Source organism: Anomaloglossus baeobatrachus, chromosome 3 (genome assembly GCF_048569485.1).
Source record: "Anomaloglossus baeobatrachus isolate aAnoBae1 chromosome 3, aAnoBae1.hap1, whole genome shotgun sequence".
NCBI lineage: Eukaryota > Metazoa > Chordata > Amphibia > Anura > Aromobatidae > Anomaloglossus > Anomaloglossus baeobatrachus.
The window spans coordinates 295,901,511-296,043,082 of record NC_134355.1 but is presented as its reverse complement, the minus strand read 5'-3'; the positions used below and the strand labels follow the sequence as shown (position 1 = coordinate 296,043,082).

Below are 141,572 nucleotides of genomic sequence, written 5' to 3'. Positions count from 1 at the left end.
TTTGGTGCAGTTTTGTTGCCAGAAAGTTCTGACTTGACTTCCCAGCGGTTTATGAGAATTCAGATTGGCTGTGTGCACATTGCAGTTTTTTGTCTGCAGTTTGTCACAAACGTCTGTCAAAAAAAAATGAAGCAAGTTCTTTCTTTTTGCCAACTCGAGGTCGACGGGGGATTGATCCCCGGTATCTAGCCGGATGTCGGTCCCCATATAATCTATGGGGACCAGATTCCGGCGCAAAGGGGGTAGGCGCAAGCTCTTCATACTCAGCGATCACCGGCGCGGCGGTCACACTGCTCCCGCGGCCTCTCATTCTTCTTTCGAGGCTGCTCATTAGGCTCATCCATATTCACTGCTTCCCCCCCCCACCAGCATCTGTGAGTGATTGCAGTCAGACAGCGCCCCCAGCATGTGTGACAGTCTGTCTGACGCTTCCAATCTGCGGGTCTATAGCATACAGTAAGAATAACTAAAAAAGAAAAAAATGGTTATGATCCCCCAATTTTGATAACAAGCCAAACTAAAGCCAGATAGCTGGGGGCTGGTATTCTCAGGCTGGGGAGACCCACATTATTAGGAACCCCCCTGCCTAAAAATATCAGCCTGCAGCTGCCCAGAATTGTCACATCCATTAGATGCGACAACCCCAGCACTTTACCCAGCTCTTCCTGATTGCCCTGAAGTGGTGGCAATTGGGGTGATTAATTTCAGCTCAGAGCTGACAATAAGCCCTAGATTGGTAATAGCAGGCACCTACATTAGACATCCACATAACTAATCTGTAAGTGAAAATAAACAACCACCACAAAAATCCTTTATTTGAAATAAAATACAAAGAAATAGCCTCTTCACCCCTATATAAACCCCAAAAATGTCCCTGCAAGTCTAATTTAATCCACACGAGGTCCCACGACGATTCAGCTCTGCTACATCCGAATACTTAGTTCTTCAGAGGTCATACTTGGACTCTTACTGACAGTGCCGCTGAGGTGTTTGTGTTTATTTTTTCTTCCACTTACAAATTACAGATAGGGGTGTTTTATAGACACCTGTCATTACCAATCTAGGGCTTAGTGTGAGCTGAGATTAACCTCTTATTACCCAGATTGCCACCGTACCAGGGCAATCGGGAAGAGCTGGGTAAAGTGCTGGGGTTGTCGCATCTAATGGATACGACAATCTTGGATGGCTGCAGGCTGATATTTTTAGGCTGCGGGCTCCCAATAAAGTGGGTCTCCCCAGCCTGAGAATACCAGCCCGGAGGGGTCTGGCTTGGCTGCTTATCAAAATTGGGGGGAGGCCACACACCTTTTTTTTATATTTATTTTTACTGTACGCTATAGACCAGCAGGCGTAAGTGTAAGACAGGCTGTCACACAGGCTGGGGGTGCTCTCTGACTGCAACCAGTCACAGATGCTGGTGGGCGGGGGAAGCAGTGAATGTGTATGAGTAATGAGCGGCCCTGGAAGAAGAATGAGCGCTGCTGGAGCAGTGTACAGCCCCGCAGGTGACTCAGTAAGTAAATCACGCTAGCTTTATTATTTTTTTCTTTAGTTTTACTTTTTTTTTATTTTTATTTTCCAAGTGTCTGGTCAACCCATCACTATTTCTTCCCAAAAAAGGCATGAAATTCAGAATTAACAAACACGCAAAAAATGCACGAAAAACACACCAAAAACGCAGAATCATTAACACTAGAACTACTGAGGTAGTCATTTTGACTACTTTGCACCATGTATTTCTATATAGGTGTCACGAGTCCAGTAGTTCTAGTGTTAAAAGCGTTTTTTTTTTTTTTTTTTACATTTCCAGGCTCTCTGGGACAAGTTATAATAAATATTTAACAATTATAGACAAAATAGAAAATTATAGACAACAATACAACTAGGATAGGACAGAGAATGGACATTGATTTTCATCAAGGTGTTTTGTGTATGATCCTGATCATCTTCCAGTATTATGAATGCAGTGCCTGTGACTTGTTTACGCACATGTATTTTAAACTGCCATCATGATGAGATATATACACACAGTATATATATATATATATATATATATATATTATATACACACATACACTATATATATATATATATATATATATATATATATATATATATATATATATACACACACAGTATATATACAGTATTCTAATAAAGTGTCAGAGCATTGAAAAGAGCAGCAATTACCCATGTAATTACATCAATTCCCATCTACTTATATACAGAGGGACACTACTGGTATACAGATTCACAATGTAAACATGCACTCACTATTATAAAGTGTCAAAGTGAAAAAGTAACCTTACAAAGTGTTATTGAAGGTTCAGTATGGCAGAGAGAAGGGCATATGGACCAATACAAGGAGCCTGACAGCCGTTTTGCAGGCGGGCTGCCCGCTTCACCCCAGAGGCGTGTAATACCCTCACTGGCATTACAGGACCTTATAAAAGGACCTGCGAGTGATCTTATGATCGGTCACATGTTACCATGCATGCGCATACCGATCTGATAAGACCAGAGGCTGTTCACATCACTGAGGCTGTTCCTGAGAAGGGCAGACGGACGCGTTACCTCCACACACAGGGACAACCTCAAGGAGGAAAGTAATCAAAGGTGTAACATGGTGATTATAAGTAGTATGGTATAAAGTCATGATCCAGTCAGCATAAACAGCTGATGGTATATTGTTCAATCACATTAGAAGTACACGTACCATATGCCATGTAATAATCAAAATATAAATATATACAGTACCGACCAAAAGTTTGGACACACCTCATTCAAAGAGTTTTCTTTATTTCATGACTCTGAAAATTGTAGATTCACATTGAAGGCATCAAAACTATGAATTGACACATGTGGAATGAAATAGTTAACAAAAAACAGTGTGAAACAACTGAAAATATGTCTTATATTCTAGGTTCTTCAAAGTAGCCACCTTTTGCTTTGATTACTGCTTTGCACACTCTTGGCATTCTCTTGATGAGCTTCAAGAGGTAGTCACCGGAAATGGTCTTCCAACAGTTTTGAAGGAGTTCCCAGAAATGCTTAGCACTTGTTGGCCCTTTTGCCTTCACTCTGGGGTCCAGCTCACCCCAAACCATCTCGATTGGGTTCATGTCTGGTGACTATGGAGGCCATGTCATCTGGCGTAGCACCCCATCACTCTCCTTCTTAGTCAAATAGCCCTAACACAGCCTGGAGGTGTGTTTGGGGTCATTGTCCTGTTCAAAAATAAATGATGGTCCAACTAAACGCAAACGGATGGAATAGCATGCCGCTGCAAGATGCTGTGGTAGCCATGCTGGTTCAGTATGTCTTCAATTTTGAATAAATCCCCAACAGTGTCACCAGCAAAGAATCTCCAAACCATCACACCTCCTCCTCCATGCTTCACGGTGGGAACCAGACATGTAGAGTCCATCCGCTCACCTTTTCTGTGTTGCACAAAGACATGGTGGTTGGATCCAAAAATCTCAAATATGGACTTATCAGACCAAAGCACAGATTTCCACTGGTCTAATGTCCATCCTTGTATTCTTTAGCCCAAACAAGTCTCTTGTGCTTGTTGCCTGTCCTTAGCAGTGGTTTCCTAGCAGCTATTTTACCATGAAGGCCTGTTGCACAAAGTCTCCGTTTAACAGTTGTTCTAGACATGGGTCTGCTGCTAGAACTCTCTGTGGCATTGACCTGGTCTCTAATCTGAGCTGCTGTTAACCTGCGATTTCTGATGCTGGTGACTGGAATAAACTTATCCTCTGCAGCAGAGGTGACTCTTGATCTTCCTTTCCTGGGGCGGTGCTCATGTGAGCCAGTTTCTTTGTAGCGTTTGATGGTTTTTGCCACTGTATTTGGGGACACTTTCAAAATGTTCCCAATTTTTCGGACTGACTGACCTTCATTTCTTATAGCAATGATGGCCACTTGTTTTTCTTTACTTAGAATTTGTATTATGGCAAGAAAAAAAGCAGCTAACAGTCTATTCAGTAGGACTATCAGCTGTGTATCCACCAGACTTCAGCACAACACAACTGATGGTCCCAACCCCATTGATAAGGCAAGAAATCACACTTATTAAACCTGACAGGGCACACCTGTGAAGTGAAAACCATTTCTGGTGACTACCTCTTGAAGCTCATCAAGAGAATGCCAAGAGTATGCAAAGCAAAAGGTGTCCACTTTGAAGAAACTAGAATATAAGACATACTTTCAGTTCTTTCATACTTTTTTGTTAAGTATTTCATTCCACATGTGTTAATTCATAATTTTGATGTCTTTAATGTGAATGTACAATTTTCAGAGTCATGAAAATAAAGAAAACTCTTTGAATGAGGTGTGTCCAAACTTTTGGTTTACTGTATATACGGTATTTATATTTTGATTATTACATGGAATATGTACTTCTAATGTGATTGAACAATATACCATCAGCAGTTTATGCTGACTGGATCATGACTGTATACCATACTACATATAATCTCCATGTTACACTTTTGATTAATTTCCTCCTTGACGTTGTCCCTGTGTGTGGAGGTAACGCGTCCATCTGCCCTTCTCAGGAACAGCCTCGGTGATGTATAATCATTGCTTTAATAATTGGACTTCCTTATTCTTCCCTCTATGACAAACATGTGACTTCTGTTATGTTCACGCCCACACTGTAAAGCCGCGCCTCCGCAATAGTACCCTCTGGTCTTGTTATCAGATCGGTATGCGCATGCATGGTGACACGTGACCGATCATGAGATCACTCGCAGGTCCTTTTATAAGGTCCTGGAATGCCAGTGAGGGTATTACACGCCTCTTGGATGAAGCGGGCAGCCTGCCCGCAAAACGTCTGTCAGGCTCCTTATACTGGTTCATATGCCCTTCTTTCTGCTATACTAAACCTTCAATTACACTTGGTAAGGTTACTTTTTCACTTTGACACTTTATTATAGTGAGTGCATGTTTACATTGTGTATCTCTATACCGGTAGTGACCCTCTGTATAAAGTAGATATGAATTGATGTAGTTACATTGGTAATTGCCGCTCTTTTCAATGTACTAACACTTTATTAGAATATTGCACTTTGTCTGTTTATTTTGTACAGAGACCTATTACAATTATGAGTGCTTGTTTACACTATTATATAGCAGTGTATCATCCTGTATATTAATAACTAATTGATTTTTGGGGGGTGATCTCTAGTTTGAGACCAATGAACTGACACTTTATCATCACATTGCACTTTAAGTCCTTACTCTACTGTATAATTGATTATATCTTTATAAGCTTAGCAAGGGCATGGTGTCCATTCTCTGTCCTCTCCTTGTTGTATTGTTGTCTATAAATTTTCTATTTTGTCTATAATTGTTAAAAAAAGATATCTACACAAACATTCTCCATTTTTTTCAATTGGTTGGTATTCTACTTAGGAGAGTGTATTCTCCCAGGGTATTTAAAATGTAATGGCGAATTGTAGCATGGTTACCCAAGGGATGTTTAACTAATTACCGTGGCTTTTCTTAAACATATTCTCTGGGACAAGTTGCAGTTTTGGTTGCAGTTTGGGTACAGTTAAAACTGCAGTGTTTGCATATAGCCTTACATAAACATATCTACATTTCCTGTTCTGATTTGAGGGTCAAGTCTTTTTTGTATATCATTATGATCACACTGCTGTTTCTACATGTTCATTACTCTTGTTTGTTCGGAGTAACTGCATAAAACGCTAATATATTTGTAGCCGTAATTCAAATATTCTACCTCCGGGGGCTCTTAAATAAAATAGGATTTGAAAGGTTCTGTACAAAGAGGATTACTGTAATTACTCCATGATTCTTGAGTACTATCTGCAAGCGATGCTTTGTTTGCAGCATACGCGCCTGAAGACATTCATTACTCAATTTCTCTTTTAATGCATGAGAGCAACTTCCTTGTCTAACTTTAAAACCATGGCTTCAGACAAGATCAAGTGAGATCTAGAGACATAATGGCTTGTGCACAGATAAGCCAATGTGCCAAATTTCATATTGCCTGTATGAAAATATGAATACGAGTCTTAACTAGTTCAAAAACATTTTTCACCTTTCATAATTAAAGAGGTACTTTGGGGAAATAAAAAAAAACGTCCCTGCACTCATACACTATTAAGTAATGTGCCTAGTAGACTTCTATTATCTTTAAAACACTTGTAATTGAGTTATACTGTAGCTACTCCTGTCTCAGTCGTTACATCACACATCATTGTGTGATATATAATAGCTAGGGGGCGTGACGTCCCAGAAGCTCCCTGCTGTACCAGTCTCCTGATGCTTCCGCAGTCTGAGAAGAGGGGGTGCACCCACGACTCCTGGTCTCTGCCTAGAAGCAGATATCAGGAGACAGATACTTACAGCGCGGAGTTTCTGGGACATCACACCCCCTGCTCTCAATCAGAGAGCAGCTATTATAGAAGACTGGCTGATACAGCATGGAGCTGCACAATGATGTGTGAAGTAATGTCCCATACGGGAGGGGTGAGGAGTAGCTAGCGTATAACTAAATCACAACTGTTTTAAAGATAAAGATTTTTATCCCCACAGAGTACTCCTTTAAGTACATCTATTTGGACGGGGGGTGTACAAAAACGTTTTCTTGTTCAGATATTCAATATAATATAATAAATAAATATATATATACAGTTAGGTCCAGAAATATTTGGACAGTGACACAATTTTCGCGAGTTGGGCTCTGCATGCCACCACATTGGATTTGAAATGAAATCTCTACAACAGAATTCAAGTGCAGATTGTAACGTTTAATTTGAAGGTTTGAACAAAAATATTTGATAGAAATTGTAGAAATTGTACACATTTCTTTACAAACACTCCACATTTTAGGAAGTCAAAAGTAATTGGACAAATAAACCAAACCCAAACAAAATATTTTTATTTTCAATATTTTGTTGCGAATCCTTTGGAGGCAATCACTGCCTTAAGTCTAGAACCCATGGACATCACCAAACGCTGGGTTTCCTCCTTCTTAATGCTTTGCCAGGCCTTTACAGCCACAGCCTTCAGGTCTTGCTTGTTTGTGGGTCTTTCCGTCTTAAGTCTGGATTTGAGCAAGTGAAATGCATGCTCAATTGGGTTAAGATCTGGTGATTGACTTGGCCATTGCAGAATGTTCCACTTTTTTGCACTCATGAACTCCTGGGTAGCTTTGGCTGTATGCTTGGGGTCATTGTCCATCTGTACTATGAAGTGCCGTCCGATCAACTTTGCGGCATTTGGCTGAATCTGGGCTGAAAGTATATCCCTGTACACTTCAGAATTCATCTGGCTACTCTTGTCTGCTGTTATGTCATCAATAAACACAAGTGACCCAGTGCCATTGAAAGCCATGCATGCCCATGCCATCACGTTGCCTCCACCATGTTTTACAGAGGATGTGGTGTGCCTTGGATCATGTGCCGTTCCCTTTCTTCTCCAAACTTTTTTCTTCCCATCATTCTGGTACAGGTTGATCTTTGTCTCATCTGTCCATAGAATACTTTTCCAGAACTGAGCTGGCTTCATGAGGTGTTTTTCAGCAAATTTAACTCTGGCCTGTCTATTTTTGGAATTGATGAATGGTTTGCATCTAGATGTGAACCCTTTGTATTTACTTTCATGGAGTCTTCTCTTTACTGTTGACTTAGAGACAGATACACCTACTTCACTGAGAGTGTTCTGGACTTCAGTTGATGTTGTGAACGGGTTCTTTTTCACCAAAGAAAGTATGCGGCGATCATCCACCACTGTTGTCATCCGTGGATGCCCAGGCCTTTTTGAGTTCCCAAGCTCACCAGTCAATTCCTTTTTTCTCAGAATGTACCAGACTGTTGATTTTGCTACTCCAAGCATGTCTGCTATCTCTCTGGTGGATTTTTTCTTTTTTTTCAGCCTCAGGATGTTCTGCTTCACCTCAATTGAGAGTTCCTTAGAACGCATGTTGTCTGGTCACAGCAACAGCTTCCAAATGCAAAACCACACACCTGTAATCAACCCCAGACCTTTTAACTACTTCATTGATTACAGGTTAACAAGGGAGACACCTTCAGAGTTAATTGCAGCCCTTAAGAGTCCCTTGTCCAATTACTTTTGGTCCCTTGAAAAAGAGGAGGCTATGCATTACAGAGCTATGATTCCTAAACCCTTTCTTCGATTTGGATGTGAAAACTCTCATATTGCAGCTAGGAGTGTGCACTTTCAGCCCATATTATATATATAATTGTATTTCTGAACATGTTTTTGTAAACAGCTAAAATAACAAAACTTGTGTCACTGTCCAAATATTTCTGGCCCTGACCGTGTGTATATATATATATCTGTGCAAGGTTCCCCACCTACAAAGAATTGAGAGGTCTATAATGTGCACTTCAACTGTGACAGACGGAATAATAAAAATCCAGAAAATCCACATATGATTTTTAAATAATTAATTTGCATTTTATGACATGAAATAAGCATTTGGTCACCTACCAACCAGCAAGATTTTTGGCTCTCACAGACCTGTTATTTTTTCTTTAAGAATCCCTCCTACTCTGCACTCATTACTTGTATTAACTGCAGCTGTTTGAACTTGTTACCAGTATAAAAAGACCATAGTCCACAGACACAACCTCTCCACCATGACCAAGACCAAAGAGATATCTAAAGACACCAGGGACAAAATTGTAGACATGCAGAAGATTGGGATGGGCTACAGGACAATAGGCAAAAAAGAGGACAAAAGGAGTTTTTTAGGCTTAAAACATATCCAATTTTTATTTATAACAAAGATTCAATAAAACCATATAATTCAAGTATCTATAAAAAAAAAAAAAATACAGTAAGACAACGGGCACATGGATGGTACACTAAAACAGGGAGAATCAAGTCCTCCAGTGTGCAAACAACTGAATGTTTTATGAAAAAGGGACCCTACACATAATCCTCTGCATAAGTGCACATATATAATGCATGCACAATGTCCATAAAATATGGCATGAGTACCTTATGGGTAGAGTTGAGCGCGGTTCGCGGTTCTCCAGTTCGCGGCTCGAGTAATTTTGGGGGCTGTTCTAGATCGAACTAGAACTCGAGCTTTTTGCTAAAGCTCGATAGTTCTAGATACGTTCGAGAACGGTTCTAGCAACAAAAACACAAGCTAATTCCTAGCTGGCTTTCCGCTGTAATAGTGTAAGTCACTCTGTGACTAACACTATTATGAAATTTCAGTGTATAGTGTGCGGGAACAGCGCATTCAGATCACTGCTGTATGGATAATTGCGATCGCCATTTTTTTTTCCCTTGTCTTCCTTCCCTAAGCACACGCGTGTAGTGGGGCGGGCCAGCATGTCAGCCAATTCCAGACACACACACAGCTAAGTGGACTTTTAGCCAGAGAAGCAACGGCATGTGTGATAAAATGTCCATGTCACATGTCCCTGCATTATAAAAACGAGTATCTGCCCGTCCGGACGCCATTATCTCTTCTGCGTCTTGGTGTCAGTCACCGCTGGCGTAGCTCCTGTCTCCGATACTGCTGTGTACGCTCTATACACAGCGCTGCACAGAATAGGGATAGAAGTTTCTATTAGTCCTTTTAAGGGCTAATACCGGCAGGGTCACAGCCATAGGTGACAGTCAGGGCCGTGAAAACAGATTTTAACAGCTACACAAGATGACAGCGTCTGTTTAGCTAAGGTCAGGGATTTCCTCGCTGCATTTCCCCATTAGGAGGGATAGAAAGGCAGGCTTCCTTTCCTCTACCCAGACCCACAACCCTGCCACTGTACCCTCCTGCCCTTTGCACACTCAAGCTCATTGTTACTAAGCCATTATACTAGCAAACACTGAGTGAACTTAGTGGGATCCTAAACGTGGCTGTTGGACTTCTGTATTGTCCCACTAGTGCAAAGATATTTGCAGCACGTCTGCCTGCATTGCACACAAACTCATTGTTACTAAGCCATTATACTAGCAAACACTGAGTGAACTTAGTGGCATCCTAAACGTGGCTGTTGGACTTCTGTATTGTCCCACTAGTGCAAAGATATTTGCAGCACGTCTGCATTGAACATCCAAGCTCATTGTTACAAAGCTATTATACTAGCAATTTATGCTGCCAGTTTAAGGGCCGTAGTTGCATTGTCAGGGATAATTATTGTTGTTTATTCTGCTGTTAATAAAGCTAGTCCACCGCTGCAATCTAGACTACCTCTCAATTTTTACTACCACATTTTAAGTGCACAATCTTGTCGCAATCAACATGAGTGGCAAAATGACAGATGCTGGTGGAAAGGGGAAGAAGCGTGTTGGAAAAGGAAAAAAAGGGTTTGTCCGTGGGGAAGGTGGCAAAGCTCCATTAACATCTGCTGAAGATAGACCATCTTCCAGCAAAAGTAAGATGTCCACTACTTACCGTGGACAATCCGATGTGCTCCCTTTTTTATGGACACGAACAACTGGAACAAAGGTAGATGATGGCCAAAAAAGGAAAATGCTTGAATGGATCTCAAGTAGTCCAACAAGTGCCCTCTCCGCCACCTCAACTACCGCATCCAAAAAACACCAGTCCTCTGAGTTGTCATCCTAATCAAACTTGCTTTCTCCCAGCTCTGAAGTCTCCATCCGCCCTGCACAGTATGGTGGAACTGAGATGGGTGAGTCTGCAGAGCTGTTCAGTCACACTATAGCCTGGGAATCAGAGGTCTGCTCCCAAGCTACAGTGAGTACAGACCAGGAAATGGTCTGCAGTGATGCCCAGAACCTTTGTGACTCTGATTCAGGCCGTGAGGACCAAGTTTCTGAGCATAATGTTGACCCTTTTTCACAAACTGTAACACCTGTTGTTATAGACAATGAGGAACATACTGATGACGATGAGACGCAGATACCAGATTAGGATGACAACTTAAATATTCGGTCAGGGCAAGAAGAGGCTCGGTCTGAGGGTGAGGGGAGTGCAAACACAACAATTGATGAGGAAGTTCTAGATCCCACCTGCTGTCAACCCATAGTCAGGCACTCGAGGAGGTCAACAGAGGCGATGGAGGAGGATGCAACCGACGACGAAGTTACCTTGCGCCTTCCTGGACAAAGTCGGAGCACTGGAAGCACGTCTACAACTGCATCCTCAGCCACGACTCTGCCTCTAAGCACTAGTCGGGGGGGCTCAGCAGGTCGCATACCCTCTAAGCCTTGCCTAGCCTGGTCCTTTTTTGACATAGCAAAAGATCGCCCAAATTATGTGATCTGTAAAATTTGTCGTGATTCTGTTCGTAGAGGGCAAAACCTCAGCAGTTTGACAACTTCTTCCATGAATCGTCACATGAATAAATATCATATGTCCCAGTGGGAAGCTCACCGTGCTGCAATGCGGCCTAGCGGAGCGAACCATCCACCGCCTGCCCCTTCCAGTGCATCCGCGCGCTCTTCATCTTCTAGGACTGTGGGGACAGCTGTCACACCTGGTTTTCCACGCACAACTTCCACCACTGTAACCGCAACAGGCAGTTTTCTTGGTAGGTCGTCAGTTGGTTTGGAAGGGGAAACAAGTGCGTGTGTACAGCTCTCTCAGACATCGATAGCACCAACGTTGGATGAAGGCAACATCATGTCTCCGCCTGCACTTTCCTCACAAACCTGCATTTTTCCAGGGACACCCTACTCAACACAGTCTACATACAGCAGCCAGATCTCTGTCCCTCAGATGTGGACAAATAAAAGGCCATTTCCTGCGACCCATGACAAAGCTAAGAGGTTGACTCTATCCCTCTGTAAGCTCTTGGCTACCGAAAAGCTGCCTTTTCCGCCTGGTGGACACACAGGATTTTAGAGACCTTATGTCTGTCGCTGTGCCCCAGTACCAGATCCCAGTCGCCACTACTTCTCTAAGAAAGGTGTGCCCGCACTACACCAGCATGTCGCACACAACATCACCGCTTCCTTGAGAAACTCTGTGTGTGAACGGGTGCATTTCACCACCGATACTTGGACCAGTAAGCATAGACAGGGACGTTACATGTCGCTGACTGGGCACTATGTAGGAACTATGGTGATAGAAGTGAAGGGTCTTGCTGCACAAGTCTTGCCGTCCCCACGACTTGTGTGTCAATCCTCTGTCTGTCCAAGTTCCGCCACTGCGTCTGCCTCCTCCACCTCATCTGTGTCCTCCACCTCCGCCCCAAGCCTGCCTGGTCAGGCCACCAGCGTTCTCACTGCGCAGAAGGAAGCACGCACCCCTCATTACTATGCTGGCAGCAGAGCGCAACGGCATCAGGCGGTCTTTAGCTTGACATGTCTTGGAAATAGGAGTCACACAGCGACTGAGTTGTGAGCAGCTCTGGAGACTGAGTTTAATAAATGGTTGTCTCCACTCAACCTGCAGCCTGGTAAGGCCGTGTGCGACAATGCTGCAAACCTGGGTGCGGCCCTTCGCCTGGGCAAGGTGACACATGTGCCTTGTATGGCTCACGTGTTGAACCTTGTTGTCCAGCAATTTTTAACACACTATCCCGGCCTAGATTTCCTTCTGACCAGGGCACGAAAACTGGCTGCTCACTTCCGCCGTTCAATCGCCGCAGCTGAGCGACTTGCATCGCTCCAGAAGTCTTTCGGCCTGCCGGTTCATCGCCTGAAAAGCGATGTGGCGACACGCTGGAATTAGACTCTCCACATGTTACAGCGACTGTGGCAGCACCGCCGAGCCCTGGTGCAATACGTCATGACGTATAGCCTGGGCCAACGAGATGCAGAGGTGGGGCAGATCACCCTGATGGAGTGGTCTCAGATCAAGGACCTATGCACCCTTCTGCACAGTTTCGACATGGCGACGAATATGTTTAGCGCTGACAATGCCATTATCAGCATGACAATTCCAGTCATTTACATGCTGGAGCACACGCTAAACACTGTTCGGAGTCAGGGGGTGGGACAACAGGAAGGGGAGGAATTACAGGAGGATTCATATGCGCAAGAGACAACAACATCACCAAGGTCCAGACGTTCATCCTCACCAAGGCGGCAGGCATTGGACCATGGGGGACAGGGATCAACAAGGGCGCATGGTAGCAGGCGAAATGTTGAGGAAGGTGCAGGAGAACATGAAGAAATGGAGGACGAACTGTCCATGGACATGGAAGACTCAGCGGATGAGGGAGACCTTGGTCAAATTTCAGTTGAAAGAGGTTGGGGGGAGATGTCAGAGGAAGAAAGAACGGTTAGCACCTCTATGCCACAAACACAGCGTGGACTTGGTCCGCACGGCTGCGCAAGACACATGAGTGCCTTCTTGCTGCACTACCTCCAACATGACCCTCGTATTGTCAAAATAAGAAGTGATGATGACTACTGGCTTGCCACACTATTAGATCCCCAGTACAAGTCCAAATTTTGTGACATAATTCCACCCATAGAAAGGGACGCACGTATGCAGGAGTATCAGCAGAAGCTGTTACTCGATCTTAGCTCGGCTTTTCTACCAAACAACCGTGCAGGTGCAGGGAGTGAATCTCCCAGGAGTATCTCCAAATGAACATCGATGCCATTACTTTGCAAATGGAGCCTTGCTCATTTTGGGCTTCAAATCTTGAAAAATGTCCAGAGCTCTCCTGTTACGCCTTGGAGATTGTCGTGTCCAGCTGCCAGCGTTGTCTCTGAACGTGTCTTCAGTGCTGCTGGGTGTGTGCTGACAGAAAAGCGCACGCGTCTGTCCAGTGACAATGTGGACAGACTAACGTTCATCAAAATGAACAAGTCATGGATCCACAAGGAATTTACTACCCCTGTGTCATCCTGGGGAGAGTAAATGCTTGTGGTTTGGAATGTGCTTGATGCAAATCAAAACATCCTGTTTGCAACTAGGGCACAAGTGCTGCCACTGAAGCGGTTAGTGTCTGTGTGGCCCAATTTTTGGAAAAAAAGGGAGACTCCGCTTGGAGTAACCCTTGCTTGCTGTGTTTTTTAAAAGGAGCCAAGATGAACAAGTCATGGTTCAGCAAAGACTTTGCTACCTAACCCGGTGTCACCCTGGGGACGGTTAATTATGGCGTATTTTTGAATGTGCTTGATGCAAATCTAGCTGTGAAGTGTACAACTAGGGCACACGTGCTGCCACTGAATGGGTGGGGGTGTGTGGGGCCCAATTTTGGAAAAAAGGGAGACTCCGCTTGGAGTAACCCTTGCTTACATTGTTTTTAAAAATGATCCAAGATGAACAGAGCTGGGATCAGGAAAGACTTTGCTACCTACTCCGGGGTCATCCTGGGGACGGTTAAGCATGGCGTATTTTTGAATGTGCTTGATGCAAATCTAGCTGTGAAGTGTACAACTGGGGTACAAGTGCTGCCACTGAAAGGGTGGGTGTGTGTGTGGCCCAATTTTTGGAAAAAAGGGAGACTCCGCTTGGAGTCACCTTGCGGTGTTTTACATGATTTTAGAAGGGCGTGCCATGCCTATATCTGTGTCTCCTCCTCTTTTTCCTTGTCCAGCTCTTTTGTTTTCGCATGAGTATATGTCCTTGTCACTTTCCCATGTGTTTGTGTTGTGTTGTGAGTTGTTTGTCACCTTTTGGACACCTTTGTTTTCTAGGTGTTTTTCTGTGTTTGTGATTGCCTGCCATTGTTTTCTATGCGGTTCGAGTTCGGTTCGTCGAACGTTCGACGAACCGAACGAGACCTCCGTCGGCGAACCGAACTCGAGCCGAACCGGGACCGGTTCGCTCATCTCTACTTATGGGTAAGCTCCACATCCATATCACTTAAATCCACAGTGTGGGGGACAAAAAGATGAGCCCATAAACTTACCCATAGGAAAAGTGTCTACACTCAGAAGTAGCATGCTGGAATCACTCTGATGCAGGTTTCGCGTTGATATTAATCGTTTCTTCAGAGAGAGGTGTTTAATCATATCAGAGATGGGACCTTAAATACTATGCCAAGTGAACGCGATGTTTATGCGGTGTAGGACCTGCCAGGTGTGTACAGCTAATCCTGCAGCCGCAATCCAGCAGATGCGCGTTGCGTGGCGTGTGTCCAAGTGGCCAGACAGAGCGCAAGCGCGCCTCAGGTCAGGGGAGACTAGTAAAAAATCCTGACCTGCGGTGTGCTCGCGCTCTGTCTGGTCTGCGTTTTCTGCTTCTGCTCCAGCATCTCTATGGAGATGGGCAGGCACTCAGCATTCCTGGTTACCATGGACGTGGCGCACTCCTCCTCTGTTGCGGCATGAGGATTTGCCGAACACACCCGGCAGACACATGGCACAGTATTTAAGGTCCTATCTCTGATATGATTAAACACCTCTCCCTGAAGAAGCGGTTAATATCAAGGCGAAACGTGCGTCAGAGTGAGTGATTCTAGCGTGCTACTTCCGAGTGTGGACACGTTTTCTATGGGTAAGCTTATGGGCTTTTCTTTTTGTCCCCCACACTATGTGGATTTAAATGATATGGGTATACATTAGGTACACATGCCATACTTTATGGACATTGTGCAGGGACTATATATGTGCACGTACGTAAAGGATTGTGTGTAGGGTTCCATTTTCATAAAATACTCAGTTGTATATACACTGGCGTCTTGATTCCACCTATTCCTTTTGTACCATCTATGGGCACGTTGTCTAACTGTATTGATATAGATACTTGAATTATTTGGTTTTATTGAACCTTTGTTATAAATAAAAATTAGAGATTTTGTAAGCCAAAAAAACTCCTTTTGTCCTCTTTCTTCCAATTCGATCGTGGAGAGGCGGTGTGTAAATTACCAATGACATGTATATTACCAATCCTGAGAATATGCGCCTGAACAAAACACTATATATCTTTTTTTTATTTGGGGGGAAAGTTTACGGTAAAAAAAAAAAAAAAAAAAGTGTCTTTTTTTTAAAATTCTCTGAGAACACCGAGGACCACCTAAAATACATTACACAATTTTTTATAATTTGGGCAGGTTTTTTTTTTTTATGAGTGCAGGGCTAGAAATACTTTACTAGAAAAACTAGCTATGGCTTTTTCAACATTTTTTTACTTCACAAATTGTGCCCCCACATAAGGTCAAAAGTCTTTGGTGGCCATTTCAACATTTTATTATGAACGATTTACCCTGTAACTAAGTCTGGCATAATCGCCTTAGTTGCAGGGCAAATTCAGCCTCCTAACTATAATTTAAGGCGGATCTTGATCTGCTTGGACACCTCAGCACTTGCTACTTTGCGGAGATAAACGATTTACTAGGTCAAGAGGAGAAAGCACCGTTATTGTTTTCTATCCAGTACACATAGCGCTTATTCAGTATTGTGTGCCTGCATTTTCTATGGGGAGTATGGCTGTGACAGTCAACTTTTTGCTCCTGCAACTGTACCAGTTCTAAAATGTCATTGCAGAGTTAGCTACAGTTGTGCTTAAAAGTTTACATACCCTGGCAGATTTTTTGCTTTCTTGGCCTTTTTCCAGAGAATATGAATGATAAGAGAAAATCTTTTTTTCCACTCATGGTTAGTGGTTAGGTATTAAATCATAATGACAACCAAAAACATCCAAATGACCCTGATCAAAAGTTCATATACCCCAGTTGCTGACGATTTTTCTTGGCAAAAAGCCTCCAGTTCCTGTAAAACACTGGGCTTTCTTTCATGAACTGCGTGCTTGAGATCTCCCCAGAGTGGCTCAATAATATTGAGGTCAGGAGACGGAGATGGCCACTCCAGAACCTTAAACTTTGTTCTGCTGTAGCCAATGACAGGTCGACTTGGCCTTGTGTTTTGGATCATTGTCATGTTGGAATGTCCAAGTACGTCCCATGAGCAGCTTCCGGACTGATGAGTGCAAATTTGCCTCCAGTATTTGCTGATAACGTGCTGCATTCATCTTTCCTTCAAGTTTCCTTTGCCTTTGTAGCTCACACATCCACAAATCATCAGCGATCCACCTCAATGCTTTACAATAGGAATGGTATTTGTTTCATTATAGGCCTTGTTCATAAATATAACGATTATGGTTGTGGCCAAAAAGTTCAATTTTGGTTTCCTCACTCCAAATTATCTTGTTCCAGAAGTTTGGAGGCTTGTCTCTGTGCTGTTTGGCGTATTGTAGGCGAGATACTTTGTGGCATTTGCGTAGTAATGGCTTTGTTCTGGTGACTTGACCATGCAGTCCATTTTTCTTTAAGTACTTCCTTATTGTGCATCTTGAAACAGCCCCACCGCTAATTTTCAGTGAGTCCTGCATTTCAGCTGATGTTATTTGTGGGTTTTTCTTGCATCCCGAACTATTTTCCTGGAAGTTGTGGCCGAAAGTTTTGTTGGTCTACCTGATTGTGGTTTGGGTTTTACAGAGTTCCTGAATTTCCATTTGTTAATCACAGTTTGAACACTGCTGACTGTCATTATCAAGTCATTAGATATCTTTTGGTATCCATTTCCTGTTTTATACAGTTCAACTACCTTTTCCCGTAGATCTGTTGACAATTCTTTTGTTTTACCCATGACTCACAATCCAGAAACGTCAGTGGCTGGATGAACGATGCAAGAGTCTGTCCTGGATCCCAGAAACTCACTCAGCTTTTATGCACACACACTGATTACAAGAAAATAGGTCACAGGTGAGGATGTTACTTTATTAGCCATTCAAACCCATTTGTGTCAACTTCTGTGCATGCTATCAGGCCAAAATAACCAGGGTATGTGAACTTTTGATCAGCGTTGTTTGGATGTTTTTGGTTGTCATTATGATTTAAAAAGAGAAAACACAGTAGTTTGATAATAAATGACTTCACCCGACCACTGATCATGAGTGGAAAGAAAGATTTTGGGTTATCAATCATTCTCTGAAAAAAGGCCAAGACAGCAAAAAAACTGTCGGGGCATGTACATTTTTTAGCACAACTGTATATGCAAATTTAAGGTCTATGGGTAGTCTGGAACCAGTTAATTTAAATCACAGAAATTATAATTATATGAACAGAGATGCAATGCTTCCCAATTTGAAGTGTCTTTCTCTAGCAAACTTTGTTACATTTGCCAAAATATGAATGCCGTATGTGAATAGTACTATTTGTATTTCGAATTCAAAGATAGCCCATTCATAGCAAACACAGGTGACACGGCTGATGCAATGACTTTCTTGTCTAAGCTACAGATCAGCAGAACAGCGCTTTCTGTTTCCATGAACGATCAGCTGATTGTTATTGGTACAATATAACAAGTGGAACAAACCTTTGCAAGCAAGACATGAACTTAGGCTGCTTTCACACATCAGTTTTTTCCAACCAGGCACAATCCGGTTTGTGCCTGATGCAACGGATCCGTGTCCGATAGAGATAGAGATGATAGAGATAGAGAGAGAGATCCCCCATCATCCTCGCACAAACACCGGCACTATCGCCCCCATCATCCCCGCACAAACACCGTCACTATCGCCCCCATCATCCCCACACAAACACCGGCACTATCGCCCCCATCATCACCGCACACGCAGGCACTACCGTACGCATCATCACCGCACACGCAGGCACTACCGCACACATCATCACTGCACACGCAGGCACTACCGAACGCATCATCACCGAACAACCCTGCACTACCGCACGCATCATCACCGCACACACCCCGGCACTACCTCAGTGACGTCCCCGCTGACAGCGCGATTCACTTCAGTTGCTGCATGGAGCTGATAGTGAGCGGCGGTGTTCTACTGCCGCTCCTGTCAGCTTCATGTAGCAGAGCTGATAGCGTCGTGGGACCTCTGTGGATTACGTCGAACCTGGAGGGGTATTTGGGGATTTTAATAAAATGGTGAAAGAAGGTGTTTTTTTGTCTTTTATTCCAAATAAAGTATTTTTTTTGGGTGTATGTGTATTTACTTTCACTTACAGGTTAATCATTGGGGGTGTCTCAGACGCCTGCCATGATTAACCCCTTATTACCCCAATTGCCACCACACCAGGGCAATTCGGGATGAGCCGGGTAGAGTCCTGGGACTGTCGCATCTAATGGATGCGGCAATTCCAGGCGGCTGCTGGCTGATATTTTTAGGCTGGGGGGCTCCCCATAACGTGGAGCTCCCCATCCTGAGAATAACAGCCTTCAGCCGTGTGGCTTTATATTGGCTGGTATCAAAATTGGGGGGGGACAGCACGCCGTGTTTTTTTTTTTAATTATTTATTTTTTTTACTGCAAGAAATAGACCCGCCCGCCGGCGGCTGTGATTGGTTGCAGTGAGACAGCTGTCACTCAGCATGGGGGAGTGTCTGCCTGCAACCAATCATAGGCGCCGGTGGGCGGGGAAAGCAGTGAATAAGAGATTGAATAATGGGCGGTCAGCATTTTCAAATCAAGAGAATCCGCCAGCAGTGTGACAGCCGTGCAGCGCCGTGCCCATGATGAGAGAGAGAGAGATTTTCTGACAAGCAATGAATTTATATCACTTCTGGGCATGCTCAGAAGTAAAAACCGAATCCGGTACATGCTTCCGACGTTTGATGCATGCCACCGGATTCCGCGCGCATAGACTTTCATTATGCACCATGCCGCACAGCGCTATGCAGTTTTTTGCCGCTAGCAAAAAAACGTTCCTCTCTGCGTCCTGTGCGGCCGCCGGAGTGACGATTTTTGCCGCAACTGACAAAAACCAAATCAAACGTGAGTACATGAGGCACAATCCAGCGCTAATAAAAGTCTATGAGGAAAAACCGCACCCGGTGGCAAAAAAAACAAAAACGGATGCGTTTTTCTGCAAAGCGCCGGATTGTGCCGCACAGCAAAAACCTGATGTGTGAAAGCAGCCTAAAGTGGTAAATGAGAACAGTTCACAAGGCTTCAGTGAAATGGTTACAAACTATAGGATACTAAAGATGGCAAAATTGAATTTGTAATATTTCTCTATTGCAATGAAATCATATACAACACCAGTTCTTCACACTCCAAATTGAAACTTTTCCAAAACAAAATACAGACGCATATATATATATATATATAAAACAATGATAAATAATTTTATTTTTGGACAAAATAAACTTTTACAGTTGAGAGTTACTGCCCTGTGAAGCTATTTTAGATTCTCTTTCTTCATAAATTGCAGAAACCAGCTGAACAATTTCTGGATGTTTAAATTTTCCTAGAACATAAAAGAAAACACTTGATTTAGTGTACCTTAGGATAAAATGAAATATATTGTGAACAAAGATGATTGCAGAGTTGGATGAAATATGAGAGTGCCTTTATATGGGTGGAAAGGTGGCATTTAATCAGAATACTTAAAGGGAATCTGTCAGCAGAAGTTTGTTATTGGTCATTCCATGTCAAGTGATCCAAATATCAATTTTTTTTACCTGACGTCTTTAGAATTTTTTTTATTTATTTTTTTATGAACTAAAACTTTAGTTAATTACAAATTAAAAGTTTTGAATTTTTTTCTTTATCAGTTAATTTTTTACAGGCTTTTAAAGTTTTAAAAAAGTGCGAATTTTGGCCTGGTATGGCTTTACATTTTTTATCATATCTCGGGCTAGAAGTAAGGTAAAGAGGTGGGAGAGGCATCATTTTTCTCAGAACGGTACCGGCTTTCACTTGATATGTCACAAGACTGTTTCTTTATATTTTGTTTTGGAGAAATTAAATTCAAAATTTTGATGAGCAATTGTGAAAAAAGTATGTTTTAAAATTGTGAAAAATTGCATGTGTGTTACTTTGTTCTTGCTTATATTTGTGCAGGGATCCAACTCTTCGGTAGTGTATCCAGTACCATGAACTGTTCACTTCTGCTATGGGTGGATTTAAAATTTAGATTTAAGCTGCAGAATGATCTCTGAATCAGTGTCATTTTTTCCTTCACCTACTGTTTCACCTGCCAGATTAAGGATCTTTGTTTTTTGTAACTTTTTCTAATTTTTGTTGGCAATATCCTGGGTAATGTTTGTTTTTTTTGCAATGGGCGATTCTTCGATGTTAGATAGAGATTTATTCAAATACTCTATTGTTAAATCAGGATTTATAAAGTCCTGTGTTGGAAGTAACAGGTTCTTCGTAATTTTCTGCCTGCAGAGTATTTTTCTCTTTTGCAAGTTGGTTTCTACAAGTCTCACAAATTTTCATGCCTGCATTGCTTGATGGAAAAACATGAAAAACATCCAATCTTGTACAGGCCTAAGATTTTTTTTCTTGTGGTGTCCAGTTTTTTCAAAAGGATTACAACAGCATATATTATAAAATGTTGTTCCTTGAGAAGTAGCAGCCATTGCGGTGTGAGAAAAATACAGATAATATTAAGGAAGATGGTAATAAAAATAAAGATTTACAGTACAATTGAGGTATAACTGTTACTATAAAGTGAGTATTAGAGCTAGCGCGCACACAGGTTTTCTGTCTGCCGATAAACGCTGCGGTTTTGGCAGCATTTTTCTACCCAATTTTCACTATATCTGCATTAGTTTTTTTAATCATAGTGAAAACAATGGCAGCTTTTTTTTCATATAAATAGTGATAGATCACTGCAAAAAATGCAGCATTTAACAGTTGTGCAAGCAGTGATTTACTCACTCTGTGAGGGTTTCAAAAAACACTGCATGTGTTTACCCCATTGAAATAAATGGGGGGTGTTTTTCTGAGCAGTGATCATTCAGAATAGTGCTGTGTGTGCATTAGCTCTTAATAAGAAAAGAATTTAAGGGAATTAATCATCAGGATTTTTGTATATAAGCTAAAGCCAGTGCTATATTGGCACGATCATGCTGATTATCTACATACCATTAGTGGTCAGCTTAGATGTATGGGTTTTCAAATCCATAAGAGTGAAGTTTACAAAACCATCAGCTACTTGATTGGCATTTGCAACTGAGCAGATAATCTCTGGGTGCGTATTCATATGGATTCCCGCCCCCCCTGCCTGTTGTTCCTCCCTCTCTCTGTTCTCTATGGTAAGTATTATACAAACTATTCACTGTGCTCAAGGACCTGTATGAGATCATACCCATGTGACCTGGTGTCCAACTTTATTGGCTGAGGCCTCGCCCCTTCTGTTCACATGTGTATGACCTCACCACAGGTCCTTGAGCACAGTGAATAGTTTGTAGAATACTTACCATAGAGAACAGAGAGAGGGAGGAACAACAGGCAGGGGGGCGGGAATCCATATGAATACCCACCCAGAGATTATCTGCTCAGTTGCAAATGCCAAGCAAGAGGCTGCTGATTTTATAAACTTCACTTTCATGGATTTGAAAACCCACACAACTAAGTTGACCAGTAATGGTATGTAAATAATCAGCATGATAGTGCCAGTATAGCACTGGCTTTAGCTTGTATATGAAAATCCTGATGTTTGGTTCCCTTTAAACTATTAATATAAATTTACTCAAACTTTAAACACACCAATATTGTAGCACACCAACTCCCTTGATGCCTGTGTAGAGAATGGTTTGTTCAAAAGTGACAATGTCCAGGCATGGCGTCCACATGAAAGCTCTGAACCTCTAGTCTTACTTCCATATTTTTAAATATGATCCCATTGCGATCCCAACTTGAATTTTGGTACAGATGTGGCCAGGAACATAGCAAGCACATGTGCATTTTTTGACATTTTTAAATTAAACATTTTTTTTTTTGGAAATTTGTTTTAAAATTTTGCGTTTTCACGGGTAAAATATTAACAAAGATACTCTTGTGACATATCTGGTGAAAGCCTGTACAGTTCTGAGTAGAATGGTGTTTATTTGGCTTCTCTATCTTTTTTGTAGCGTGAGTTATAAGGAGAAATGTAAAAGGCAGGCAATACCGAAATTCGCACTTTTTCCAAACTTTGAAAATCATTAAAAAAAATCTAGAATTTTTTTTCTTCACATTTTGCATTCACTGACACACTATTACCAAATAACAAAATCTCAATAGAATTAAAATATAGGGGTAAAAATCATTGGTTCACTTGACATGGAATGACCCTTATGCAATCTGAAGACAGCATTAGTATGGGCTGAGAAACTGATTTCAGGGATGTGTCACTTATTAGGATGTGTGCTGTTTGCTTACAATAAGTATTTTCTTAGGAGGAAATTATCACTGCTCAAAGAAAAGCTCCTGTGAGACTTGGTCCGACCATGCCCTCAAAACTGATAAGCAGGAGACTGTCAACATATAATGTACACATAAAGCTGTGGTGTGGGTGGGGTTGGCTTTCTGAGCACTGCTACACCTAAAAACTCTGTCACAAGTGCTGGATTCAGTAAACCAAGTAATACATTGTTGGAATCAGGATCTCTTTTCCAACATTATGTTACTCTCTCAGATGAGGTAGCTAGTGAGCATGACCATGCTCGGGTGCTCGGTACTCGTAACGAGCAGTTGGATGCTTGGGTGGATGCGGCTCAAATACTGAATATAATGGAAGTCAATAGTGTACTTGAGCATTTTTCAGGAAATCTTCTGGAAATATTCTCGAGTCCTTCAATATACTCTGGTGCTTGAGTTGCACCCATCCGAGCATACAATTGCTCTTAATGAGTACCGACCATGGTAATGCTCGCTCATCATTAGAGGTAGCTAAAATCTGGTGACAGATTTCCTTTAAAGATGTTGGCCCATCATAACATCTTTTCTAATTACAGAGTGCATTGATTGCAGGGGGTCTGTCTAAAACAGTGAGTAAATATCACCATCGAAAAAAGCAGGTGCAACAACTCCACGCCATTTTATTTTAAGCATTTCTTTGCACATCATTCCATATGGTATAAATAAGGTATAGCAAGAAGCTAGCATTTCCTTCAAACAGTGACTTGATAAATAACTATTAGGTTCACAGAGTGTCTTTTAGATGCAAACACTGCCTGCAAGTTTTCACAGGTGAAAACACTCCATCAAAACGTTTTTACTGAAGTGGTTTCACTATTACAGGGTTTCCAAACCTGAAGCCATTAACAGAAGTGTAATAAATAGGAACATCTGGGCAGTAATATTCCTTTGAAATTTCTGTGCACCATGTTCATTATATGTGACACTTTTTTAGGTGCATTCCAGGTACAAATGCCCTTAGACCCCAAGAAGAATGATTGTTGTGTGAGGGTATGTGCCCATGATCAGGACTCACTGTGTCCTGAACGCAAAGAGTCCTGACCTGCGGGGCCGAGCGTCTACTCCACAGGAGAATGCAGGAGACCGCAGCTACCCATGATCAGGGTTCAGTGCGCTGCAATCTCTCGCCTGTGTTCTCCCTACGGAGGATGCATGTGATTTTGCAGCAAACGATTGACATGCTGTGGTCTGGAAACACGCACCGCAGGTTAGTTTTTGCTGGGGAAAAACAAGCACAGTGGGCACAGGATTTCTAGAAATAACACCCACTATGTTTGTACTGTACAACGCTGCGTTTTGGACGCAGCTGAAGCTTGCTGTGTCCAAATGCACCAAACACTGATCGTGGGCACACACCCTTACACCATGTTCCAAATTATTATGCAAATTGGATTTAAGTGTTATAGCGATTAATTTTTTTTTTCCAATGAAACTCATTGATGTGTATCGGGGTTCTTTGGTTTACTGATATCAACCTCAGATACCTGTGATAATTAGTTTGCCAGGTGAGCCCAATAAATGGAAAACTGGATCTTCTACAATATTAAGCAGGTCACAGTTTTCAAGTAACATGGAAAGGAAAAAGGATCTCTCTGCTGCCAAAAAGCATCAAATAGTGCAATGCCTTGGACAAGGGATGAAAACATTAGATATTTCACGAAAACTTAAGCGTGATCATCGTACTGTGAAGAGATTTGTGACCGATTCGGAGCACATACGTGTTCGTGCTGATAAAGGCAGAATGAGGAAGGTTTCTGTCAGGCAAGTTCATCGGATTAAGAGAGCAGCTGCTAAAAAGCCATTACAAACCAGCAAACAGATATTTGAAGTTGCTGGTGCCTCAGGAGTCCCTCGAACCTCACGGTGTAGGATCCCTTCAAAGGCTTGCTGTGGTGCATAAACCTGCTATTCGGCCACCCCTAACCAGTGCTCTCAAGCAGAAATGGTTGCAGTGGGCCCAGACATACATGAAGACTAATTTTCAAACAGTCTTGTTTACTGATGAGCGTCGAGCAAAGCTGGATGGTCCAGATGGATGGAGTAGTGGATGGCTGGTGGATGGCCACCGTGTCCCAACAAGGCTGTGATGTCAGAAGGAGGTGGAGGAGTCATGTTTTGGGCCGGAATCATGGGGAGACATCTGGTAGGCCCCTTTAGGGTTCCTGAAGGTGTGAAAATGACCTCTGCTAAGTATATAGAGTTTCTGACTGACAACTTTCTTCCATGGTACAAAAAGCAGAAACGTGCCTTCAGAAGCAAAATCATCTTCATGCATGACAATGCACCATCTCATGCTGCAAAGAATACCTGTATGTCATTGGCTGCTATGGGCATAAAAGGAGATAAACTCATGGTGTGGCCACCATCTTCCCCTGACCTCAACCCTACAGAGAACCTCTGGAATATCATCAAGCAAGAGATCTATGAGGGTGGGAGGCAGTTCACATCATAACAGCAGCTCTGGGAGGCTATTCTGACATCATGCAAAGAAATTCAAGCAGAAACTCTCCAAAAACTCACAAGTTCAATGGATGCAAGAATTGTGAAAGTGATATCAAAGAAGGTATGTTATCATGTAACTTGGCCTCTTAGGATGTTTTGGATTTAAATCGCTTTTTATTTCAGTAAATATGACCTCCTAATGCTGAAATTGTCTCTCCAGTAAAGGAGACAAACTCTAGCACAGCGCCACCTATTGGAAGTAGCGATCCTAAAAGTCACAAGTGGATTTTCAACAATCCTTTGCAATATGACTCAGGATATATAAGCCAGATCAGAATCCCAATTTGCAGACACGGTGTTTCGGGGTGCTTGCCCCTCGTCAGTGCAAAGTATGGGGGTGTCTGATCTGGCTCATGAGAAAGCTATGTGGGGACCACGGGGGAACACTATTCTCCTTAAGGAGACTTTGCAAGCCAGTCTGGCTGCCAGGTAAGGGGACTTATAGCTGCAATGCCCCTCTGGGAAATATTCAAATTGTCTCTCCAGTAAAGGAGACAAACTCTAGCACAGCGCCACCTATTGGAAGTAGCGATCCTAAAAGTCACAAGTGGATTTTCAACAATCCTTTGCAATATGACTCAGGATATATAAGCCAGATCAGAATCCCAATTTGCAGACACGGTGTTTCGGGGTGCTTGCCCCTCGTCAGTGCAAAGTATGGGGGTGTCTGATCTGGCTCATGAGAAAGCTATGTGGGGACCACGGGGGAACACTATTCTCCTTAAGGAGACTTTGCAAGCCAGTCTGGCTGCCAGGTAAGGGGACTTATAGCTGCAATGTCCCTCTGGGAAATATTCAAATTGTCTCTCCAGTAAAGGAGACAAACTCTAGCACAGCGCCACCTATTGGAAGTAGCGATCCTAAAAGTCACAAGTGGATTTTCAACAATCCTTTGCAATATGACTCAGGATATATAAGCAAGATCAGAATCCCAATTTGCAGACACGGTGTTTCGGGGTGCTTGCCCCTCGTCAGTGCAAAGTATGGGGGTGTCTGATCTGGCTCATGAGAAAGTCTCCTTAAGGAGAATAGTGTTCCCCCGTGGTCCCCACATAGCTTTCTCATGAGCCAGATCAGACACCCCCATACTTTGCACTGACGAGGGGCAAGCACCCCGAAACACCGTGTCTGCAAATTGGGATTCTGATCTGGCTTATATATCCTGAGTCATATTGCAAAGGATTGTTGAAAATCCACTTGTGACTTTTAGGATCGCTACTTCCAATAGGTGGCGCTGTGCTAGAGTTTGTCTCCTTTACTGGAGAGACAATTTGAATATTTCCCAGAGGGGCATTGCAGCTATAAGTCCCCTTACCTGGCAGCCAGACTGGCTTGCAAAGTCTCCTTAAGGAGAATAGTGTTCCCCCGTGGTCCCCACATAGCTTTCTCATGAGCCAGATCAGACACCCCCATACTTTGCACTGACGAGGGGCAAGCACCCCGAAACACCGTGTCTGCAAATTGGGATTCTGATCTGGCTTATATATCCTGAGTCATATTGCAAAGGATTGTTGAAAATCCACTTGTGACTTTTAGGATCGCTACTTCCAATAGGTGGCGCTGTGCTAGAGTTTGTCTCCTTTACTGGAGAGACAATTTGAATATTTCCCAGAGGGGCATTGCAGCTATAAGTCCCCTTACCTGGCAGCCAGACTGGCTTGCAAAGTCTCCTTAAGGAGAATAGTGTTCCCCCGTGGTCCCCACATAGCTTTCTCATGAGCCAGATCAGACACCCCCATACTTTGCACTGACGAGGGGCAAGCACCCCGAAACACCGTGTCTGCAAATTGGGATTCTGATCTGGCTTATATATCCTGAGTCATATTGCAAAGGATTGTTGAAAATCCACTTGTGACTTTTAGGATCGCTACTTCCAATAGGTGGCGCTGTGCTAGAGTTTGTCTCCTTTACTGGAGAGACAATTTGAATATTTCCCAGAGGGGCATTGCAGCTATAAGTCCCCTTACCTGGCAGCCAGACTGGCTTGCAAAGTCTCCTTAAGGAGAATAGTGTTCCCCCGTGGTCCCCACATAGCTTTCTCATGAGCCAGATCAGACACCCCCATACTTTGCACTGACGAGGGGCAAGCACCCCGAAACACCGTGTCTGCAAATTGGGATTCTGATCTGGCTTATATATCCTGAGTCATATTGCAAAGGATTGTTGAAAATCCACTTGTGACTTTTAGGATCGCTACTTCCAATAGGTGGCGCTGTGCTAGAGTTTGTCTCCTTTACTGGAGAGACAATTTGAATATTTCCCAGAGGGGCATTGCAGCTATAAGTCCCCTTACCTGGCAGCCAGACTGGCTTGCAAAGTCTCCTTAAGGAGAATAGTGTTCCCCCGTGGTCCCCACATAGCTTTCTCATGAGCCAGATCAGACACCCCCATACTTTGCACTGACGAGGGGCAAGCACCCCGAAACACCGTGTCTGCAAATTGGGATTCTGATCTGGCTTATATATCCTGAGTCATATTGCAAAGGATTGTTGAAAATCCACTTGTGACTTTTAGGATCGCTACTTCCAATAGGTGGCGCTGTGCTAGAGTTTGTCTCCTTTACTGGAGAGACAATTTGAATATTTCCCAGAGGGGCATTGCAGCTATAAGTCCCCTTACCTGGCAGCCAGACTGGCTTGCAAAGTCTCCTTAAGGAGAATAGTGTTCCCCCGTGGTCCCCACATAGCTTTCTCATGAGCCAGATCAGACACCCCCATACTTTGCACTGACGAGGGGCAAGCACCCCGAAACACCGTGTCTGCAAATTGGGATTCTGATCTGGCTTATATATCCTGAGTCATATTGCAAAGGATTGTTGAAAATCCACTTGTGACTTTTAGGATCGCTACTTCCAATAGGTGGCGCTGTGCTAGAGTTTGTCTCCTTTACTGGAGAGACAATTTGAATATTTCCCAGAGGGGCATTGCAGCTATAAGTCCCCTTACCTGGCAGCCAGACTGGCTTGCAAAGTCTCCTTAAGGAGAATAGTGTTCCCCCGTGGTCCCCACATAGCTTTCTCATGAGCCAGATCAGACACCCCCATACTTTGCACTGACGAGGGGCAAGCACCCCGAAACACCGTGTCTGCAAATTGGGATTCTGATCTGGCTTATATATCCTGAGTCATATTGCAAAGGATTGTTGAAAATCCACTTGTGACTTTTAGGATCGCTACTTCCAATAGGTGGCGCTGTGCTAGAGTTTGTCTCCTTTACTGGAGAGACAATTTGAATATTTCCCAGAGGGGCATTGCAGCTATAAGTCCCCTTACCTGGCAGCCAGACTGGCTTGCAAAGTCTCCTTAAGGAGAATAGTGTTCCTCCTAATGCTGCAAATTCCATAAATGAGCATTTTCAGTTCTTTAAAAAATATAAAATGTTTAGAAACTCTACTATGCCTAATAATTTGGAAGAGTGCATTTTGAGGTTTGAAGATTATACTGTTATCATTGGGAGGTTTCTTCAATAAAATTCAATGTATACTCTAACGGGTGATGACTTTTATTACACTGACTGTTATTTGCACCGACCATTTAGGAAAATCAGAGAAAAATATCATTTGCATAATAATTTGGAACATGGTGTACAGTGCCTTGCGAAAGTATTCAACCTCCTTGGCTTTTTACTTATTTTGTTACTAACAACCTGTGTTTCCATATTTCTTTAGATGTGGGAGCTGGAAAGATAAAAAGGACCAGATAGGGTCTTACCTAGGTGGCGGTCGGGTAGCAATTTAGCAAGAGTTGCTCACCTGGAGTAGTTGTGACAGTCACAACTACTATTAGTGAATGTAAAGAATGGTTTTATACTGCTACTGCTACAGTCCCCGTGGAAGATGATTAGGAAAGATTGTAAGAAAAAAAGGGGTTAAACACTGTGTTGCCATCCAAGACTTCAAAATATGATAAAATATGAAGTGACAAGTGAAAATTCAAAAAATAAAAAAAGTGTGCAGGTAATGTGCTTCTTATTTGAATTTTCTTCTGATTGTGAGTCCTATATCTATATCCCTCCTGTGTGCCACCCCTGATGGACTGATGTAATCTGGGATTTTAATCCTGAAAGAGCTTGAGCTCCAAAATACGCAGAAATAAATAATTTCATGTTTTATTGAACTTTGAAGTCTTCTTGTACGGCAATCCTTTTCCTCACAATCCTTTCTGATACATTTTTTTTATCTGATTTGTGTGTGATGCATCAGAACTTAAATCTAAGTTGGAGAAGTGAAGTGAGAAAATATAGTTAATTAAATTTATGGGATAAAGTAAATAAAAAATATCATGTGCATATGTACTCACCCTTTTGCTATGATGCCCCTAAAAATTTCTTGAGCAAGCAATTACCTTCATGAAAGGCCATAGAGCATGGGTCCCCAATTCCAGTCCTCAAGGGCCGCCAACAGTGCATGTTTTCAGGATTTCCTTAGTATTGCACATGTGATAATTTAATCACCTGCACAGTTGATGATTCCAACACCCATAAGGAAATCCTGAAAACATGCACTGTTGGCGGCCCTCGAGGACTGGAGTTGGGGAACCCTGCCATAGAGGCTGCAACAGCATTGAGCAAAAGGCATCATTGATGAAACACCATGAAGACCAAGGAGATCTCAAAACAAGTCAGAGACAAAGTTATTGAGAAGTTCAAGTCAGAGTTGGGTTCTAAAAAAATATCCCAATCTCTGATTATACCGCAGAGCACCATCAAATCCATGACCAAATGGGAAGAACATGATACCACAACAAACCTGCCAGCCCACCAAAACTCTCAGCCAGGGCAAGGAGGGCATTAATCAGAAAGGTACCACAGAGACCAAAAGGAAACTCTGAAGAAGCTGCTGAAGATTTCCCAAGCAGAGACTGGAGGATCTGTCCATATGACCACAATAAGCCGTACACTCCATAGAGCTGGTCTTTATGAAAGAGTGGTCAGAAAAACCTCTAGTTACAGCCAAAAATTGGAATGCTTATTTTGATTTTTGCCAAAAGACACTTGGAAGGCTCCCCAAATGTATGGAGAAAGGTGGTGTGGTCAGATGAGACCAAAATTTTACTTTTAGACTACCAAGGTAAATGTTATGTCCAGCACCAAACCAACAAAGCTCTTCACCCAAAGAACACCATCCTTACAATGAAATGATGTGGTGGCGACATCATGCTGTGGGGATGTTTTTCGGCAGCAGGGACAGTAAAAATGGTCTGAATCAAGGGAAAGATGGATGGAGCAAAATACAGGGTTTTCTTGAGCAAAACCTGTTTCAGTCTGTCAGTAATTTGAGAGAGACTGGGACAGAGGTTCACCTTCCAACAAGACAATGACACAAAGCATACTGCTAAAAGCAACACTCGATTGGTTTAGTGAGTAAATGTATTGGAGTGGCCTAGTCAATGCCCAGACTTTAATATAATTGAGAATTTGTGGTCAGACTTGAAGATTGCTGTTCAGCAGAGGAAACCATCTAACCTGAAGGAGCTGGAGCAGTTTTGCATTGAGGAATGGGCATAAAGTCCCAGTAGCAAGATGTGGAAAGCTTATGGAGACTACTCCAAAGTGAATTGCAGCTGTAATTGCTGTAAAAAGAAGCTCTACAAAGTACTAACTTTAGGGTGGTGAATAGTTATGCACACAGAAAATTTCAGTTATTTTGTCCTATTTGTTGTTTGCTTCACAATAAAATGAAAACCAAATAGTCACAATTATAGGCATGTTCTTTACATGAACTGATGCAGATGCTCAAAAAATGTGTGGCAACAAAACAAAAAAATGCCAAGGGGAGTGAATATTTTTACAAGGCACAGTATGTAATTCAATTAAAGTTTTTTAGTCTGTTGCTGTTTCACCCCTTCATGCCCCTTTGAGGAATTTGCTGCGATTTTTTCGTGGAAATTCCGCGGATTTTTCAAAAATCCCCAGTACAGCGAGTCCCCAGCCATTTTTATGGCATTTTGGGAGTGCTGTGCCCATGCTGTGTTTTTTTGCACAGCGGAAATAATGTGGATTTCCCTGCAAAAAAATCTGCAGCATGTGAATTATTCCTGCGCATTTCTCCGCAGGATCCCATACTTACCTGCCTTGATTGAAGATACTGAAGTCACTTCCTCCGGTGCAGAGGAGCGCAGTGGAGCCACGAGCGAACAGCAGGAAAGGGCGTGGCCTGCACGAGCTGCAGTCATGTGACAGCCAGAGCTAGTTCAGGCCCGCCCACCTTCTCCTGCAAAGTGCCGACAGACACGGACAGAAAGTGAAGTGCTGCGTGACGGAGGTAAGTATGAACGCCCCGATCACTTCAGCACTTGTTCTGCATTAAGGATGCAGTGCCGAAGCCATGGTACTGTATCCTCAATGCAGAATGCCCTCAGCATATCCGCAGGACATTCCGCAATACATCCACATCATATCCGCAGCATATCCGCAGTACATTCTGCAATAAAACTGCAGCATGTAAACAGAAAAAGTTGTGCTACGATGTTCTGGGAGCTCCTGCGGATATATCCGCAGGACACTTTCCCAGTGGGCACATAACCTTATTCTTTTCATCCCCTTCTTCCAAGAGCCATAACTTTTTTTATGTTTCTGTCAATATAGCTGTATTAGGGCTTGTTTCTTGTGGGACAAGTTATAAAGTTATACATTTGAATAACACCATTCATTTGAACATATAGTGTATGGGAAAACAATTTCAAGTGCGGTGAAATGGCAAAAACAAAGCTGCAATTTCACAACTGTTTTTTTTTTAGGGTTTTTACTTACAATGTTTACTGTATGGTAAAACTGACAAGAGAATATAACTCTCCAGAGGAATATGAGCTCTTAGACACCAAACATTTAGTTTTTTTGTTTTTTAAATTGGTGAAACAAATTCAAACGTTTGTATAATAAAAAAAAAAATAAAAAAAAACAAAAACAAAAAATTTTGCTTCTGGCGCCATTTTCCAAGAATAGTAACGTTTTTATTTTTTCAGGATATAGGGCTTATCTTTTGCCATTTTTGGGCAGATACAATGTTTAGATCACCTCCTAATGTATTTTATTGCAAAGTTGCGGTGGCCAAAAGTCCATAATTTTGGCACTTTTAATTTTCTTTTGATTGCAGTTTTACCAGTAGTATTAATTTATTTTAGATTTTGATAGATCAGACATTTCTGAACACCAAATATGTCTATTTGTTTTGATTTATATTCAATGGAGGAAAAGAGGGGTGAGATGAACTTGTAGTTTTTTTTTGGTAGTTTTTTTTTTGCCCATATTTTTAAAAACTTTTTTTTATTTTTTTACCCTTTTTAATGTTTTTACTAGACCCATTAGGGGACTTGAAGTTGTGATCATCTGATCGCTTATGCTGTACAGAGCACAAATCACGATGTATGAAAATCCGCTTGCAGTCAACGTTTTCAAGAGGATCGTAATGACAGAAAGGGATCATCAGCTGACACCTGGCTGTCATGACAACACATCGACACCTAACGATCACGTCAAGGGTGCGCCAATGGAAGCGGGGAATGGCGCTCTCCCCGCCGTTAAATCCTGTTAGCAGAAATTGACAGTGGGATTTAACTTGTGAACAGCTGACTTCCAATTCACCCGCGATTGTTAGAGGCACATGACAGCTGATTAAATCACGTGCAGGGAAAGATTTGCACTCGACACATGACATAAATATACCTCATATGTTGTGAAAGGGTTAAGTGAACTAACAGTAAAAACAAAAACTGCTCAATAGAAACCTTAATTTTACAGAACTGTCAAAACTTTACACCATTGGCTATCAGTACCTGCAGTGGAATCATAGAAATCTTGAAGTCTTCCTGGTCTCTTTTCTAGCTCTTCATACTCAAGAGCCTGGAGGATCATTTCACACTGGTCCAGTTCTTTCACAAACTTCGCTTCAGCGCTGGATTGATGCTCATACTCCTGTGCAAAGTACAAATGGTGTTAATTTATGTATACAGTGAATATGGCGCCCATTGTGAATTCATACTCTGAGAAAGGAAAGCATAAAATTAAAGCGTTAGATCGCCTGTTTCACCAAGCAGTTTTGTGAAGTAAAACTGCTTCAAATGACACAAAACGTTAGTTGTGCAAAAATGTTGTAAATTGTTGAGATTTTACGTGAGCTTTGCCTACTTTTCGAAAAGTGATAAGGACTTTTAGCTTGTGCGGCCAGTTCAAATGACCAAAACGTACGGCACAGAAGTGCCATGCATTGGAAAAGAAATTTATGCCTCCTTAACTGAACGAATTCCGCATATCTTACTTCAGCCAACTGTTTATGAACCCTGGCACAGTTTTTATTTTTAAATGACAGGAAAGCAAGTTTCTAATTAACCTCTTTGTCCTCTATGATGGATATATTCTGCTACTAAGGAGATAACCCGTCTCCACCACAGACAGGGCAATGACAAAGTGGTATTTAACCCCTTAAGGATGAAGCCAGTTTTGTACTTAATGCCCAGGCCATTTTTTGCAATTTTGACCAGTGTCACTTTATAAGGTTATAACTCTGGAACGCTTCAATGGATCCCGGTGATTCTGAGATTGTTTTTTCGTGACATATTGGGCTTCATGTTAGAGGTAAATTTAGGATGATATTTTTTTATTTTATTTGTGAAAAAATCTGAAATTTGACAAAAAAATTAAAACTTTTGCAAGTTTCAAACTTTTAATTTTTATGCCCATAAACCGGAGAGTTATGTCATACAAAATAGTTAATAAATAACATTTCCCACTTGTCTACTTTAGATCAGTGCAATTTTTGAAACAAAATTTTTTGGGGTTAGGAAGTTAGAAGGGTTCAAAGTTCATCAGCAATTTCCCATTTTTTCAACAAAATTTACAAAACCATTTTTTTAGGGACCACATCCCATTTGATGTGACTTTGAGAGGCCTGGGTGACAGAAAATACCCAAAAGTGACACCATTCTAAAACCTGCACCCCTCAAGGTACTCAAAACCACATTCAAGAAGTTTATTAACCCTTCAGGTGCTTCACAGGAACTAAAGTAATGTGGAATGAAAAAAAATAAAAATTAACATTTTACCTAAAAATGTTACTTTAGCACTAATTTTCTTACTTTTTCAAGAGGTAACACCAAAAATTGGACCTCACACTTTGTTACCCACTTTCTTATGAGCGCGCCGATACCCCACATGTGGTCAGAAACCTTTGTTTGGGTAAATGGGAGAGCTCGGAATGAAAGGAGCAATATTTGAATTTTGGAAAGCAAAGTTGGCTGAAACAGATTGCGGGCACCATGTTGCTTTTACAGATCCCCTAAGGTACCTAAACAGCAGGAACCCCCCTCAAGTGACCCCATTTTGGAAACTAGACCCCTTAAGGCTTCTATCGAGGGGTATACTGAGCATTTTGGACCCACAGGTACTTCACAGATTTTGATAACGTTACTTTGTCATATTGAAAATTGTAATTTTTTTCTCAAAAATGTTGCTTTAGCATCAATTCTCTCACTTTTTCAAGAGGTAATTCCAAAAATTTGACCCAAATGTTTGTTACTCACTTTTTTATGAGCGCGGTGATACCTCACATGTGGTCTGAAACCTTTGTTTGGACAAATGGGAGGGCTTGGAACGAAAGGAGCAATATTTGAATTTTGGAAAGGAAATTTGGCTGAAAAAGATTGCGGGCACCATGTTGCATTTGGAGGACCCCTAAGGTACGTAAACAGCAAAAAACCACCACAAGTGACCCCATATTGGAAACTAGGCCTCTCAAGGAATTTATCTAGATGTTTGGTGAGTACCCTGAACCCCCAGGTGCTTCACAGAAGTTTATAACGTTGAGCCATGAAAATAAATAAATAAAATTTTACCACAAAATTGTTACTTCAACCAGGTAGCTTTTTTTTCACAAGGGCAACAGGAAAAAAAATCACCATGAAATGTATTCTGCAATTTCTCCTGAGTTTGGTGATATCTTATATGTGGTGGAAATCAACTGTTTGGGCACACGGCAGGTCTTGGAAGGGAAGGAGTGCAATTTGACTGAACATTTGGCTGGAATAATTAGTGGACGCTATGTCGCATTTGGAAAGCCCCTAAAGTGCCTAAACAGTGGAGGCTCCCCACAAGTGACCCCATTCTGGAATCAAGACACCTCAAGGCTTTTATCTAGGTGTATATTGAGCATTTTGAATCCACGAATACTTCACAGAATTTGATAAGCTTAGGTTGCCATATTGATAATTTTCATTTTTTTCACAAAAATGTTTCTTTAGCATCACATTTCTCACTTTTTCAAGAGGCAACAACAAAACGTGGACCCCACAGGTTGTTATCCAATTTCTTGTGAGCGCAGGGATACCCCATATGTGGCCAAAAACCTCTGTTTAGATAAATGGGAGGGCTTGGAATGGAAGGAGCACCATTTGAATTTTGGAAAAGTTGAAATAAATTGCGCGCACCATGTCACATTAGCAGGGCCTCTTGGGTACCTATACATTAGAAACCCCCCACAAGTGACTCCATTTTGGAAACTGGACCCCTCAATGATTTTATTCAGGAGTATACTAAGCATTTTGAATCCACAGGTACTTCACAAAAATGTTGCTGTAGCAACAAATTTCTCACTTTTAGGCTATGTGGCCATGATCCAGCGACACGGCGTCCAGTACACAGTGTCAGCCTCCTGCAGAGATGTGAGTTTTGTCCACGGGAGAACGCAGCTGCCCATGCCCACGATTTGGGTTCAGGCTGCTGTGGACTTTAGTTCTATGCTACCTGCAGAGCACACTCATCTCCGCAGCATAAATTGACATGCTGAGGCTCGGGAAGCTGCACCACAGGTCGGTTTATGCTGCGGAGAAAAGAAGCACAGTGGGCACGGGATTTCTAAAAATCCTTCCACTGCGCTTCTACTGCACAACGCATTGTTATGGATGCAGGGAAAACACTCTGCGCTCAAAATGCTGCAAACCCTGATTGTGGGCACATAGCCTAAAATGCTACAATGGATGAATGGATAGATGTCAAACATATATAACGTCCCACCCCCCTGCATATTCTAAGCTGGCGCCCTTTAGTGCCTTTCATGTGGCACTAAAGGGTGCCTAGCCTTGTATTTAGCCCAAAAAGAAAAAAAAATAATTAAAATAAATGACGTGGGGTCCCCCCTATTTTTGATAGCCAGCTAGGGTAAAGCAGACAGCTGTAGCCTGCAAACCACAGCTGACAGCTTCACCTTGGCTGGTGATCAATTTGGAGGGCTCCCCAAGCTGTTTTTTTTTTTTTAATTATTTATAAATAAATAATTAAAAAAAAAAAACAAAACGTAGGGTCCCCCCAAATTAGATCACCAGTCAAGGTGAAGCTGACAGCTGGGGTCTGGTATTCTCAGGGTGGGAAGAGCCATGGTTATTGGACTCTTCCCAGCCTAAAAATAGCAGGCCGCAGCCGCCCCAGAAGTGGCGCATCCATCAGATGCGCCAATCCTGGCGCTTCGCCCCAACTCATCCCGCGCCCTGGTGCGGTGGCTAACGGGGTAATAAATGGGGTTGATACCAGATGTGTAATGTCACCTGGCATCAAGCCCAGCAATTAGTGATGTCACAGCGTCTATTTGATACCAGACATAACTAATTGACAGTAATAATAAAAAAAAATTGACAACAAAAAAAAAATTTATTTGAAAAAACACTCCCCAAAAACATTCCCTCTTTGGCCAATTTATTGAAAAGAAAAAAAAAATCAAGTCCCTGCTGTAATCCATTGTGAAAGTCCCGCGGCGATTCTGGACCTTCTAGAATATGGGGGGCACGTTCAGGGAACGTATCCCCCATTTTCTAGGAGTGCAGACCATCCATTTGAGAACAATTTGCACCCACGCTCCCCGAGTCACAGCTACAGACTCTGTGCAAGCAGCAGCAGCAGCCAGCGTCTCAGTCACAGACACAGGAAGCTGACAGCCGCGCTCTGCAGTGTGACCGGCGTGCACTGTGAAGGAGGAGGGGGCCGCGGGGGATCAGCGCTCCCACAGGTACGGGGGACACCGGGGAACACCGAGGTGGGAGTAGGGGGTGACCTGGCAGGGCCTGGGGAGCAGGTTTCTGTCGTATGTGTCATAGCACATGCGACAGAAACCATAGGAAAGGGGGAAATGCGGCCGGCGCGCTGCTGTGCGCGCCGGTATGTGCAGCGTCATGTTGGATTTTCGGGAGGGAGGGGGGTGGGGGGACACTTTAGCGACACCGGGGGACCGGAGAGGACCGGGGGATGAGATTTATCTCCCATCTGACATGTTTGTTCATGCCAGATGGGAGATAAATGATTTTTTACCGGCGCGGTCATTTACTGTAACCTGATCATCGGTATACAGTGTATACCGGTCATCAGGTGAGCGGAGACCGGAAAAAACGGCCAGAATCATGATCTCCAGGGTCTCGGCTACCCCCGGCAGCTGAGACCCCGGAAATTTTCTGACTCTGGGGGGCGCTAGACCCTTTTTTCCGACCGCCGTTAAAAAGCGGCGGATCGGAAGAAGTACCCTAATTTGTCGCCGTTAAAGGCGTATCGGCGGTCGTTAAGGGGTTAAAGAGAATCTGTCAACAGGTTTTTGCTACCTTATCAGACAGCAGCATAATGTAGGCAAAGAGATCCTGAATCCAATGATGTATCACTTAGATTTCTGGGTGCAGCCTTTTTGACACAATCAGAATTTTTAGATTTAGCCATGTAGCAGAGCTGAATGAGCTTCCTGGCCCACACTAGGCTCTCAACAGAATTTGTACATTGACAGTGAGGTGTCAGAGCAGGAGGCGTACCAGACTGCCATGCGTAATTTTGTAATCCAAGAATTACTGCTTAAACAAATACAGAAAATAAAGAAGAGATAGAACTGTGACAACAGAGGCAGCCATGAATTTTCTTTGTTAATCTTTGTAGCATGCTGGCTTCAGCTTACAGAGCAAAAACCTGCTGACCAATTCCCTTTAGGGGCTGTGATTCGGCCTGGATGTTCGGTCAGGCGCACATTGCTTCCTACCCGTGTCTGTCTCAAGAGCTCTCCTGTAATGTCCAGCCTGTGGCTGGGCACCACAAGACTATCATTTTTATTACATACAGCAATACTGGAATTGCAGGATGAAATAACCTAAAGCAATTATTGTGAACCTATAGCACTCGTGACAGAGGGTACGCAAAGCTCTCTCTGTTAGTACGTGCGCCATCGCCTCAGTAGTACTACCACTTTGAACCACTGGCGCGATCGTGCTAGCAGTTGAAGGTTGTGTCGGAGTGGAAGAGACATTACTCCTTGCTCCAACACTCTCCTAGGCCACAGTAACTGCACTGTGCCGGCCGCAAATTATGGATATGAATATTCACTGCTTCCCACACCCATGATCCTGCCCATCTCTTTGCACTGAAGCCAGTGCTGAGAGTTGGGCAGGAGCAGTGAATATTCATTCTCTTTAATAGTAGTACGTGTGACTGCCCAGTTACTGGCTTCCTGCACTGGCTGTGTGGTCATGTGTGCCGCCTTTAATGAGAACAATTATTCACTGCTTGCCATGCCCATAATCCCAGGTGTGTGGAGTAGAGAATATGCTGGTAGCTGACGACAATTTAAGTGTACGCGCATGACAGTGACATCATGTGCTGCGCCACTTACACGCTGAAGTCAGTTGCCATCATTGGAGGAGGAAACCGGGAGAGTGGAGGGAAGGTTCGTATAATCATTTTTTTGTTTATTTTTTCTTTTACTGTGTGCGGTGTGATGGGGGATCATTGATTCCTAGGATTAGCCCATTGTCACCATATAGTGGACAAGCCTAGCTTTAAATTAAACTGCTGTCAATGACACTTGTGCTCATGGAGCGGGAATTTGTTTGTGTGTATAATGAGAAAATTATTCACACTTCAGACCTTATCTATTACACAGACTAGTTCTTATTTCCATGGAAACGCAAAAAACCTAGGCACAACTTGACCATAAAATATTTCACATAGCCAAACTACAAAGCCACATTAATCCTCTTCCATATAATTATATTTCATTTCGCATGAGTGCTTTGCCCGGCTTTCTCGTATCAGGTGACTTTCTGGTTAAATCGAGAAATGCATCTCTCAGTCACAAACCCGAAGGATAGTTTGTGCAAAACGTAGAAGACAAACATGAGAATTGTATCACATTTCCATTACTTGTCCAATTATCCCTCATCAGGGCAGACAGATCAGCCTGTCTATGATGGAGCGTATTGGCCTACATTACCATTTAACTGTTCTGACATTTCAAACAGCTCCATTGATTCTGTTTTCCCACAATTCATTATTTTAGCCTAGAAAGCTTGATTTTATAAAGTTTATACATTTTCTTTCTTTAATCATTTTGCTTCCTTTCAGTCACCCTATTGAATAATCACATTTGCCTTTGTAGGGTGGATGCACATGATCTGGACATGCTACGTCCTGGATGCAACGTGTCTACTCCTGCGGGGTCGCGAGTGATCTCTGCAGGTGACCACAGCTGCCCGTGCCCACGATCAGCATCCGGGCCTCTATGGACTTTAGCTCTATTCTCCCTGCTGAGAACACTCACTTCTCTGCAGCATAAATTAACATGCTGTGGAGTATTGGCTAATTAAAATAAAAATCTACACTTGCCTTATACACTTAGCTCTCAGCCCTGTGTCTCCCACCGCTCTCCCGACAGACTATGTTGTGTGACCACTGCAGGCAATCAGTGACTGGTTATCAGCTGCAGGCTTCATAACTTTTGTCTGATTGTTAGAAACACTGCTCTTTACCCAGCACTCTGGTGCCATTGATACCCTTTCAAACTACCGTATTTTTCGCTTTTATAAGACGCAGTTTTGTTCCCCCAAACTTTGGGGGAAAGTAGGGGGTGCGTCTTATAATCCAAATATACGGGTCCAGGGGAGGTGGGGGCAACTCTGGAGCGGTGCTGGGGGGGGGGGCTGGTGGAGGCCGGTAGAGGCTTGTGAAGGCTGCTGGAGGCAGCGGAGATCTGCTCTTGCTCATATAATATGCACAGCTACTCTCCATCACCGTGGTGCTGAAACTGCACCGCGGCGATGGGCTCGGGGAGCGGCGCTTATTATATGTGCCTGCGCCCCCCTTTGATCGCACATGTTCAACCCCCCCATGTTAGATATGGCCCCCATGCTGCTGCCCATCCTAAAATAAAAAAGCTTTACTTACCTCCTCCAGCGTGTCTCCTGGTGTCTCCCCGATCTCACTGCTGATGCTGTGATCAGGCCCGCAGAGATCATGTCACTCTGCTGTGCCGATCACATGTTCAGCACAGAGAACCAGGAAGTGCTGGAGCTCAACCGCATGGAGGGAGACATGAGAGAGGACAGCACTGGAGAAGATAAAGTAAAAAAAGTGTTTATTTTACTATGGGCAGCAGCATGGGGGCCATATCTAACACAGGGGGACGTGTGCCAGCAATAGGAGACCTGTGCCAGCTGTATTGGACGTGTGCCAGCAATAGGAGACCTGTGCCAGCTCTATGGGATGTGTGCCAGCAATAGGAGACCTGTGCCACCTGTATGGGTTGTGTGCCAGCTTTAGGAGACCTGTGCCAGCTGTATTGGATGTGTGCCAGCTATAGGAGACCTGTGCCAGCTGTATGGGTTATGTGCCAGCTATAGGAGACCTGTAGCAGCTGTATTGGATGTGTGCCAGCTATAGGACACTTGTGCCAGCTATAGGACACGTGTGGCATCACAGGGGGACGTGTGGCATCACAGGGGGACGTGTGGCATCACAGGGGGACGTGTGGCATCACAGGGGGACGTGTGGCATCACAGGGGGACGTGTGGCATCACAGGGGGACGTGTGGCATCACAGGGGGGCTATATTCAATATAAGGGGGCCATATCCAGATTAAGGGGGCTAATTATAGGATGGGGGGGCTATAAGAGACATATACCCTATATGATTTGTTAGATGGACACTGGCATTATAAGACGTACCCCATTTAACACAAAAAAAAAAAAATCTCTTTTCCGTCACCAAATTTGGGGCTGCGTCTTATAATCAGCTGCGTCTTATAAAGCGAAAAATACGGTATATGGCACACAATTGTTTACTATGAGAGAAGTGCCAAACTTTACAACAAATTGATTAGTGGCCAGGAAGTAATACTATCTTTTGTTAACTCCATTGGCATTTTGTACACTTTCACCACATGGAATTTTCCCCCATTTACCAGTAAAATGTATGATAAAATGAATGCACTTCAAAACTACAACTCATCCTGCAAAAAACAAGCCCTCATACGGCCAAGTTGATTGACAAATAAAGTTATGGCTCTTTGACAAAAAACCCCCTAAAACAATGAAAATTCACAGTGTCTTGAAGCGGTTAAATTGGTAAAAACAAAAGTGGGCAATAATCTGATCTCTTAAGAAATACAACATTTATTACCCACTCCTTTAGGGCTCATTCACATGTTTGTCCTATTCAGCTCCTGTTCTTTTGTGGACCTACAGACAGGACCATCTTTTCAATGTCTTTTGTGTAGGATTGGATGGCATATGGTAGCACTTCCGTGTGCATCCAATCCTGCAAAAAACAGATCGGATGCCATATGTCCGTTGCGTTATTATGGAACATGTCCTATTCTGTTCCGTAATAACGGACAGTGACTCAATACAAGTCAATGGGTCCCCAAAATCCCCGGAAGCAGCACGGAGGCACTTCTGTGTGACCTCCGTCGGGTGCCCCTGCAGTCTGTGTCCTGCTCCCCCACCAGCCCCGCGGCTGCTCGCACGGAAGTGTGGTCAGCATCTGCACGCACTGCAGTGCGACCAACTGCGGGGATGATGAGCGTTGCCGTCAGGAGGTTAGTAAAGTTCGTTATCTGCGGTGATGAACTCCTGCACTCCTGACGTCAGAGTTGGTCACTGACCGCTGCGTTCTCACATCACCTCTCACGGGCGGCCCGAGGCGGTGACTAACAGCGACGTCACGGGCCGCTTGCGAGCGGTGATCTGAGAACGCGGCGGACATATAAGTCAGTGACCAGAGCTGATGTCAGGAGTGCAGCGGCTTCCATCACCGCAGGTAATGTACCTAGCTAACCTCCTGAACTCAGCGCTCATCATCCCCTGCAGTGACCTGGGCTGATCTCTTGATGTTCTTCATTGACTGGGACAGTGAGTATGGATCGTCGTGGGACCCCCTTATTGGATTACGCCGGACCCGGATTTGTTTTTTCTTTCCAATAAATTGGTGAAAGAGGGAATGTTTTGGGGAGTGTTTTTTTTTTCAAATAAAAATTTGTTTGTCATCAATTTTTTTTTTATTACTGACTGGGTTAGTGATGTTGGGTATCTGATAGATGCCGTGACATCATTAACCCTAGGGCTTGATGCCAGGTGACATTACACAGCTGGTATCAACCCCATATATTACTTTGTTTGCCACCGCACCAGGGCATCGGATGAGCTGGGGAAAAGCACCAGGAATGGCGCATCAAATGGATGCGCCACTTCTGGGGCGGCTGCAGCCTGCTATTTTTAGGCTGGGGAGGGTCCAAGAACAGCGGACCTCCCTATTCTAAGCATACTAGACCACTGTCTGCTTTACCTTGGCTGTTAATCTAATTTGGAGGGGACCTCACGTTTTTTTGTTTTAAATTATTTATTTAATTTAAAATAACAGTGTGGGGTACCCTCTGTTTTGGATTACCAGCCAAGGCAGAGCTGCCAATCGTGGTCGGCAGGCTGCAGCCATCTGCTTTACCCGAGCTGGCTACAAAAAATAGGGGGGACCCCATGTCGTTTTTTTAAATTATTTATTGGCTAACTACAAGGCTAAGCACCCTTTAGTGCCACATGAAAGGCACTAAAGGGTGCAAGATTACAAAATGCTGGGGAGTGGGACATTATATGTATTTCTCATCTTTTATCTATCTATCCCTCTATCTATCCCTCTATTCATTCCTCTATTTATATCTATCCATCTATTTATCTAGCTGCTTCCGTTTTTTGCAGTCCTCAAAAAAAAAAACGGAAGGCACAGGGATGACACACGGATGACACACAGCCCGTATACGGAACGGAACGGAGGTCACGTGGATGTCACACGGACGCATCCGTGAAAATATAGGACCTTTTTTTTGCGGACCGCAAAAACAGGACGGTCGTGTGAATATAGCCTTAAGCAGAGGTGCATGGATATAGGAAAAAAGTCTGGATTACTTTCCTTCTCCACAGGTAAGAGCAGTTTTAGGAATCCAGGCTTAAAAGAAGAGAGTCACCTTGGTAACCATGACATGTTCTGCAGAATCAAAAGCAGATTCGGCTGCACGGTGGAATGGGAACGTCTTTGTTCTCCTGACAGAGCTGCTGACAGTCACAGGTAGCTAAGTAATCAAGCTGGAGGAACGTGTATACACAACACTTAAAATGTCACTGAGCAAAAGCATAAAAATAACCCTGCAACGTAGGCCGTGATTATCTGCTATGTACAGTTTCTCGCAGGCTCGGGATGTCATTCTCCTCAAGCTCAATGAAGTAAGAAAAGAAGATTTTGTTTGATCAGTCAACACCAAAAATGTGAACCCAATCTCTATTGAAGAAAAAAAAAAAAAAACAACTAAAAATCATCTATACAAAAAGGATCATTCCATTACCAGTAGCAATAAAATGCACAGAGGGAAACTAGTGGTCCAGATTCCATTACTACAATTAAAGCTTAATCCTTCACAAATGTTAAGTATTTTATTCTGCTTGGATGTATTCCTCACCATTTTCAGGATCTCTGCTTGCAGTCAGCAACTGGAAGCATAACAATGTTCATGTCCAGCACAGTTTAAAGTGTAATTGTCGCTTTAGAACTTGAAGCAGAATTTTGATGTCTGCCTCTAGCTCTCCCCTCCCTCCAAAAAACTTTAGGAGCACCAACCGACATCTCCTCTCTAAGTAATGGGGAAATCTGTATTCTTTGAAAACAGACTGGGACCATGGATTGACAAAATTAATGAATGATCGGTCGAAGAGAAAGGAGCAGATTTGTCAAAGATATATTACAAGCTTTCATATTTTCAGGTGTACCATGAACTTTAAAAAAAAAAAAAAAAAAAATATGAATAAAAAAAACCCAAAACAAACATTAATAATAATAAAAAAGGAGTACTCTTTAAGCTGATTCAAGCTGCCCAAACTATGATGGGCAGCAAGAATTGCAGCTTGGTATTGGAAGTATAGATCCAGCTGGTGAATATAGCCAGAAACCAGACTAGTACATCACCGGTGCAGATGAATGACAGGTCCCTCCCTATGTACAGACAGGGGAGGGCCCCAATCAATCACCTACAGGGGCACTGCAAAGAGTCGACTAGGGGCCGAACCAGACTAGTTTTATCTCTGCTATTGCTATCTTTAAAGTATGTTATTCTCTGAAATGTCGGAGTATTTCAGAAAATAATATACCTGGCTGCCATCATGGCACCACACTGCGATTCACACTGCCCATGGTTTGGGCAGCATGAATTGCCTGAAAGGTTTCCTGTAAAGCAGGGGTGGGGAACCTCCGGCCCGCGGGCCACATGCGGCCCGCCAAGACCTTTTATGTGGCCCTCGGGCAGATTCCCGGGGGTGGCAGTGCTCCGGCCACTGCCATGATCTTATCGGGCGCCGGCCCTTTAAGGCTTCACAGGCGCTGCTTGCGCGCACCAATGAGCTCTTTCCCTGGCAGGTGCCAGCATGCTCAGGACAGACTTTGTGGGCGGGTTTAGTCCCACAGCAGCTTCATCGTTTCCTGCATTGTGCCGCCCGCTCTACACCCCTTCTCCCGTGAAGCGTGCCTCAATCAGTGCTGTCGCTCCCTGCCCCTTCTCCGGTGCAGCTTCACGTGCTGTGTGCTGCCCGCTCTCTGCCCCTTCTCCGGTGCAGCATGCAGCTCCACGTCCTGTGTCCTGCCGCTCCCCGGCGCTGTGTGCCGCCCGCTCTCTGCCCCTTCTCCGCTGCAGCGTGCAGCTCCACACGCTGTGTGCTGCCCGCTCTCTGCCCCTTGTCCGGTGCAGCGTGCCCCCTGCAGTGCTGTGTGTAGACTCCCCAGCGATGTGGATCACCCCCACTGTTGAGTTCTCTCCAGTGATCCTTACCACCCCAAGTGCAGTATACCCCCTAGTGAAGTCTGTGCTCTGCAAGTGCTGTCTGTGCCTCCCAGTCTCCTCCTAGTGATGTCTGTGTGCCCCTTCCCCCCCCCTTAGTGATGTCTGTCCCACCTTAGTGATGTCTGTGTGCCCCCCCCATAGTGATGTCTGTGTGCCCCCCCCTTAGTGATGTCCGTGCCCCCCCTAGTGCTCTCTGTGCCGCCCTAGTGATGTGTGTGCCCCACAGCAATGCTTATGCCTCCCTGTGACCTAGTAATGTGTGTTCCCCAGCATCTCCTGTTATGTATATGCTCCCAGCCCCTCCTGACATGGATATGCTTCAGTGTCTCCTGTGATGTGTATGCCCCAACCCCTCCTGTGATATATACATCACACACTGGGGTATATACATCACATTGGAGATGCTGGGGCTGTACATATGACAGGAGGGGCTGGGGGCATATACCTCACAGGAGGGGCTGGGGGCATATACCTCACAGGAGGGGCTGGGGGCATATACCTCACAGGAGGGGCTGGGGGCATATACCTCACAGGAGGGGCTGGGCGCATATACATCAAAGGAGAGGCTGAAAGCATATACATCACAGGAGGGAGCATATACATGTCCCCAGCCCCTTGTGTGATGTATGTGCCCCCAGTGTCTTCTGTGATGTAGGTGTCTCTTGTGATGTATATACAGCAGTCCCAGCGTCTCCTATGTGATGTATATACAGCAGTCCCTGCGTCTCCTATGTGATGTATATGCCAACAGCCCCTTCAGTGATGTATGTGTCTCCTGTGATTTATATACACCAGTCCCTGTGTCTGTTGTGTGATGTATATAGTCTTCCAATCTTATTATCACAAAGAGTTGCCTGTGCTCCAGACCGTGACAAACCTGGAAAAGAGAGAATCAACATAAGTATCGCCGAACATCACAGCCGCACAAAAGAGAAGCCGCTCCGGCCACCACAATAGGGGTGAGTTAACTAACTGTTTGACCAAATATAGTTGGTTCATTTTCACATTGATAATTTTGTGCGGCCCCCAAAGGTTGGCAGAAATTTCCAAATGGCCCCCGGCAGCAAAAAGGTTCCCCACCCCTGCTGTAAAGCATCAGATTGCTCAGCAAGGGAGAAGCCCTCTAAATAATATAATTCGGGCTGCCTCCTTTAATAAGGATGGCTACAGAATTTTCTAAAAGACATTACTCCTTGCAATGAAAAAAAGCTTAGAGCTATTTTTTAATCTCTCCCTCCTGTATGTGCTTCCACACAAGGTTTATGTTTTCCAACACTTCTACATCCCATCCTATATTGTGAGAATTAGGAGAAAACAGGAGGTGGATGCAGAAAATAGTTGTTAGTGACTTTTATTGACATACATTTAGCAATAGTGCATAATAAAAATGACAGTGAGGATATTTTTATTACGCAATATGTATGACAATAAAAATCACTAACAAATATTTTCTGCATTCAACTCCTTTTTTCTCCTTATTCTTATTTTATGGAGTATGTGCTTTTTCATTTGGGCATTCACGTTATTTTGCTCACATGGATTAATTAATTCCTATCATGCGTTTTAAGGATTTTGCATTTACTAGCATATATATTGTGGTTGTAAAAAACAACCAACCAATCGTATGCCTCCATATACAGAATCCACATTACTGTATATATACATTGTATATATGTGTGTGTCTATAGATGGATGGATGTGTGTAAAAAAATATATATATATATATATATTATATATATATATATATATATATATATATATATATATATATATATATATATATATATATATATATATATATATATATATATATATATATATATATATATATATATATATATATATATATATATATATATATATATATTGTGAGGTAGCGTCGTCGGCTGCGCTGCAGAAGACACGGGATCCAGGCACCAAGGTTCACAGCACATGGTTTATTATCCAAAGCAAAGTCCATAATAGTACATATGTGCCTTTCCGGCAGAGAACTCAGGGAGATGTGATCACTCCCTCACACCCGGCACACCTGCCCTCGTTCCTGTTTCCTTTTAACCCTTCCTTAAACCTGTAGGGAAACAGGATTAACCCTGGAGTGGAGTTATTTTCTATCATGGAGTGAGCACAACCGGGGCGAGACATACCGGCCGTCATAGATAACCCCGGTCACAGTCTCACATACCCCCCCCCTCAGTTCAAGCGTGCGGGGTTGAACTCCTGCCAGCAAACACGGGCCGCGGGACAAGGCATCGGCGTTGCCCTGCAACCTACCGGCCCAGTGTTCAACCGTAAACCGGAAGTTCTGCAGTGAAAGGAACCACCGGGTAACCCGGGCATTCCGTTCCTTGGCGGACCTCATCCAGACCAGCGGAGAGTGATCAGTCACCAAGCGAAACTGCCGTCCCAGCAGGTAATAGCGTAGGGACTCCAAGGCCCACTTGATCGCCAGGCACTCCTTCTCCACTACGCTATAATTCCGCTCGGGAGGGGTGAGCTTCCTACTTAAGAAGGTGACGGGGTGTTCCTCCCCCTGAACCACCTGAGACAGCACTGCCCCCAGGCCGAGCTCCGAGGCGTCAGTCTGTACTATGAACGCCTTCCGGAAATCAGGGTTTACAAGAACGGGCTGTCCGCACAGGACCCCCTTCAGGGCCCGGAAGGAGTCCTCGGCCTGCGGAGTCCAACGCACCATGACGGACTTCTTGCCTTTGAGAAGGTCCGTCAAGGGGGCTGATAGTCCCGCAAAATCTTTTACAAACCTCCTGTAGTACCCCACGATACCCAGAAAGGCCCTAACCTGCTTCGTGGTCAGGGGTCTAGGCCACTTCTGGATCGCCTCAACCTTGTTAATTTGGGGCTTAATCACTCCTTGGCCTATTACGTAGCCCAAGTAGCGGGCTTCCGTGAGTCCCAACGCACATTTCTTGGGATTGGCTGTCAATCCGGCTGTTCGAAGCGCGTCCACCACCGCTTGTACCTGTTCCAAGTGGGTCTGCCAATCGGAGCTGTAAATAATGATGTCATCAAGGTACGCTGATGCATACGCCTGGTGGGGTTCCAGCACTAAGTCCATCAACCTCTGGAACGTGGCCGGAGCGCCATGTAACCCAAAAGGCAAGACAACATAGTGGAAGAGACCCTCCGGCGTAACAAAAGCGGTTTTCTCCTTGGCGGACTCCGTCAGTGGCACCTGCCAGTACCCCTTGGTCAGGTCGAGCGTGGTAAAATATCGCGCCTGTCCCAGCCTATCAATCAGCTCATCCACCCGGGGCATGGGGTAGAGATCGAACTTGGATATTTCGTTCAATCTCCTAAAGTCATTGCAGAACCTTAAGGAGCCATCGGGTTTTGGTATTAGGACAATAGGACTAGCCCATTCACTCCGGGATTTTTCGATGACCCCCAGGCGTAGCATTGTCTTCACTTCCTCTGATATGGCTTGTCTTCGAGCCTCCGGCACCCGGTATGACTTCAGGCGTACCTTCAGGTGAGGCTCGGTGACAATGTCATGTCGTATCAGACTGGTCCTACCCGGCAACTCGGAGAAGACATCGGGGTTCTGTTGAACCAGCCGTCTGGCCTCTCGCCTCTGTTGCTTGGTGAGGGCTTCTCCAATCCTTACTTCCGGTTCGTCCTCTCCGGAGGTTGCTGGAGCCGGGTTTGAACGACCCGAAGAGGAGGGGGATGGGGGAAAATCAACCATCAGGCTTTCCCGTTCCTGCCAAGGTTTTAATAGGTTGACATGGTATAATTGTTCAGGTTTCCGCCTACCGGGCTGCAATACCTTATAGTTGACCACCCCGACTCTTTCCTTTATCTCGTAGGGGCCTTGCCACTGAGCCAGGAATTTACTCTCCGCCGTGGGGATCAATACCAACACCCGATCCCCGGGTTTAAAGGTCCGCACGGTGGCTTGTCTATTGTAGCGGCCGCTTTGCGCGGCCTGAGCCTCCTGTAAATGCTCCTTCACAATTGGCATGACCGCACTTATGCGGTTCTGCATTCCTAAAATGTGTTCAATCACACTTTTATGGGGGGTGGGCTCCTGCTCCCATGTTTCCTTTGCCAGGTCCAACAATCCCCGGGGATGTCGCCCGTATAACAACTCAAAAGGCGAAAACCCCGTGGATGTGGCACCTCTCGGATGGCAAACATCAGATAGGGAAGCATCATATCCCAGTCTTTCCCGTCTTTGGAAATCACCCTTTTGAGCATTGTTTTCAGGGTTTTATTGAATCGTTCCACTAAACCATCCGTCTGAGGATGATACACAGACGTACGCAACTGCTTGATCTGGAGTAGCCGGCATAGCTCTTTGGTCACTTTAGACATGAATGGGGTCCCCTGATCCGTAAGGATCTCCTTGGGCAACCCCACCCGGCAGAACACAGCAAACAACTCCCGAGCTATAAGCTTCGCCGCAGTATGTCTGAGAGGTATCGCCTCTGGATACCGGGTGGCATAGTCAACGATCACTTGGATGTGCTGGTGCCCTCGAGCAGACTTTACGAGGGGCCCCACCAGATCCATCCCTATCCGTTCAAAAGGGACTTCTATAATAGGTAACGGTACCAACGGACTGCGAAAGTGGGTCAGGGGTGCGGTAAGCTGACACTCCGGGCAGGTTTCGCAGAACCATTTTACCTCCCCAAAGACCCCGGGCCAATAGGACCTTTGCAATATTCGCTCCTGCGTTTTCTTGACCCCTAGGTGACCACTCATCAGGTGTTTATGAGCCAAGTCGAGGACCCGCCGGCGATACGGCTGGGGTACCACCAACTGCTCTACCCCTACACCCCGTACTTCATCTACCCGGTAGAGTAAATCCTGCTTAAGAGCGAAATGGGGGTACCTTACCTGGGCACCGGGCAGCTGTGCCACCCCGTCAACTACTGTCACCCGACTCCGGGCATGTATTAATGTAGGGTCCTGGAGTTGGGCTGTCCCAAACGTATCCGGGGACGCCTCCAACTCCGGGATGGGCTCGACCGTCTCAGCCTCTCCTGCCAATACCTCTAGGGGCGACCTATCAGGTTCACATTCTGTCCCTATCATGGGGACCCCTACGGCAGGCGTCCCGGATTCAGGATTGTAGGGCTCAGGTCCCGGACTGACCAATATCTGAGGGGACTTAGGAGGTCCCTTCCATAAAGTCCAAAAATAGGGCAGATCCCTTCCTAGGATCACATGATAGGGAAGAGTATTAATAAGTCCCACCTCATGTTGCACCTGACCGCAAGGTGCTGTGATGGTGACTATCCCCGTAGGATAGTCTCGGCGGTCCCCATGTATGCAAACCACCCCCACGGTACGTCCTGTGGCCTTTACTTTAGCCCTTAGGGTTGATCGCACAAGGGTCACTAAGCTTCCGGAATCCAACAAGCCTGTAACCGGACATCCATTCACCTGTATTTGGCACAAGTGGGGCTCAGTCTCTGGGTAGACCAGGTCAGCGGTACACACCACCTGAGCATACATTGAACCCCGCCGGGTAACCCCACAATCCATGGGCTCCGTGGTGAGTGGACACTGGGCTTCCATATGTCCCACCCGCTAGCACCGCCAACATCTAATAGGGAAGGACACCCCCTTGACGAGTTGTCGTTTAGGGTACATAGTTTTGCGGACCTCAGGGCCTCAGACGGGACGGTAGCGGACTCCCGCACCGGTGTCAGCGGTGGGTCCTTGGCCCTAGGCTTGGAGGGGCCGGACCAACGGGCGGTACGCAAAGTCTCAGTGTCCCGTATCAAGTCCTGCGTAGCCACATGCCGCTCTACCAGGCCCACTAATTGGTCCAGGGTACTTGGGTCGCCCTGTCCTACCCACCGTTGAATGGTGACGGGTAAGGTGCGCACAAAACGATCAACAACTACCCTTTCCACCATTTGCGCCGGGCTCAGAGTGTCAGGCTGCAACCACTTTTTTACGAGATGCAACAAGTCATAGGCCTGTGAGCGTATGGGTTTGACTTCCTCATAGAACCACTGATTTACCCGCTGAGCCCGTACATAGGTATTCACCCCCAACCGAGCCAGTATTTCGGCTTTCAGGGTCACATAGTCAATGGCGTCCTCGGTACAGAGGTCCAGGTACGCTTTTTGGGGTTCCCCTGTCAGATAGGGCGACAATACCTCAACCCACTGCGGGGTCGGCAGCTTTTCCCGCTCGGCCACCCGCTCAAACACCGCCAGGAACGCTTCCACATCATCCCCCGGGGTCATCTTTTGCAACGCTTGTCTCACCGCTTTCCGAACGCTGCCGTCGTCACCCGGTCCCGGGGTTGTTGCTGCCGGTTCGGCACGGATCGACTTGGCCAGGAGAACCATCTGTTCTTGGTGCCTTTTTTCCTGCAATTGCAAGGCTTGCTGCTGACGTGCATTGGCTTGATCCATCTGTTCTTGGAGTTTTTTTTCCTGCACTTGCAAGGATTGGAGCAGGTGTGCATTGGTCTGTTGCTGCTGTGCATTAGCCTGAGCCAAATGCTTTAGTATGTCCTCCATGGCGTCGCCGGGTTTGGGCTGTAGTATAGCCGCTCGAATCCAGGACATGCGCAGCTGGGCCACCAGGGATGGATGCTACACCTCACCGGCTGTCATGCCCGCATTCAGCACCATATGTGAGGTAGCGTCGTCGGCTGCGCTGCAGAAGACACGGGATCCAGGCACCAAGGTTCACAGCACACGGTTTATTATCCAAAGCAAAGTCCATAATAGTACATATGTGCCTTTCCGGCAGAGAACTCAGGGAGATGTGATCACTCCCTCACACCCGGCACACCTGCCCTCGTTCCTGTTTCCTTTTAACCCTTCCTTAAACCTGTAGGTAAACAGGATTAACCTTGGAGTGGAGTTATTTTCTATCATGGTGTGAGCACAACCGGGGCGAGACATATCGGCCGTCATAGATAACCCCGGTCACAGTCTCACAATATTTATATATATATATATATATATATATATATATATATATATACACATATATACATATACATACATACACACACACACATATATATACACACACACACATATATACATACACACTGTATACACACACGTATATACATATATACACACACACTCACACACACATCCAGCTATAGACACACTAATTCTCTTCCATTATCACTTGTGCAAAGACTATGAAAACCTAATTATTCAGGTAGGGCACTGTGACATTATCTAGAAGCTAACATATGGTTTACATACCAATAATTGAGAAAAATAGGGGAAATTCATCAAGCTAAATGCCCCAGAACTGTGGCAAAACTTGCACCAAATACCTATTTCATGCACTGCGCCATAATTAAGCGTTTTAGACACTTTGAGAGTTGTTCAACAGGGTCTGCAATGTTACTGGAAAGAATATATTGGCAAAGGGGCATTACCTACTCTGCGCCAAAAAATGCTCAAGAATTGTGGCGCACACTTCTGGAACAAAGTAAGTCAAATAATTTTAGGTGGTGTAGATTTTGATTAGACAGTCTTGATGTATGGCAGATTTATCAACCACCATGAACCTCTAAGATAAATCTAGTAAATTCTGAGACTGATTAGTCTAGGCTTGCACTGTCTAAGAATTGGCTAAATCTACCTCAATAACGTAAATTTTCAACTGAGCAGGTTTTGCTTTTGCCAATATGCACATTGTGTTTGCAGGTGCAGCTCTATGCATTTTTACACATCTTTATTTTACCTTGGCTCCAGACCGTGACAAACCAGCATTTCCACTGATCAGTAGTTATGTTGCCACCTTTAGCTACTGCAGATCAGGTCCCGTTCTTGTGAATAGTTCAGTACAGTTGTCTTTTGTGAAATACTCAGCAGTACCCACTGCATATTCAATAATGTAGCTCAATACAATTATTACATCCAGATGGAGCTGGTAGCAGCTGATCAGTGTGAGCGCCAAGTTTCGAACTCCAATGGTGCAATACTGATGACCTATTTTGTTGATAGCTCATCAATATCATTTGACCAGACAACACCCTTTAAATTAAATTTCCTCATCATATTATTACTCTTAGGGCGGAGTCACATTTACGAGTGACTGGCGCGTGCGTATTGCATCGCATCACAGCCGTGTCGGGTAGTACGATGCGAGTTATGTGCAAGTCACTAGTAAGGGTGTCTTCGGCCTTAGAAAGAGGCCTGTGTGACCGAAGAGAGAAAGAAAACGCAAATGAGAAAGCAAAAAAAGGGTAGAATGAAGGTCTAGACATGCAATAAGTCTTTGTTCATCTTAAGGTCGACATGTAGTAAATGTGATTGTTCAGAATTTTTACATATTGTACAGAGATTGTGAACACCTGCCTTAAAGGGGTTCTCCATACAAATGATGTTGATGATCTATCATCAAGACAGCGGATTGATGTAAACATTAAACTGAGCAGAGCAGCAGAGCTCTCCACAATGTGTAGCAGATCGGCTCTAATTCTCTTGAATAGGGGGACACACAGTGGAGCAGTGTGGACGGAATGTGAAGGCGGCAACCAATCAGTTGCCAGTAATTCCCTGAAGCAGGCAAATGATGTTCCCTGGGGACCGTTTTTCTCAGATGTAGAAAATACAGTCGTGTGACCCTAGCCTAATAGAAAGATCAAAACATCATCACCCTTGAAAATTGTACTATTAAGAATGAAAACTATATCTCGTACCATTGAGAACTATAAATTGTAAAATATGTGTGTCTCAGAAAAAGGCTACAAAAATAAATATTTTTTTTCACACAGTGTATAAATATTGTATCAAATTCATCAATCATAACTAAAACTACACACATTTGCAATCGCCATAATCATGGTGACCCATAAACTACATAAATTTGCTATTGTTATGATCTGAAGGACCCATGGAATAAAGTGTGACATGTATATAGAATAAAAATATATAAAAAAAACGATATTTCTTATGTATTTCTCCTCAAAGTCTTAGTAAGTTACATGTTACCCTAAAATGGAGTTACTGACAAATACCGTATAACTCATCCCATAAAAAACAAGCTCTCATACTGTTACAGTGAGGGAAAAATAAAAATATTATGGCTCCCGGAATGGAAAGTTATGTGCACAAGTTAGGGTACTTTCACACTTGCGTTCAGCGCAGTCCGTCACTATGGAGAATAGCGCAGTCCGTTAACGCACTGCGCTATTCTCCATAGACTTGTATGGATGACGCACTGTAACGCAAGTATAAGCGTTGCATCCGCTGGATGACGCAGCGTCGTTAATTTCACGCTGCGTCGGGCGGAAGGAATACAGCATGTAACGTTTTTTAGAGCGGCGGAAACCTTTATTTTTCACTGTGCATGCCCTTTTTTTAAAAAAAAATCACAAACTTTATTTTGTTTTTCGGTGGCCAAACGATCAGCTGAGCACCCGACCGCCGGCATGTGAGAGCGCTCGGCTGAGCGCCCGACCGCCGGCATGTGAGAGCGCTCGGCTGAGCGCCCGACCGCCGGAATGTGAGAGCGCTCGGCTGAGCGCCCAGCCGCCGACAGGTGAGAGCGCTCGGCTGAGCGCCCGGCCGCCGGCAGGTGACAGCACAGAGGGCATGACATTTATGTAAATATCATCCACTTCACGGGAACTGTTATATTCTGCAATTTTTGTGTATGAAAATACACAAATGATACACCAAATACTTTCCAGCTTTGTAGTATTACCCACATAACACAGACGTGAGAGAGCACATTAAAGCAATAGTCGCCCAATTAAAACAGAGAACATTGTGCCCAATTTTAACTCTAGACTTTATAGCTTTTCAACTTTTTGTTTTTCTAAACCAATAGAGAGTTGGCTGCTTTTCAGTTCTTATGTTAAAGGTAATCAGTCACCAGGTTTTTTGCAATTTAATCTGAGAGCACCATGATGTAGGGGCAGAGACCCTGATATCAGTGCTGTATCACCTACTAATCTGCTTGCAGTAGCAGTAAAAATCACTCATCAGCAGGAGCTATTACTAGACGACTAGTAAATCTGCTATGTAGTCCTCCATATTAATATGCTCTGTATAGCTCAACCCCCATCACTGATTGACAGTATGCTGTATACACTGCAGAAGAGCGGAAAGCAGCCACAGTGGTGGAGACGGCGTTATACAGCGCTCAGCATTCAGAGAATTGGTAAATTACAGCAGATAAATCAAAACTGCAGCAACATTCATTAATATTAATGAACAATACAGTATAGTTTAAGACTAGCATTCCTCTGAAATGTGAAGAGAGCCATAGTGTGTTAATGGAATTACTGGTCATGTATGAATGTGTACCTATGCTTCATTACCATATATGTAAAAGCAGTCAGTTATATACTTCTCATTCCATTTTCAATCAACATTACACTGATTTAACGATCTTTCAGAATAAAGTATGCAATGATTTGCAGATGGAAAAAGGACTTTTTCACACCTACTTCCCACAGTTCATACACTTCCTTCTTCATATCATCTGGTAACATATTAGATAAATAATTCATGGCATCCTAAAAAGGAAGAAAGGAGAAAATTAAATTACTGTGTTTATTTCAAATCCCCATATTTCTTCACTGCCTTACTAACACACCATTGATCAAAAAGGAGAGTACTCAAATCTTCCACCCCCGACATATCACACAGCAAGTCCACAACATTTCCCAAAAATACACTACAGGAAATATTATTAGATATTAAATACATCATAAAAGACGCCCTTTCTGCAATATACCCTCTGATGATGCAGGGGGAAACATGTTGGGGTGGAGGGTCACACTGTCGACTAAATGCACAATATGTAAGATGTATTCTTGTTACTTATCCATTATTTGAATGGGTCACCCATGTATAAATTGTACAGATCCATACATAATACATGTGATTCCATATACAGTATATAGTGCGTTAACTTTAAATGCTGTTTTTGCTTTGGGTTATGCTGGATAGGGCCTATAGTGTAACTGTGACATACCTTGTGCATGTACTTTAACATTATACTTCGTGAAATTTCAATAAAATTATCTGTTTTATAAGGACATTTTGATTTGCCCATTTGTTTAGGACTTTTATTATTTTTTCCTTGGTTCCATGTAGTAAGTTAGTCTTTGGAGTTTAGACCCTGTCACTATATTTGTATATCCTGACTTGAGGACTTTTTTATTTCATTACAATATGGGAACTTGGTGACTTTTTCTCTCACAGCGGTTGTGATAAAATAGCCTGTCTGGATTCCTCCTATGTTATACCATATTTTTTGGACTATAAGACACACTTTTTTCCCCCCAAATGTTGGGGGAAAGTGGGGGGTGCGTCTTATGGTCTGAATGTGGCTGCGGGGAATGCGGGTGCTGCGGTGGAGCGGGTCATCAGGGGCACGAGCAGGCTGTAGCAGCCTGCCGTAACCACGTGGGCCCGCTCATTACATATGCACGCCCATCTTCCCGCCCATCATCTCTCAGCGCTGAAGCCAGCGCTAACAGGTGGGCGGGATGATGGGCAGGGGGATGAGGGGGGGGGGGATGTGCGCATAATTAACAGCCGGCCCGCATGATCACTCCTGGCAACTACAGCCTGGAGTGATCATGTGCGGCTGCATTCACTGCCCACCGTGCATCATTATCAGCGCGGTGTGCAGTGAATCAGTGTACTCACCCGTCACCATGTGTGAAGCCGTCCCCCTACAGCATCGCGATGTCTTCCTGTCTGTGCCAGTCAGCTGATCTGTGTAGAGAGCGGTGAGCACAGCGATGACGTCATTGCTGTGCACGCCTCTAGTGTCCACACAGATCAGCTGACCGGCACAGACAGGAAGACATCGCGAAGCTGCAGACAACGGCGACGGCTCCACACACGGTGATGGCTCCACTCAGCGGCGCTGCAGCTGAGACAGAGAGGAAGATGATCGGTGCTGCAGGAAGTGAGGAAAGGCTAGTATAAACGTTTATTTTTTTTTCTGTGTCATAGGATACAGGCCATATACCAGGATGGGGGTATATTATGAGCAGGGTGGGGGTTATATTATGAGCAGGAAGGGGGTTATATTATGAGCAGGATGGGGGTTATATTATGAGCAGGATGGGGGTTATATTATGAGCAGGATGGGGGTTATATTATGAGCAGGATGGATGGGGGTTATATGAGCAGGATGGATGGGGGTTATATGAGCAGGATGGATGGGGGTTATATGAGCAGGATGGATGGGGGTATATGAGCAGGATGGATGGGGGTTATATGAGCAGGATGGATGGGGGTTATATGAGCAGGATGGATGGGGGTTATATGAGCAGGATGGATGGGGGTTATATGAGCAGGATGGATGGGGGTTATATGAGCAGGATGGATGGGGGTATATGAGCAGGATGGATGGGGGATATATGAGCAGGATGGGGGTTATATGAGCAGGATGGGGGTTATATGAGCAGGATGGGGGTTATATGAGCAGGATGGGGGTATATGAGCAGGACGGATGGGGGTTATATGAGCAGGACGGATGGGGGTATATGAGCAGGACGGATGGGGGTATATGAGCAGGACGGATGGGGGTATATGAGCAGGACGGATGGGGGTATATGAGCAGGACGGATGGGGGTATATGAGCAGGACGGATGGGGGTATATGAGCAGGACGGATGGGGGTATATGAGCAGGACGGATGGGAGTATATGAGCAGGATGGATGGGGGTATATGAGCATGACGGATGGGGGTATATGAGCAGGACGGATGGGGTATATGAGCAGGACGAATGGGGGTATATGAGCAGGACGGATGGGGGTATATGAGCAGGACGGATGGGGGTATATGAGCAGGACGGATGGGGGTATATGAGCAGGACGGATGGGGGTATATGAGCAGGACGGATGGGGGTATATGAGCAGGACGGATGGGGGTATATGAGCAGGACGGATGGGGGTATATGAGCAGGACGGATGGGGGTAATGAGCAGGATGGGGGTATATGAGCAGGATGGGGGTATATGAGCAGGATGGGGGTATATGTACACTGCGGTACTTCAATATCCCAGAGTGAGAACTATCATGCAGTGGGTAATATACACAGCTTTAGTTTTCCACATCAATGATACAAGGAGGCAATGATTCTGTACCTCGTCACTCATAACCAAAAGTACTTGGGCATAATAGTGGATATCAGATTCAACATGAGCCAACAATGCGGAGCAGCAGCTAAAAAAGGGCAACAAAATTCTGGGATGTATCAAGACAAGCATTGAAATTAGATTAAAAGAAGTAATTATTCCCCTATACTCTGCCCTGGTCAGACTCCACCTGGAATACTGTATACGGTTCTTGGCACACTAATTCAAGAAAGACATCGATATATTGGAGCAAGTCCAGAGAAGAGCAACCAAGATGGTAGAAGGTCTGCAAATCATGTCATATGAAGATCGGCTAAAAGAACTAGGAATGTTTAGTTTACAAAAGAGAAGACTGAGAGGAGACTTAATAGCGTTCTACAAATATCTGAAAGGAAGTCACAGCACAGAGGTAACCACCCTATTTTGATTAGCACAAGGAAGTACAAGTAATGGGATGAAACTTAGGGTACCGTCTCACTAAACGACGTACCAGCGATTCCGACCACGATTTAACCTGGTCTGGATCGCTGGTGCGTCGCTGCATGGTCGCTGGTGAGCTGTCAACGAGGTAGATCTCACCAGCGACCAGCCACCAGCGACTCTGCGTTTGGTAACCAAGGTACACATCGGGTTACTAAGCAAAGCGCTTTGCTTAGTTACCCGTTATTTACCCTGGTTACCAGAGTACGCTGCTTACACAGAGTCGGTGCTCGTTTGTCTCCCATCAAACATGACGATGTGTGCCGCACAGCGGGAGACCAACGAGCAAAAAATGAACCAGAACAGTGTGTAACGATCAGCGATTTCACAGCAGGGGCCAGGTCGCTGCTTAGTGTCACACACAGCGAGATCGCTGATGAGGTCACTGGTACGTCACATAACCTGTGACTCAGCAGCGATCTCGCTAGTGATCTCGCTATGTGAGAAGTACCCCTTACAAGGAAGGAGATTCAGATTAGACATTAGGAAAAACTTTCTGACAGTGAGGGCCAGGGCCGCCATCAGGGCATTACTCCTGGAACTCCTGTAGCGGGCCCGGTGAGCAGCAGGCAGGAGGGGGGCCCGGGCATGCTGACAGGCCCCTCCCCTTTCATTCCTCTGCTCACCGGGCGGGCCCCAGGGGCAGGGGGCATGCACGTTGACACGTCACACTACATTTGTCAACGTCCCCTGCCCCTGGGGCCCGCTCGGTGAGCAGAGGAATGAAAGGGGAGGGGTCCGGGCAGTCAGCGTGTCCGTCTGGGCCCCCCTGCTGCTCAGCTCACTGCACGGCCCGGGCCAGCCCTGCGAAACGTAGTGTGATGACGTGTCCACACCCCCTGCCCCTGGCGCCCGCCCGGTGAGCAGAGGAATGAAAGGGGAGGGGCCCGGGCAGTCAGCGTGTCCGGGCCCCCCCTCCTGCCTGCTGCTCAGCTCACTACTCACTGCACGGCCGGGCCAGCCCTGCGAAATGTAGTGCGACATGTCTGGCCTGGACACGCTGACACTACATTTCGAAGGGCTGGCCGTGCAGTGAGCTGAGCAGTAGGCAGGAGGGAGGCCCGGACACGCTGACTGCCCGAGCCCCTCCCCTTTCATTCCTCCTCTTTGTCTGTTAGTGTGCGTGTCAATAAAGTTTATTAGATGTGAATCCCCGCCCACGGTGATGATGACGCTATGACACAGGTCACAGGGCTGGATGGTTCTAGGCTGTAACCTCCCACCGTGGATCACATGAGTGGTCATGTGATCGGCAAACCAGGAAGTCCTGCGTTCCAGTAGCTGTTCAACCAGGGTGGCGTGCGCTCCACTCAGACTCCATGTATCCGGTAAGGATATTATAATTTAGGGTACTAAACGCACTGTGCTATTCTCCATAGACTTGTATGGACGACACACTGTAACGCAAGTGTCAGCATTGCATCCGCTGGACGACGCAGCGTCGTTATTTTGAAGGAACGCAGCATGTAACTTTTTTTGAGCGGCGGTAACCTTTATTTTTCACTGCGCATGCTCATTTTTTTTTTTTTTTTTTTTTAAAAAATCATAGAAACTTTATTTTGTTTCTCGGTGGCCGAACGTTCAGCTGAGCACCCGGCCGCCGGCATGTGAGAGCTCTCAGCTGATCGCCCGGCCGCCGGCATGTGAGAGCACTCAGCTGAGCGCCCGGCCGCCAGCATGTGAGCGCGCTCAGCTGAGCGCCCGACCGCCGGGTGATCAGCTGATCGTTCACAATAGTCTGCTGCCGGTAAAACTGTAAAGAAGAAAAAAAAAATAAATAAAATAAAAAAAAGCTTTCTGTTTTGTACGATCCGTTGCATCCGCCGTTGTGCCTTCATATGAAACGCATCCGTTGCATCCGTCACACAATGCAATGCAACGGATGCCGTTCAACGCAAGTGTGAAACTAGCCTTATGCAAACCGGACTGTTGGAAAACATGTTAAGGCCGATTTGGCCGTGTGTATCATGTGAGTGGTGAAACGTACTGAGTAGGTTATCTGTATAGAACATATTGGACCATTCCGGGTTTTTTCCGGTGCCATTTTAGAATTTCCATGTTGATCAGAGGAGGGAGAGCAGCTGGAGAGGGAGACTTGTGCCCTATTTATAACCCCAGTATATCATATACTCCTAATGATACCAGGCTGAATAGGGATGAGCTCTGTGTTTGAGCCACCGGTGTTCGTATAGGTGCTGTATCTTTCTCCCATGATGAGCAGGTGAAGCGAAACGCGCCAGAGGCACCTGGTTTGAAGACAAGGGTCAGTTCCAACAGGGCCAATTGTGGGCTGCCCTTGTAAGGGTGGGAGCTTGTGGGGAGTAGGAGGGTCAGCTTAGTCCCTAACAGGGTCAGTGACCGGACCTCCACCCCCGCTTTGCCGGTATTTGGATCAAAGAATACAGGAGAAGTTCGATCCACCATCTGAGATGAGAAGATCGGGTGAGATCTTCCCACTTTTGGGTGGTTTTCTTTAATATCTTTCACTGATATGTATTGTATTAATGGGTATTGCTACCATCTAGAAAGTATATTTTCAGGGCAGTAATCACGTTCCAGGGTGGTTGTGGTTGGCACAAGGTTTGCCTATACACTGTAATATGGTGTGTGGTTACTCTAGAGACAGACACTGATTCATCCATTGATGTTTAAAGTGCCTATGGGTATTTAAAAACGAATAGTAACAACACACTATATACATTAATATAAACCTAGAAATGACTGATCCAATTGAACGAGCATAGTGCCTATATTTGTACATCTTATTTAGATCTCATCGTTCTCTTGCTCTTTGTTGTTTTTGAGCGGATAGACAATCCCCTCTTTCTTTGAAATTGGTAGTGCCGTCGTAATTGAATTATGTGGATGGCTGAACCAATTTCAGGTTTTTAAATGGGTGTTGGATCACTGTGTGCATTTCTATTTTAGAAGGACCCCAATTAAAGGTTACGTTTTAAATAAATCACATGTTGCTTTTTTGGAGTTAATATACATGTTGGAATCTGTTCTACTAAACCTACTGGTTGTGAATAAGTGCTTTTCTCCCCCAGAAATCATTTTTCCCAACGGATGATTACAGGACATGTGGACTCAGCCTAATTCTGCCTTATGTGGCATTTCTTGTTCACAACCCTCCTCAGCTCTCATAAAGAACAACCATCTGTTTAAATCTCAGCTTAAAACGCCATGCATGGCCGGGCACCAATCTGATCTGCATCCTCATATATGCTCTGAGGCTGCTGAGGTCAGGTCAGGAGACCCATGGCCACTCCATACACTGTCCAAGTGTAGACCAGTTTTCACCGACTGCTGAATGAGCCTTAAAGTGAATCTGTCAGCAGGTCCTTTCTCCCCATCCGAGATCAGCACAATGTAGAGACAGAGACCACGATTCCAGCGATGTGTCACCCACTGAGCTGCTTGCTGTCATTGTGATAAAATCAATGTTTTCTCTGCTGCAGATCTAGCAGTTATACAGAGCTCATGAATATGGTGGACTACCTGTAGCATGCCAAGTAGTCCTGTAATGATAATCTCCTGCTGATTAACCAGTGATGTTATCAAAACTACACCAAGCAGCCCAATAAGTAACAATTGCCGGAACCAGGACCTACTCCCCACGCCATGCTGTGCCCGGATTAGGTGTTAAAAACCTGGTGACAGATTCCCTTCAAAGGGGTTGTCAGGTCTAAATCCACAAGTCTGCATTATCACAATTTGGTTTCAATTAGTTTAAAAACCTGTATGTGACACATTCCTTTAAAGAAAAAAAAGAGAATTTTGTTACTTACCGTAAATTCTTTTTCTTATAGTTCCGTATTGGGAGACCCAGACCATGGGTGTTTAGCTTCTGCCTCCGGAGGACACACAAAGTACTACACTTAAAAGTGTAGCTCCTCCCTCTGAGCTTATACACCCCCTGGTGAGCCAGTCCCAGCCAGTTTAGTGCAAAAGCTGAAGGAGAATAGCCACCCACAAGTAGAACCGAGCAAGAACCGGAACAACCGGAGACTCTGTCCACGACAACAGCCGGTGATAACACACGGAACAAGAAAATTGCCAACAGGCAACAGGAAGGGAGCTGGGTCTCCCAATACGGAACTATAAGAAAAAGAATTTACGGCAAGTAAACAAAATTCTCTTTTTCTTTATCGTTCCTTTGGGAGACCCAGACCATGGGACATTCCAAAGCTGTCCCTGGGTGGGAATAAACAGAAAAAAACTAAGAAGTAGGCGGAACCTAACTTCACAAGTGGGCAACAGCCGCCTGAAGGATGCGTCTGCCCAAGCTCGCATCTGCCGAAGCATGAGCATGCACTTGGTAGTGCTTCGAAAAGGTATGCAGGCTAGTCCAAGTGGCAGCCTGACAGACATGTTGAGCCGTAGCCTGGTGCCTAAAAGCCCAAGAGGCACCGACAGCTCTGGTCGAGTGTGCTTTGATCCCCGGCGGGGGAGGCACCTGAGTACTCTGGTAGGCGTCCAAAATGGTCGATCTAATCCAACGGGCCAAGGTCGGCTTAGAAGCAGGGAGACCCTTGCGCCGCCCTGTGGTTAGCACAAAAAGAAAGGTGCACCGCCTAAGCGCAGCGGTGCGAGACACATAAATCCGGAGAGCACGCACCAGATCTAGAGTATGCAGCGCTTTTTCAAAGCGATGAACAGGGGCCGGACAGAAGGAAGGCAAGGAAATGTCCTGGTTAAGGTGGAAGGGAGAGACCACCTTAGGAAGAAAGTCCGGAGTCGGACGGAGAACCACCTTGTCCTGGTGAAAAACCAAAAAAGGTGACTCCGAGGAGAGCGCAGCCAAATCAGAGACTCTCCTGAGAGAAGTTATGGCAACTAGAAAGGCCACTTTTTGAGAAAGACGATACAAAGAAACCTCCCTAAGGGGCTCAAAAGGGGGTTTCTGCAATATCGTGAGGACCAAGTTAAGGTCCCAGGTATCCAAGGGCCGCCGATAAGGCGGAATGATGTGAGACGCGCCTTGCATGAAGGTGCGGACCTGAGCCAGCCGGGCGAGACGCCGCTGGAACAGCACTGATAGAGCTGAGACTTGTCCCTTGAGAGAGTTGAGGGACAGTCCTAGCTGCAGACCGGACTGTAAAAAAGACAGAAGGGTCGGCAAGGAGAATGGCCAAGGAGGATGGCCGGAAGAGCGACACCAGGACAGGAAAATTTTCCAAGTCCTGTGATAGATCTTGGCGGAGGAAGACTTATGGGCCCGAGTCATAGTGGAGATGACTTCAGGAGGAATACCAGAAGCCATTAAAATCCAGGACTCAAGAGCCACGCCGTCAATTTGAGTGCCGCAGAATTCGGGCGGAAAAACGGACCTTGCGAGAGAAGGTCTGGACGGTCCGGAAGATGCCACGGCATCTCTACGGACAGTTGGAGCAGGTCCGGATACCAAGCTCGCCTGGGCCAGTCCGGTGCAATGAGGATGACTCGACGGCCCTCCATTCTGATCTTGCGCAGGACTCTGGGCAAGAGAGCTAGAGGGGGAAACACGTAGGACAGACGAAACTGGGACCAGTCTTGAACCAGAGCGTCCGCGGCGAAGGCCTGAGGATCGTGGGAGCGAGCCACGTAAACCGGAACCTTGTTGTTGTGACGGGATGCCATTAGGTCCACGTCCGGAGTGCCCCATTTGCGGCAGATTGACTGAAACACTGCCGGGTGCAGGGACCACTTGCCACCGTCCACGGATTGACGGCTGAGATAATCTGCCTCCCAGTTTTCCACGCCTGGGATGTGGACTGCGGATATGGTGGACTTTGAGTCCTCCGCCCATTGAAGGATGCGTTGTACCTCCATCATTGCCAGGCGGCTGCGTGTCCCGCCTTGGTGATTGATGTAGGCAACCGCTGTCGCGTTGTCTGACTGGACTTGAATGTGCCTGCCCGCCAACAGGTGGTGAAAAGCTAGGACAGCTAGAAGCACAGCTCTGGTTTCCAGCACATTGATTGAAAGGGCTGACTCGGACGGAGTCCAAGTGCCCTGTGCTCTGTGGTGGAGATATACCGCTCCCCAGCCTACATGCAGAGCATACAGAATAAAGCTTTGGAGCCTTGCTCCTTGTGTGAGACATGCTGCTGGAGTGGGGGCTTTGCAGAGAAATGAACCCCAGGGAGAATATACAGAGGTCCACAACCGGAGACCGGCTGTGGCTTACCAGACCGCTGGGCGCGGTGTTGTGTGCCCTCCAGATCCCGAAGCCCGGTCCCCCAATGCACAGCACCTAAGCAGAGATGCAGAGTGCAGGATGTCCCAGCGCAGAGTGAACCCTGCCTGAGAAATGGCCGCCGGAGCGAAGAGAGGGGGCGGGACTAGGGGGCGTTCCTATAGGAGAGCGGGAACTGGAGGGCTATAGAGACCTGCAGGGGAGGAGGGACGCCCCAGCAGTGGGGAGTGTCCCTCCCCTGTGCAGAACGGCCGCCGGGAGGAGCCGTGCCTGTCCCTCTGCATGAGTGACATGCGAGGGCAGGAAAACGAAACTAGGCCTCCGGCGAAGCCGGGGCCTAAATTTAAGCGGCGAGGCCGACGCACAGGCACCATCGGCGCGGTTCTCGGGCAAAAGCTGGAGAACCCGCCGGAAATGTCAAAATCACCACATACAGCATACTCTCCCCATACAATAAAGAACCGGGACCCCCAACACATAAACGTCTCAGATACTTAGCTGCTGAGACGCAGGGCCAGGTCCCTGGGGATGAGTGCTCTGGTCCAACAGAATCCTCAAGGGGCTGTGGATGGAGACCGGTCTCCTGCCAGGCATGGAGACCGTGCTGGCTCCCACTTCAAGCCAGAGCCCAGGAGGGATGGTGAAGGAGCGTGGCATGTAAGGCTCCAGCCTCGGAAATCAACCTTAACAACACCGCCGACACAGTGGGGTGAGAAGGGACATGTCGGGAGTCCAGACGTGGACCCGCTTTTCTTCAAACTCTTTCCAAAAATCAAACAAATCAGATGAGAATGCATGTGTGGATGTATGCCTCCTGAACACAAAGCAATAAACTGGCTGGGACTGGCTCACCAGGGGGTGTATAAGCTCAGAGGGAGGAGCTACACTTTTAAGTGTAGTACTTTGTGTGTCCTCCGGAGGCAGAAGCTAAACACCCATGGTCTGGGTCTCCCAAAGGAACGATAAAGAAAAAATAGATATACCAAAAATATATACTAAAAGCTAGTTTTAAAAAGAAAAAAAAAAAAGTTAGAATAGAGTAGGGCCCTGCCAAAAGAGTCTACCTTGTCATGGTGGCAGGCTTACAAAAATCTGATGGCCAAAACAAAATCTGATGTCTGTGTGTGTGATACGGTGTTCATTGTGAAGGGTTAATGTGCGATTGGTGAGGCTGTAGTGCAGAAGTGAAGTGTTTCCAAGAGTTGCAATGAGACTATGGAAGATTTGCGAGGTCAGTCAGGGAGTGGAACAGGCTACCACAGGAGGTGGTGAGCTCTCCATCAATGGAAATCTTCAAGCAGAAACTGGATAAACATATAGCTGGGATGATTTAGGAAAAAATGCCCTCTCAGGAGTTGAACCCGATGGCCCTCGAGGTCCCTTCCAACTCTACCATTCTATGATTCTATGAAGTATTCCATATTGTGAGGCATATGCTTATTAGATCAGTAAAAGTTATGGGGCCCTGAAGCACTAGTGAGCAAGAACTACGACATACCATCCAATACCGTCGGTCAAAAAAAATTTCTACAAAGAAATGATCAAAGAATCTTATCTACCCTAGACCAGTATCAATAAAAATATAAGGTCATTATGCAAAAAATTAGCCTTCGCACAGCTCTATTGACTGAAAAATAAAAATGTGCTGGGTGTTGGAAAGTGGCAACTCAGTAATTTTTTTTTTTAATGAATTCTGATTTTTTTCGACCACTTAAAAAAAATAAATAAAAAAAAAATGCAAGCTTTGGATCATCATAATCCAACTGGCCTGGACAGTTACATTTCTAGGTTACTTTTACTACAAAATGAACACAGAGGAAACAACAGCAAAAAAACCCCCAAAAAAACAATTGTGTACTTGCATTTTTTTCCCAATTTCACTTCACTTGAAATTTTTCTCTGGTTTTCCATTAAACCATATGATAAAAAAAAGATGGTGTCATTCAAAAGTACAACTAGTCCCACATGCTCTGACCAGGAAAAGAAAGTTACGGCTCTTGGAAAAAGGGGAGGGAAAAATGAATGGGCAATAATGAAAAATTGCTCGAACCTTAAAGGGTTAATTCTGAACTGTATGTTTGTGGCTAAGGACAAAATCATTGCTTTTTTTGTTGTTAAAGGGAAGGTTTACTACTCTGCAATAGTGACCACATCCCTGTAAACTGATAGGGAAGGCTTTTTCTAAATACCCTGTTCAGCCAATTCTGCCTCTGAGCGGCGCTATTGCGCACTGCTGATCCCCATGAAGTAACCCCCAGGGCTCCGCGACCTCTGCAATCCGGTGATGTCATGTCAACTACCAGTTGACATGACATCATCGAGGATGGCCCCAGGCTTCTTGAGTGACTGAGCTGTGGGCGGCGTTTCACAGCTAATCACAGCCCAGCATCTCGCGTGCTCTCTCCTTCACTGCGGAGCGCCACAGGCAGGAGCAATGCTGGGCTGTTACGAGTGGCAAAACACCGCTCACAGCCCAGTCACACAGGGAGACTGGGTCCGGCCTTGGTGATGTCAGGTCAGCTGGAAGGTGATGTGACATCACCAGATCTCAGAGGTCACGGAGCCTGGGGTTCATGTGATGGGGATGAGTGGACCACAATAGCACCGCTCACAAGCAGAATTGGCTGAACAAGGTATTTAGAAAAAGACTTCCCTATCAGTTTTTCAGAGATGTGGCCACTAATGCGGAGTAGTGAACCACCTCTTTAAGCATGTGCAGTGGAAAATATGAGGTAAAGCTTATTAGTAAGTGAGGGAAAGAAGGCTATCCAGAGCAAATGACTAATAACGCATTTTATACCACTTGGCCACACACATGAAATTATACAGTATGAGAGTGGCATCCCTCTACTGTGTATTATTTTTAGATATTACACATCATGCTGAATGAGTTTCCCTTCAAAATGATTAGTTGGGGTTTTTTTTTTCTTTTTTTTTTTTTTACTTTTTCTAATTTTTCAGTGGCCATCTGAGCAGAACATAAGAGATCCTCATCACCATAAAGATAGGATATCCACATGTATTAGGATGTTTGTATGGTCACTTACCTTTTCTTGCCTGTGTTTTTCCTCCTTAGATACGTTGTCAGCGGGAGCAATGTCACCCACAATGCACTCAGCCATGTCATGCACAAGAGCAAGCTTTATACACCTAGGAGAAATAGCAAGGGGAATTAATGCAAAGGCCATTTTTGCGCTTTAGTTTTTTCCTCCCCATCTTTTAAAAGAGAGATAACTTTTATTTTTGCTTTTCAGCAATATTGCAATATCAGGGCTTGTTTTTTTGAGGGACGAGTTGTACTTATTAATAACACCATTCAATTTACCAAACAGTGTACTGGAAAATGGGGAAAAAAATTCCAACTGCTGTAAAATTATAAAAAAGTGCAATGCCATAATGGTTTTTTGGATTTTTTTATTTATCACGCTCACTATATGGTGAAACTGACCTGACAGGATGATTCCCCAGGTCAGGAGGAGTATGCACATACCAAGTATGTATAGGTTTTTGTTATTTAAGTGGTGAAAAAAATTCTGACGTTTGTAAAAAAAAAATAAAATAAAAAAAACTTCACCTTTGGTGCCTTTTTCCGAGAACTGTAATTTCTTTATTTTTGGGATCTGGGGCTGTGTGAGGGATCATTTTTGTGCCCTGTGCTTACGTTTTTACGGACACCATTTTTGGATAGATATGTTTTGATCGCTTATTATTGTATTTTATTGCAATGTTGCCATGGCCCAAAAGAAAAAAGTAATCAGTTGTTTTTTTACTTTTTGCCGTTAATCTGTTTACCGATCGGATTAATTTATTTTATATTTTTATAGATCAGACATTTCTGAAAGCAGCAATACCAGATATGTATTATTTTTAAAGGTTTTATTTTCAATGGGGGTAAAGGGTTTGAACTTGTGTTTTTTTCATATTTTTAAAACCTTTTTTTTTTGCTAGGCCCTCTAGAGGGCTTGAAGCTGCAATCGTCAGATCGCTTCTGCTACACAAAACAGTGCATCAGCACCGCTCTGTATTAGGCCTCCTTCACATGTCCGTGTCTCCGGTACGTGTTTGGTCCGTTTCTTCACGTGCCGGGGACACGGGCACACATAGACCCATTAAAGTCAATGGGTCTCCGCTCACATGCGTGTTTTGCCATGGACCGTGTGGAGCATACGTGTACCCGTGTGTTTCACACGTAGACATGTACATTTTTCTCTGGCATCGCGGGTGTCACATGGACCGCACGGATGTGATCCGTGTGACAAGCACAGGAGAAAACACATGTGCCTGAGAAATAAAAAGAATTTCTATACTCACCTTCTCCAGCGTTGCTGTCTCTTGCTTCCGACTGCCGCTCATTATGCTCATGAATATGCACTCCACTGCAGGCCATAAGCAGCAGCGGGGACCGAAGATCAGCTCCACGGACAGCAACGCCAGGGACAGGTGAGGAGAAAGTTCCTGTTCTCCGGGTGTTATCACAGATACCACATGTGTGCCATAAATACGGCAAACAGAGGGCACGTCCATGAAAAATGTCCGTGATTTTCACGGTCGAGTGAAAAAGGCCTAACACAAATAATCTAGTATGAATGCCAGCTCGCAGCCAACGCTCACGGGAATGTAAGAACAGACACAAGGGAGCAGCTGACTCCTGGCTGTCATGACAATTCATCTGTGCCCTGCGATGATTTCACGGGCGCACCGACGGGAGCAAGGAGTACTGGAGCATGTTGAATCCCGCTGTCAGAGATTGACAGCGGGATTTAACTGGTTAACAGCCATGGGTGCATCTCCTATCCACCTGTGGCTGTTAGAGGCACACGACAGCTGATTAAATCAGCCATCATGTGAGGGGAAAGATGCAAGCTCAACATGCGATTCTGCATCAAAGGCAGGCACATTACATATAATGTAAATATATGTCATATATTGCGAAGGGGTTAAAGGAATTGTCCATAACTTGGGACAATTCCTTCTCACTTACTATGCTTAAATACAATAAAACACCTTTTGCTGCTTGCGGTCCAGGCGCTATCACCGAGGTGTCAGCACTGGCTGTCATGTGTTGTGTGTCCTTGCAATCAATCAGCTGTCACTTCACTGTCCCATCGTCCAGAGAAATCAAACTTCTGGAGGAAGTGAGAGAAAAGCCTCAGCTCTCATTTCCTCTGGATAACAATTACATCTGAAGGAGTCGACAGTGAAGTGATCGTCAGTTGACCATAGGGATGATTATGTCACGCAATCCTGGGAGAGCCAGTATAGACACCACTGAAATGCTGCTGGCTCTGGAGGCGAGCATAGGCGTTCGTATTTTATTTGGGCGAACATAGTGCTTGAGAAGGGGGTGTCTGAGTACTAGATTATGTAGTAAAAACCTAGTGATAGATTCACCTTAAATTTGTAGTGTTCACCCCGTTGTCAAAGTCATTGGCCACCTCAGTTGGCCAGTCTCATAGTAAATAAGTGTGTACTTGCGACCTGTTTGCTACACAGCACAAGCGCTGCTTTGAAGCTGGACAAAAATCCCTGATAATTGTATTTCTGGCACTAATGTGTACTTTGATGTGGGCACATCCACAGGAACATTAACTCCATTGAATTCGACTCCCCGAATTCGACTGTAATCGGCTTCAATCAGGTAATAGGCTGTCAATGAATCCTGTGAAACTGCATGAGCCACGAGAGATGCAATGCAAGTTTTAGTCAACGCCGCTTACATATTACAGTACTGTACCTATCCTTGTTTAGTTTCTTGTCTTCAGTTAACATTGCCATAACTGCCATCCTATACATATGATCTGATACGCTCTCTGGCTTCTCCACTTTCCGGTATACCCATCCTGTTCTTGGGACTCTCTGTAAAGAAATAGTGAACAGTTATTTCTAGCTGTCCAAAAGCAACTTATGTAACATGGGGGCAGTAGCCATTCATATAAGCAGTGAGCACAACTTCAGAACTGCAGCGAGAACAACTCCTCTGACAGGAAATATTTTTCGCAACAGACCTCAAGAAGTTGTATTAAGCAGCGTAAAACACCGCTAATCTCTTTGCTGGAACTGCAGTTGCATTGGAGACGAGTGCAGGCTTATTTATTTTTCTGAGGCAAACAAGGGGAATGAGAGGGCATTGTCCAAGTAGTGGACAAAACCTTTAACCCCCGGGCAATTTTCCGTCCCTTTTCATTTTTTCCTCCCCTTCTGAAAGCCATAACTATTTTATTTTTCTGTCAATATTGCCATGCAAGGGCTTGGTTTTTGCGAGACAAGTTGAACATGTGAATGAAACCATTAGTTTTACCATAAAGTGTACTGGAGAACAGAAAACAATTGCGGTGAAAATGAGTCATAGCAGTGTCAGATCAGCAGACATGTGCAGGGATTACCACGGGCTAGCCGCCGGAGCCCGCATGTATACTTACATCCTTGGCTGTAAAGGGGTTAATAATTTGTAGAGAATCCTTTTGCAGGCAAGGTTTGCCTGAAGTTTGAAAACCACAGACATCTGCAAATGCTGGGTTTCCTCCTTTGTGAGCCATCATTAACCCCTTATATTATAAAGTTGCCACCACACCAGGACAATCATGATGAGCCAGGAAAAGTGCCAGGATTGTCACATTAATAGATGCGACAATTCTGGGGGGGCCAAATAACCACGGGTCTCCCCAGCCAGAGAATACCAGCCCCCAGCTTTTGGCTTTATCCTGGCTGGGTATTAAAATTGAGGAGGGGGGCGGGAGCATGCCATTTTTAAAAAAAATATTGGAATAGCTTCATTAAAAAATAAAAAAAAAAAGCTGCATGGGGTCCCTCTAATTTTGATATACAGGCACGTCAAGCACAAAGCTGGGCCCTGCAATCTGTTGCCTTACGCGTTATCTGTGCTGGGTATCAAAATACAGGGGGACCCTACGCCAATTTTTTTTTTAATTTATTTTTACACCACTATAGACACGCAGACAGCGTGTGTGATTCCAAACAGTCAGACACACTGTCACACAGGGTGGGGGTGCAGTCTGAATGCAACCAATCACAGATGCCGGGACTGCTGGTGGAAGCAGTGAATGTGTATGAGGGTTAGGAGCGGCCCTAAAAGTAGTGTTACAGCCGCGCAGGAGACTAAGTATACCGCTCCTGCTTATTTTCTTTTTCCTCTATTTATTTTTAATTATCCAGATGGCTGGCTCTAGATAGTTACACGGAGTTCCCTGAGAACTCCATGCCCAGGATTGGTGCACGGATGCTAGGTATCCTGGACAGATCATGAATTTTACAGTCCGGGTTTGTCAATCACTCTACCCATAAACTTGCATTAGATGCAGAAAATCCACAGGTGAAAATACGCATGTGGTTTTATTGTGTTTCCTCATCTGAAACACACTATAAACACAAGAAATCCGCACCTAAGAATGTCAATATCAAAAAGTTTTAAAAACAAAACAGCTTTAAGCATGATCCAGGGCCTCGCCACTTGCTCGGGTGCTGACGCCGCCCCTGTGTGATGATATTGTCCTATGGTTCTCTATAGTCCACTGTGCATGGACGTTCACCAGCAGTAGACGACATCTCGTACGCTCAATAGTAATATGTGACGATATTGTCCAATATTCCCTATAGTCCATTGTACATGTTGGTTCATCAGCAGTAGACAACATCTCGGTGCACTCTATAGTAATATGTGACGACAGGGTCAGCTCCAGGTTTTTGGGGGCCCCAGCTGAAAGAGTCTCAGTGGGCCCCATTCACACGTAGACACGCACATACACAGATACGTACACATACAAGCATACGTACATACACTGTGTGCAGAATTATTAGGCAAATGAGTATTTTGATCACATGATACTTTTTCTACATGTTGTCCTACTCCAAGCTGTATAGGCTTGAGAGCCAACTACCAATTAAGTAAATCAGGTGATGTGCATTTCTGTAATGAGGAGGGGTGTGGTGTAATAACATCAACACCCTATATAAAGGTGTGCTTAATTATTAGGCAACTTCCTTTCCTTTGGCAAAATGGGTCAGAGGAGAGATTTGACGGGCTCTTTAAAGTCCAAAATTGTGAGATGTCTTGCAGAGGGATGCAGCAGTCTTGAAATTGCCAAACGTTTGAAGCGTGATCACCAAACAATCAAGCGTTTCATGGCAAATAGCCAACAGGGTCGCAAGAAGCGTGTTGGGCAAAAAAGGCGCAAAATAACTGCCCATGAATTGAGGAAAATCAAGCGTGAAGCTGCCAAGATGCCATTTGCCACCAGTTTGGCCATATTTCACAGCTGCAACGTTACTGGAGTATCAAAAAGCACAAGGTGTGCCATACTCAGGGACATGGCCAAGGTAAGGAAGGCTGAAAAACGACCACCTTTGAACAAGAAAAATAAGATGAAACGTCAAGACTGGGCCAAGAAATATCTTAAGACTGATTTTTCAAAGGTTTTATGGACTGTTGAAATGAGAGTGACTCTTGGTGAACCAGATGGATGGGCCAGAGGCTGGATCAGTAAAGGGCAGAGAGCTCCACTCCGACTCAGACGCCAGCAAGGTGGAGGTGGGGTACTGGTATGGGCTGGGATCATCAAAGATTAACTTGTGGGACCTTTTCGGGTTAAGGATGGAGTGAAGCTCAACTCCCAGACATATGCCAGTTTCTGGAAGACAACTTCTTCAAGCAGTGGTACAGGAAGAAATCGGTATCGTTCAAGAAAAACATGATTTTCATGCAGGATAATGCTCCATCACATGCATCCAACTACTCCACAGCGTGGCTGGCCAGTAAAGGTCTAAAAGATGAAAAAATAATGACATGGCCCCCTTTTTCACCTGATCTGAACCCAATAGAGAACCTGTGGTCCCTCATAAAATGTGAGATCTACAGGGAGGGAAAACAATGTCTGGGAGGCTGTGGTGGCTGCTGCACGCAATATTGATCATAAACAGATCAAGCAACTGACAGAATCTATGGATGGTAGGCTGTTGAGTGTCATCATAAAGAAAGGTGGCTATATTGGTCACTAATTTTTTGGGGTTTTGTTTTTGCATGTCAGCAATGTTTATTTCTGAATTTTGTGCAGTTATGTTGGTTTACCTGGTGAAAATGAACAAGTGAGATGGGAATATTTTTGGTTTTTATTAAGTTGCCTAATAATTCTGCACAGTAATAGTTACCTGCACAAACATATCTTCCTAAGATAGCCACATCTAAAAAAAAAAAAAACCAAAAAAACCCCACTCCAACTTCCAAAAATATTAAGCTTTGATATTTATGAGTCTTTTGGGTTGATTGAGAAGATAGTTGTTGATCAATAATAAAAACAAATCCTCTAAAATACAACTTGCCTAATAATTCTACACACAGTGTATACATATTTAAAGAGAAATTCAGAAAATCACAGACATAAATCCATACACAGTCATATGCACTGTCATACAGACACATTAGAGATATTTCTAATACGAGGAAGCCGACAGCAGCCTCACTCACCTCCCCCACTTGTCTCCCGTCCAGCTTCTCCCGGGCAGGAGGCTGTGCCGCACTGATTGGTGGCATCACTAACAGACATGGCCGCACAGATAGCACACTGACACTGCTGTATATACATCACAGGAGAGGCTGGGGACATACACATTACTGAGGGGGTATACAGCAATGGGGGCTTGCATGCAGCTCTAGAGGGTGTACATACTGCTCTGAGGGCATATAGCACTATGCAGTTCCCATATAGCACTGTGCAACCACTATATTGCATTATGCAGCCCCATACAGCACTATGCACCCTCATGTAGTATGCAGCCCCCATTTCATTTAATGCATCCCCATTGTCCTCTGGCCACCATGATTAAATACATACTCACTTCTCATTCCCCTGCTGCTCCGGTCTCCTTGGCGTGTCCACTGTTCTGCCACTCTGCACATCACAGCTCAGCAGGCGCACAGTAGTGATGTCATCTCGCTCCACTGTGCTGAGATGTCAGAGCTGTCAGAGCGCCGCAGACACAGAGGGAGAATGATGAAAGAAGCTCCCTCTCATCATTGCTTTCAATTGTTTTGGTAACTGCGATGCAGATACAACTGAAAGTGTGATACTCCGCAGGGGCGACTGGACCATAGCGGTCTATAGATTCGAGGGTTGTGTCCCTAGACTCACAGCTGTTGTGTGGCCTGCCGCCATTGGCGGTATTCCATTCTCTGCCAACTGTGAGTGAGCCATGCAGCAGTTCAGGGTCCCGACGCCGGCCCTGTGTGATGATATTGTCCTATGGTTCCCTACAGTCCACTGTACATGGAGGTTCATCAGCAGTAGACGACACCTCAGTGCACTCTATAGTAATATGTGGCGATATTGTCCTATGGTTCCTTATAGTCCATTGTACATGGAGGATCACCAGAAATGAACGACACCACGGTGCTCTCTATAGTAATATGTGACGATATTTTCCTATGGTTCTCTGTAGTCCGCTGTACAGGGAGGATCACCAGCAATAAACGACACCACGGTGCGCTCTATAGTGATATACAGTACAGACCAAAAGTTTGGAAACACCTTATCTCTAGAACAACTGTGAAGAGGACTTTGTGCAGCAGGCCTTCATGGTAAAATAGCTGCAAGGAAACCACTGCTAAGGGGACAGGCAACAAGCAAAAGAGACTTATTTGGGCTAAACAACGCCAGGAATGGACATTATCTGACATGGACAATGGACAAATCTGTGCTTTGGTCTGAGGAGTCCAAATTTGAGATCTTTGGATCCAACCACCGTGTCTTTGTAGAAAAGGTAAACGGATGGACTCTACATGGCTGGTTCCCACCATGAAGCATGGAGGAGGAGGAGGTGTGATGGTGCTTTGCTGGTGACACTGTTGGGGATTTATTCAAAATTGAAGGCATACAGAACCAGCATGCCTACCACAGCATCTTGCAGCGGTGTGCTATTCCATCCGGTTTGCATTTAGTTGGACCATCATTTATTTTTCAACAGGACAATGACCCCAAACACACCTCCAGGCTGTTTAAGGGCTATTTGACTAAGAAGGAGAGTGATGGGGTGCTACGCCAGATGACCTGGTCTCCAGTCACCAGACCTGAAGCCAATCGAGATGGTTTGGGGTGAGCTGGACCGCAGAGTGAAAGCAAAAGGGCCAACAAGTGCTAAGCATCTCTGGGAACTCCAAGACTGTTGGAAAACCATTTCCGGTGACTACCTCTTGAAGCTCATCAAGAGAATGCCAAGAGTGTGCAAACTAGTAATGATAGCAAAAGGTGGCTACTTTGAAGAACCTAGAATATAAGACATATTTTCAGTTGTTTCACACTTTAAGTATTTCATTCCACGTTTTAATTCATAGTTTTGATGCCTTCAATGTGAATCTACAATTTTCAGAGTCCTGAAAATAAAGAAAACTCTTTGAATGAGAAGGTGTGTCCAAACTTTTGGTCTGTACTGTATGAGGAAATTATCCTATGGTTCCCTATACACGACTGTACATGGACGTTCACCAGAAACTGAATTTGCAGATAAAATAGGCTTGTATATAGAACATATAAAATATAAGATGTCTTATTACCTAAGCATGTGCCATGGATAGTAATGGTATAGAAATAAAAGTGCAGGAATATACATAGATCCCACAAAAAAGACAGTACCACGACACCAATGACATTAATAAAAAAATCATTTTATTGCTAAAGAAATGATTGTGGACTTTAACATTCCCATCGATGATTTGCTGTCCCCTTCTTCCACTCATCTTGTTTCCCTGACATTTTCTTTCAGCTTTCTACGGTAAAAGTGATGGGCGAGCAGTACAGTGCTCAGTACTCGTAATGAGTGGAAACTAAGATGCTCGAGTGCTCGTTACTGGAGCAGGTCAGATGCCCTGACTGGCTCAAAGTAATGAGTATTATGGAAATCAATGATTGGGCAGTTCAGCTCTCCACCCACCTACCGCCAGCCACGAACAGAGCATTTCATTTCCAGGGGAGAGAGGGGGTTTTTGTTGTTTTTTATTTTATTTATTTTGGACACTACATCCGAAAATGTTTTTATCCCCAGTGAAAGCCAGAGACTTTAAGTGGCTCTCACTGGTGTGCTGGCTCCCACCATTCACTGACAGGAGCACCAGTGACACTCAGCTGAGCACTGGGAGTACCCAAACACTCCAATGCTTGATCGAGTACTGAGCAGTGGAGAGCACGCTCGGCCGTCATTACTTACTAACTCTCCTACACATGAAGACGGGAATACGCTGGACCTGGTCTTCTCCAGGCTCTGCTCAGTGCATGACTTAACCCCTCTCTGACCACAACCTTACTTCCTTCTCTGTCGAGAACTGTCTCCACAATCAGGACACATGCACTTATCACAAATACAGAAATATACAGGCAATATCAATACCCAGCAGCTTATGAACAATATACAGACATCTTTAGCTCCGATCTCCTCCCACTTCTGTCCAGACTCGGCATTGTCACGTTACAATTCTACATTAAAAAGAGCCCTGGATGAAGCTGCACTGGCTACACACACAAAGACCTGACACAGACAGTGGCAACCCTGGCACATGCTGTAAACACGTTTTCTCAAGGTGTCCCGAGCATCTCACTTTCACCAAAAGACTTCATCCACTATAAACTCATGCTCACAAGTTATAACTCTGCTCTCCATCTGGCCAAAAAAATCTACTTTACCACCCACATCACTAGCCAATAATCCTAAATTACTTTTCCACTCCCTCCTTAGCCCTAAAGTACAGTCCCTGTTCACCAACCTCAGACGATCTGGCCACCAAGTTCCTACAAAAATAATCAATCACATCTGTCAGCACAGTTTTGCATAATCCAGTCAGTCTGGATTCCCTTCCACTTCTCAAGTTCACTTTCCATCTTTGAACCTGTCAGGCTATTTGCCCACGGGCGCTCGTACCTGCGGATGTATCCGCAGGTACGAGCGCATGTTTCCTGCAGCTGCCCGCCGGCGTCCGCAGCTATTTTTAGCTGCTAGATTATAGCGGAATAGCTGCGGGAAACATGCAGAGATTCATGCGGCTTACCTGCGGACGTCCCGGCCTCTCATCTCCATAGCGGAGGGCCGGGACATCCGCAGGTAATTCCGCATGAATAATTGACATGCAATTATACATGCGGATGCCTACATCCGCAGCATGGTCGGCAGCCGCACATACCGCAGCGTGGACACAGCACTCCCCATGTCCCATAGGATAACATAGGGAGTGACTGTACATGCTACAACCTGCGGATGTATCTGGAAAATAGCCTTAGAGAAGACAAAGTTACCTGATTCCTCGCTTCTTCTCATCCTACATTCCCTCACTTATCCTCTAATCTCTCCCCAGCTGTCACTACCTACCTAAAATATTTAACCTCCCTACTTTATCCGGCATCTTTCACTCTTCAGTCAAACATGCAGTCATAACCCCCTTTACTTAAAAAAACCTTCCCCCGACCAGAACTGTTCTAAATACAGACTGGCTTCTAATTTCTCTTTATTTCTAAACTCCTGGAACATCGGTCAACACTCGTCTAATCTGCGATCTCTCTTTTTGACCCTTTACAATCCAGCTTCTGCTCCTTACACTGTACTGAAACTGCTGTAATGACCTATTAACAGCAAAATCCAATGGCCACTTATCCCTCTTGTTTCTCCTAGATCCCTCTGCTACTTCTGATACTGGATCTCCAGCTCCTCCTCACCATGCACCACGCTCTATTCACCTCAAAGACATTGTCCTCACTTGCAAGCAGGAATCTCACTCCTTTTGTAAGGCTTAAGACACACGGCAAGAAAATCGAAGCAAGTGGAATGCGATAAAACATCGCATTCCACTCGAACCAATATTAGCCTATGTGCCAGCACACACGAGCGATTACTTTCTCAGCCCTAATCGGACCGAGAAAACAATCGCAGCATGATACAAGTGTAATGCGATCCTGGTTTGTCTTGCACCCATTCAAGTGTATGGGGCGAGAGAAAAATCGCACTGCACTCGCAGACACCGGTGTACCTTGAGTGCAGGGTGAGAATGGCAATAGCCGGCAACGGAGAGAGGGAGAGAAATCCCTCCCGCCCCCCGCAGCTGAGGTCCAATCGCATGATCGGACCTCAGTCGCAGTGACACTCGCATGACACTTGGCTCCTGCTGTGCTGCCAGCGTGAGCCGAGTGTCATGCGAGGATCGCAGTAGATCCCGTGTGGCCCCGGCCTAACTGTTGAACTACCTGTACTTTGTAATGTCTTTACTGCCTATGCATGCCCTCATGAGTTGTAAAGTGCAGCAGAATATGCTGTAGCTATATAAATAAAAAATATTACTACATTAAAGCGAACCTGTCAGGTCCAATATGCACTCAGAACCACGAGCACTTATGGGTGCATATTGCTAATCCCTGCCTAATGGTCCCTGTATACACTAGCATAGATAAAGAGATCTTATATCGTATGCTAATGAGCGAGGGGACTAGTCCCCGGAGTGTTAGTTCTCCTTGACGGTCAGCTCCATTAGCATGTTGGTACACCCCTATGGGCGTGCTAAAATGCCAATGAATACGCAGCATCACAGGATGATCTCACTCACCTCTCCACTGCCATCACTGGATTTCGGCTCAGTGTACATGACCCTGGAGTTTGGGTCATGTGCACTATGAAGCCGGGTGTACGTGTCCTTGCTTCAAACTGAAGTAGTGCGCATGACCGAAACCCCGGAGTCATGCGCACTGAGCTGAAATCCAGCGATGGCGGCGGAGAGGTGGGTGAGATCATCCTGTGATGCTGCGTATTCATTAGCATGTTAGTACACCCCTGTGGGCGTACTAACATGCTAACGGGGCCGACTAGTCAGGAGAACTAACACCCAGGGGACTAGTGCCCTCGCTCATTGGCATACGGTAAAAGATTATAAATACTTTTTCTAAAGATCCCTTTATCTATGCTAGTGTATACAGGGACGGTTAGGCAGGGATTAGCAATATGCACCCAGGACTGCTCGTGGTTCTGGGTGCATATTGCACCTGACAGGTTCCCTTAAAAAAAAAAATAAAAAATAAAAGTGAGAGTCCACCAGGTGGCACCACAGTACAATTGGTAACAGGAGTATATAACATCAATGTAACAAATTGAAAGTTACTAATGTCCCTAAAAATAAAAGGATAAGATGATACATGACTGGACTATAAAAACAAACTATAGTACTGCATACAATATACAGCTATGAGCCTCTTTGCTATGTAGCATGTACTGTATATATGCAGTACCATACATTTTACAGCCCATATACCGTCTTTTCACCTCTTGCTATTTCAGGGACATTGGTAATATACTCCGTGGTACAGTGCTGCCGCCTGCTGGGCTCCCGCTGCCTAACGTTTATATGTTACTGATATATCAATGAATTGGTATTGATTGCATTGGTGTGGCGGTACAGGGCTTCTGTAGGCGCTATGGCGGGTCACCAGCAGTGGCTACACTCCGCTGTACAGGCTGTAAGGCGGGTACAGGAGCTCAGGCCTCCTGCAGTGCTGTGCGCTCAGCTGAGCTAATAACAGCTGCTGATGGAAGAAGCCTGCCATTACCCCTCCCGGGTGTCCCCACAGCCGTCACCTTCAGCTGGCCCACACACTTCAGGAAGTACAGCAGACTCTTCCCCGCTCCGCTCCCGGATGCCGCCATGCCGGCTGTGTACAGCGCACAGGAGGCGGCGCCTAGCGGTGGCCCCGCCCATATGTTGTGGGACCTATCAGCGCTCGTGTGCCGGCTGTTATTTCCGTGTGGTTCCATTCTCCTCACAGTCCTGGCACCTGTCATAGGGGACTCATCAGGCCGTTATCTCTGTCAGAACTGAACTCACCCTTCCTAGTGCCCTTCACTAACGACAGTGACGTTGCTAGTAACAACCGCTGCTCGTCAGCCTTGTGAGGTGCTAGCAGTAGCTTCCATGTGGCCAGACCTCTAGGCCACGTTCCCACCATGAGCCTTTGGGGAGTCTGACTGACTGCATTTTTTTGCTGCGTGAAAAACGCAGTGTTTTATAGTTCCAGCAAAGTGGACGGATATCTCACTGTCCTTGTGTGTTACACAAAGTATGAATTTTTCTTGTGATACTCTCAGTTTTCTGTGCAGATTTACCCCATAAACTTAGGGGCACTTTGCACACTACGACATCGCAGGTGCGATGTCGGTGGGGTCATGTCAAAAGTGACGCACTTCCAGCGTCGCTCTCGGCATCGTAGTGTGTAAATCCTAGATGATACGATTAACGAGCGCAAAATCGTCGTAATCGTATCATCGGTGTAGTGTCTGGGAATTCCATACTTACGCAACTGCGACAGGTCCGATGTTGTTCCTTGCTCCTGCGGCAGCACACATCGCTGTGTGTGAAGCCGCAGGAGCAAGGAACATCTACCTGCCTCCACCGGCTATGCGGAAGGAAGGAGGTGGGTGGGATGTTACGTCCCGCTCATCTCCGCCCCTCCGCTTCTATTGGCCACCTGCTGTGTGACGTCGCTATGACGCTGCATGACCCGCCCCCTTAATAAGGAGGCAGGTCGCCGGCCAGAGCGACGTCGCAAGTCAGGTGAGTCCATGTGAAGCTGGCGTAGCGATAATGTTTGCCTCAGCTGCTATCACATGATATAGCTGCTGCGAGGGGGGCGGGGACTATCGCGCTCGGCATCGCAAGCATCGGCTTGCGATGTCGTAGTGTGCAAAGTGCCCCTTACATTAAATGCAGAAAATTCACAGGTAAATAACGCATACACATCATTAGCGCGTTTCTGTTGTGGAAAATGTCAAAAACGCATATAATCTGCAGCTACGTATCAGCAAAGTTTTATTAAAACCAAATACCAGGAAGTATCAAAAACAAAACAGTCTTAGGCTGGTTTCACACTACGTCTTTTTAACATCCGTTGAAAACGTTATTTTAGCGGAAGTACGGATCCAGTGCAAATGCGTTTTCATTTCAATGCATTTGCAATGGACTCGCGTCCACCTGCGTTCACCTGCGTTTGCGTGCGTTATAGTGCGGATCCGGTGACTTGCAGTTTTTTAACATGTTTCAAAAACGCTACTTGTAGCGTTTTTGAGCTGCGTCAAAATACTGCAAGTCACCGGATCCTGACTAAACAGCACGCGAACGCAGGTGAACGCTGGCATGCTGATAGACAGGATCCTGCTTTTGTACTGAGCATGCCCAGAAAGTACTGAGCATGCCCAGAACCAGTCTCGCGTGATCTGTCTCTCTCCTCCTCCCTCCCTCACCCTCTCTCTCTCTATCTATGCCTTTCCCCCTTCCTCTCCTGTCTCTCTCTCCCCTGCCTGAGAGCTGCGGACACTCGTAACCAAGGTAAATATCGCGTAACCACTTCTCTTAGTTACCCGATGTTTACGTTGGTTACGTGTGCAGGCAGCCCTGCTCCTAGCAGCTGCAGACACTCGTAACCAAGATAAATATCGGGTATCCAAGGCCGATGTTTACCTTGGTTACCAGTGTCTGCAGCTGTCAGAAGCCGGCTCCCAGTCTAGTTCCCCTCACTCCCGATCACATGACTCCAATGCCCGCCCCTAAACATCCAGTGCAGGATCCTGCAAAATAACAGATGCGTTTGCATACGTTATTTGCTGTAAAAGCAGGATCCGTACTTCCGCTAAAAAAACGTTTTCAACGGATGTTAAAAAGACGTAGTGTGAAACCAGCCTTATTCAATTCTTCACCAATATATGACATACCGGTACGTCGTGGTGAGTGCGTGGACTTGGGAGCTGTGCCTGCGCAATCACCGCCCGAACATCAGCTTTATCTGACGACCAGTGTCAGTCCCCACGCCGCCTCTGGCTGTTTAACCCGTTAACGACCACGGACAGTAAAATTACGTCCTAGCAGTCATAGTGTTAAGCTATGTGCCCACGGGACAATGTACAGTTAGGTCCAGAAATATTTGGACAGTGACACAATTTTCGCGAGTTGGGCTCTGCATGCCACCACATTGGATTTGAAATGAAATCTCTACAACAGAATTCAAGTGCAGATTGTAATGTTTAATTTGAAGGTTTGAACAAAAATATCTGATAGAAATTGTAGGAATTGTACACATTTCTTTACAAACACTCCACATTTTAGGAGGTCAAAAGTAATTGGACAAATAAACCAAACCCAAACAAAATATTTTTATTTTCAATATTTTGTTGCGAATCCTTTGGAGGCAATCACTGCCTTAAGTCTGGAACCCATGGACATCACCAAACGCTGGGTTTCCTCCTTCTTAATGCTTTGCCAGGCCTTTACAGCCGCAGCCTTCAGGTCTTGCTTGTTTGTGGGTCTTTCCGTCTTAAGTCTGGATTTGAGCAAGTGAAATGCATGCTCAATTGGGTTAAGATCTGGTGATTGACTTGGCCATTGCAGAATGTTCCACTTTTTTGCACTCATGAACTCCTGGGTAGCTTTGGCTGTATGCTTGGGGTCATTGTCCATCTGTACTATGAAGCGCCGTCCGATCAACTTTGCGGCATTTGGCTGAATCTGGGCTGAAAGTATATCCCGGTACACTTCAGAATTCATCCGGCTACTCTTGTCTGCTGTTATGTCATCAATAAACACAAGTGACCCAGTGCCATTGAAAGCCATGCATGCCCATGCCATCACGTTGCCTCCACCATGTTTTACAGAGGATGTGGTGTGCCTTGGATCATGTGCCGTTCCCTTTCTTCTCCAAACTTTTTTCTTCCCATCATTCTGGTACAGGTTGATCTTGGTCTCATCTGTCCATAGAATACTTTTCCAGAACAGCTGGCTTCATGAGGTGTTTTTCAGCAAATTTAACTCTGGCCTGTCTATTTTTGGAATTGATGAATGGTTTGCATCTAGATGTGAACCATTTGTATTTACTTTCATGGAGTCTTCTCTTTACTGTTGACTTAGAGACAGATACACCTACTTCACTGAGAGTGTTCTGGACTTCAGTTGATGTTGTGAACGGGTTCTTCTGTTAAGGTGAACTCTTAACCAGAGATCACTAGTTGCCTACTGCCTGGCCTAATTGGTGTGGGTCGAGTGCATGCTTGAAAAATGAGATCAGACACAGTCGGATATTCATCTTTCCTCGACAGAAGTCAGCCCATGCTCTGCTTTATTACAACTGAGCTTGCTCTGATATAACCTTGCAAAGGGGCATGTCCGGATGTGTTCATTGGTCAGTGGGTCGAACAATGTATTAGTCCATGAGCTGATTGGTAGACGTCATTGTAGGCGGGTCTATTACATCATTGGATGGATCCATGGCGATGGTGATGGGAGGGACGTCATCTGGTGGATCCATGCTGGATGGTCTGGTCTGTAATGTCATCTGATCTTTGGTTTGGTCTGCTCTTATATGGTATCTTCTTACACCTGGACATTCCTTGCATTCCAGGCAAGGTGTGGAGAAACAGGCAATGACAGCCACCTTTATATCTGTGTCATGTATATGATCTGAAACCTGAATTATGTAAGGCAAATCGACATATTTCCCACAATGCTCTATGTCCAGAGGTTAATTAAGTATTTCATTTTATGGCTCTCCTCAACACTTCTTCACCAAAGAAAGTATGCGGCGATCATCCACCACTGTTGTCATCCGTGGACGCCCAGTCCTTTTTGAGTTCCCAAGCTCACCAGTCAATTCCTTTTTTCTCAGAATGTACCCGACTGTTGATTTTGCTACTCCAAGCATGTCTGCTATCTCTCTGATGGATTTTTTCTTTTTTTTCAGCCTCAGGATGTTCTGCTTCACCTCAATTGAGAGTTCCTTAGACCGCATGTTGTCTGGTCACAGCAACAACTTCCAAATGCAAAACCACACACCTGTAATCAACCGCAGACCTTTTAACTACTTCATTGATTACAGGTTAACGAGGGAGACGCCTTCAGAGTTAATTGCAGCCCTTAGAGTCCCTTGTCCAATTACTTTTGGTCCCTTGAAAAAGAGGAGGCTATGCATTACAGAGCTATGATTCCTAAACCCTTTCTCCGATTTGGATGTGAAAACTCTCATATTGCAGCTGGGATTGTGCACTTTCAGCCCATATTATATATATAATTGTATTTCAGAACATGTTTTTGTAAACAGCTAAAATAACAAAACTTGTGTCACTGTCCAAATATTTCTGGACCTAACTGTACCTGAGGATATATCCGCAGGTATGTCCACAGGTTTCCCGCAGCAGCTCCCCGGAATCCGCACCTATGCATAGCTGCGGGATTCCAGCGAAATATCTGCGGTAAACCTGCGGACAGTCATGCGACTTACCTGCGGAGGTCCTGGCCTGTATCTCCATAGTGGAGGAGCGGGCATTCCGCGGATATTTCCACAGGAATAATTGACATGCAGTTATGTGCGGCTGCAGGACATCCGCAGCATATTCCGCAGCTGCAAATGCCGCACCATTGATACAGTACTCCCCAAATCCCATAGGATAACATGGGGAGAGTCTGTACTTGCTTAAACCTGCGGATTTATCTAGAAAATCCAGATAAATCTGCAGGTTTTTCACGGCAAAATCCGCTGGTACATTGTCCCGTGGGCACATAGGCCTTGTTCGCACGTACCTGCTGAAATTTCTGCAGCGATTTGACAGCACATGTGCGCTTCAAATCGCTGCAGAAACACTGCATAATGGATGCAGTGTTTCAGCAGAATAAATGCCGATTTCATGCGCTCTGGGTGCTGCCTCCACCATAGACAGAATGGGAGCTGCATCCAAAGCGCACGGAATAAATGACATGCTGCTTTTTTGTACGCACAGATTTAGGTAAAAATTTTGGCACCCAAATTGCTGCGTTCAAAAAAGCAACGTGTGCACGTGTCATGCACAATCTACATAGATTGTGCAGGAGACGCAGGACGCATGCATTTACGCTGCAATGCAATACGCAGCGTAAATGCATGTAATTACGCAACGTGCGCACAAGCCCATAATCTTAATCTCCCCCTGCTGCCGGCAGCACATCTCAGCTGATTTGTACAGCTGACATGTGTGCCTGCCAGGCAGAAGCGGAATCGTTATCCGCCTGTGCCTTTTAACAACTTAAATGGCGCTGTCAATATGTGACAGCACCATTATAATAGCAATTGCACTATAACTTTACTCACAGGTCTCCACCGGAAGTCATGTGACGTGATCACGTGGATTTGATAGTTGTCATGGTAGCACAGGGTCATGTAATGACTCCTGTGCTCACATGACTAAGGTCCTGTAAAAAAACTGTACCCAAACTGCACCTTGTCCCAGAGAGTCTGGACATGTAAAAACAAAACTCTTGTAATGAGTCTGCGTTTTTTAATCATGTTTTCTGCACTTGTTAGTTCTGATTTTGATGAGGGTTTTTTTGAGAAAAAATAGTGGTGGGTGGACCGGACTCTGAAGGCCGGCTCTTCCCGATTGCCCTGGTGCAAGGTTTTGAAATCCAAGAAAGTAAAGTTTTAAAATCAGCAGCTTCTTGAGTGACAGCAGCTGAGGAGCAGATAATATCTGGGAGGGGAATTCAGAGTTATCCCCTCCCCCGTTAGAATTAGTATAAAGTATTGTTTCTAATTGATTATGAACTTGTTTTCATTGCATTATTTGAGGTCTGAAAGCAATGCATTGTTTTGTTATTTTGACCCTTTTTCTAAAAAAATAAATACAACATTTATTGCTTTGAAATTCGGAGACATGTCAGTAGTTTATAGAATAAAAGAACAATTTACATTTTACTCAAAAATATATCTATGAAAAAAAAATCAGAAAAACTGACAATTTTGCAGTGGTCTCTTAATTTTTGCCAGAGCTGTATGTACCCATCCGGGGCGTCTCCTGGTATATATGTCCCCAACTGGATTTATTTGTCTCCATCCTGGTAAATATATCCCCTCCTGGGCTCTGTCCCCTTCCTGGTATATGTTGTTTTCCTGGTATATATGTACCAATCCTGTGACTCTCCTGTTATATATGTCCCCATCCTGATTTATTTGTTCTCTTCCTGGTATATATGTCATCCTCTTTGTATATATGGCCGCTTCCTGGCATATTTGCAGCAAAAAACCCCAAAACATTTTACTCACCTTCCTCGGCACGCACGTTGCACGGCGTCCTCTCTGACTGGTGAAGTATTTCAGCTGGATTGTGCGCCCTTCGCACATTCAGCTGAAGCAAGGGAGGTGCTTGGGTTAGCGGGGGGGTTGGGGTCAGCGGGCCCCCCCCTCCACCCCCGGTGATTGTCTTCAGCTCAACAAGCGATTACCAGTAGTGATGGGCGAACCCGAACTGTAAAGTGCGGGGTCCGTACTGAACACATAGTGTTTGTGCACACAATGCTTAACATGAGCTTTCCTGCAAAGCTTGTGTTACAGTTTGGGTTCAGTTACGGTCCAGAAGCTGTAAAAACAAGCACATTATTAAAAAACATTATGAATATACTTGCAGGTCCCGCAACGCGTCCTGCAGACTCTGTTTCCCGGCCACTTCTGCATCTGAATCCGATCATTAACTTCCAGGGGTATTCACTGCACTGCTGTCACTCAGCAGTCTTCGGCTGTTTTCGGCCGTGTTCGAAGTGACGTCAGGGTTCACCCGAGTCCATGGCTCATGGACTTGATTGAACATTGACTAGCACTGTGCGAGTCTCGCATCGGTATCACCTGGCACGGCGCACGATCTCCTGACAGGAGCGGGTCGGCTTGATGTAATTCCATGCAACTGAGGTGCTTCTGTCAGGAGAGTGTGTGCTGTGCGGGTTGATGCAATGTGAGACTCGCACGAGTCATACTCAAGTGGAATCATACCCTCAGTGTCAGCCTGCTTCTCACTCTGTAGAGACGCTTGTCTGTACAGAGTGATGAAGCAGAGGTGATATTGCTCTCTCTGCTTCTCGCTCTGTAGAGACACTTGTCTATACAGAGTGATTAAGCAGAACTGACATGGCTCTCCCTGCTTCTTGCCCTGTATAGACGCTTGTCTGTACAGAGCGCTGAAGCAGAGCTGACATTGCTCTACCTGTGGATTCGTTGGACTAAGGATTTTTTTTATAATAAAGATGGAGTCTCTAAGTGTTTTTTTTGTTTTATTTCTAACAAAAAAATTTCTATGTGTTGTGTTTTTTTTTTTACTGTTTACTAGAAATTCATGGTGGCCATATCTAATTTGGCGTGACACAATGAATTTCGGACATAGTACCAGCTGACAATACAAAGCTGGTATTAACCCCTTTATTATCCAGTGTGCCACCACCATCAGGGCTGCTGGACGAGCCGGGTAAAGCACCTGGAAATGGTACTAAGAAACAATGCACCATTTCCATGGGCGCCTGTGGCCTGTGGTTTTTAGCGTGGGGGGCCCAGAACACTTGGGCCTTACCATGCTGAGAATCCCAGCCCCCAGCTGCCTGGTTCTACCTGGTTTTAAATAATTAAAAAAAAAAAATGAGCTTCCTGTATTTTGATTGCCAGCCAAGGTAAAGCCAGGCAGATGGGGGTAGCAGCCCGTAGCCGTCCGCTTTATCTGCGCTGAGAATCAAAAATACTGTGGAGCGCTACGTTATTTTGTTTAATTATTTATTTATTTTTACACTACTATATGTGTGCGGGACCCAACAGCCAATAAAAGATGCTGTCACGCAGAATGGACGTCTGTGATTGGCTGTTGGAGTAACCTTGAATCTGCCCATACATTTGATGCTAAAATGTATGAGCTGGTATCAGGTTACGTCAGCATCCAATCACAGACGCCCACCCTGTGACACCATCTGTGATTGTCTGTTATATTAAAAGTAAAGTAAAACAACAACACAGAGAAAAAATATTTTATTAGAAATAAAACAGAAGACATTTAGGACTCCATCTTTATTACCCAAAAAAACCCCTCTGACGTAGTCCAAAGGTGGGTGATCATCTTTAGCTCTGCTACATCTGTGCAAGAACACAAACACAGTTATGCTCACACAGACTCAGCTGAGAGCTGTCAGAGACTTCATGCATAGCTGAGGCCAGTCATGGAAGGTCCTGCAGTCAGTGGTGGTCACCCGGGGGCACAGCAATGATTGGACCCAGAAGCAGAAGCGGCCGGGAGACAGAGTCTGCAGGACATGTCGCGGGACCTGTAAGTATAATGACAATGTTTATTATTAACTATATTCTTTATTTTACAGCCCCCCATCACATAACTGTAAACTCCAAGTTCGGGGTTTGGATGCAAGTTTGTGTTATCTATGACCGCGAACACAAACTTTACAAAATGTTCGGGCGAGGCTCCCGATCTTGAACATCAGAGGGTTCTCCCATCACTAATTACCAGTCCTGGACGGCTGCCGCTCACGTCCCAGCCACCTCCGCCGCTCCTGTTACCTGCTGCAGTGTGGTGAGGTAGCAGAGTGATGACCTCATCACAGTGCTGCGCGCTGGGAAGCGGGATGACGCACCTGCGTCCTGCTCTACTCCACTCACCTTGCCTGCAGCACACATGGCTGATTTGCAAGAGCTGCCCTGTAAAGAGTTTCGCCTGAAACTTATCAATGTGTTTTAGTGACCAAAGCAGGGGTGGGATTCAGCCAGTTCTGTCCAGTTCAGGCTAACCGGTTGTTAAAATAGCAGCCAGTTCACTGAACCAGCAAGAAACGGCTCCGGTGATCTTTCAGACACTAACACAAATTAATCCCTGTATCTCCGTACGCGCCGCACTTCCGGGTTCAGTGGAGCCTGTCTGCTCCCTGACCTGGCGCTCAGGGACGCGCTGACACTGCAGAGGTCACGGCAGCGTGGTGAGGTTGCTCATCCTGCTGCCGCCTGCAAGCATCAGTGTGCCGACAGAGTGCCGCGGAGAAGGATGGAAGACAGAGGAGAGGCCGCCGGTGCTTGGAGCAGGTAAGCGCTCAGTGAGCCAAAGATTCAGGGAGACAAAAATCTGCAGGGGAGAGGAGCCGCATAAGATGGGAACTATAAGGGAAAAGGAGCCACATGGGAAGAGATCTGCAGGGGAGAGGAGGCCGCATAAGATGGGAACTATATAGGAATAGGAGCCACCTGGGACGAGATCTGCAAGGGAGAAGAGGCCACATAAGATGGGAACTATATGGGAAAAGGAGCCAGATGGGACAAGATCTGCAAGGGAAAAGGAGCACATGGGATGGGAACTATATGGGAAAATGTGCCATATGGCACAGGATCTGCAAGGGAAAAGGAGCACATGGGATGGGATCTGCTGGGGAAAGAGGCCATGATGGGATCTGCTGGGGAAAGAGGCCATGATGGGATCTGCTGGGGAAAGAGGCCATAATGAGATGCGATCTGCAGGGCAAAGAGGCCATAATGGGATGGGATCTGCAGGGGAAAGAGGCCATAATGGGATGGGATCTGCAGGGGAAAGAGACCATAATGAGATGGGATCTGCAGGGGAAAGAGACCATAATGGGATGGGATCTACAGGGGAAAGAGGCCATAATGGGATGGGATCTGCAAGGGAAAGAGACCACATGGGATGGGATCTGTAGGGGGAAAGGAGCCACATGGGATGAGATCTGCAGGGGAAAGAGACCACATGAGATGGGATCTGCAGGGGAAGAGACCATATGGGATGGGATCTGTAGGGGGAAAGGAGCAACATGGGATGGGATCTGCACTGGAAAGGCAGCCACATGGGATGAGATCTGTATGGGGAAGGTCGTCCGTTCCCATTTTAGCAGGGCTCCTTTAGTAATAATTTTTAAAAATTGTAGAAAAACGGTTTAATGACTGACAGTGACAGGAACAACTGGTGCTGGACAGGAGAGTGAAGGTAGAGGAGGGGAAGAAGGGGAAAGATTTTACTTTAAATTACTTGCATTCTTTGGTTGAGGAAAGTGGGTGGAAATGGGTGTGGCTAACAAAATGGTTACAGAATGGGTGTGGTTTTCAAATGGGTGGGGATTACAGAGAAGCTGTTGTTAAAAATTTGAATCCCACCCCTTGACCACAGCGACACCGCTTGGTCCCTCTGCTGTGACTGTGGCCCATTGAAGAGGGGGCCATCGAAATTTAATAAAAGAAAATGGGGGGGAAGCCAGCACTGCTTATGAGTGGGATGCAATTATGACGAGATAAAAAGTGTAACATTCACAAATTCATTCCTACTGTATCAATTCAATGAGATTTTTAGCAAATAATTGATCAATGATTTGAGCCCCCCTGCCCCGTCACGGCAAATCTCTATAAGGGGGGTCCCTACACTACAGTATATAATATACATGTGTACCATGTGGTCTCGTGTGATGTGCAGGACCATATAGGAACACCACCTACCTGAGAAGTGTCAGATCCGCTCCCATGCTGCAAGGGCTGACAACTGCGAGTAGAGAGGCAGTCCAGGTGCCTGCCACTAGCACAATGTCTGAACTAGCCCCCACAGTGTCAGACCTGCAGACATGGATGAAGGGCGGAACAGCCCCAGGCAGGTGGTGCTTAAGTACTAATGCCTATGGAACAGGAGGCGGTGGCTGTGTGTGAACAGGCACCAACATGCATTTTGATGGCGACAGAAGGAATTTGCAAACCACACTGGGAGTGCACGGCATAGTGGTGGTCAACCACTTGACCAGTATACGAGAAAATGGGGGTGAAGCCAGCACTACTTATGAGTGGGATGCAATTATGACGAGATAAAAAGTGTAACATTCACAAATTCATTCCTACTGTATCAATTCAATGAGATTTTTAGCAAATAATTGATCAATGATTTGAGCCCCCCTGCCCTGTCACGGCAAATCTCTATAAGGGGGGTCCCTACACTACAGTATATAATATACATGTGTACCATGTGGTCTCGTGTGATGTGCAGGACCATATAGGAACACCACCTACCTGAGAAGTGTCAGATCCGCTCCCATGCTGCAAGGGCTGACAACTGCGAGTAGAGAGGCAGTCCACGTGCCTGCCACTAGCACAATGTCTGAACTAGCCCCCACAGTGTCAGACCTGCAGACATGGATGAAGGGCGGAACAGCCCCAGGCAGGTGGTGCTTAAGTACTAATGCCTATGGAACAGGAGGCGGTGGCTGTGTGTGAACAGGCACCAACATGCATTTTGATGGCGACAGAAGGAATTTGCAAACCACACTGGGCGTGCACGGCATAGTGGTGGTCAACCACTTGACCAGTATACGAGAAAATGGGGGGGAAGCCAGCACTGCTTATGAGTGGGATGCAATTATGACGAGATAAAAAGTGTAACATTCACAAATTCATTCCTACTGTATCAATTCAATGAGATTTTTAGCAAATAATTGATCAATGATTTGAGCCCCCCTGCCCCGTCACGGCAAATCTCTATAAGGGGGGTCCCTACACTACAGTATATAATATACATGTGTACCATGTGGTCTCATGTGATGTGCAGGACCATATAGGAACACCACCTACCTGAGAAGTGTCAGATCCGCTCCCATGCTGCAAGGGCTGACAACTGCGAGTAGAGAGGCAGTCCAGGTGCCTGCCACTAGCACAATGTCTGAACTAGCCCCCACAGTGTCAGACCTGCAGACATGGATGAAGGGCGGAACAGCCCCAGGCAGGTGGTGCTTAAGTACCAATGCCTATGGAATAGGAGGCGGTGGCTGTGTGTGAACAGGCACCAACATGCATTTTGATGGCGACAGAAGGAATTTGCAAACCACACTGGGCGTGCACGGCATAGTGGTGGTCAACCACTTGACCAGTATACGAGAAAATGGGGGGGAAGCCAGCACTGCTTATGAGGTGGTGTTCCTATATGGTCCTGCACATCACACGAGACCACATGGTACACATGTATATTATATACTGTAGTGTAGGGACCCCCCTTATAGAGATTTGCCGTGACGGGGCAGGGGGGCTCAAATCATTGATCAATTATTTGCTAAAAATCTCATTGAATTGATACAGTAGGAATGAATTTGTGAATGATACACTTTTTATCTCGTCATAATTGCATCCCACTCATAAGCGGTGCTGGCTTCCCCCCTATTTTCTCGTTTACTGGTCAAGTGGTTCACCACCACTATGCCGTGCACGCCCAGTGTGGTTTGCAAATTCCTCCTGTCGCCATCAAAATGCATGTTGGTGCCTGTTCACACACAGCCACCGCCCCCTGTTCCATAGGCATTAATACTTAAGCACCACCTGCCTGGGGCTGTTCCGCCCTTCATCCATGTCTGCAGGTCTGACACTGTGGGGGCTAGTTCAGACATTGTGCTAGTGGCAGGCACCTGAACTGCCTCTGTACTCGCAGTTGTCAGCCCTTGCAGCATGGGAGCGGTTCTGACACTTCTCAGGTAGGTGGTGTTCCTATATGGTCCTGCACATCACACGAGACCACATGGTACACATGTATATTATATACTGTAGTGTAGGGACCCCCCTTATAGAGATTTGCCGTGACGGGGCAGGGGGGCTCAAATCATTGATCAATTATTTGCTAAAAATCTCATTGAATTGATACAGTAGGAATGAATTTGTGAATGATACACTTTTTATCTCGTCATAATTGCATCCCACTCATAAGCGGTGCTGGCTTCCCCCCTATTTTCTCGTTTACTGGTCAAGTGGTTGACCACCACTATGCCGTGCACGCCCAGTGTGGTTTGCAAATTCCTCCTGTCGCCATCAAAATGCATGTTGGTGCCTGTTCACACACAGCCACCGCCCCCTGTTCCATAGGCATTAATACTTAAGCACCACCTGCCTGGGGCTGTTCCGCCCTTCATCCATGTCTGCAGGTCTGACACTGTGGGGGCTAGTTCAGACATTGTGCTAGTGGCAGGCACCTGAACTGCCTCTGTACTCGCAGTTGTCAGCCCTTGCAGCATGGGAGCGGTTCTGACACTTCTCAGGTAGGTGGTGTTCCTATATGGTCCTGCACATCACACGAGACCACATGGTACACATGTATATTATATACTGTAGTGTAGGGACCCCCCTTATAGAGATTTGCCGTGACGGGGCAGGGGGGCTCAAATCATTGATCAATTATTTGCTAAAAATCTCATTGAATTGATACAGTAGGAATGAATTTGTGAATGATACACTTTTTATCTCGTCATAATTGCATCCCACTCATAAGCGGTGCTGGCTTCCCCCCTATTTTCTCGTTTACTGGTCAAGTGGTTGACCACCACTATGCCGTGCACGCCCAGTGTGGTTTGCAAATTCCTCCTGTCGCCATCAAAATGCATGTTGGTGCCTGTTCACACACAGCCACCGCCCCCTGTTCCATAGGCATTAATACTTAAGCACCACCTGCCTGGGGCTGTTCCGCCCTTCATCCATGTCTGCAGGTCTGACACTGTGGGGGCTAGTTCAGACATTGTGCTAGTGGCAGGCACCTGAACTGCCTCTGTACTCGCAGTTGTCAGCCCTTGCAGCATGAGAGCGGTTCTGACACTTCTCAGGTAGGTGGTGTTCCTATATGGTCCTGCACATCACACGAGACCACATGGTACACATGTATATTATATACTGTAGTGTAGGGACCCCCCTTATAGAGATTTGCCGTGACGGGGCAGGGGGGCTCAAATCATTGATCAATTATTTGCTAAAAATCTCATTGAATTGATACAGTAGGAATGAATTTGTGAATGATACACTTTTTATCTCGTCATAATTGCATCCCACTCATAAGCGGTGCTGGCTTCCCCCCTATTTTCTCGTTTACTGGTCAAGTGGTTGACCACCACTATGCCGTGCACGCCCAGTGTGGTTTGCAAATTCCTCCTGTCGCCATCAAAATGCATGTTGGTGCCTGTTCACACACAGCCACCGCCCCCTGTTCCATAGGCATTAATACTTAAGCACCACCTGCCTGGGGCTGTTCCGCCCTTCATCCATGTCTGCAGGTCTGACACTGTGGGGGCTAGTTCAGACATTGTGCTAGTGGCAGGCACCTGAACTGCCTCTGTACTCGCAGTTGTCAGCCCTTGCAGCATGGGAGCGGTTCTGACACTTCTCAGGTAGGTGGTGTTCCTATATGGTCCTGCACATCACACGAGACCACATGGTACACATGTATATTATATACTGTAGTGTAGGGACCCCCCTTATAGAGATTTGCCGTGACGGGGCAGGGGGGCTCAAATCATTGATCAATTATTTGCTAAAAATCTCATTGAATTGATACAGTAGGAATGAATTTGTGAATGATACACTTTTTATCTCGTCATAATTGCATCCCACTCATAAGCGGTGCTGGCTTCCCCCCTATTTTCTCGTTTACTGGTCAAGTGGTTGACCACCACTATGCCGTGCAAGCCCAGTGTGGTTTGCAAATTCCTCCTGTCGCCATCAAAATGCATGTTGGTGCCTGTTCACACACAGCCACCGCCCCCTGTTCCATAGGCATTAATACTTAAGCACCACCTGCCTGGGGCTGTTCCGCCCTTCATCCATGTCTGCAGGTCTGACACTGTGGGGGCTAGTTCAGACATTGTGCTAGTGGCAGGCACCTGAACTGCCTCTGTACTCGCAGTTGTCAGCCCTTGCAGCATGGGAGCGGTTCTGACACTTCTCAGGTAGGTGGTGTTCCTATATGGTCCTGCACATCACACGAGACCACATGGTACACATGTATATTATATACTGTAGTGTAGGGACCCCCCTTATAGAGATTTGCCGTGACGGGGCAGGGGGGCTCAAATCATTGATCAATTATTTGCTAAAAATCTCATTGAATTGATACAGTAGGAATGAATTTGTGAATGTTACACTTTTTATCTCGTCATAATTGCATCCCACTCATAAGCGGTGCTGGCTTCCCCCCTATTTTCTCGTTTACTGGTCAAGTGGTTGACCACCACTATGCCGTGCACGCCCAGTGTGGTTTGCAAATTCCTCCTGTCGCCATCAAAATGCATGTTGGTGCCTGTTCACACACAGCCACCGCCCCCTGTTCCATAGGCATTAATACTTAAGCACCACCTGCCTGGGGCTGTTCCGCCCTTCATCCATGTCTGCAGGTCTGACACTGTGGGGGCTAGTTCAGACATTGTGCTAGTGGCAGGCACCTGAACTGCCTCTGTACTCGCAGTTGTCAGCCCTTGCAGCATGGGAGCGGTTCTGACACTTCTCAGGTAGGTGGTGTTCCTATATGGTCCTGCACATCACACGAGACCACATGGTACACATGTATATTATATACTGTAGTGTAGGGACCCCCCTTATAGAGATTTGCCGTGACGGGGCAGGGGGGCTCAAATCATTGATCAATTATTTGCTAAAAATCTCATTGAATTGATACAGTAGGAATGAATTTGTGAATGATACACTTTTTATCTCGTCATAATTGCATCCCACTCATAAGCGGTGCTGGCTTCCCCCCTATTTTATCGAAATTTAATACAGCCAAGTAATTACCCCGGGCCCACTGTTTCCCCCCCCCCTCTTCACCGGGCCCGGTACACCAGTCATAATTGTAATGCCATGATGGCAGCCCTGCGTGTGTACAGCAAATCTAAATTCTCATAGAACTTGCTGGGAAGTCAAAAGTGAGAACTTTCTGACAACAAAACTGCACCAAAAACATGACAAAAAAAGTGGCAAAAAAAGCAGCGTGCGCATGTAGCCTAACAGTACTGTTTGTGACAAATTGGTGACAGCAGTTGGACATCTGACAGAGACAGTGTGCAGTACAGCAGGAGTCTGGCCCCAGGGCCTAACCTATCAAGAGCACATGTTCAAGCTGCAATGCAGGACAAGAGGACAGCACCCTTCAAGACTAGAGTTGCAAGATCTGAGGTCCTCCGTCTGTGGCTGCAAGTCTTCAGAGACTGCATTGCATTGTGGGCTTGCTGCCCCTGTACAGAACTCATTCAGTTAAAAAGACTTGAAACTTACACTTGCGATTTTACATAATGTCTATGAATCAGGGGTGAACATATCATTAGTGCAACCTGTGCAGCCGCAAAGGGCCCCAAGAGGAAAGAGGACCAATTTCCACCTCCAAAGCAGGTGGTTGTACATTATGATGAACTACAAAAAGCCCATATACTGTTCTAGTACAGGGCCCTTTTCTGTCTGTGCTTGCCATGCTATGAATACTGCAACTTTTCCCATGTCAGGTACCAATAAATCATTGTTAAGACAAATCCAGTTTTGCTGCCATTGTCACATATCCACCTTCCTGTTACACGTGTGCATAAAAAACTGACGTCTGAATGAGGCCGTAGTCAAATAACAAATATGTAAAAAAAAATATAAAAAAGAGTGTTATGTCATTAAAGAACCACAAGATGGTGCTGTTTAACAAAGCAGTCCCTATGTAACGCTGAAAGTAACTAGATAAAACATCAGTAGAAGGGCATATTCCCACAGTGACTTACAGTACAGACCAAAAGTTTGGACACATCTTCTCATTCAAAGATTTTCTTTATTTTCACGACTTTGAAAATTGTAAATTCACATTGAAGGCATCAAAACTATGAATTAACACATGTGGAATGAAATACTTAACAAAAAAGTGTGAAACAACTGAAAATATGTCTTATATTCTAGGTTCTTCAAAGTAGCCACCTTTTGCTTTGATTACTGCTTTGCAGACTCTTGGCATTCTCTTGATGAGCTTCAAGAAGTAGTCACCGGAAATAGTTTTCACTTCACAGGTGTGCCCTGTCAGGTTTAATAAGCGGGATTTCTTGCCTGAAAAAAGGCAAATTGGACATAATTTCACACAACCCCCAAAATGGGCTGGACAAAATTGTTGTCACTTTTCCAAAATTGTGGGAAAACAACTTTGTTTCAAGCATGTGATGCCTCTAATAGCAGATAAAAAGGGGATAAGTTGCCTCAATCTTTACATTTTGTGTCTATGTGTGCCACACTAAGCATGGAGAACTTAAAGAGAATAGAACTCTCAGAGGACTTGAAAACCAAAATTATTGAAAAATATCAACAATCTCAAGGTTACAAGTCCATCTCCAGAGATCTTGATGTTCCTTTGTCCATGGGGCACAATGTAATTAAGAAGTTTACAACCCTTGGCGCTGTAGCTAATCTCTCTGGACGTGGACAGCAGAGAAAATTGATGTTAGGTTGCAATCCAGGATAGTCTAAATGGTGGATAAACAGCCCCAATCAAGTTCTAAAGAAATCCTTCAATATTAGAATTAAATCAAACACTATGGCAGGAGACCAAAGAGGACCCCACTGCTGACACAGAGAATTAAAAAAACTAGACTGCAGTTTGCCAAAATATATGTAACGCCTGCCTGGATCCACAGACTCAGATGGGCTGTAACGGGGAGGCTAGAGGGAAGCTACTCACCAAGTAGGACCCCCAGAACCCTGAAACCCTTTAACCCCTATACAGGGATTTGGACTTACACAGGGAACTGGAGATCACTACCTGTGGAAAGCTGCAGTCCGATGAGAGTAGTCGTCAGGCAGGGTCAAACCAGGAATAGCGGAACAGGGACAGAATCGGCAGGCAGTGACGTAGTCAGCAAACGTAGCAGAGGTCAGATCCGGGTCGGGCAGCAAGGTACAAAAACAGTAGGCAGAAGGGTAGTCAAAAACATGCAGAAGTCAACACACAGGAATCACCAACAGAATAGGATGTAACAGGAGCCAGGAAAATCAGAACTATATCTGGCAGTAATCACGTGACAGGAGGGGAAACAAGAAGGGTGTGGTGTCCTCCCATCGGCTGCAGCCGAACGCTGGCAACTTCAGCTGGAAGACACACGCCACCCACAGTCAGCCAGCGGTACTGCAGATCCCAAGCCAACCCAGCCCAGTGGATGATCGGAGCCTGCGCCCACCGGTGCTGCTGGCATCGACTTCTCTCCCATCACCAGCTCCATCTACGGCAGGAACACGGCGTTGCCTGGCGATCGGAGCAGAAGTCGCTGGAGCAGACTCCGGCGGTGACGTAACAATATATGTGAAAAAGCCAAAATTCTTCTGTGAAAGTGTCTGGCGGACAATTTAGACCAAGGTAGAGCTTTTTGGTAAAGCACATCATTCTAATGTTTACTGAAAAGGTAATGATGCCTACAAAGAATAGTACCTACAGTCAAATATGGTGGAGTTCAAAGATGTTTTGGGTGGTTTTACTGCCTCTGGCACTGGGTACCTTGACTGTTCAAGGCATTATGAAATCTGATTACGAAAGGATTTTGGATCACAATTTAGTGCACAGTGTTAGATAGATGGGTTTGTGCCCTAGGTCATGGGTCTTCCAGAAGGACAATTACCCCAAACATACTTCAAGAAGCACTCAGAAATAAATGGAAACAAAGCACTGGTGAGTTCTGAAGTGGCAGCAATGAGTCTGGATCTAAATTCCCTTCAACACTTGTACAGAGATCTTAAAATTGCTGATGGGAGAAGGCACTCTTCAAATCAAAGACATGGAGCAGTTTACAAAAGAAGAGTAGTCTAAAATTCCATAGAGGTGTAAAAAGCTTGTTAATGGTTATAGAAAGCAATTGATCGCAGTTAGTTATTCTAAAGGGTGTGCAACCAAATGTTAAGTTGAGGGTGCCAACAATTTTGTCCTGACCATTTTTGGAGTATTACGTAAAATTTTGCCCAATTTGACTTTTTTTCCCCCTCTCTTTTTTTTGTGTTGTTCCAATATACAAAAAAGAAATAAACATGTTTGGAAAAACTTGTAATTGCAATAATTTTCTGAAAGAAATTAATTAATTTTCTGGAACAATTTTAAGGATGTTAAAGGTAACCTGTCACCAGATTTTTCCCTATTAAACCAAAAATATCACCTTCTGCAGCTCCTGGGCTGTATTCTATGAAGGTGCACCTTGTTGCTGGCCCCCTTTTCAGAATACATGCACATAGACTATCCCTATAAAACTTAAATACTTTATTAAATCACTTAAAACCACACCGTGATTACTAAAAGTGCACAGGATAGATTGCTAGCCCTCAATAGCTGCACCTATCTGTGCACTGCCTTACAGCGGGGGTTGGCACCCTAAAAATGCGATGTGGCGCCCCCACTCCGCGACGACTTTCCCTGCTGCCCCTGAAGTCCCTGCCAGAAAAAAGGTGCAGTGCCTAAGATAAGTGCAACAAATAAATTGGTGTGGCAGGTGGACAGTAGGGAGGAAAATTCAAAAACTTATCTCATTGATATGAATAAAATAGTAATTTCAAGCCTCAATGCGTTTCTCCCAGAAGTGGGTTCCTCAGGAAGCCAATAGTAAACTACAATGGTGGTTCAGAAAAACCCTCTGTAGCCTGATGGCTGATTCAAAGAGGGGATCCTGATGATAAATAGCACACTGCAGACCCAAATAGTGCTGGTGTGGTGGTGGCCCCCTTTTCAGACCTCCAAAACAACGTTATAAAATATTACCTTTTCGTATGCAAATTAGTTTGGTTGACCAGATGAGCAGGCTCTATTTCTCCTTCGTTCCCCCCTCCTGCCACTGTACGCCGTCCCCTGTCTTGATTTGCATGGATGATGACGGCCCCGTCATCCTCCACGCTGATGCCGAAGTCTTGCGCAGGTGCAGTTAGCAGAGGCCACTTATCGTGGGCCTGAGCAGAAACTATCCCTCTCGCACGCTGGTGATATATTTGCGCAGGCTCAAGATTATGGGCGGGTACTAGGATGACGCTGGTGAGATTATGCACAGCACCGCCCATAATCTCGAGCCTGCACAAATACATCACCAGCGCGCGAGAGGGAGTTTCTGAAAAGGCCCGTGATAGTGGCCTCTGCTAACTGCGCCTGCACGAGACTTCGGCATCAGCGTGGAGGATGATGGAGCCGTCGTCATCCATGCAATTGAAGACTGGGAGATGGCGAACAGCGTCAGAGGGGGGACATATGGCGAAATAGAGCTCGCCCATCTGGCCAACCAAACTAATTTGCTCACAAAAAGGTAATATTTTATAAAGTTGTTTTTGAGGTCTGAAAAGGGGGCCAGCAACAAGGTGCACCTTCATAGAATACAGCCCAGGAGCTGCAGAAGGTGATATTTTTAGTTTAATAGGGAAAAATCTGATGACAGGTTCCCTTTAACACTTTCGGCCATGAATGTAAATGTAAGGGGCCCTTTGCACACTACGACATCGCAAGCCGATGCTCCGATGCCAAGCGCGATAGTCCCCGCCCCCGTTGCAGCTGCAATATCATGGTGATAGCTGCCGTAGCGAACATTATCGCTACAGCAGCTTCACATGCACTCACCTGCCCTGCAACGTCGTTCTGGCCGGCGAACCGCCTCCTTCCTAAGGCGGCGGGTCGTGCGGCATCATAGCGACATCCCACGGCAGGCGGCCAATAGAAGCGGAGGGGCGGAGATGAGCGGGACGTAAACATCCCGCCCACCTCCTTCCTTCCGCATAGCCGGCCGGGACGCAGGTAGGAGATGTTCCTCGCTCCTGCGGCTTCACACACAGCGATGTGTGCTGCCGCAGGAATGAGGAACAACATTGTAACATCGGTCTTTCCCAAATCATGGGAATGACCGACGCTACACTGATGATACGATTACGACACTTTTGTGCTTGTTAATCGTATCAAAAATGCTTTACACACTACGATGTCGACAGCGACGCCGGATGTACGTCGCTTTCGATTTGATCCCACCGACATCGCACCTGCGATGTCGTAGTGTGCAAAGAGCCCCTTAGATGCAGATGTTTACCCACTTCATCTGGTAAATAGGGGTTTATGGGAACATTAACTTCTGTGGAGCCCAGGAGTTTTTCCATTTTGCTAACTCTTCTATGAGGTCTTCACTTTTCCAGAAGTCTCCAGAATGTTATGGGAGAATGGACAAGTATGCTAATAACTGCGCAATTTATAGTTTTAATTTTGGCTATCAAGTCATTGAAGAAATAAATGAGAAAAAAAGAGAGTTACATATTGCATGGTAAGAGTACGCTCACACTAGCATATAAAAAAATAAGTCTGATTTTCATCCAGAAAAGTGTGACGAGTGTCATGCCTATGTCATTCTGTGACGCCCTGGCCTATCAGGTCGTCACAGGGTATTGTGCAACCTGCCCTTCTGTGAAATATCCACCTCCTCCTTGGTTACAGGTCCCTAACCAAATGGTATTGCCAAAACCAGCTAATCAAAATCCTAGGAACACTCTGCACCACACCCACCAGACATACCAGTGGACGGCCTGAGTGGAATAGGGTCGCCCACATAGGGGGTTGGTTAAGGGGAGGTAAGTAGTGTCAGGAGTGTCAGTCAGTTAAGGAGAGTCTAGTGTTGGAGGGGGAAGTGAGAGGAGGTCAGGAGCTTGGCTCCGTGAAGTACTAGGTAGCAGACACTGGTCTGGGCCTGGTAGGAGCTGGACCCCCGGTCACAGGGGATCGTGACAAGGGGCACGGCATTGTCGTGGAGGACAGCTGGTGGCCTTGTACCATCACCGGGCTAGGACCAGGGCCGGACGGGGTACATGGACCCTAGGTCAGGGAGTAGCTTCAGGCAAGAATTAGTACAGTTATTCCCAATTATACAATCTTTATTTAGATAAAAAATGTCACACCACCAGTGTAAATTACAAATATGATGACCTATTGGTCATCATATTTGTAATTTACACTGGTGGTGTGACATTTTTTATCTAAATAAAAATTGTATAATTGGGAATAACTGTACTAATTCCTGCTAAACCAATATTCCCGGGACTTTGGGCCCATTATACTAAGAGTAGCTTCAGGCAACCTGCCAATTCACCCGACGAGAACGGAGCCTTCAAGGTCCGCTCTCCACCCACTCCAAAATCGGGGTAATAGCGCAACGAGAGGGATAGGACTTTCCACAAATACGGTCCAAGAAATCCCAAGCGTGAACCATGAGAGCAAGCTCCCTCAGCCATACTGGGGAGAGGGACCCGACTAGTTTCAGGCTATAGGGACCAACCAGAGAGAAACAAGGTGCCAAGGGAAAGGTCACAGATCAACAGGCAACACCAACGGCAACGGGACCCAGGCGTGCTCCCCCCTCAGCGGCAGCAGTGTCCAGAACTTTGGTTTACTACAGTTATCAGTGTCAGCGTTATTGGAATGAGTGAGTACACAAGTGACCCTTACCTCCCCAACAGCATCTCCCTGTCATCATCACCGAGCCCCAGGGCATTCTCCTACCCGTGGAGGGGTTAAACACCTGGCTGCCCACTCCATCGCCCCTGGGTACTCCCAGCCGCAGCGGTGGTACTTCACCTTACCACACACCACGGGTGGTGTCACGAACTATTCCATACAATACTCCCCTGTAAATACCACCTTTTCCTATTCGAGTGGCCGAGAGACCCCCGGGTCCGGATGCCCCTCGAGCCACCGCGGATCCGGATCCGAGCAGCCCGGGTGCTAACACGGGGGCGGTACAATTCTGTATGTCATAGTGCTATATGACTGTGCAATTATTTTCTCGCCTAGCATCCATGTGCCATCCGTATACAATGCATTTTTTTACTCAGCAGCTATTATTTAACAATCATTTACAGGATCATTTAGAGTGTTCTACACTACATAATGGTCATGTATATGTAAAAACAACAGATTCCACTTGGATAGTCCGTGTGGCATCCTTTTTTTTCTCATACCCATAGACTTGCATTGGAGCGTGTTGTGAGAATTACATGGCCAATCATAGTATGCTGCAATTTTTTCATTGGGATGAATACAGCTGAGAAAATAATTGCAGATTTGCTCTGCCTCATTGAATAACATTGGTCCAAGTGCAATACCTTTCTTTCTCGCATATCACTCATTATATTTATACTCTAGTAAGAGCGAACTCTAAAGGGTGCTTTACACGCTGCAACATCGCTAGCGATCTCGTTAGCGATGTGACACGCCAGATCGCAGATAAAATTTGCCGAGATCACACATAAGTCATTTTTTGTAGCACCGGTCACATGTGCGATCTCGGAAAATCGTATGTGCGATCTGGCGTGTTACATCGCTAACGAGATCGCTAGCGATGTCGCAGCGTGTAAAGCACCCTTAACAGTGTATTACTAGATATGAGATCTTTTGAAATGTGAATTTTCTCCCCAAAAACTAAATTTTCTGAGTACCTCAAAGCCTTTAACTGCCCTAAAAATACATGTATAACACTCTGAGCCTTCATAGGACTGTATTGAACCCCATTTTTGCTTATTAACACAAAGACAGTATTATTAATGTGCAACAGACCTGAACCTATCTGGATAGGAGAATCTGGTTGGTGATCGTTGGTAACCAAAACCTCTTTAGAATCACATTTCAGTATCAAACTTTTTAGGCTGCTTAACTGCTTAACTTGTAAAAACAAATCCAACAATTACTCCTTTTAGGAGCCAGTTGCCTGCCTTGTTGATGTGTACATACAGGCATACAGATGAAAGAAGCAGTGGCTTTTTCATGTGGGCGGTGCAAAAATTATCCCTGTTTGAGTGTATTCATAGCTTTGTTCTGTGCTAAATGAAGAAAAATTAGCTTTTTCACAAGGCATCCAAAAATTATCCCTATATTAAAGGAGCAAAAACAGGTGTGCTGTTTGAAATTAAATAAGCAATAGCTTTCTGTATCATCTAGGAGTAAAAATGTTCCTTTTTTGGGTTCTGGAACAGGTTTAACTATATAATTACAGTGGCTTTTTATCAAATCATTGAAAAATTATCCCTTTATTTAAAGAACAGAACAGGTAAGTTGTTTTCAAAGTGCAGAAATAATGCCTGGTCAACGAGATGTGAAACAAATTAGTAGAGATGAGCCACACCCCTAGAGTTCGAGTTCGGTCCGTCGAACGGAGGACAAGTTCAACGAACGTTCGACGAACCAATTCGAACCCCATTGAAAACAATGGCAGGCAAACACAAACACATGCAAACACATAGAAAACACCTTCTAAGCTGCCCAAAAGGTGACAAACAACTCACAAGCCACCACAAACACATGGAAAAGTGACAAGGACATATACTCATGCGAAAACAAAAGAGCTCGAAGAGTAAAAAGAGGAGGAGACACAAATATCGGAGTATCTGCAAGTGAACATTGATGCCATTACTGTGCAACTTGAACCTTGCTCATTTTGGGCTTCCAATCTGGATAAATTGCTTGAGCTCGCTACTTACGCCTTGGGGATCTTGTCGTGTCCCGCAGCCAGCGTTCTCTCGGAACGTGTCTTCAGTGCTGCTGGGTGTGTGCTGACAGATAAGCGCACGCGTCTGTCCAGTGACAATGTGGACAGACTAACGTTCATCAAGATGAACAAGTCATGGATCCGCAAGGACTTTTCTACCCCTGTGTCATCCAGGGGAGACGAAAGGCTGGTGGATTTTTGATAGTGCTTCATGCAAATCAACTTTTTAAGTTTGCAACTGGGGGACAACTGATGCCAGTGAAGTGGTAAGTGTGTGGCCCAATTTTTGGAAAAGAGGGAGACTGTGGTTCGAGTCCCCTTTTTTTTGAAAAATGAACCAAGATGAAGAAGTCATGGTTCAGAGAGGACTTTTCTACCCCTGTGTCATCCTGGGGAGGCGAAAGGCTGGTGAATTTTTGATGGTTCTTCATGCAAATCAACTTTTTAAGTTTACAACTGGGGGACAACTGATGCCAGTGAAGTGGTGTGTGTGACCCAATTTTTGGAAAAGAGGGAGACTGTTGTTGGAGTCCCCTTGCTGTGTTTTACATGATTTTAGAAGGGCATGACATGCCTAAGAGATTGACTTTCAGCATCTGCAAGCTGTTGGCTACAGAAATGCTGCCTTTTTACCCTTTTGACACAGAGGATTTTTGAGACCTTATGCCCATCGCAGTGCCTCAAGAGCAGATGCCCAGTCGCCACTCCTTTTCCAAGAAAGGCGTGCCTGCGCTACACCAGCATGTCACACACAACTTCACTGCTTCCTTGAGAAACTCTGTGTGTGACAGGGTGCATTTCAACACAGTTACTTGGACCAGTAAGCATGGTCAGGGGTGTTACATGTCGCTGACTGGGCACTGGGTAACTATGGTGAGAGATGGAGAAGGGTCTGCTGTACAAGTCTTTCCGTCCCCACGAGTTGTGTGTCAATCCTTCCTCTGTATGTAGAAGTTCCTCCACTGCTTCTGCCTCCTCAACCTCGTGTAGGTCCTCAACCTCTGCTCAAAACCTGTCTGGTAAGGCCACCCGCGTTGTAACTGTGCCCAAGGAATCCCGCACACCTCGTTACTATGCTGGCATCAGAGCTCAACGCCATCAGGCGGTCAAATCTTTACTTTGAAATGTATGGGAAATGTGAGTCACACCGCAGAGGAGTTGTGGACGGTTAGCTCTGGGAACCGAGTTTCATCAATGGTGGTCTCCAATCAACCAGCAGCCAGGGAAGGACATGTGCGACAATGATGGAAACCTGGGTGCGGCCCTTCGCCCGTGACAATGTGACACCTGTGCCTTGTATGGCTCACGTGTTGAACCTGGTTGTCCAGCAATTTTTAAACTACTATCCCGGCCTAGATTGCCTTCTCCAGAGGGCACGGTGTAACGCCTGCCTGGATCCACACACTCAGACGGGCTGTAAAGCATAGGCTAGAGGGAATCCACTCAACAAGCTGCACCCCTAGAACCGTGAAACCCTTTAACCCCTATACAGGGATTTGGAATTACACAGGGCCCAAGGTAGTCAATACCTGTGGAAGGCTGCAGTCCGAGAGAGTAGTAGTCAGGCAGGGTCAAACCATGAATTGAGGAGCATGAACAGGGTCGGACGGCCAGGACTTAATCAGAAAACATGCAGAAGTCAAATGCAGATCGGGCAACGAGGTACATAAACAGCGGGCAGGAGACGTCGTTAGGAAACAAGCGGTAGTCAGCACACAAAATCACAAAACAGAACTGGGCGGAACAGGAACCAGAAGTTCAGAACCATGTCTGGCAGTGGTCAGCAGACAGGAGGGGCCTAAAAAGGGTGTGGTGTCTTCCCATTGGTTGTAGCTGAATGATGATACTTCAGCTGCGAGACAACCACCACCTACAGTCAGCCAGTGGTACTGAAGATCTCAAGGTTTCCCAGCCCAGTGGCTCTGTGTAGAACCTGCGGCCACCGGCGCCGCTTGGATCGACTCCTCTGCCATCACCAGCACTATCTACGAAAGGAACACGGTGTCACCTGGCGATCGGAGTACAAGTTGCTGGAGCGGACTCCGGTGGTGACGTAACAGCCGTGTGCGACAATGATGCAAACCTGGGTGCGGCCCTTCGCCAGGGCAATGTGACACACGTGCCTTGTATGGCTCATGTGTTGAACCTGTTTGTCCAGCAATTTTTAAACCACTATCCCGGCCTACATGGCCTTCTGCAGAGGGTATGCTCGCTATGTGCTCACTTCCACCGTTCACACCCCGCAGCTGAACAACTTGCATCGCTCCAGAAGTCTTTCTGTCTGCCTGCTCACCGCCTGAAATGCGATGTGCCGACACGCAGGAATTTGAATCTGCACATGTTGCAGCGTCTGTGGCAGCACCGGCGAGCCCTGCTGCAATACGTTATGACTATGCAATACGTTAACCTGGGCTAACGAGATCCAGAGGTGGGGCAGATCACGCTGCTGGAGTGGTCTCAGATCAAGTACCTATGCACCCTTCTTCACAGTTTACAAATGGCGACAAAGATGTTTAGCGCTGACGATGCCATTATCATTATGACAATTCCGGTCATCTACATGCTGGAGCATACTCTAAACAATATTCAGAGTCAGGTGGTGGGACAAGAGGAAGGGGAGGAAGTACAGTAGGAGTCATATGCGGAAGGGATAACAAGATCTAAAAGGTCCACACGTTCAGCAGCACCAAGGCGGCAGGCATGGGACGGTGGGGGAGAGTGATTAACAAGGGCGCATAGTATCAGACAAACTGTTGATGAAGGTGCAGGAGCCCAGGAAGAAATGGAGGACAAACTGGCGATGGGCATGGAAGACTCAGTAGATGAGGGAGAGCTTGATCACATTTCTGTTGTGCGAGGTTGGGGGGAGAGGGCAGAGGAAGGAAGCATGATTCTCACCTCTCCGCCACCAACACAGCAAGGACTTGGTCCTCCTGGATGCGCAAGACACATGGGCGCCTTCTTGCTGCACTACCTACAACATGACCCTCTGATTGTCCGAATTCGAAGTAATGCTGACTACTGGGTTGCCACACTGTTAGATCCCTGGTACAAGACAAAATTTGGTGAAATAAGTCCTGCCATGGAAAGGGATGCACATATGCATGAGTATCAGCAGAAGCTGGTACGCAATCTTAGATCGGCTTTTCCGCTAAACACCAGTGCTGCACAGAGTGAATCTCAATGCTTTGTCATGGCTAGGAGGAAATGATCTTTTACTTGTCCACATCTGAGGAACCGAGGGCTGGCTGCTGTGCTGAGACGGCGTTGAGTAGGGTGTCCCTGCAGAGTTGCAAATTTGGTCATCTACAAAATGAGTGGAAAAAGGCCAGATGCTGGTGGAAAGGGGAACAGGTGTGTTAGAAAGGGGAAAAAAATTTGTGTCCGTGGGTTTGGTGGTTAAGCAACAGTAACATCTGCTGAAGAAACACCATCTGTTACGGGGGGACTGGCAGATTTGGATAAGGTGGTATATATCCCAATTGCCAGTCGGGGACCACCGTGCTCCTAGATGGAAGGAGATGCTGGCAACTCGAAGGTTAGGCGGAGGATATAGAGCTGGGTGGCTCTGAAAAAAATAGTAGCCTGAACCGAGCTAGACGACACTCGGATCTGGAGACTGGGAACCCTATTAGTGTCACAGGGTCCACACACCCAGCCCAGAAACTCCCTGTTAACAACACAGGGGCCATTGGTTACGCTGTCCGTGTGCGTAGGGGGCACACCTGTGGACAGCAGGCGCAGCAGCAGCAGCCCAGTTAATGCCACTGTGCTGCACTAGCTGGACTGGTAGGACAGGAGCTGGTCGTAACCGTTCTGTGTTACCAAGTGTGGTGGCATCCTGCACCGACGCCCTATCCCTGCGTACCTCAGCCCTAAAGCCACAATGGGTTAAACACATGGAGGTGTGTTCTGTCTGAGCATAATAGAAGACTACACACCTCCTTGTTGTCTCCAGCCCCTTTTCTAACCTGGGTCTGCCCCAACCCAGGGTGGACCACAATGCCCCTCCATGAGCCAAAAGCAGAGTGCCACGTCATCAGTGACATAACCAGCGGCCCATCCGTAACCGCCACTTCAATGATGACCTCATGGCAGCCACGTCCCAAACACCTCAGCAGTTATCGTCTGACGAACAATGATGAGGTGCCAAATCATAGGGGCGGGCCTCTGTGAACCAGACCGGAGTGTGCACATCATCGGGACACCTGATGCCCTCTGGACTATCATGGACTGCCACCTCACAGACATGGCCAGTGAGTTCCTTAATGGACCTAGCCTCTGATGCACTAAGTGCCTGAGGATGCTCATTTGCCTGAAAACAGTCTCAGAAAAGAGACTATCAGCTTCTGCATGCTCTGTAGGCCCAACACAGGACTTAGACATGGCACGGAGTCCAAGTACCTGTGCAAAGAGGCTTTTCTCACTAAGTGTGGGAGCATGCTCAGTAGCACTAACTGAGGACTTAGCCTCAGGAATGGAACAGTCATGCTGAGCATGCTCACTAGGCGAAACACTGTACTTAGGCTGTGCTGGGGTAACTCGGCACACGCATGTGCACTAGCCGACTCTCCATACTTAGATGTGGATGAGGAAGCAGACAGCTGGACGACCCGAGGCACAGCCAATAATGGCAGCTGACACCAGGGTGCAACTGGAACCGCAGCAGGCTGCTTGCGTCTATGGCGGCACCGATTCGTAACACCAACTACCAGCCAAAATAAGAGGTGTACTTCTTCCCGTGGATAATATGATATGATCCCTTTTTTCAGGGACACGACCATCGCTACCAAATGTAGATGAGGCACCAAAAGAGCAGGTGCTTCAATGGATCTCAAGTGCTCCATCAAGTGGCTTCTCCTCCACCTCAAGTTCAATATCCCAAATACTCCATTCCTCTGTGGTGTCAACCCAATCGCACTTGCTTCTTAATAGCACTCAAGTTTCCACCAACCCTGCTGAGTATGGGGTAACAGAGATGGTTGAGTCTGCAGAGCTGTTCAGTCACACTATAGCCTGGGAATCAGAGGTCTGCTCCAAAGCTGCAGTGAGTCCAGACAAGGAAATGATCTGCACTGATGCCCAGAAGCTTTGTGAGTCGGATTCAGGTCCCGATGAAGAAGTTGCTGAGCATAATGTACACCCTCATTCCCAAACTGTAAATCCTCCTGGTGGAGACAATGGGGAACATGCTGATGAGACTCAGATACCTGATTGGAACGACAACTTTACTATTTGGTCAAGGCAGGAAGAGGTTGGCTCGGAGGAGTCAGGACGAGGGGAGTGAAAACACACAGGGTGATGATGAGGTTGGAGACCCCACTTACTGTCAAACCAAAGTCAGCCAGTCGATGAGGTCAGCAGAGGAGGTGGAGGAGGATGCTACTGACGACGAGGTTACGTTATGTCTTCCTGGACAGAGACAAAGTACTGGAAGCACGTCAACAACTGAATCCTCAGCCACAACTCTGCCTCTGAGCAGAAGTCGTGGTGGCTCTGCAGGTTGCATGGGCTGTAAGCCTTGCCTAGCCTGGGGCTTTTTTTTACATCGCAAAAGATCACCCAAGTCATGTCATCTTTAAGATTTGTCACCAATCTCTAACTAGAAACCAAAAACTCACTACTTTGAGTACTTCGTCCATGAACTCTCACATGGATATGAAGTGATAGCGTGAGGGTGTATTGATGAGCTTTATCCACTGTGCAACATGCTTATTTGTCATTCATTGCATGCAAGGGGCTGCTGTATTTTTGCATCTGCCTTTGACTGTTTGGTCACTATAGCAATAGCAAAACGGTCTTCGGCTGTGGACTTGGAGAGCAAAGGAGGTGCTGTCTGTGAAGTTAATCAAAAACTAAAGGTGTGCGTTACAGCAAGGAGCCACCGGGGAAACACTTTGGTGAATTGTGAGGTGACTCGTGTTGGAGTTTGGTGAGGAGGACCGTAACACCTGTGAGCAGCATCCTGTGCCGGAGACCGACATTCTTCTGGTGCTGTCTATACTGTTTACCGGGAGAGGATCGTAAACTCTGTATTGATGGCAACTGGACACCACAGTACCCGGGTACGGTAGGTTGGGACCAGACAGTAATGCGTGCACGCAACACTTTGTTTTCTTAGCAAAACACATATCTGTTCTGTTTAGGCCGACTATATAGACAATAAGACTTGATGCCTCTTCTCTGTCAATTTGTCAGTTACAGTTAAAATCATATAGGGACAGCGACACATGTTTGCATTGACTGTTGCTTTACAAGATTTCCAGGACTGTGTTGCTGAGCTGTGTGGTTTGCCTTCACACTGTTATCATCTGCCTTATCTGTGAGGATTCAGCTAACAAGGGTATTCAGGGGGGGTAATGGGTTTTGTCTATGTTTAGGTAGATAAGTTGTAAGCTCTTGTGAGCGACACTGGTAATTCGTGTTCGCACACACACATACACACACACACAATTACTCCTGCTACGCGGAGGGATTACCAGGTATTAGGCAACTGTTTAGACAGTCCCTTGGTAAGGCAAAAGTTGGTGAGCAGGGGGTATAAATCACCATTACGAGTGTCGCAGCATAGGGGTGTAGGCTTTTGGAATTGTGAATAGATTGTTCTATTCTTTCAGTTTTATGCATGGTTCTTAATATTTGTTTTTGGAAAGTTAAACAATCATTTATCAACCCAACTGCCTAGAGTCCTTTTCCTAGTGTGTGGTTTTGCTGTATACTGGGGAGCCCACCCTGTACACAACTTTAAATGAAGCATAAGTCGCAATGGGAAGTTCACTGTGCTACAATGCGGCCTAGGGGGGCTGTGCAACCACCGTCTGCCCCATCAATGGCATCTGCATGCTCTTCATCCTCTGTGACTGTGGGGACAGCAGTCACACATGCTTTTTGACGCTGACCTTCCACCCCTTTACCCGCAACAGGCAGTGTGATTGTCAGGTCGTCAGTTGTTTTTGAAGTGGAAACAGCAGCTGGTATTGAGCTCTCTCAGACATCGAGAGAACCACCTTTGGATGAAGGCAACATTATATCCATGCCTGCACCTTCGTCACAGATTGCCTGGACTACCTGCAGTTAAAAATTGCGTAGCAGAAATGGAGAAGAGTGTAGAATGCACATGGGGGGTACCTTGCTTGACAGGAGAGGAACCCTAAGGTAGTATCCCAGACAATTTTACTATGCCCCTAAAAGTGTCAGCCCTATTGGAAATTAAAATTGCGTAGCAGAAATGGAGAGGACTGTAGAATGCACATGTGGTGTTCCTTGCTTGACAGGAGAGGAACCCTAAGGTAGTATCCCAGACAATTTTACTATGCCCCTAAAAGTGTCTGAACTTTTGGAAATTAAAATTGCGTAGCAGAAATGGAGAGGAGTGTAGAATGCACATGTGGTGTACCTTGCTTGACAGGACAGGAACCCTAAGGTAGTATCCCAGACAATTTTACTATGCCGCTAAACGTTTCAGCACTTTTGCACAGCCTATGACATATGCCCTTGCTTGTCTGGCAAAAATCCACTTTGCTGTGTGTGTGTGTCTGTGATTTGCTGACAGCCTGGCCCACCCCACTGTACGCGCGGTTAGTAAAAAAAAAAAAATGGCGATCGCCATTCTTTCAGCACTCAGCAGCAGCACTGATCTAAACCCCGTCCCCCCGCACACTATACGCTGAATTTTGATAATATCATGATTCACAGTGACTCACACGATTACAGTGAAATGCCAGCTAGTAACTAGCTACGCTTTTTGGTGATCGAACCGTTCTCGAACGTAACTCAAACTGCCGAACTTTAAGCAAATCGTTCGAGTTCGTCGAACGACTCGAACACCCCCCAAAATCACTCGAACATGAAATTGGCGAACCGTTCAACTCGAACATCGCTCAACTCTACACATTAGACCCATTTTTTGGGGGTATTTTATGTTTGTACTGCCAACAAAAAACAAAGTGTGATAAAACAGAGTGGGCAGCTTGGAGATGTGTGGTTTTGTATAACCAGTGGCAGAAGTTATACTATAGAAAAATAGGCTAAAGCAGGCAAGAAGATGTCTGTACTATAGTGTAGATAACCCGATGGAAAGGGAGTACATGCCCAGCTGAGTGTGAGTCATTAGCAATTTTAGCAGCAGAACTGTGTTAAAAACAGACAATGTACAGCAGTAAGTAAATGAAAGGCAGCACTAATTCATTTTGACAAATATAATATATGTGTTATTTGACTCTTGGAGCACAGATTTTTGTAGAATAGCTTTCATACTCCATATACAGAACCGCTAAGTGCCAGAAAAGTAGAATCCCCTCTCAAGTGTCCCCATTTTGGAAATTGCATCCCTCTGGGATGTAACCCCTGCCAAAGGTTTCTACGCCAAAATGCGCACTTTGGGTCTCTTGCGCCATTCCAGCAGCTGGGGATCATGCAGTCAGGTTGGTTCTTTATTCTACACTTCTATACATCTTTATGATCTCAGTGTTATATCATTTATAATATATTTATATGGACCACCAGCATTCTAAGTGATCTGATATATTTATGTCCCCCCACGCTGGTCTGAGGTGCTTTTTCCTAGTGTACTCATTATCATTATTTGTCAAATATCTTTTTGGTATATTTAATGTATAATAAAATTGATATTTTATCATAATCTGGCTATTTATTGTTTTCTTTTTTGTTTGAGATTATTGTTTGATCATTAAGCCACATTACTATTTGGGAAAATAATATAGGGTTATATATATATTTTTTACTTTTCTAACATAATATTGTTATTTCCCTTTTTTGGCTGAAAGTTTGTTTTTCTGTCTGGCCTCTGTTTATCGTTGACCTTTTCAGAAGTGCACAAAACTCATTAACTGCTTTTTTGCATGCTTAAATAGATGGACATCACTGGATCATAAGCCAGAGAGAGTCCAAAATGACTCCCTCTGCCTCATTATAGGGAATGTTCCATCAGGGGTTCCATCTGAACCACGTATTTCAGAGATTTACAAGTAAACCTCGATGTAAGTGCTCAGCATACAACGCAGGATAAATGTGAGCCGTGCTTTACTGCAATCTTTGGGAGGCAAAATAAAGAAACAGCAGCAGCTCAAGAATCAGTTTTAATATTTTTTTATGACCATCACCGTGCGGTATAATTGATAAGATGGGTTTATTCTCCGGGTCAGTTTGATTATAGCGATACCAGATTTATATTGTTTTTTATTATGTTTGGTTACTATCACACACTAACATTTCTGACAACAGAGTCATGTGAAAGCTTGTTTTTTGTGGCATGAGTTGATGTTTTTATTGGTACCATTGTTGGGCACATCATTTTTTTATTATCGCTTTCCATTCCAATTTTTGGGAAGCAGATTGAAAATGAAGAAGCAATTGAGGAATTGTTTTTTTGGGGGATTTTTTTTTACACTGACCATTCTGTGGTAAAAGTGATAAGACAGGTTTATTCTTCCGGTTAGTACGATTACAGTGATACCACATTTATATCACTTTTTTATAATTTGCCACTTTTACACAATAAAAACAATTTTATAGAAGAAAAGAGTTGTTTTTGCATCATTGTAATCTGAGAGCCGTAACTTTTTTTTATTTTTATGCCAACTCAGCTGTATAGTGGCTTGTTGTTTGAGGGCCAAGATAATGGTTTCAGCTATACCATTTTTATTTACATTAAACTTATTAATCACATTTTATTCCACTTTGTTTGGCAGTATGATAATAAAGCATAATTTTTTGACATGTATTTTATTATTTTTTTTAGATCAGGTTGTTCCAGATCCGATGATACTAAATATGTGTACTTTTTTGGTATAATTTTGTTTTTACATAAACATTTGTATTTATTGGTATAATATTTTGTTCATTTTTCATAAGAGATATATATATATATATATATATATGTATAAATATATATATATATATATATATATATATACTAGAAGGTGGCCCGATTCTACGCATCGGGTATTCTAGAATTTACGTATTGTGTAGTTAATGTATAATTTTTGTTATATATATAGATGTTGTTGTGTGTAGTTACCAAGTGTTTGTGTAGGGCGCTGTACATGTTCTGGGTGTTGTCTGGGTGTGGCGGGGGGTGAGAGCGGTGTTGTATGTGTGTTGTGTGTGTTGCGTTGTTTGTGGAGCGCTGTGTGTCTGTAGCGTTGTGTGTGTGTGTGTTGCGCGGTTTCTGTGGGTGTGGTGTGTTTTGGGGGGAGGTATGTTTTGTGCAATGTGTGTGTGTGTTGCGTGGTATGTGTGTATATTTATGTATGCCGCGGTGTTTGTGTGTTGGGTGTTGTGTGTGTGCAGCGTTGTCTGTGTGTGTGGGTGTCTGTGTAGGGCAGTGTTTGTGGTTCCCAGTGTGTGTGGTGTGTTGTGTGTGTGTTGGGGGGAGGTGTGCACCTCCCATCGTGCTCCATCCCCCATGCTGCGCACCCCCCATCGTGCTCCATCAGCCATGCTGCGCACTCCCAAACGTACTCCATCCGCCATGCTGCGCACTCCCAAACGTGCTCTATCCGCCATGCTGCGCACTCCCAAACGTGGTCCATCCGCCATGCTGCGCACTCCCAAACGTGCTCCATCCGCCATTCTGCGCACTCCCAAACGTGCTCCATCCGCCATGCTGCGCACTCCCAAACATGCTCCATCCGCCATGCTGCACACTCCCAAACGTGGTCCATCTGCCATGCTGCGCAGTCCCAAACGTGCTCCATCCGCCATGCTGCGCACTCCCAAACGTGCTCCATCCCCCATGCTGCGCACTCCCCATCGTGCTCCATCCCCCATGCTGCACCAGCATCAGCCTCTCTGCCCCCAGCATCAGCCTCTCTCCTCCTAGCATCAGCCTCTCTCCTCCCAGCATCAGCCTCTCTCCTCCCAGCATCAGCCTCTCTGTCCCCAGCATCAGCCTCTCTCCTCCCAGCCTCAGCCTCCCCCAGCATCAGCCTCTCTTCTCTCAGCCTCCCCCCTCCCAGCCTCCCTCCTCCCAGCCTCCCCCAGCATCAGCCTCTCTCCTTCCAGCCTCCCCCAGCATCAGCCTCCCCCAGCATCAGCCTCTCTCCTTCCAGCCTTCCCCAGCATCAGCCTCCGCCTCCCAGCCTCCCCCAGCATCAGCCTCCGCCTCCCAGCCTCCCCCAGCATCAGCCTCTCTCCTCCCAGCCTCCCCCAGCATCAGCCTCTCTCCTCCCAGCCTCCTCCAGCATCAGCCTCTCTCCTCCCAGCCTCCCCTAACATCAGCCTCCCCCTCCCAGTCTCCCCCAGCATCAGCCTCTCTCCTTCCAGCCTTCCCCAGCATCAGCCTCCCCCAGCATCAGCATCTCTCCTCCCAGCATCAGCCTCCCTCTCCCAGCCTCCCCCAGCATCAGCCTCCCCCAGCATCAGCCTCTCTCCTTCCAGCCTCCCCCAGCATCAGCCTCCCCCAGCATCAGCCTCTCTCATCCCAGCCACCCCCAGCATCAGCCTCCCCCAGCATTAGCCTCTCTCCTCCCAGCCTCCCCCAGCATCAGCCTACCCCATCATCAGCCTACACCCTCCCAGCCTCCCCCAACATCAGCCTCCCCCAGCATCAGCCTCTCTCCTTCCAGCCTCCCCCAGCATCAGCCTCCCCCAGCATCAGCCTCTCTCCTCCCAGCCTCCCCCAGCATCAGCCTCTCTCCTCCCAGCCTCCTCCAGCATCAGCCTCTCTCCTCCCAGCCTCCCCTAACATCAGCCTCCCCCTCCCAGTCTCCCCCAGCATCAGCCTCTCTCCTTCCAGCCTTCCCCAGCATCAGCCTCCCCCAGCATCAGCATCTCTCCTCCCAGCATCAGCCTCCCTCTCCCAGCCTCCCCCAGCATCAGCCTCCCCCAGCATCAGCCTCTCTCCTTCCAGCCTCCCCCAGCATCAGCCTCCCCCAGCATCAGCCTCTCTCATCCCAGCCACCCCCAGCATCAGCCTCCCCCAGCATTAGCCTCTCTCCTCCCAGCCTCCCCCAGCATCAGCCTACCCCATCATCAGCCTACACCCTCCCAGCCTCCCCCAACATCAGCCTCCCCCAGCATCAGCCTCTCTCCTTCCAGCCTCCCCCAGCATCAGCCTCCCCCAGCATCAGCCTCTCTCATCCCAGCCACCCCCAGCATCAGCCTCCCCCAGCATCAGCCTCCCCCAGCATCAGCCTCCCCCAGCATCAGCCTACACCCTCCCAGCCTCCCCCAACATCAGCCTCCCCCTCCCAGCCTTCCCCAGGATCAGCCTCTCTCCTCCCAGCCTCCACCAGCACGCCGTGCTCCTCTGCCGACACTCACAGATCCGATCGCATACACTCACACACACACACACCCACCGGATCGCATACACTCACACCCACCCGATCGCATACACTCACACCCACCCGATCGCATACACTCACACACACCCGATCGCATACACTCACACACACCCGATCGCATACACTCACACACACCCGATCGCATACACTCACACACACCCGATCGCATACACTCACACACACACACACACACCCACCCGATCGCATACACTCACACCCACCCGATCGCATACACTCACACCCACCCGATCGCATACACTCACACACACCCAATTGCATACACTCACACACACCCGATCGCATACACTCACACACACCTGATCGCATACACTCACACACACCCGATCGCATACACTCACACACACACATTGACGATATTGCACATACGCGCTCACTCACAACATCCGGAGATACCACATGCTTCTGGCCATGTGATCCTCCGGCAGGTCCTGGAAGCTCACTGCAGCACAGTATCGCGGCCGAGAAGCAAGCGATATCTCCGGATGCTGTGAGTGTGTGGATGCGATCTGATGTGTGTGTGAGGTGTGTGTGAGAGTGAGTGTGATCTGATGTGTGTGTGTGTCTGTTGTTATGTGTGTGCGTGTGGATGTTCCGCCGCTGCAGGACCTTGATGCGCTGGTAACTATGCTACCATGGTTACCAGCACATCCCGTCCCTCACTCGCACGGGAGCCCACACCAGCATACGGCGGCAAACCCCAGCAATGCGAGGGTTTGTGTCGGCTGGGTTGGCGGCGTACGCTGGTGTGGGCTCCCGGGGGTACAGTACTCACCTGGGAGTCGTGTCTCCGTGTCAGTTCGGGGGATGCGTGCGGGGGGCGGGGCTAGAGCGAGCGTGCATTGCGTGAGGGGGGCGGGGCGTGGCCGAGTTCCAATACGTGCAGGGTGCCGGGGCGAGAGGCCAATCCGTGTGGGGGGCGGAGCCTGTGCGAGCGGCCGGCCAATCCGTGTGGGGGGGAGCCAGGGCGAGCGACCAATCCGTACGGGGGGGGTGGGGCCATGGCGAGGCCAGCGGCCAATCCGCTTTGTGTCACCGTAAGGACACAATTTTGGAGCAAGACAGACAGACAGACAGATAGACAGACAGACAGACAGACAGACAGAATAAGGCAATTATATATATAGATATATATATACAGTGTGTCCACCTATATCCTCTCCACCGCCATTAACTGGAGAACGGCAGCAGCTAAAGAATTAGAAGTGGTGTCTAGGTATAGTAAAGTAGCCATGCGCTACGCAATGAAACCACCTATAGCGCCACCTAGTGGAAAACAACGGAGTTAGCATTTTTATCTCGAAAACAGAACGAGATAATGAAAATAAGTGAATTACAAGGTTGTAGGGCATCATCAATTCAATACGAATCGACACCATGCATACAGAAATGCTATGTTTAGAACGTGTAAAACTCACAAGGCTGCGGACGTGAAGCGATACCTCATGGAGACCTTCCTGCAAGTCATTGGGTATGGTTGCTGTGTGGAGTAGCCTCCACACTCACCTGACCTGACCCCATTGGACTTCTTTCTGTGAGGTCACATCAAACAGCAGGTGTATGCGACCCCTCCACCAACATTGCAGGACCTCTGACGACGTATTACAGATGCTTGTGCAAAACATGTCACCTACCATATTGTACAACGTGCAGCAAGATACAGCATGCTGTCCAGAGTCCAGATGTGCATTGCAGCTGACGGTGGCCACTTTGAGCATCAAAGTTAAATGAGCGCCATATGTGTGACCAGCATTCAATGTTTTGGGGGGGTCATAGGTTTCATATCATAGTATTGCTGTATGCAAGGTGTCGATTCTTATTGAATTGATGATGCCCTACAGTTTTTTAACTCCCTTTTTTTCTCTATATCGAGATAAAAATGTTAACTTCATCGTTTCCCACCAGGTGGCGCTATAGGTGGTTTCATTACGTAGCGCATGGCTACTTTACTATACCTAGACACCACTTCTATGCCTATATCTGCCGCCGTTAATGGCGGTGGACAGGATATGGGTGGAAACACTGTATATATATATATATATATATATATATATCTATATATATAGATATATATATATACTAGCTGTAGTACCCGTAGAGAGAGTAACTGTCACTGTCTCTCTCCCAGTCTCTGTCTGTATGTCGCTGTCTGTCTCTCTGTCTGTCTCTTTCCTTGTCTGTGTGTGTCTATGTCTCTATCTTTCTGTTTCTGTCTCTCTGTCTGTCTCTGTATCAGTCTATCTGTCTCTATCTCTGTGTCTGTCTGTCTCTCTATCTCTGTCTGTCTGTCTCTTTCCCCGTCTGTCGGTCTCTGTCTGTCTGTCTCTCTCTTTCCCCGTCTGTCTCTATTTCTCTGTTTTTTTCTCCATCTTTCTCTTTCCCAGGTCTGTCTCCCCGTCTCTTTTCCTGTCTCTTTCCCTGACTGTCTTTGTCCATCTCTTTGTCTGTGTATTGTGCTGTCTGTCTCTTTTCCTGTTGTCCTGTCTCTGTCTGTCTCTTTCCTTGTCTGTCTGTATCCAGGTCTGTCTTTTTCCCCATCTGTCTTTGTCTGTCTCTCTGTCTGTCTCTTTCCCTAAATGCCTGTCTCTGTCCCTGTCTGCCTTTCTCTGTCTGTCTCTTTCCCCGTCTGTCTCTGTCTGTCTGTCTTTTTCCCTTTCTGTCTCTGTCTCTCTGTCTCTTTCGTCGTCTGTCTCTGTCTGTCTGTCTCTTTCCCTGTCTGTCTCTGTCTGTCTCTTTTGAGGTCTAGCTCTTTCCCAGGTCTGTCTCTTACCCTGTCTGTTTCCCCGTCTCTTTCCCTGTCTGTCTTTGTCCATCTCTTTGTCTGTGTCTTTTGCTGTCTGTCTCTTTCCCTGTTGTCCTGTCTCTGTCTGTCTCTATCCAGGTCTGTCTCTTTCCCCAACTGTCTTTGTCTGTCTCTCTGTCTGTCTCTTTTCCTGTCTGCCTGGCTCTGTCCCTGTCTGCCTGTCTGTATCTTTCCCCGTCTGTCTCTGTCTGTCTGTCTCTTTCCCCATCTGTCTCTGTCTGTCTGTCTCTTTCCCAGGTCTATATCTTACCCTGTCTGTCTCCCCGTCTCTTTTCCTGTCTTTTTCCCTGTCTGTCTTTGTCCCTCTCTTTGTCTGTGTCTCTTGCTGTCTGTCTCTTTTCCTGTTGTCCTGTCTCTGTCTGTCTCTATCCAGGTCTGTCTCTTTCCCCATCTGTCTTTGTCTGTCTCTCTGTCAAATTCCCTGTCTGCCTGTCTCTGTCTGCCTGTCTGTCTCTTTCCTCGTCTGTCTCTGTCTGGCTGTCTCTTCCCCAGGTCTGTCTCTTTCCCAGGTCTGTCTCCCCGTCTCTTTTCCTGTCTCTTTCCCTGTCTGTCTTTGTCCATCTCTTTGTCTGTGTCTTTTGCTGTCTGTCTCTTTCCCTGTTGTCCTGTCTCTGTCTGTCTCTATCCAGGTCTGTCTCTTTCCCCATCTGTCTTTGTCTGTCTCTCTGTCTCTTTCCCTGTCTGCCTGTCTCTGTCTGCCTGTCTGTCTCTTTCCTCGTCTGTCTCTGTCTGTCTGTCTCTTTCCCAGGTCTGTCTCTTTCCCAGGTCTGTCTACCAGTCTCTTTTCCTGTCTCTTTCTCTGTCTGTCTTTGTCCATCCCTTTGTCTGAGGCTTTTGCTGTCTGTCTCTTTCCCTGTCATCCTGTCTCTATCTGTCTCTTTCTTTGTCTGTCTCTATCCAGGTCTGTCTCTTTCCCCATCTGTCTTTGCCTGTCTCTGTCCCTGTCTGCCTATCTCTTTCCCAGTCTGTCTCTTTCCTAGTCTGTCTCTTTCCCCGTCTGTCTCTTTCCCCGTCTGTCTCTTTCCCTGTCTGTCTGTCTCTGTCTGTCTCTTTTACCATTTGTCTCTGTCTGTCTCTTTCCTTGTCTGTCTCTCCCTCTGTCTGTCTGTTTCTGTCTCTCTATCCGTCTCCCCACCAACTTCATATTACCTCACACATAAGCTTCTTATACTGTGACTGTCCTTTGTTCCTATAGCAACCAATCACAGCTGCTATTAAAACCAGTAGTTCCAGGCTCCATTCACTTTAATGGAGGCATGTTTTTTGGAGAGTAACTGTAAAGCGTGGGGTTAAATTTTCCCGTCAAAACATAGTCTACGACGTTCCCTGGGTCACATGGGGCGTCTGTGCAACATCTGTGTCTGTAAACATCCCGCCCACCTCCTTCCTTCCTCATTGCAGCCGGGACGCAGGTAAGGCGATGTTCCTCGCTCCTGTGGCTTCATACACAGCGATGTGTGCTGCCGCAGGAACAAGGAACAACATCGTAACATCGGTCCTTCCGAAATTATGGAAATGACTGACGCTACACCGATCATACGATTTCGACGCTTTTGCGCTCGTTAATCGTAGTAAAAAGGATTCACATACTCCGGTGTCGACAGCAACGCCGGATGTGCGTCACTTTCGATTTGACCCCACCGACATCGCACCTGCGATGTTGTAGTGTGCAAGGTACCCCTTAGTCTCCCTACAACTGCTTGCTTCTAGTCATCAGGGTGGAACCAGAGGTGTAACAAAGTGAGAGCGCTGTAATCACTCCCTCTGCTCCTACACTGATAGCCTGCTCTGCAGTGTGTGTTCTCAGCAGGATGACAATGTGCAGGAGCAGTGATTACAGGGCGCTCACTGCAGTGAGTGCTGGCTGATCATGGCCCAGACACTGCCCCAATGGCTAGAAGCAAGCAGATGCATGGAGAATATGACTGATTTTCTCCTTGCAGCCACTATTTGTCTGTTTCACATTAAAAAAAACCCGTATTTACCCGCAGATTATCACTGTGACTGAAGTTAAATACTACTGATTTTTTTCTGACAAGTTAATTTTATGTCAGATACATTTTGATTTTAACATTGACTTTAACCCCTAGTCAAGCCCAATAATCACCAGGTTCTGGTTAGAATGGTGTATTTAGAAAAAATTGAGAAGCTCTACTGTAAATTGTTCGAGAATGTAATTGTGTATAACTCTGAATTGGAGCAGCACGGTGCCACAGTGGTGTCTATAGACTTGATTTAGCGAGTTTGATCTGTACTTCGGATCAAAATCAGACATGTCTCCATGTCTGGGTGCACAAAAATACATTATCATGTGAAGCGACCCATAAACTTTAGAGTAATAGGTAATCATCACAAACACAGAACTTGTATGTGAAAAACTAATGTCTGAATGAGCTCTAAGGTTACCAGTGATGGGACCCAAACCAATCAGACATTTATGGCACGTTCTTATGCTATAAATATTTAAGATGGGAATACTCCTCAGCAATTATATAACTTTTATGTACATTTTATAGCAAGCTACAGTACAGACCAAAAGTTTGGGCACACCTCATTCAAAGAGTTTTCTTTATTTCCATGACTCAGAAAATTGTAGATTCACATTGAAGGCATCAAAACTATGAATTAACACATGTGGAATGAAATACTTAACAAAAAAGTGTGACACAACTGAAAATATGTCTTATACTCTAAGTTGTTCAAAGTAGCCACCTTTTGCTTTGATTACTGCTTTGCACACTCTTGGCATTCTCTTGGTGAGCTTCAAGAGGTAGTCACCGGAAATGGTTTTCACTTCACAGGTTTGCCCTGTCAGGTTTAATAAGTGGGATTTCTTGCCTTATAAATGGGGTTGGGACCATCAGTTGTGTTGAGCAGAAGTCTGTTGGATACACAGCTGATAGTCCTACTGAATAGACTGTTAGAATTTGTATTATGGCAAGAAAAAAGCAGCTAAGTAAAGAAAAACGAGTGGCCATCATTACTTTAAGAAATTAAGGTCAGTCAGTCCAAAAAATTGGGAAACTTTTAAAGTGTCCCCAAGTGCAGTGGCAAAAACCATCAAATGCTACAAAGAAACTGGCTCACATGAGGACCGCCCCAGGAAAGAAAAACCAAGAGTCAACTCTGCGGCGGAGGATAAGTTTATCCGAGTCACCAGCCTCAGAAATTGCAGGTTAACAGCAGCTCAGATTAGAGACCAGGTCAATGCCACACAGAGTTCTATCAGCAGACACATCTCTAGAGCAACTGTTAAGAGGAGACTTTGTGCAGCAGGTCTTCATGGTAAAATAGCTGATAGGAAACCACTGCTAAGAACAGGCAACAAGCAGAAGAGACTTGTTTGGGCTAAAGAACACAAGGAATGGACATTAGACCAGTGGAAATCTGTGCTTTGGTCTGATTAGTCCAAATTTGAGATCTTTGGATCCAACCACCGTGTCTTTGTGTGACGCAGAAAAGGTGAACGGATGGACTCTACATGCCTGGTTCCCACCGTGAAGCATGGAGAAGGAGGTGTGATGGTGTGGGGGTGCTTTGCTAGTGACACCTTTGGGGATTTATTCAAAATTGAAGGCATACTGAACTAGCATGGCTACCACAGCATCTTGCAACAGAATGCTATTCCATCCAGTTTGCGTTTAGTTGGACCATCATTTATTTTTCAACAGGAGAATGACCCCAAATACACCTCCAGGCTGTGTAAGTGCTATTTGACTAAGAAGGAGAGTGATGGGATGCTACGCCAGATGACCTGGCCTCCACAGTCACCAGACCTGAACCCAATCGAGATGGATTGGGGTGAGCTGGACCGCAGAGTGAAGGCAAAAGGGCCAACAAATACTAAGCATCTCTGGGAACTCCTTCAAGACTGTTGGAAAACCATTTACAGTGATTACCTCTTGAAGCTCATCAAGAGAATGCCAAGAGTGTGCAAAGCAGTAATTAAAGCAAAAGGTGACTACTTTAAAGAACGAAGAATATAAGACATATTTTCAGTTGTTTCACACATTTTTGTTAAGTATTTCATTCCACATGTGAGAATTCATAGTTTTGATGCCTTCAATGTGAATGTACAATTTTCAGAGCCATGAAAATAAAAAAAAACTCTTTGAATGAGAAGGTGTGTCCAAACTTTTGGTCAGTACTGTATGTTTTCCGTTCTTCACTGTCAGATAGCTGTGTGCACTTGCACAATTTCTTTTAAAAAATAAGCGTTTTTCTTGTCAAATAGATGGATGTTTATTATTGTTTCCAGCTCTATATAACTTTGTACTGTGGCGAAATTAAAGGATTTCTCTATACGCCTTGTAGTTTATCTTATTTGAACCCATGAAGTAAAACATTTTTTTTTTCACATTAGGTCCTATATAATTAGTGCAAGAGAACTACCACATCTAACGATTTTCTGATGTATTCCTTTCCTTCTAATTTCGCCTCGTATTTTTAAAAGAAAATAATATTAATATATAAAGTTTTAGGCAAGCGTTGACAAAATGTTGCAAAGTAAGAATGCTTTCTAAAATAGAAGTGTCCATAGTTTCTTTTTATAAATTAAAAGGGTATTGCCAACTTCAAGATCATATCCCAATATGAAATAGGTGTAATGATCATGATATTAGTAAATTCCTCCAATTAGAAATGTAGTATAGTTCTTCTGATTACCTATGTCTCTTACCTAATATACATTGTAGTTTACATAGCCATGGTTTCGACCACTCATATAGTGACAGACATACTTAGTCAGTTGTTCTTGGTCATAACCATGAATATTTAAGCTACTGTAATGCCCTGCACATGAGGTAGGTGACATAACTATTCAGGAGAACTATACTATATTTCTCATTGAATGTATTTGCTAATATTATTATTATTATTATTATTATTATTATTAATTATTACTACACCTACTACATATTTGGATACGATCTTGGGAATGGGAATACCCCTTTAACAAAAAAATGTAATAAAACAAGAATTCTAAATAAAATAATATTTGGTGTGCTCTTCAAGAGACATTTGCACACAGTTTTTGAAGAGATTTTTAAAGGACATTGTTTCAAACATTTTAAAGAATTAACCATAGATCTTCTGGATGTAGGGTTACTCAAATTTTACTGTCTCTTCATCTAGTCCTATTAGTATTTCACCCATGGGATTCGATGCCCAATACCCCCTAGATGCTGCTGGTTTGTCATAAATATACATCTGCTCCAGGTTCTAATCTTTATGCAAACAAGACTACTTTAATGGTACATGCAATGAGTTTCAATCGACACTAAAATCTTCATCAGGCTCCAAAGCCACTTATGACTTTTAGGATTGCTACTTCCAATAGGTAGCGCTAGAGTTTGTCTCCTTCCTATCTGGAGGGACAATTTGAATAATTCCCAGAGGGGCATTGCAGCTATAAGTCCATTTACTGACAGCCAGACTGGTTTGTCAGGTATCCATAAGGAGAATAGTTTTCCCCGTGGTCCCCACATAGCTTCTCATAAGCCAGATCAGATACCCACACTTTGCACTGACGAGGGGCAATCACACCGAAACACCGTGTCTGCAAATTGGGATTCTGATCTGGCAATAAATCCTAAAGCAGGCTTTATACGCTACGATATCGCTAGCATTTGCTAGCAATATCGAGTGTGTAAGCACCCGCCCTCGTCGTGCATGCGATATCGTGTGTTCACTGCCGTAGCGAACATTATCGCTACGGCAGCGTCACACGCACTTACCTGTTCGGCGGCGTTGCTGTGACTGCCGAACAATCCCTCCCTCAAGGGGGAGGGACGTTCGGCATCACAGCGATGTCACTGCGACGTCACTAAGTGGCCGGCCAATAGAAGTGGAGGGGCGGAGATGAGCGGGACGTAACATCCCGCCCACCTCCTTCCTTCCGCATTGCGGCCGGCGGCAGGTAAGGAGACGTTCCTCGCTCCTGCGGTGTCACACATAGTGATGTGTGCTGCCGCAGGAGTGACGAACAACATCGATAATCAACCATTACCGATTTTTGGTTTTGGGACGACCTCTCCATGGTGAACGATTTTCACCATTTTTGAGGTCGCTTGAGGTTGCTTAAGGTCGCTGGTAAGTGTCACACGCTGCAATATCGTTAATGACGCTGGATGTGCGTCACTAACAACGTGACCCCGACGATAAAACATTAACAATATCGTAGCGTGTAAAGCCTTCTTAAGTCTTATGAAAAGGCTTGTTTAAAAAGCCACTTATGACTTTTAGGATTGCTACTTCCAATAGGTGGCGTTAGAGTTTGTCTCCTTTCTCTCTGAAGGGCCAATTTGCATCAGGCTCCAAGGGATTCAACAGCAAAAACAGCTTCTTCTGGGCACAAAGGTATAACAGGAAAGTAAAACAGTTCATTGAGCAGGCACATAGAAGTGCATTTCAATAAATTAGAATATCAACTGAAGGCTGATATCAAAGCAACCTGGGCTTCCATAACCCCTCAGCAGTGCCACAGGCTGATCGCCTCCATGCCACACCATATTGATGCAGAGATTCATGCAAAAGGAGCCCTGACCAAGTATTGAGGCATTTACTGTACAGACTTTTCATTAGGACAACATTTCTGAGTTTAAAATCCTTTTTTCAGTTGGTCTTATATAATATTCTAATTTTCTGTGATAATGACTTTTGGGTTTCCATTGGCTGTAAGCCATAATCATCAACATTAACAGAAATAAACACTTGAAATAGATCCCTCTGTGTGTAATGACTCTATATAATATATGTGTTTCCCTGTTTGTATTGAATTACTGAAATAAATTAACTTTTTGATGATATTCTAATTTATTGAGATGCACCTGTATATGCCAATGCGGCCTCACCCAAACAGATTACAGTCCGTTTTCTTGAAGAAAACTTTCCACAGATAAGAGGTATGGTCCTACCAGTCTCGGTGTTCCCTTCAGCCTGAGTTCCAGCAGCTTCCTACACCACACAGAGGTTTTCACCTCTGTGCACAGCTCACAGTGCACAGCCTGATCATTCAACAGTCTCAACACACTGCACTCTGCTCAATCCCCGGCTGACTCAGAGACCCAAGTCAAAACATGACCTGGACATTAGTCAAATTTAGCTAGGTGCATTTAATCAAGACCTGCAGTGCTAGAATTTAACCCGGTCCTACCTGGCTTTGCTACAGGGGTCATCACTCCTGAATTTTTCTTGATCTTGGAAATACTGACATGTACCTGAACCACACAGAAAAGTTCAAATTTATTGTGTATGCACTAGAATTGGTATGTACTGTGACCCCATGTAACATTACTGTCAAGTGAAACTAGGAATATTCTTAAGGAATCATTTATTGGTCTTCTATTTGTAATTTAATAATACTTCCAGCTTAAGGCTTGTTTATGTGCCGTCTGGCAAATATTCTATGCTGAATACTTGTTTTCTCCTGAGAATGAGCCAAGTTCCTTTCTACATTTTGATAAATTTCATCTGGTGGCAAAAAAGGAATGTTTGCTGTTTATGATATTGGACAGCAACTTATTCTGAAAGCATATGTACCCTCTGTGTTGTATGTCTCATATGACTTCATTCCTCAGTGGGACATCAAGATCTTTAAAAAGGTTTGCCACTGTCATGAAATATATTTGATCTACTATATAAAGCTGAGTGTATGTGTGTGTGTATGTATGTATGTCCGCTAAAGGAATCCACATTGCATCTACAGTCGCATTTACAATCACGAAATGTTGCACAGACACCCCATGGGACTCAGGGAACGTCATAGATTATGTTTTGACAGGAAAATTTAACCCCGTGCTTTACAGTTTCTTTCCCAAAAAACTGCCTTCATTAAAGTCAATGGAGCTGTGAGCTATTAGTTTATTAATAGGAGCTGTGATTGGTTGCTATAGGAACAAAATAAACTGTTAGTATAAGAAGCTTATGTGTGAGGTAATAAGATGTCAGTGGGGAGACGGATAAAGACAGACATAAATATAGACAGACATAGACAGACAGAAAGGCACAGATAGAGAAAGAGACAGACAGTCAAAGAGACAGAGAAAGAGACAAACACAGAGACAGGGAAAGAGACAGAAAAGAGAGACGGGGAAAGAGACATATGGGGATAAAGACTGACAGACACAGATATAGAGAGAGACAAACAGAGATAGAGAGAGACAGACAGAGACTGGTACAGAGACAGAGAGATAGACACAGACAGACAGAGAGATAAACAGACACGAAAAGAGACAAAGACAGACACACAGAGACAGACAGACAGAGACAGACAGGGACACAGACGGGGACTAGGAGAGACAAACAGAGACCGTGAGAGACAAACAGAGACCTGGAGAGACAAACAGACACTGGAAGAGACAGACAGAGACTGGGAGAGACAAACAGAGACAGACAGAGACTGGAAGAGACAAACAGAGACAGGGAGAAACAAACAGAAACTGGGAGAGACAAACAGAGACTGGGAGAGACAAACAGAGACTGGGAGAGACAAACAGAGACTGAGAGAGACAGACAGAGACTGAGAGAGAGACAGAGAGACAGTTACTATCCTGGGCAATGCCCGGGTACTACAGATAGTTATAGATAATGATGTAAGGGTCTAAAGATTATTAGCATACTTTTAACATTGAGTACTGAAGAATTTCCAATATCTTGTGTTGCTGTAGGTTTTGCTTTCTCTACTGATCATGTGTCATTTCTTGTATGCAATGTGATACTAGGGAAGAGATGGTTAATTGACCCTCTCGTTCATGGCTCTATGTGTGGCGCCCTGGACAAGCCAGGGGCCACAGAGAACAACACCCACACACCCCACACCGAAGTCAGACAAAAACCCTTGTTGCCTTCCTCCAGGGGCTGATGTTCACACCAGGGGGGTGTGCCAGGCGGTTGGCCCCGCCCACCGAGGAGTACACAGTCCTGGAGGCGGGAAAGTTAGAGAGATCAGTTTGAGAGTGGAAGTGAGAGGAAGTGAAGTGGTAGTGGAGCAGACTGAAGTTGGTCCGGGTGTGTGGCCCGGACGGATCAGCAAGGTTGGCAGACGGTGGTGACCATCTGCAGGAGTGGCCTATTGGAGCCTACCGTAAAGACCGTGGACGGGCGGTGGCCCGGCGGTACCGGATCGGTACGCAAAGAGAAGTCAGCACCATCTGGCAGGGGCTTGCGGACCCCGGCATGGCTAGGAGTCGCCGTAAATTTGCCAAATTCGTTAGCGAAGGGAACCTCCTGGGTTTCCCAGCAGCCAAGTCCCGACAGAAGGCAACAGTCCAACCGAGAGATGGAAACACAGTCACCGACAAGGCTAAAGTTCCCAGGGCCAGAGCCTGCGGGCAAAAGGGGCTCCTCCAGCCCATATCCAAGCTGGGGAGCGGGTTACCGGTGGGAACCCATTGGAACCATTTACCGTACATAGGTGCAGGGAAAGGCAGTCACCATCAACCTGCCGGGAGAAACAACACCGCAGCCGTCTGTGGGACCTGTCCATCCAGCCGTGTGTTTTACCGAGAACTGTGTCCTCATCATTGGCTGAGTGAGTACCACCGTGCCGTGCGGCACAGCGCTGCCCCCGCGACCCTGCACCTCACCAGGCCCCGTAACCCGCCTGCCATCCATCCCTACCCCATCACCGGGCCCCGGGACAACCAGCTGGTTGTCCCGGGGCCCAGTGATGGGGTGGAGGATGAAGGATGGCAGGCCAGGTGCGGGGCCTGTTGAGGTGCAGGGTCGCGGGGGCAGCGCTGTGCCGCACGGCACGGTGGTACTCACTCAGCCTGAGACGTTGACACAGTTCTCGGTAAAACACACGGCTGGAAGGACGGTTCCCACGGACGGCTGCTGTTGCTTTTTCCCCGGCAGTTAACGGTGACTGTCTCTTTCCCTGCACCTTGTGAAATGTTGGTAGCGATGGGTTCCCACCGGTTACCCGCTCCCCGACTTGGATATGGGCCGGAGGAGCCCCTCTTTGCCCGCAGGAGCTGGCCCTGAGAAACTGGTGCCTTGGCGGTGGCGGTGTCTCTCTCATACGGTTGGACGGTTGCCTTCAATCGGGACTTAGTTGTTTGGAGACCCGGAGGTCCCCTTCACTGATGGATTTGGCAAATTCACGGCGACTCCTAGCCTTGCCGGGGTCCGAAAGGCCCCTGCCAATGGTGCTGGCTTCTCCTTGTGTACCGGTCCGGTACCGCCGGGTCACCACCCGTCCACGGTCCTCACGGCACCTCCGATAGGCCACTCCTGCAGACGGTCACCGCCGTCTGCTAACCTTGCTGTTTCTGTCCAGGGCACACACCCGGACGCTCTCAGGCTCTTTAGCTGTCACTTTACTCCTCTCACTTGCTCCTCTCACTTGCTCCTTTACCACTCAACTCTCACTTCAACTGCCTGGGTTTTCCCTCCTCCAGGACTGTGAACTCCTTGGTGGGTGGAGACCAACCGCCTGGCTCCACCCCCTGGTGTAGACATCAGTCCCTGGGGAAGGCAACAAGGATTTCTGGTCTAGCTTAGGTGTACCTAACCGGGGTGTAGGGTGTGGTGATGTCAGTACCTGTGACACCTGGCTTGCCCAGGGCGTCACATTCCCCCTTAACAAAATGCAGACCGTCCGCGGGCTGCCCGTCCAACACCGGTTTTATTTTTCTGAAAAAGATAAAAACACATACAAGTAGAAGAACATCATCCCACAACGGGAGGCACTTTTCTTAAACGTTGCAAACGGTTTTAAACGGTTACGGCTTCCGCTCTCTCCCACCCAAGCAACCTGGCCCTGATGCTGCCCCTAAGAAAACAGGCAGCACCCCTTGACCCCAGTCCTGCACCAAGTTACCCGAGCGGGATCTGTCCTTTCCAGGGGACCCACGTCCATGGGGAGCCCCTGGAACCCCCAGAGGGTAGCCAACGGTTCAGGTGGTGGCTGGGCCCCAGCCTGCTCTACTGCGGGCCCTACCTCCAATCTGCCTCTCTGGAGGCGGCAACGGTGGAAGCTGCAACAAAACATTTTTATTTACATTCCACAAGTTTGTGGTTGCCCTGCAAGTTCACGGGCTTGTCCGTAAGGAGTCCCTTACGCAACTTTTCAATCGGTCCCCTCGGGGACAACGGTGCCGGCAACGACCGGTTCAAATCACAGTAGCAGACAATCAGGTTACTCTTTGGTGATCATTTGCTTATTATTCATTTTCAAATCTTTCAAAACTTTTAAAACTTTTAACACATACAGGTGCGGGGACGGTGCAACGGCACCCCGCTGCCCTTACTGTGACTCTTCTGTGTCTGCTGGGTCCTCTGCCACCAGCATATCAAACATGCAGTGACAGGCTTGCTGTGACATGGGCGCCCGGTATCCATTCCCACCATTACGCGCGGTGTAATAAACTACCGGTTCCCCCACATAGCGGAGACGCTCCCCTGCCTCCTGACCTTCAAGGCCGGGTTCAGCACCAGAGCTGGAGTCGCTGGAGTCACCTTCACTTGCATCTGCGTCAGGCGGGTTGCCGCCAGCTGCCGCAGCTTCCCGGCCTCCAGCATCCAGTACATCAGATCCTTCTGCAGTAGCACGGGGCAGCAGGTCAGGCGAGTTTACACCGAGGCGCCCCATAAGTAACGGCAAGGGTGATGCATAGGTCGAGACTAGGCCGGGCCCCTCAGCCGCAGCGACCGGTCCTGGTAGGACATAGGGACGTGGGTCACCAGTCGGCTCTGTTACATCTGTTCCCCTCCCGTACATCGGGGCAGTGGCAATCAGCATCTCCACCTCGTTGGTCCACTGCTCCATCATCCGGAAGATCTGATCCTGTTGACGCTGGTGGAACGCAATCACCCGGGCCTTCATCCATGCCACGGTCCCGGGCTCGGGGTCGGGTGCAATCACTGCCGGGACTTCTGGCACATTTTTACTAAGGGGCCGCAGTCCTAGCGGTTCCCCCGGGAGTGATTCAGGGACGTCCGGAGCGTCTGCAACCGGTTGGTCCGCCGGGGCGGTTTGGCAGGGTATCGCTACCGGTTGGGCAGGTAGCGGGCCTAGTGGCGGGGCGGCAGCAGCTAACACGGGTAGCGGGGAGAGAGGCAGGGTGAGCGGATGCAGGCCGGGCTCCTCAGCCTCAGCGGCCGATCCCTCGGGACTACAGGGGCGTGGGTCTCTTACCCGCTCCTCCAAATCCTCTTCCACCTCGCATCTCCACATAGCAGCCACTACGTCCGCCATGTCGGTCTCCCACTCCTCTAGGAGGAGCTGCATATGGGCTTGCAGACGGTTATTCAACGGGGCAGTCCGGTCTCTCAGCCACATCGCCGTGCCGGGTGCGGGAGCGTCCTCGTTGGCGGTCGGACTGTGCATCTTGACAATCAAGCCTTCCAGGAACCCAGTATTGCTGCAGAGTCCTGGCGTCTCTGCTTTTATAGCCGCGGCTACATGCGACCAGTCGCCATTTCGTCCCCCTTAGCCTCTTTTCGGCTCCTCCTCTATCGGGGCGGGATTTTGGCCTTCGCGCCTCCACTACTCGAGGAGACGCTCGAGCGGGAACTTTTCGCGCCAAAGATGGCGGCTTCTGAAATTTTCCAGCCGGACACCTCCGGCGGTAACAAGGCGCACCTCTACCAGATGGCAGAGCGGTAAGATCCTGTTCGTGACGCCAAGTTGTCGCGGGCGGAAGAGGGGACGCTGCGCTCTCCCACTGCTCGGTTCCGGCTGCCGCTGCTGCTGCGGCCTCCGCTGCTCGGTGGCTCGAGCGATGGGCCGGATCCCGGGGACTCCAGTGGCGCTCCTCGCCCGTGAGTGAAAAGGGGTTTGGTTTTGGGGATTTATTGTCCGTGACGCCACCCACGGTTGTGGTGATTGTGTGGACACCACCGCTGCTCTGTATGGGGATCCCGGGAGCGGTGACAGGGAGCAGCAGAGTTGTTAGTTCTCCCCTCCGTGGGTAGGGGTTGGTTGTCCCGGGGCCCAATGATGGGATGGAGGATGAAGGATGGTAGGCCAGGTGCGGGGCCTGTTGAGGTGCAGGGTCGCGGGGGCAGCGCTGTGCCGCACGGCACGGTGGTACTCACTCAGCCTGAGACGTTGACACAGTTCTCGGTAAAACACACGGCTGGAAGGACGGTTCCCACGGACGGCTGCTGTTGCTTTTTCCCTGGCAGTTAACGGTGACTGTCTCTTTCCCTGCACCTTGTGAAATGTTGGTAGCGATGGGTTCCCACCGGTTACCCGCTCCCCGACTTGGATATGGGCCGGAGGAGCCCCTCTTTGCCTGCAGGCGCTGGCCCTGAGAAACTGGTGCCTTGGCGGTGGCGGTGTCTCTCTCATACGGTTGGACGGTTGCCTTCAATCGGGACTTAGTTGTTTGGAGACCCGGAGGTCCCCTTCACTGACGGATTTGGCAAATTCACGGCAACTCCTAGCCTTGCCGGGGTCCGAAAGGCCCCTGCCAATGGTGCTGGCTTCTCCTTGTATACCGGTCCGGTACCGCCGGGTCACCACCCGTCCATGGTCCTCACGGCACCTCCTGTTTCTGTCCGGGGCACACACCCGGACGCTCTCAGGCTCTTTAGCTGTCACTTTACTCCTCTCACTTGCTCCTCTCACTTGCTCCTCTACCACTCAACTCTCACTTCAACTGCCTGGGTTTTCCCTCCTCCAGGACTGTGAACTCCTTGGTGGGTGGAGACCAACCGCCTGGCTCCACCCCCTGGTGTGGACATCAGCCCCTGGGGAAGGCAACAAGGATTTCTGGTCTAGCTTAGGTGTACCTAACCGGGGTGTAGGGTGTGGTGATATCAGTACTGTTAGGGCCAGGTGGACGGGCAGACCCAGGAGGTGGATCCACTGGGCCGAACTCCTTGATGATGGTAAGGGGTCCGGTAGCTGGAGCACTACGGGTAGCAGGACAGTCCGTGCACAAGAGTATAATGGAGAAGTCCCTGGGACCACGGAGTCACTGATGGTAGTCCGGGTGACGAAGCTCAGGTTCGGAAGCCGAGAGGATGTCAGGCGGAGTCCGGAACCGTTGGAGCGAGATGACGGGTCACCGCAGGGATCAGAGATGGTACGGACTGTCAGGATGGCAGATAGACAGCGTTCGGGGTTCGGGATTCGGCAGGACCGGATGGCACGGCAGGATCGGCTCTAGAAGAGAGAGAGGTGAGTATCTCACAGGAACACAAGGAGACCTGACTCCTAGCTTGGGAAACACGAAGAACAGGCCCCGCCCACTTGGACACTAAACCTCTTTATACCCTGTACCTGTGTGCTTCATTTCCTGTCAGTGGACGCTGGCCCTTTAAGAAAGGGTCAATGACCGCGCGCGCGCCCTAATGCGCATGCGCGAGTCCCGAGTGCCAGAAGCCAGAGCAGGAAGCGGTGAGGAGGAAGCAGCAGAGCCGGGCTGGGGCTGAGAAACCGACGGGCGCCGGGAGCGGGGACCAAGAGGCCTGGGAAGCTCAGGCAATGGGGGCTGGAGACCGGGGAGCGGCGGAGACCGGACAGAAGAACCGGGAAGCGACGCAGGGAAGCCGGGGAGCGTGGCAGGTGAGCCGGGGAGCAGGGCAGGGGACCCGGGGAGCGTGACAGTACCCCCCCCCACGCCCCCCCTCCCCGCAATCGGGACAGGAAGGCACGGATCAGAGGAGTGCCCACATTTTCCCGGGGCTCCCAGGACCTATCCTCAGGACCATACCCTGCCCAGTACACCAGGAAGAACTGTCGACCCCGGACGGTTTTCATGGCCACGATATCCCTTACCGCATAGATGTCGTCATCGGCAATAGGAGGAGGAGCCGAACAGGCAGCAGCGGAGAAGGGACCAAGGACAACCGGCTTGAGCAGGGAGACGTGGAAGGAGTTGGGTATCCTCATCGTGGCCGGGAGCTGTAGCTTGTAGGAGACCTCATTGATCTTGCTGAGGACTTTAAACGGCCCGATGTAGCGAGGTCCCAGCTTGTAGGATGGTAGCTTTAATTGGACGTACTTGGAAGCAAGCCATACGAGATCTCCAGGAGAGAAACACGGAGGGTCCAGACGTCTCTTGTCTGCGTGTCTCTTCATCCGCAGGGAGGCACGTGCAAGGGACGCCTTAACAGAGTCCCAAATGGTTGTAAAGTCACGGGCTACAGCATCAGCAGCAGGGACATCCGAGGAAGAGGATACAGGTAGTGGGATGGAAGGCTGAAGTCCGTAAACGACATGGAAGGGAGAGCTGGAGGAGGACTCACTGACGTGGTGGTTATGGGAGAATTCAGCCCAAGGAAGAAGCGTGGACCAGTCGTCATGATGGGCGTTGACGTAGTGACGTAAGAAGGAGGTCAAGATCTGATTGACCCGTTCCACTTGGCCGTTCGACTGAGGATGATAGGCTGAGGAAAAGTCCAGAGTCACTCCCAGATGTTTGCAGAGAGCCCTCCAGAAGCGGGAGGTGAACTGAGTTCCTCTGTCGGACACAATGTGTGATGGAAAGCCATGCAAGCGGAAGATGTGTTGGATATAGGCGTCAGCGAGTTCCTGGGCAGAGGGCAGTCCAGCCATAGGGACGAAATGAGCCATTTTAGAGAACCGATCCACCACGACCCATATGACTGTGTGTCCGGAGGACAGTGGCAAGTCCGTAATAAAGTCCATCGCAATGTGTTGCCACGGAACTGAGGGTATAGGCAGTGGCAGAAGACGGCCATATGGCAGGTTTTTGGGTGTCTGGTTCCTGGCACAAGAGGAGCAGGCAGAGACAAAAGAAGCGACGTCCGTGCGAAGGGATGGCCACCAGTAATGACGTACAATCGCACTACATGTTCTCTTCTGACCAGCATGACCGGCTGTTTTCGAGGCATGGCCCCAGTGTAGCACTTTTTGCCTGTCAGTCTCAGAGACATAGGTCTTCCCGGGCGGTATCTGGGCCAGGGTGACAGGGGCCACCGGAATGATTTTACTAGGACAGATGATGGGTTGGGATGTCTCCTCCTCCTGCTCCATGGGCATGAAAGACCTGGACAAGGCATCAGCGCGTACATTCTTGTCCGCGGGTCGGAAATGGAGCTGGAAGTCGAATCTGGCAAAGAACAAGGACCACCTGGCTTGCCGTGGGTTCAGTCACTGAGCAGACCGCAGGTATTCCAGGTTCTTGTGGTCCGTGTAAATAACAACGGGGTACACTGCTCCTTCCAGAAGGTAGCGCCATTCCTCCAGAGCTAGTTTAACTGCCAATAGCTCTCGGTCACCGATGGTGTAGTTGCGTTCAGGCGCTGAGAAGCTCTTGGAGAAGAAACCGCAAGTCACCATCTTCCCGGAGGAGGACTTCTGCATGAGCACTGCTCCGGCTCCTGAGGAGGAGGCATCCACCTCCAAGGTGAACTGTCGGTTTATCTCCGGACGATGGAGTACAGGAGAGGAGGCAAATGCCCGCTTCAGAGAGCCAAACGCGGCGTCGGCCGTAGGTGACCAATCCTTTGGATTAGCCCCCTTCTTGGTCAAGGCGGAGAGAGGAGCAGTCAGAGCAGAGAAGTGAGGGATGAACTGGCGGTAATAATTGGCGAATCCCAGAAAGCGTTGGATTGCCTTCAGTCCAGAAGGAGGAGGCCAGTTGAGAATGGAGGAGACCTTCTTAGGATCCATCTGCAGTCCGGTATCGGAGATGATGTACCCCAGGAAGGGGAGTGAAGACTGCTCAAAGACACACTTCTCGTACTTGGCGTACAGACGATTCTCTCTCAGTCTTTGTAGGACTAGCTGCACGTTCTCTCTGTGGGTCTGGAGGTCCGGAGAGAAGACCAGGATATCATCCAGATACACCACCACACAGACGTAGAGAAGGTCCCGGAAAACGTCGTTCACCAATTCTTGAAAGACTGCTGGTGCGTTACACAGGCCGAAGGGCATCACACAGTATTCATAGTGCCCATCGCGAGTATTGAACGTGGTCTTCCATTCGTCCCCAGAGCAGATGCGGACCAGGTTGTAGGCACCCCGAAGATCCAACTTGGTGAACACTCGAGCTCCTCTAAGCCGATCAAACAATTCGGGGATGAGCGGCAGGGGGTACTTGTTTTTCACGGTGATTTGGTTCAATCCCCGGTAGTCTATGCATGGGCGTAAGTCGCCTTCTTTCTTCTTAACGAAGAAGAAGCCAGCTCCCGCAGGAGAGGAGGATCTCCGAATGAATCCCCGAGCCAGGCTCTCTGTGATATAAGTAGACATGGCCCTTGTTTCGGCTGGAGACAGTGGATATATCCGTCCTCGAGGTGGTGTAGTTCCCGGGAGCAGGTCGATGGCACAATCGTAAGGACGATGTGGCGGAAGTACCTCAGATTCCTTTTTATCAAAGACGTCCGCGAAGGACCAATAGGGCGAGGGCAGTCCCGGTAGGGACTCTGGAACCGGAGGTTGACGGATGGGTTGTATGGTCTTCAAACAATTCTCATGGCAAGAAGAGCCCCATCGGGTGATTTCACCAGTGCCCCAGCTGACTGATGGTTCGTGTGTCCGTAACCAGGGAAGTCCCAGCAGGATTTGATGGGACATGTGTGGAAGGACGTAGAGAGCGATATCCTCGGTGTGCAGGGCACCGATACGCAGTTTGACCGGCCTGGTGATCCAGGAGATGGTGTCAGAGAGGGGTCTCCCATCCACAGAGGCAATCACGAGGGGTTTGTCGAGTGGAGTAACAGGCACCTGGTACTTGTCCACCGTGGCCTGCTGGATGAAATTGCCTGCTGCCCCAGAATCGAGGTACGCCTCAGCCGTGAACCGCGTCGCTCCTGTTGTCACTTGCACGGTCCACGTAACTGGGTCTGAGAGAATCCCAGCACCTAGGGTGGCCTCTCCTACCAACCCTAGGCTTTGGAGTTTCCCGGCCTCTCTGGACAGGCACGTAGAAGGTGTGTGCCCTCTCCGCAGTAAAAGCAGAGGCCCTTGGCGAGCCGCTCTGCTCGGCGTTGTTCAGACTGCCGCACACGGTCAATTTGCATGGGCTCGTGGACGGAGACACCAGATGCCGTTGACTGAAGTACGGCAGGCTTCTGCGGAGGAGAGGAATGCCGTACCGGACGTCTCTCACGTGACACTTCTTTGGATCGCTCCTGAAAGCGAATGTCCACTCGAGTCTCTAGGGTAATCAGGGCATCCAGGGTGGACGGTACGTCATGACCAGCCAGCTCATCTTTAATTCGACTCGAGAGTCCTTCCCAGAAGGCGGCGGTTAGAGCCTCGTTGTTCCACCCGAGTTCCGAAGCCAAGGTGCGAAAACGGATGGCATACTGCCCCACCGTCAGAGTTCCCTGACGTAACCGGAGAAGAGATGAGGCAGACGCGGAGGCGCGTCCGGGCTCGTCAAAGGTGCCACGAAATGCCTGCAGGAACTCCTGGATGTTCTTGGTCATAGGGTCCTCCTTCTCCCACAAGGGGTTCATCCACGCCAGTGCCTCGCCCTCAAGATGAGACATTATGAAGGCGACCTTGGCTTGGTCGGAGGCAAACAAATGCGACAGCTGCGTGAAATGGAGGGAGCATTGGTTTATAAATCCCCTGCAGGTCTTGGGATCTCCGGCGTATCGGGGTGGTGAGGCCAAACGAAGCCTGGAAGCATCCGAGGAGGCTGCCACGGGAGCTGGAGCCGTGGATTGTCTAGTGGAAGCCCGAGATGCTGAAGACGTGACCGACGCTTGTAGCGTGTTCAAGCGGGCGTCCACGGAAGTCATAAAGTTCAGCATGCGGGTCTGGGTCTCACGCTGGCGTTGGAGTTCCTCATGCAAGGCCGCTAGTGCTTCGGCGGGATCCATGGCCTGTTCTTACTGTTAGGGCCAGGTGGACGGGCAGACCCAGGAGGTGGATCCACTGGGCCGAACTCCTTGATGATGGTAAGGGGTCCGGTAGCTGGAGCACTACGGGTAGCAGGACAGTCCGTGCACAAGAGTATAATGGAGAAGTCCCTGGGACCACGGAGTCACTGATGGTAGTCCGGGTGACGAAGCTCAGGTTCGGAAGCCGAGAGTATGTCAGGCGGAGTCCGGAACCGTTGGAGCGAGATGACGGGTCACCGCAGGGATCAGAGATGGTACGGACTGTCAGGATGGCAGATAGACAGCGTTCGGGATTCGGCAGGACCGGATGGCACGGCAGGATCGGCTCTAGAAGAGAGAGAGGTGAGTATCTCACAGGAACACAAGGAGACCTGACTCCTAGCTTGGGAAACACGAAGAACAGGCCCCGCCCACTTGGACACTAGACCCCTTTATACCCTGTACCTGTGTGCTTCATTTCCTGTCAGTGGACGCTGGCCCTTTAAGAAAGGGTCAATGACCGCGCGCGCGCCCTAATGCGCATGCGCGAGTCCCGGGTGCCAGAAGCCAGAGCAGGAAGCGGTGAGGAGGAAGCAGCAGAGCCGGGCTGGGGCTGAGAAACCGACGGGCGCCGGGAGCGGGGACCAAGACGCCTGGGAAGCTCAGGCAATGGGGGCTGGAGACCGGGGAGCGGCGGAGACCGGACAGAAGAACCGGGAAGCGACGCAGGGAAGCCGGGGAGCGTGGCAGGTGAGCCGGGGAGCAGGGCAGGGGACCCGGGGAGCGTGACAAGTACCTGTGACCCCTGGCTTGCCCAGGGCCTCACACATATGCATGCTCAATTCCTTTGGTCTCTGTTGTGCATATCTGCATTAAAGATGTGACCAATTATGGAGCAGTGTATTGTAATTCTTTGATTGCCAGATATGTTGATGCAAGGCTATGATTGGAAACAAACATTTATAGGAACTCAAATTATCACTCAAAGACCCCAAGGATGCACCTTAAAAAAACCCTTTTTAAACAATTAGAGGAAGTTGAGAAACTTGGTTATCTTTAATTATGATGAAGGTTTTATGCTTCGGACAAACTTTAAATGTTAGGATTCCTGGACAATGAGTTGAACATGCTTTTCACATCCCCACACACTGTTGTAACCTGAACAATCAGCTGATATATAAGCAAAATCTGGAAGAAAGTGTTAAATTTTCATGTAGCACCACTACAGCCAAAATTAAGGATTATATTTTGCATAAAAGCTATGTGTTGTCTGCGCAATTCTGTACAGGTCAGGTCATCCAGACAGACAGGCTGTCTTTGTATCTACTGACCACCCTGGACCAAAGAATGGGATACTAATTTGAGGATCCCTTTTGTTAAATGTTGACTCCCTTCAGGAACCAGTTTTTCATAGTATCACACAGATTTTTGCAAACTTCATCAGCAGTCATTGTGGCGTCAGATTCGTTTCAGACTACAGATTCCGACACTCCGACCGATAACTTCTCTGGTGTCTGTGATCAATGCAATTGGTAATTCATAAGAAGGCTAGCAAGAGTTAAATCTCTGCTAGTCTGCTTGTTAGTCTCATTTCATCACCTGTTGTAGGGAAGCCAATCCCATCTGCCCCCCTTCAATATATGCAGGATAGATCCTTCCACCTATGCCAGCTGTAGTGTATCTTAGCTGGTCTGGTGAGGTGTTGTGATCCAGACGATTTGGTGGTTGTTATACTTGTTGTAGAGTTAACACTTATTGCCTCTTTGTTGTTACCTTCCCTAACTTGCTTTACTACTGAGTCTCTCATTGCCTATTCCTGTGTGTGTGCAGTGTGTCAGAGATTTGGTTTTCCCTTGTCTGACTTTATCTGTTTTCCATCACACTTCTGCTCCATCCTTCCCTGGTGGGAGGATCAGAGATGTACTGGTCAGGAACGAAACTTAAGGTCCAGTCACACTAAACAACTTACCAGCGATCCCAACAACGATAGGGATCGCTGGTAAGTTGCTAGGAGGTTGCTGGTGAGATGTCACACTGCGACGCTCCAGCGATCCCACCAGCAACCTGACCTGGCAGGGATCGCTGGAGCGGCGCTACACGAGTTGCTGGTGAGCTCACCAGCAACCAGTGAGCAGCCCCCAGCACCGCGTGGAAGATGCTGCGCTTGGTAACTAAGGTAAATATCGGGTAACCAACCCGATATTTACCTTGGTTACCAGCGCACGCAGCTACACGTGCAGAGAGCAG

General features: G+C 46.5%; 1 protein-coding gene across 1 annotated transcript; it reads right to left on the bottom strand.

Moving 5' to 3' along the window:
• Positions 1 to 19,953: 19,953 nt before the first annotated feature.
• Positions 19,954 to 81,091, bottom strand: HDDC2 (HD domain containing 2). Its single transcript, XM_075338282.1, has 6 exons — positions 80,984 to 81,091; positions 71,109 to 71,230; positions 68,422 to 68,524; positions 56,063 to 56,131; positions 33,323 to 33,461; positions 19,954 to 20,104 (listed from the first exon to the last, which is right to left on the bottom strand). The coding sequence occupies exons 1-6, from the start codon at positions 81,050 to 81,052 to the stop codon at positions 20,007 to 20,009; spliced, it is 600 nt and encodes a 199-aa protein (XP_075194397.1). The 5' UTR covers positions 81,053 to 81,091; the 3' UTR covers positions 19,954 to 20,006.
• Positions 81,092 to 141,572: the final 60,481 nt, after the last annotated feature.

What these genes read in the sequence shown, in the direction of transcription:
- HDDC2 (XM_075338282.1), bottom strand. Translation starts at nt 81,052, where the DNA reads ATGGCGGCATCCGGGAGCGGAGCGGGGAAGAGTCTGCTGTACTTCCTG. An exon ending in AGTGTGTGGGCCAGCTGAAG is followed by an intron (nt 71,231 to 80,983) that starts GTGACGGCTGTG and finishes ATTTCTTTACAG; the next exon opens with AGAGTCCCAAGAACAGGATG. An exon ending in TTTCTATGATTCCACTGCAG is followed by an intron (nt 20,105 to 33,322) that starts GTACTGATAGCC and finishes TTTATGTTCTAG; the next exon opens with GAAAATTTAAACATCCAGAA.